The sequence below is a fragment of the Festucalex cinctus genome, chromosome 7 (assembly GCF_051991245.1).
Source record: "Festucalex cinctus isolate MCC-2025b chromosome 7, RoL_Fcin_1.0, whole genome shotgun sequence".
In the NCBI taxonomy this organism is placed as follows: domain Eukaryota; kingdom Metazoa; phylum Chordata; class Actinopteri; order Syngnathiformes; family Syngnathidae; genus Festucalex; species Festucalex cinctus.
The window spans coordinates 13,904,717-14,048,895 of record NC_135417.1 but is presented as its reverse complement, the minus strand read 5'-3'; the positions used below and the strand labels follow the sequence as shown (position 1 = coordinate 14,048,895).

Here is a 144,179-nt window from a genome sequence, read left to right as displayed (position 1 = left end):
TGGTCAAAGTTGAAGCACTGATTCTCTTCAAGGTACTGCTTTACTTCAGTGAAAGCAAAAAAAAATAAAAAATAAAAAAAATTCTGCCTCGGAAATTTACTTATGGCCCTTTAAAGTAGGGGTGTACCGATCGATCGGCCAGCCGATTTATCGGCCCCGATTTCCTTAATTTTGGAAGATCGGTGATCGGCCGATCCCTTAAAAATAAACCGATCTTTTCCACCAATCTCATCTCACTCCTCAGAGGTCTGGAAAAAAAGCCTCTTCTGCTGAGAAGACTAAAAGGATTTGTATTTTTATTTGAGAGAACTACTTCATGTGCCATTAAAACAACCCATCTGTATTATTTCGCCAATATTGTTCATTGTTTTCCAATAAAACAAGACTGGCACACTGAAAATATAAGCTGCTTGACATGAAAAAAATCGGTATCGGCAAAAATCGGGATCGGCAGGTCAGACTTTTTAAAAGATCGGGGATCGGTGATCGGCTGGAAAATTGTGATCGGTGCACCCCTACTTTAAAGTCATTTCAGAGATTTGTTTCTAATACATTATCTTTTAACATGTTAAAAGGTTATTGCCTAATACATGTGCAAAGACTGAGAAGAACTGTGTGTGTGTGTGGGGGGGGCATGGCTAAAATGGTGGCTACTGATGCACTTTGGACCCAGGAAGAGTCCGCCATCCCCTAATATGTACATAGCGTGAGCTGTTTTAAAAATTTTTGAATGTACTTGAGCATAAATATAAAAATGAATTTTTACAGTCCATTATACTCTCCCTCTTTATCCATCCATCCATCCATCCATCCATCCATCCAATGACTTAAACAATGAGTTAGCTTAGCATTAGCTCAACTTTCTATGCCGTCAAAACATGTTCCCCTAGCTTTGCTAACCTTCTGTACTGAACAAACAAAAACAATGCCAACTTTGTTACGTGACAAAAATACTTTATCAGATTAAATTTAAACATTTTTTTTTTTATAAATATCAAATTTAACAACAGAAACTGTAGGTTTATATGCTGCCAGTGCCAGAAGAAGACAACACATTCACCATAAATCGCACAGAACTCTTAGATATAGTTTCTATATTCTCTGGGGTCCCCAGGCAACAAAGACCAATCACAGAGCCCCCCCAAAAAACAAACAAACAAACAAACAAAAAATACATGATGATGGATAGACAAAGCCTGATTAAAATAAAGAAGCCGGCTAGAAGGGAGACCCGCAAATCCTGACCTGCCATTGCAGTGTCTACAGGGGCTTCCAGGTGTGTCGTTGATATGGGCCTATATCAGCCATCTCTCGACACCCCTACTCACCAAAAAGATATATATCAACCGTGGTTGATGTTACCTGTCTTTTTGTTTTTATATATTGTATTTTGACAAAGTAAGGAGCAGGAAGTGCAAATGCAGAGAGTAACATTAACAAGTTATCAGAAAAAAAATCCATATTTTTACCATTTACCATTTTTTTTTTCCAGGATGGCTTCGCAATGGGGGGATAATGTCAACCCAGCAATTCTCAGAAGAGCTGAACAACTTTTTGAATGTCTTTCTGAGCACTTACCCTCTGTGATTAAAAAAAAAAAAAAAAAAAAAAAACATCATCAGCTGATGAAAGCAATGACGAAAGCAAAAGTAAAACAAAGGCGCCCCTTTACAGCGACGAAGGCGAGCTGCTCATGTGCTCGTCATCCATCGTTGTCCTGGCCGCTCACGTCATACTCAGATGACTTCCAGTGTTGCCGTTAAATCTGTTGAGTCATCACATTGGTCCCAAATAGACCTGGCTGGCTTGCAAGTGAACACATTTTATGAATGTAAAATGTGTGCAAGAGTTAGACTTCTACTTGCCAAAAAGTGACCCCACACATGTGGATAAAGTAACCAAATATTAGCAACTGCTTGCCAAAACGGAAATCCACACTCAAAGAGAAGACATGTAAGTTATTGCCAAATAGTGAGTGCATGATTGAAGGGAAGTCAAGTGAGAATTAGGTACAATTTGCTAAATAGTGAGCCAAGACTCAAAGACCATGTAAGTTTGTATATAGCGACCCACAGTTAAAGAGAAGTAAACATTATTTACTGATTGCTAAATAGTGAGCCCACCCTCAAAGAGGGGGGGGGGGGGGGAGCGGTTGCCAAATAGTGAGCCCACACTCAAAGAGAAGTGAATTTCTGCCAGATCGTGAGCTCACATTCAAAGACAAGAAAAGCTAGCGTTAGCGATGGCTTGCCAAATAGTACACCCACACACAAAGGCAACTTGCCTGCTTGCTAAATAGTGAGACAACTAAGAGAAGACAACTACTTGCCGAAAAGTGAGTCCACGCTGAAAAGACGAGACACGCTTGCAAAATTGAGTCCTAACTCAAAGATGAGACAAGTGAGTTGCCAAATAGTGAGCAGACAGTCAAAGACTTACTGCCGAATAGTGAGCTCACACTCAAAGATAAAACACCTGCTTGACAAATGAACCTACACTCCCGATAAGAGAAGTAAGAGCGACCTGCCACTTGCCAGATACTTCATAATGAACTCAAAGACACATAAGAGTTATTGCCAAATACTGAGCACCCACTCAAAGATAGCCTTGTCTGTCAAGGCGTAGAGTCCTCACCTTGTGTCTGGCACGCTTGCATGTAGTTGATGTGTTGTGTATGTGCGCATTTAGTGTAGCACATGTGCGTGTGTAGAACATGTGTGTAAAGGTGAGGCGAGTGTCGGCGCTGCGCCCACGCCGGCGCTTCGGGCCGCGTCTACAACAAAGGCTACAGCGGGAGATTTTTGGATGGTGTACATCTGCCAAAGCAACCTGACTAAATGGCCCCTTAGCCCCTCGCCCGCGTGTGTTTTTTTTTTTTTTTAGCACCAGCTCACATTCGGTTGACCTTGAACGTCATTCCAGTGCCAACCTCTTTTTGCACTCCTTCCTGGAATAAACGTTTTTTTTATGCTTAAAGGAGTGGGAAGACATCTAAGAGTCACTTTTTTTTTTTTTTTTTAAACACGAGATATGACCCCGATTATTGATAGTTGAAATCCCGAATGCAACATTTGATGATAGTGTCATCCGTTTTTTATCTTTTGAGTGTTGGGTCACTATTTGGCAAGCAATAGCTAACGCTTGTTTGTTCTATATGTTTGAGTGCCAGCTCATTATTTAGCAAGCAGTAAGTAAGGCTCGTTCGTCTAATTGTTACATAAAGGCTCACTATCTAGAAGGCCTGGCAGGTCTTGCGCTTGTCTGAGTGTGAAATCGGTAGCTAAAGCCTGGTACACATATAAGGATTTTTCAAATCTTAAAATATTTTTTATCTTTGTCAGATGCCACACATAAATATAAAAAATCATGCATTTAACAGCTCTGGTCGTATTGTGAGTAAGGTGCCCAGATCATCTCATCACAGCTCCCTCACAAACATTAAGATTATCATCTCAACACTTTTCCAGTCCTCCGTGAGAGACCTCTCACGTGATTATACGTGATCTAATCAAAACCGGAAGGGGAAAAAACAAAACAAAAACTGAAACAACTTGGAAACGACGAGCCGCACCATGGAAGACAACAAAGACGACAAACTGGAAGTAATGATGGTGGTTTGCGGACTACTTCTCCCACGAGCTGGTCCTCCATGGTAAAGGTCCACCGGACTTTGTGCTTCTGGTCGGACATGCTTTCTGATATGCTTGTTGTTTTTGTATCCGCGCACTTCCGTCTTTTTCAGTTAGGGCGCCTCTTGATTGGCTACATTCCGTTTGAGGTCACAGTTGGTGGCGACGTTAAGATTTTTGTCGTAAATATTGAACAGGTTCATTATTTAAGATTGTCGGCCCCGACTGGTTTTGGGCCCAATTATTGGGACAAAGCCACTCTTAACACATCTCACATATAAAGATAATCTTACAAGACAAAAGATTGTCGAGCGTTTGAGGTCGGGAAGGGGCAATATCGGGACAAAAACAGCCCGATTCTCTTTATGGGTGAACCAGGCTTAACTTGCATATCTTTCACTGTTGGCTCACTATTTGGCCAGATATAGCTAAGTTGTGCATGTCTTATGTTTGAGAGAGGGCTCACTATATGGTGAGCAGAAGGTAACGCTCGCTTGTCTTATTTTTGAATGTGACCTCACTATTTGGCAAGCAGCAGCTAATGTCTGCTTATCTTATGTTTGAGAGCGGGCTCATTATTCAGCAAGCAGTTGTCATGATATGTGTAGTATGGATGTGGATGGACCCAATGGCGGAAAAACATGACGGGAAGAGGACTGAGAATAACTGACGACAAAGATAGTGACGGACATGACGGGGACAGACGTGGCAAGACAGACGTGGCAGAACGTGGACAGACTTGGCATGACGTGGACAGATGGCAGGACGTGAAGAGACATGGCAGGAAGTGGAGACACTTGAGTAGATGTGGACGAGAGAATACTTGGGAGAAGACTTGGCGTGGACGAGAGAACACTTGGATCGGGGATGAGATAGTTGGTTCGGCGGTGAGACACTTGGCTCGGGGGTGAGACACTTGACCAGACGTAGGGAAACATGACCAGACGTTGGGAAACATGACCAGACGTAGGGAAACTTGACCAGACGTAGAGAAACTTGACCAGACGTAGGGAAACTTGACCAGATGTAGAGAAACTTGACCAGACGTAGAAACTAGCAACACAGCTTAGCACACCTCGACTTGACAAGACAATGCTCCCACAACGCGGGAACAAACACCACTCACTGAATACAACACTAACGAGACCCTAACAAAACACACCTGGGAAACACAGCAGGCAGAGGGCACTAATCAGCAACACATACGGGGAGGGGCGACACACACGGGTGGGCGAGGTTAACTATGACGAGACTAGGGGAGACAAAACCGGACAAAAGACAACAGAAACACCCAAAACTAAATCAAAACCCAACCCCCCCAAAACTGAAACATGACAGCAGTAGCTAACGTTTGCGTGTCTTATATAGTTGAGAGGGGGCTCACTATTCAGCAAGAAGTAGGTAACAGTCGTTTTTGAGCGTCCTCTTTTGGGAGGACAGACCATTTTCTTACGTCATGTTCGGGCGTCCGGGGTTTTTATAAATTCGTGAAAATGTCCCTTTGGCATTGCGTGACTAATAGGAGGTGAAGTACATTGTGTAACTGCGACCACAAATTCAAGGCATGGGCAAGTGGAATATGGTTACGCTAGTGTAGGCTCACTATTTGGCAAACAGTGCGAGTGCGAGCTGACTATGGCAAGCAGTTAGGAGCACTCTACTTCAATACCTCTGATGTGGCAATTTAGCAAGATCTCTGCGTGAAAGAGACTCAAGTCAGTCAATCACAAGGTGACACTGGAAGCGCAGGTGGTGAAAGGAAGCTGTCATGAGGTGAGAGTGGGTGTGTGTGCGTGCATGCGTGCGCGTGTGCGTGTACATGTATATGCGAGTGGGAGGAAATGTGGCGCTGATTAGCAGCCTGAGAAGCCTTTAATGACCCATAACTCATCAGAGCATTTTAATCTGCCCCATTTGTGGCCCAGTGTAACAAGCCGCCCTTCATGCTACGTGCACTTTTATGACACCCCCAAATCTCACACTTGCACACACAGAACAGACACACACACACACACACATACACTGAAAAGACTAATTAAGCTGACACACAAGAAGACGTGGGTTCAACTTCCTCCTCCCTCCTGCAGTGAAGTGACATCAGCGCACGCATGTGATCAATACCAACTCGCAACTCATCTGCAAACACGACCGTTTGTCTGTCTGCTCCACGACAACCCAACCAACAAACAAACAAACAAACAAAACAAAACAAGTGAACAATCATGTGAGCTTCAGGCCGATGATGTTCTTGCAGCGTGTGAACCCAACGGAGCGAACTGGAAATGGGGAGCCGTCCACCATTTGTCATGTCAGCACTTGATGCTGGAATGTGATTCAAAGTATAAAAAGCAAGGTCATTAACCAACTTCAACATTAGGATATGTTGTTAAGCATGCACGCACACTACACAAAGACACTTGATGAATAACCAAAGTCAAGAAACAGCAACCTGCTGAGATTGTTGACAAGAGTTGGTTGCTTTTGCTTGCCAAATAGTGAGCCCTATGGAAAGCTGTTTGAGTTTTTTCAACAAGCTTAAGGTCCATGTACTCGTAAACTCACTAGTAGAATGACTATCTTACTATTAACTTCTACTACGCAACTGTGAGGTATTTGGTGTGGTTGTGGACCCAAATGCAGAGAAGCAGGGCGAGGAGGCAGAGGTGACGTAAAAAGGGGATTTAATTAAACCAAACAAAAAGCGAACTCAAAAAGGTAAGCATTGCAAGACGGGGGAACAACAAGGCAGAAAACCGGCAGCATGACGGGGGTGGGGGGGGTCAACAATGAATCAACACAGACAGAGGGGAGACAAGAGACTAAATACACACACACACACTAATTGACACGAGATGCAGCACAAGTGGCAGAGGGTTCTGATGGGCAGGACAATGCTTGACGAGACAATGGGAGACACACAAGGAAATCAGAACATAACAGAGCATAACAGAAACTTAAAGGAACATGATGGCAAACTCAAACAAAACCTACTCAAAACTAGAACCCTGACAAAAGCAAAACAAAAAACAAACCAAAACCCAACCCAACTGCTCGACATTTTTGTACATTAGTAGCACAACTTGGGCATACTGAAAAAGACAATTCCATTAATTAGAAAAAATATTATGTTACTGGTAATCCTTCAGGTACTATTACCATTAGGGTCTAAAGTTGGATTAAGGTTTCAAGTTAAGGTTTCTAATGAGAGTTACATATTCTAAGGCAGGTTTTATACCAGGGTTAGGATTTTAAATTAGTGTTTCAATCCAAGGTTGGGGTTTCAAAGTAAGCTTTGCAGATGGGGTTTCAAATTAGAACTCAAAAACAGGGTTAGAATTTTCAAGTAGGGTTTTCTGTTTGGGTTAATGTTTAAAAATTGGGTTTCAAGCTGAGGGTAGGGTCTCGAATTTGGGTTTCAAATCACAGTTTGGTTTTGGAATTTGCTTTTAAACAGGAATTAATGTTTAAAAAAAAAGAATTCTGGTTTCCTTTCCAGACAGGGTGAGAGTTTCAAATTATGGCGTCAAGTCATGGTCAGGGTTTCAAAGTAGAGTTTCCAGATTGGGTTAAGGTGTCAAATTAGGACTTTATGCAAGTGTTTTGAGTTTTAAAATAGGGTTTCCAATTTGGGTTTCAAGCTAGGGTTAGGGTATCAAATTAGAGGTTCAAGCCAATTTAGAATCAATTTTTAAAACAAGTTTTTAAAACAAGGGTTGGGGTTTCAAGACAGGGTTGAAGGTGTCAAAATAGAGTTTTAAGGCAGGCTTCGAGCTTAAAAAAAAAAGGTCCCTTGTGATTGGTCAGTCTGCATTTTGGGATTGTAGCTTTGTAGCGAGGAAAATAACATTTAACATTGAAATCGCTTAACACGAGTTTTTAAACACACAATAAACATTTCATATAAGGAACAGTAGTGACATTAACAGTGCAAACAGTACCGCAACATTTTAATGTGTTGCTCGCAGACAGAAAGTGAAGGTCACCTTGGCCATTACAAGGCTTGTATAGACACACACAAATACAGATACACAGACTCAAATGCACACACACACACACACACACACCCACACACACACACACACACACACGCACACACACACACTGGTTTTGCTCAGGGGTTTTTCTGCAAACATGTTCTCTTTGTAGGTTGGAGTGTTTTTTTCAACATATCCTTCATCACCATCCCCACAACGCATGCACTCCCCCCCTCCTCTCCCTTCCCTCCTCCAAACACTCTGAGCACCCCATTAGTGAAGGAAGGGGGAGGCGAAAGTAGGTAAGAGATCGGCCTCCACCTCAGCAGTGAGGGGCTTGGTGTAATGAACTTGGGTGCGTGCGTGTATGTACCGTGTACATGTGTGTGTGTGTCCGTGGGCGGGCCGCACTGGCTTGCTGCTGCGTACTTTCGGGGCGTGCGAATGTCGAAACGCGCGAGGCAGTGTGGGAGTCAAAGTTGTTCTCATCACTAAACTAAACGAGCCCCCCGCTGCCGAGCCCCCAACGCCAGCTCACCCACTCTCCCCACCGCTTCATCCGCCCTTCATACTTTTAATTGAGCGGGGAAGGGAGAGACCTCGCGGGCGCTATCGGATCACAACACCATGTCTTGGAAAAAAAAAAAAAAGTGCTGCACCAACGTGAGACCAATGAGGACAAACATCTGACTGACTTCTTGTGTGTCAAGCTCACATCATGACTTCAACTTGCCTCAAAGTATGCAGCAAACAATATGGACCACCATAACAAAAATACACTGTTGGGGTACATTATAAATATGAGGCCACGCCTCCTAGCTGATGTATACTGTAACAGAACTTAATTTCCTTTTCAGTTTAACAAGTAGATCTTGTCTCCAAGGTCGAGACACTTATTCATTTGCCTGATAGTTTGCTGTTTAAAGTTGGATAGAACACACATAGAACACAGTTTTGTGAAAAATGTACTCTACCAACCAAGCAGTTAATTCCGGTATTTTGTGTCAAGCTTAGGTTAGCTTAGCAATTAGCATTGCTTCTCTGTCTTTCCTCGTCCTCCCTTCATGCTTAATTGCCACCACAGCAAATATTCTTGACTTATAGCGACTACGCAACGGGCTTAATCGCACTTGTAGTAGCCAGCAGAGAGACACTTCTAGCTAGCTAGCTGTGAGTTATATAGTAGCATCAAGCTTGCCTCAGCCTGCGAGCCGGTAAGTGGCGTGTCGTCTCTACTGACTTCCAGCCAAGCAAAGCTTTTTTGGACTGTCTCGTCTCGGCGGGTGATTCTGTTTTGCTATTCGATGTGTTTTGTTGGCTGAGGCGCAAGTTTTTCCTCGCTAACTGTATTGTACAAACACTTATTTTGAGTCTTGCACTAATATCCAATGTGTGTTTGTGTTATTGATCAATATTTGTTCTAGTTGACAAAGAACATTTTCCGAAGACAAAGGCGGATTTGTTCAAACACGACATGACATTTAAAACTTCAAACATCTTCATCCTACTCTGACCTTTTTTCTCATATAAATCTTTATATTCTTCTTCCTTCTCCCTTCATGCTTCGCCTTTCTATTCCTCATCCTCTGACTCCTCCTCCTAACCCGTCTCTCAAACTTCCCACTTCATCTTCCTTCTTGTTTTTCAATTCTTCATCTTCTTCTTCCTACTTAACCTTTGTCTTCCCCCTCCCTTTGCTCCTTATCCTTCCACTCTTCCTCTTCCTCTTCTTTATACTCCACTTCCTGTCCTCACTTACGGGGGTAAGTTTTTCTTCCTTCCTTTCGTCTTACTTTTCCTCCTCCACCTCGTCTCATTACCTTGATCCTCATATTTCTCTTTTCCTGTTTTAAAAATGTTCCTCTTGTATTATCATCTTCCCTTTTCTATTCCTCACCTTATCCTTCCTCATTTTCTCCTCCTTTTCTTCCCTTGCCCTCTATTTCTTCCTCATTCTCCTCTTATTCCTCCTCCATCTCATTCTCCTCCCTGCCTTTCTCCACTTCTTCCGTCTCTTGTGATTAAGGGCTAATATAAATACATTTGACTTGACTCTTCATCCTTTTCTTCTCTTTCGATTCCTGCATCTCCTCCTCTTATTCCACCCCATTGTTCTCTTTCTCCTCCTCCTTCCATTCCTCCTTCTCCTTTTTTTGCTTCATCCTCTTCATCCCATTATTCCTCCACATCCTTCTCTTCCTCCCTTCTCTTTCTATACCGCTTCATTCTCCTCCTCATCCTTCTCTTCATCCTGTTCTTCCCTGCCTCCTACTCTCATCCTCCTCATCTAGTCTTCCTCATTTTCCTCCCTGCCTTCCTCTACTTACTCTTCCCTTTCTTCTTCCATTTCTTATCTCTTCTTCCTCTTTCTCATCTTCTTCCTTCTCTTTCTATGCACCTACTCCTCTTATTCATCGCCATCATTCCACAGTTCCTCCACCTTCCCTTCCTCCTCCTCCTCTTTGTCGTCATCCCCATTGTCCTTTTATTCCTCTGCTTATATCTCTTCTTCCTCTTCATAATTCCTCCTCCTTCATCCCTGCCTTCCTCTACTTCCTTACCCTTTTTCTTTCTCATCCTCCAATACTTTTCCTTCCTTCCCTCTCCACCTCCTCCTCCTCCTCCTCCTCCTCCTCAGTAGCCGAGTACTTGAATATTCCATGTGGTTGCCTGCAGGTGTTAATATTTGCAGCAATAAAAAGTGAGCTATGATCTGATGTGATGTGATTATTCAGGCGGCGGTGGCGGCTGTTTCGTATTCAGGCTGCGGCGGCGATGAAGACGATGAAGACGCCGTCGGCGTGAGGAAGACTCTCCCGAGGAAGCGTCTTCATCATCACGCTGACAAATAATTAGCTGCTGAGTCGTCATATTTGCAAAAGTTCTCCCTGCAGGACAAATTCCTCATCATGAAGATGGAAACGCACCTCAGATACTTTACTAGGGACACCTGCTCACTCGTTTAATAATGAAAAAAATGTTGCCTTTATTAAAGTTTGGATACGCTCACGTCCTTCAATTAGGTCAGTGTGGTTTTACAAGCATAGCAATAAATATATTGTTCAATTAAATCGTGACTCATAATTATTTATTATGTTGGATGTCATGAGATGGTGTACCTAATAAAGGGTCTCCCCATAATTCACCATCTATCAAACTACAGATCTTAATATTTTATGAACACTGGTGCCTTGAGATACGAGTTTAATTCGTTTTGTGATTACGTTCAAAATAAAGTATGCCAAATTTGTCATGCTAGCATGTAGAAATATCAAAGTAGTGGAACGCAGTATTGGAAAAAAGTAGGACATAGTCGTTCTACTAGTGCACTGAATCGTCTTAATAGTGAAGTATAATACTAACAGATACATGTACCATAATCTGGACATCAACAATATTAAATAAATGCTAAAAGTGGCTTTCCATAGCATGCTGTTAGTTGCCAGGGTCATACCAAGAACTCGATTCCCAGATGAGAGGAGAACAACAAATCAAAAAACAAAACAAAGACAAAACAGCCACTTGGTTTTCTGAAATGAGGAAAAGACAATCAATGCGCTAATCGTCCTCCGGGGGGCGCTATCATTAGCGGCCTTCAGCAGCCCTTTGAGCTGATGGCTAATTACAAGCAAAAACTCATCACCTTTGCCACTAATGACTCAACAAATGTGCGGCTAATTGTTGTTAGCAATTAGCATGCTGGGGGGAAGGAGTGGGTCACAAGTTAGATAAACAGTGAATCCCTGTTACGAACAGGTGAAAATCTGTGATATACTTTTACCCCTTCCACATACTTTGAAAAGTTAGTCTGGGGCGACTGACTTTAAAGTTCTTGTGTGTTCCTTTCTGTGTCTTGTCAGTTTCCACTGACATTATCGCATTGCTGCAGTGACACATTTCCTCATTTGGACTAAATTGTAATGTGCGCGCTAACATAGCTGGATTGCTGCGGCAAGCTGACAGCGGTCACCACGGTGACGCGAAGGACTCGGAAGACTTCAAATGGTTCTAGGAATAACAACAACAACAAAAAATCATTGTCTAAATCTACTCTGTTTTTGCCGCCTGCAGGGTGTCACAAGTCAACATTAGCTATCGTGCTATAGGAAGTGAAGGGAAGGAAAACAATCTCAGCAGAATGTTATAGATGGACTTAAGACAACATTTATGAGACGTGACATCAAAAGTCCACTTTATGACACTTTTTTTTGGGTTCTGAGGTAACTTTTAAGTGAGGTTCTTATCAGGTTTACTTAGCTGACTTTTATGGCGATGTGCCTGTATAAGCGTCTGCTGAGTCGAGGAAAGACAAACGGCGCTTGTGTAAGAGGACAAACTTACAGATCAAAAAGTAAAAACTTAGTATGAGGCCAGATCAATCAAAAGAATCAAGTTAGGAGGAGGTCATCAGAGAATGAAGGCATGATGAGGTCTTCGAAGAATGAAATCAAGATAATTCAGTTAAAGAATGAAGTTGGGGTCGAATGAGTTCACTTGTTTTCTAGTAATGTATCAAAGAACAAAGTTAAGATGTCAAGCATAAATTCAATTAAGAAAATGTTATCAAAGACTGAACTTTGAAGCTATGAGTATTTCATCAGAGTGACAATTCAAATTGGTAAATTGGTAATGAAATCTAGGTGATGTCATTCAAGAATGAAGTCAAACTGATGTTGCCAAAGAATGACGATCAATTGACGTAATCAAATAGTGATTTATGATAAGGTATTCAAAGAATGAAGATGTCATCAATGAAGTTGAGATAGTGTTGTCAACGAATGAAATTAATCCAAGAATGAAGCCAAAATTATCCAACCAAAGAATGCAGCAAAGTTGAGGCAGTCAATGAGAGACATTAAGATGATGCCTACAAAGAATACATTCAAGATGATGGCATCAAAGAATGAAGTTATGATGTCATGGCATCATTAAAGAATGAAGTCAAGATTATGTAAAAAAAAAAAAAGAATTAAGATTGAAGTTTGCTTTCTTTCTTTACATAATTATCTGTACTTGTAGTAGTAGCATGGATGGAAGCATGTGTCTGCTGGCTGTCAGCTGAAGTTGTCACTTTGTCAGCAGCAGGTGTCACACTCGTTCACGTGTATGTGATGCCTGTCAATCACTGCACGGTGGTCACGTGACATGTGCCACATGTCAGAAAAAATAAAAATGATTTTTGTTGACTTCACTGCTTACATCCAGAGAGGTTGAAAAAAGTCAAGTTTATTTTGACAAGGTAGGGAGTCAAGGACTATGAAGTTAAAGATTTCTTTTTTGAAAGGTAGTGAGCAAAATTAAAAAGTGATCAGAAAAATAAATATTCAATAAACACATTATATGAACACGTCAACTGGGAATGATATTGAAGAACTTTGATGAATTGTTCACTATTTGCCAAACCGGAGCTTATGGTAAATAAGTAACTCACATCTCAAAGCATCGCTGAACAGTAGAAAAAACTATTTATACGTCATTACTTAGCACTACTGTCGCCATGCCGACGTCAATACTTGTGCTGTCTCAGCATGAAGGACTCTCAGCCCATCGATCGCATTGTTTTCAAGTGCACTCTCGCCAATTTGTGTGATGTTCATTTACTTTCCGTCACCGAGTGCCGCCGCTTATTATTATTATTGGATGGCGACTTTATTGCGTCTCGCTCGATGCACGCCGACGCTCAATATCAACAAATGAGACGTCATGTGACCAAACTGGCGTGATGGAGATGAGACAAATGTCATCGCCAAGATCTTCACTCTGAAAATTAGGTTCAAATTTTTCAGTGACAGGCTATGTATTTCTTACTGCCACATATCCTATCACAGGTGGTTTTGGAGTGTGTGATAAATGGGGCTTCACTGTAGTACTATTATCATTTTTACTTCATATAAGAAAAACTGCAGTGACAAAAAGTGACCTTCATTAATTAGCCTTCATTAAACAATGAACCCACCCACACACATGCACCCCCCACCCCCACCCACACACACACTCCTGCAGTGGAGCACATTAAAAAGCAATTAGGCTTTTTTATTTTTTTGGATCAGTGACCTGCTGAGTGCAGCTGCTTCCCCCCACGGCCTCAGCGGGGCGCCATGGAGCGAGTCAGCAGCTGAAAGCACGACTCAGCAAATTGCGCCGGCAGTTGGCGACAATTAGCCATGACAATTACCTACTCTCGGATGACAACAAGAAGGCAAGATAGTAACAAAAAGTTGGTTCTTTTTATATGTGGCAGGAAACAGACTAATGTTAACATACTGACATACTGACTAAAATGCTAACATGCCAATATGCTAAAATGCTAACAGCTGCGAACAAAGTCGTTTTTTTATTTGTGGCATCTGGTGTGTCGGCGTGTCACCAGTAGGCAATAAACCAAATACAGACAGAGGGAGAAAGTGCTCATGTGTGATAACAAAGAACAAAATGTCAGCTTTGTAAATTAGTATTCATGTGGGATTCTAAAGGCTTTTCTTGAAGCATAACGGACGACATTCGTCAAGATAACGTTAGTCATGTTAACAAGTAGCCACATAGCATGGTAACATATGGGTAAGGGTGGGATGCTAACATGGAGCCAACTAGCCACCTAGCATGGTAACATAAGGGTAAGGGTGGGATGCTAACATTTGGCTACCTAGCATGGTGTTGTCAGGGTAAGGGCGGAATGCTAACATGTAGCCACCTAGCATGGTGATGTAACTGTAAGGGTGGGTAGCTACCTAGCTTGGTGTTGGCCAGGGTAAGGGCAGGATGTTAACATGTAGCCATCTAGCATGGTGATGTTAGGGTAAGGGCGGGATGCTAACATGTTGCCACCTAGTATAGTGATGTAAGGGTAAGGGCAGGATGATAACATGTAGCCACCTAGCATGGTGTTGTCAGGGTAAGGGTGGAATGCTAACATGTAGCCTCCTAGCATGGTGATGTAAGGGTAAGAGTGTGGGCACTTGACTCAACCAGGAAGTAAAGAATAAAATAAACAAAATCCAAATAAACAAAATAATTTTACAAGGTGCATCTGAAGGCATCGCTTACACTTAATGCTATTGCTATGTGTGCGTGTGCGTGGGGGTGCGCGTGTGCGTGTGTGTGTGTGTGTCCCTGCGTGTACTATTTAATCAGCATGCTGCACAACATCCATTAAAGCAAGATAAATACACGCACATTAAGATCGCCAAGTTAATTGCCCGTTACATATGTGCCCAGACTCATCGTTAGTGCTGCTTTCCGTGTGTGTGTTTTGCGTGTATGTGTTTTGTGCGCGTTTGTGCGCTAAGGAAGACGTGTGACCTTGTAGAGAAATGTCAAGTTCAGATGCACATAGGAGAGATGCAGGATACACTCATCCTCACATACGCACCCAGTAGTTTGTATGTTTCGATCTTTAAAGCGTGCGTGCGTGTGTGGTAGCGTCAACAAGACCTGGGGGTCACACGTCTCATCCTGGTTACAAACTTCTCGCACCAAAAAGTCTTCCTATGGTTATGTTAAGTCCTTGCATCCACACTGCAACAAGACTGCATACACGCACACTCAGGAGGATCTTAAATCAACGTTGTTATTGTGTGAGTCAAACTTCCTGTGTGGTGTTCTTAAACACTTTGTCAGGATGTAACAATAAATTATTGGAATTTTATGACATGACATCATATTTGTCAAAGGGAGAAGTGCTGGCTGGTATAAAGCTTTTGTTGTTCAATTTTTTTTTACACATTTGACACACTGCCAGAGTGCTTCTGTCTTGTCTCATAAAATGTAAATAGAATGGAAATGTGATATATGTCCTCACTTTGCCTCCTAGCATCAAATACTCACTCTTCTAACTCACGCTGTTCGCTCAATTCAGCGGCAGATTAAAAACATAAAAATATGAGAATAACCGTCTGCATGAACCATAACCGTGAAATAATGTTCAAACCATACAAGAACTTTGCTGGAAGAAAAGGAAATACAACAATAAACCTTTCAGAAAGTTCCCAAGCAACTGTCATAACTACAATACAGATAGCAGAGTCTTCAGTAAAACTAATATGCTAAAACATTTTTGGAATGCGGGAGGGAAAAACTGACATTTCAACCCAGAAACTCTCGATTGTGAGGCACCCACTAGGGTAGTACAACGTCATCCTGAAATCATGGTCAATCGCTAATTAAGGACGCTAAAAAAATAAAATACACTTTCCGAGCATTAGCAGCTAGCCGCTAGAAGCTAGCCACTAGCAGCGAAGCGAGTGCCCATATACGCTGGCCGGACTTCTTTTCGTAGTCGGTTTTATAGACCCTTCCAGTGTGACGTCACGTTGAAGTGTGCCCCTAGCGGTGGAGGGCAGGGCGTCAATGCGAGTGAATTAGAAAACAATCATGCAGTGTGAGCTCGAAAATAGGTCAAACAGTTGATAAATCAGCTACCAATGCTATGATGAACTTGTGCGCCTACGCATGCTTAATGGCTCAAAGAGAGATGACATCATTCTATCGGCTGCAGGCAGTGATTCTAAACCAGACGGAAGACAGTGAGGAGTGAAAGATGAGCACGATGGCTAGCGCGACTGCGAGTGAAACTACGACGCAACTGCTTTGCACCCACAAAAAGTACGAGGATATGCTCAGATCATTTTATATCAGGTAGTTTTTCTCTTTTTGGTCATAACATTAACTTAGGTCATAACTCTGATTGTAAATTCGAGTCAGACGTGATGAATGAGCCATATTATCTTTAGTGAAACAATCCTATTTTTTTGCGTAAGTATTCAAGTCATCTTGAACAAAAAGTTAACGATTTAACACGATTATTACAATTAACACTAACTCGGGCTTGATTTCTGCTGAGGAATGTGTAGTAAACGACGTGCATGCGTTCTGTTAGCAGCTAGCAAGCTAAGATCGCTCGAAGATTTTGACATACAGCAAGATGACACAAATGGACACAAACGATTTAATGAATGATAATTTACACCTGAAAGTAGTGATCGACATACTGTTTCAACCAAAAACAACATACCTTAGGCTTCCACATCCACTTCGCCTTCCTACAAACTCCATTTTTTTTTTTTTTTGTAGCTAGCAGCTTCAAACGGCTGGTTCCAATGATTCGCAGTAATGTAGTGACCTACTCGGGACATTTTTTGTGACACTTGACATATTTCCCACCTATTAATTAATTATTTACGAATTAACTAAAATGTTCGCCGAAAATCAAGCTCTCTACAATCATTTGGTATGGGATGTTTGCCCTCCGGGAAACGCAGCGGGAGCTAAGCCGTGACGTCAGCTGGAAGTGTCTATAGGCGAAAATGACTACACAATGAATACCAACACCAAAATAGTTGATAGCTGCAGCTCTAAAGCACAATTCCTTTTGGCTACGAAAAGGTCCCAAGGACTCATGCACCAAATTCAAACAGGAAATCATCAAAATGATTGTATATCAATTTAAAAATGAGGCTTGAGTGGACTTCTGCTCAATGGAAACATCAGAACAACACTGGTGCCGCGACTGACATTGAAATATTATGTATGGGAAAGTTCATACCAAGTCCCCATCAGTGAATGGACTCGGCAACATTGTTTGTTTGTGCTGAGCGAGGCAGAGGGCGCCCTCTCCTGTGCTCGCTTCAAATGACGTCATTCGAAAGGGGGGAAGAAACGCCGGCGGAATGTCAACGCGCGTCTTTGACCTTCCAAAGGACGGCTAGGTGTTAGCCATTTTGCTAACACACCAACACAACACTTTCATCAAGTGTTCCCAGCGCAGTATCAGCACACACATATGAACAGGTGATGGTGGATTCAGGAAAGTTGGGAAATTCACACTTCCAAGCATGGCAGGTTAACAAAATGAAGCAAACAAAAAAACGGATGCGATAAAGCCACAAATTGTTTGGTTTGTCATCCTTTTTCCATCCTTTTCCATCCAGTTGACAGAGATGATATTTTTAGGGGGAAGTACTGTCGTAATATGTCGACAGATGTAAATGGTTACATGTAGTAAAGTGCAAGCACAAAAAAAATGCTGATTAATATAGAAAAATTCCAGAAATTATCTATTGTTCTATTAGTTGATGCTCAAGCAATCGCACGTTGAAAAAGACAAAAAGTGCTGACTAGGCAGATGTGCTCCTTCAATGGGAATAAAGTGATGAATAATACGTGTGATGAATAATGTGTGTTATGAATAATAATATGTGATGAAGGATGTGTTTCATTTGAAGGAAGCAAGTATGCGCGTGCTTTTCATAATTTCCCAAAAGACAAACATGACAATTGAGTGAGGCCGCGGCTGATATTAAAAACGTGAATATTAGATTGAGAGCACAGTAATCACTTGATGCAATATTCATGATGAAGATTGAAAGATAAAGAAAGCTCAGAAAATATCCTCTTCACAATGTGCACGTAGTATGCATAATATTGTGCACTGAATATGTATGTATGTTGTGTGGATTCAGGATATAACACATTATATGGGAATATATGCTCATGAATATATGACACATACATGATGTGCAATATATAATTTCTATTATATGATGTATAATACATGATGTGAAATATGTGATGTGTGATATGATATTGAATATACAGCAATGCAGTTATTAAAGTGCCATTGGGCCGACATTAAACAACAGCCAGATTGACTTCATGAGGCATTATGAACATTAGGAATAATTGAACCACGAGCCACTGATAACTTTGATCATATTTTATAATATAATATTTCACACTGTGACTGTCAGCTTCAGGTTCTCTGCGGATTTCAAATGTTCGTGTTTAGTCTCATTTGAATATGTCCTGCTTCATGTAGTATTTTTAGAGTTACAGTGTTTAATAATTTATAATCGTAAGACGGAAGATTTATTGATATTGAACGTGCCAAATGTGAAATAACATCATAGTGGTGTGACAACAAAGCAGCATATTTTGATTTTAAGATCAACATCAACTTGAACCGTTTGTTGTTTGGTTAGGTTTTACATGCGTTGAAAAATGTATTGTCAAAATTAAATATATTAGGTACACATATTTTGCACATCCTCATATATAAATTGGTTGAAAGTTATGGATATCCAAAAAGCTAATTGTCGATAGGCAGAATTGGAGTTATAGATATCTAAGATGAAAGTTATGGACATCTCAAATGTTAATTTGTGGATATCCAAAATGCAATTTGTGGATAGGCAGAATTGGAGTTACAGATATCCAAAATGCTAATTGTGGATAGGAAGAATGAAGTTATGGATATCTTGATGATGTTACAGATATCTAAAATTCTAATTGCATACATAAACTTTATCAGTATATTGAAGGTACAGATACATTCATTGTTATAAAAAAGAAAGAAAATCATCATGTTGCCACCAAAGTACGTTCAAGTCATTATAACAAGAAATTACGTCACATCGTCATATCATGACAAAACACGTCGTCCAACAAACCAACAAAGCACCTGTTCGTTGACATACCAATAAAGCACACATCCGTGCAATTTGTTTTAATAAGTGTTCACTTTAACCGAGTGGAACATTTGCAAACTTGACATTTGCATGATTATTCTGAATAGAATTATAATGAATGTAGAGCAAACAACAGCGCTGAGGCTGACAGCTCGTCTTCACTCCCACTCATATTCAGACTGGTACACTTCAGTAGACAATAATACACTATAGTATGGTACACATTAGTACATTGTAGTGCACAAAAATACAAACTTGTACACCATAATACACAGTTGTACTTCATTGTAGAGAATAGTGCATACTAGTACACAAACTACAAAACACATTAATGCTAGTGTTATTCCGATACCGATACTGGTATCGGCAGAGGTGCCGATACTGCATTAAAACAGTGGTATCGGTATCGGTGAGTACTCACAAGTAACATGCTGTTACCATAAATTCCAACACTAATATAGGATTTTGGATGAAGCATCTTGTGTCTTGCTCGTGCACGACATTCACTGATACGTGACATGCTCACTGCATGCCGATCTAAGATATCCTCTTGGCCCTTGAATGCTCTGAATCAATGGAAGGACAGCTTTTTCATGTTGAGGGGAAAAAAAACCTTAGGTATCGGTATGGTATTGGCCGATACTGCAAAGCTGGGTATCGGAGTCGGTATCGGGGGCTAAAAAACGGTATCGGAACAACACTAATTAATACAACACAATACACCAGGGGTGGCAAACTGCAGTCCTCGATGGCCGGAGTTCTGCAGGTTTTATAGATTTCCCTACTCGAAGTGCAGCTGATTCCAATTAACAGGCTCGTTATCAGGCTTCTGCAGAGCTTGCTGATGAGCTGATCATGAATCAGCTGTGCTGAAGAAGGGAAATATCCAAAACCTGAAGGAATGCGGCCCTCGAGGACCGGATCTCGCCACCCCTGCAATGCACCCTAGTTAGGACACCTTGGTAGGCAAAAGTAAATACTAGCCACCACAGGAGACAACAGTACACACTAGTACACAACTGCCCTGATAGCATCCAGTACAGACACAAAAAACGAATGAATTAAATAATGAATGAATGAAAGACTGAACGCTGATTGGCTGACTGTATATGGTTTCTGTGCACCTTATGTTGCGCTAATCAGGTTATTATTATTCATGACCTCCATCTTGTTCTCCCACAAGGTGTAACTCTTCTCGTCACAACACCACGTTTGGCACACGGCCGCCTGCTCGACACAAATCTTCAACCGCCACAACGGCTGCGGATGCCCGAGTGTGACTCGAGTGCTAGAAAGAGAAACAACACTTTTAAGCCTGTCTTCTTTAGAATAACAACTCCACCCTAGAATCTGCCAAATCGTATTTAATGTTATTTCCTGATACATCACTATGCACTCCTTTGTCACTGTATACGCCTTTATCGTGATGCGGTCCTTCATTATGCCAGCCTTCTTGTAAAATGACACCTTAATTGCTCACCCTTTTATCATGACGCACCCCTTTATCTTTGTGTACCTCTTTATCCACTCACTGCAGCATGTCTGGAGTGATCATGCGTACTGCTTCAACGGTACAATTTCTCAGCCCATCCCGCGTTGCAGGAAGCGAGCTACATAAACCTTGCTCTATAAAGAAAGACGTCACAAGCAGTTAGGTCCGGTGGCATTAAAGGCCACTTGAAGAACACCCGATTGTCTTATCCGGCACGGCCCATCAATCTGTTGGGCAGATGCTCATTGAGGAATCTCCAGACAGTGAGATGACAGTGTGGAAGTGTTCCATCTTTGTGAAAAAGACGGTCATCGCCATCAGCAGCTAGTTTCGGAAAATCGATAAGCATTTGCAGGTGGCTTTGACCATTAACAGTTCATCCCTCAAAGAAGAAGAGGCCATAAAGTGCACTAAGGCATCAGGAGCCATAAGACTGAAAATAAACTATGTCCATGCTGGTTTGAGAGGAAGAAAACAGGCTGATAGTGGATGAGAATAGCAGTTAGCCTCACTAGCTTCGGCTATTCTGATTTTTGTCACCAAAATATCATGTCTTGTCGAAGACAAAAACATTCAGGACTCCCACTAATTACAAGATTCAGTGTAATAATGAATTGTATTTTTTATTTTTATTTTTCATTATGCCGTTCTGTGGCCCAAAAAAAGGTTGAGGATGAAAAAATATCTCTGACATAGATAAATTGACTTTAACTTGACTTTCATCAACTTTGGTCGATGACAAGAGATCTTTAGTTGTTCAACCACTACTATCGACTCAATCCTAATCATCCATCCATCCATTTTTTTGACCACTTATTCCTCACAAGGGTCACTGGGGGTGCTGGAGCCTATCTCAGCTGGCTTTGGGCAGTAGGCAGGGTACACCCTGAACTGGTTGCCAGTCAGTCACAGGGCACACAGAGACAAACCATCCACACACACAAGCACACCTAGGGACAATTCGGAACACCCAATTAACCTGCCATGCATGTCTTTGGAATGTGGGAGGAGACCGGAGTACCCGGAGAAGACCTACGCAGGCACGGGTAGAACATGCAAACTCCACCCAGGAAGGCCGGAGCCTGGACTCGAACCAGAGTCCTCAGAACTGGGAGGCGGACGCGCTAACCAGTCATGCCCAGTGCCCAGTGTGCCGCCCTCAATCCTAATCAATATTTTGGTTTGGAATTGGTTTTGACATGATAATGTCATGAAACGTTTTTGTGGACACCCTGTAGTTTCCCTCTTTTAGTGACTGATTACCTTAGTTAAGCTAGCTAGCCATGGCTCAAGCTAACCGTCAAAACAATGTGTTCCCTTAGCATTGCTAACACACAAATAATGCTAAATTAGTTAATGATAACTGAAAAAAATACACATGACTTATTACTTATTTTTGATTGTCAGAATCTGGTTGCAAAGAATAATAATATAATAGTTGTCTTTCTGCTGTGAGGTTGATGATGATCGTTGGAGTGATGCAGATTTTAATTACGGCGCATAGCTTCGGGAGAGACTGAAAGAAAAAAAAAAAAAAGAAAAAAAAGCCCAAGCAGCCATCTTCCCTCTGAAGACACCAAGGCCAAGACAACCTCTCATGGAGCCGGATCAAACCAGAACACCCGCAGCGGCTCCGGGCCACAGAGGCGAGCCGGAGCGTGAAGGGTCCGCTTCAAGGACGGCACTTGGATTAAAAAAAAAATAAAAAATGCCGCGGGAATTAAGACGGAACGTCAAAGTGTTGGCCGCAACGCTTTCTGGAATCGAAATGCCGGCGGACACACAAATCTTTCTCTTGCTTGACTTGAAAATATTCACACATAATGATCACCGGAAAAAGTTTGTGTATGGCAAAATTAGAACAAGATAAGATATCAAAATGTCAATCCAGGCTGCACTAGCTAACATGCTAACAATGATTCATCAACATAGTAAACATTTTTAATGGTGTTTATGTTATGAAAGTTATTTTATCAAGAATGCGGCTTAGTTAGCTAAACGTCAGGCCACTTAAAGAGGAACTCAACCCAATTGTTTTTGTTTTGTTTTGCAAGTATATATGCTTGTTACAACATACAGATCTGTGTGAGGCCACCTAAAGTTAGCTTAGCTCCATTTAAGAACAATTTCTTGCTTTCTTATTGTAGGTCAAACTATTGAAATAAAATCATGCATCAACAAAAGATAAAATTCAAATGCTGTTGCTGCTTTTGACACAATTTACAGTTAGCTTAGCATTAGGTCGCTTACTGACCCTTCTCCTACAGCATGTTAATCTGAGAATGTGGAAAAAATGTTGATACTAATTAGCTTCTAGCTGTTGTCTCTCAGTTTCTCTTTCCTGCCTTGTTGGCTTCATGTCACCGTGACGACATGAACATCCATAATATCACCAGGACACGTTTCAGTGCCCACTCTCGACTTGTCTAAAAGCTCGTTATGTCCTAATAGCATTTGGAAAACATGAATCAAACCTAATGCACAGAGCTAACAGTGTGTGTACACTTCACCTCAAGTGTTTTTCTTTTTTGTGGTAAAAGCACGTGTGATACACGCGAACACACGCACACGTCCATTGTGCTAATGAAGGTGACGCTAAGGTTACATAAACAGGAAGAGATTTGTGTTTATATACATTAACATCAACATGAACTTTTATGGAGACATTTCAGCATTAATGTGAGCGTCATAAAGATGCATGAGCACGGCACGTAGTTTGTTGACATCCATTAGCATAAAAAAACACAACATGAACGTAAATGTCAGTGTCATTAAAAACAAGGAAAACACGCTGCTGCAAATTTGCGCTTTAATCTATCAATCCATCGTTGTTAAATAAATACAATTCAATGCACGTATACGCACTCGATGTCGTGCAGCACCACGACAGGCCTCGCCTCGTTTTTATTTTTTGTTTAAATACATGCAATGCGTTAAAATTGATTTGTACAGGTTATAAATTATATTAAGTGTGGAAAAAAAAGTTTAGAAATGATTTATCTTGGTCTTATTTTTTGATGTCACAAAAACCTGGTGGTCGAACAGGGGTGTGTAGACTTTTTACATCCACTCTATGTGTTTATACCTTCTACGCGTGTTTGCGTGTGCATGTATTGATGTTGACGTGTGTATTTGTGCGCTCGCACATTTGTGTTTATGAGCGTCCTGGTCTGCCCGATGCCCTCCAGGATCCTCAGCGGAACATTTGTTACCTTTTCATCCTAACCTGAATCTTCTTCTTCTTCACCGTATCGGTGTGGAGGATCGCGGCGGCTCCACTAAATACACAACGCCACCCCCCCACCCCAAACTCATCCCTTCTCACCCATCTTACCCCCCCACCCCCAAACCCCCGCCAGGCAGATTTAGAAGACAAAAGCAGGAGGTCTGGTGCGGGGGAAGCGGCGTCTTCTCTTTCAGGCGTCTAATGAGGATAAGAATAAAATATGGAGTCTTTTTCTGGGCGTCTCAGCTCCTTGGGAAGTCTGGCGCGGCTGATAAAAGTGTCGGGAGCTGATGGAGCAGCTTTGCGCGGCCTGGATCGGGGACGAGGGAGGGGACGGGGGGCCCGGAAATAGACAAAGACACCTCCTCAAGGATGGAGATCAACGGAGAGGGAAAATGGCCATAAGGTGAACTTTGGAAATCATCTCCTTGAAAAGTTTTCATCACTTCACCATTTCAACAGAAGTCACTTCAATGGTAGAAGAAGAAGAAGAAGAAGAAGAAGAAGAAGAAGAAGAAGAAGAAAATTAAATCATCATGTGATTACATAACTAGTAAGTAGCACAGTTTAGCTAACATGCTAACAACAACATTGTGACTATTGTGACTATATTTTTTCCTTTTGTTTGGGATACACTACATGAATAACCTATTATTATATTAAGATTAAGTAAGTGTACTACTCAAATTGTGAATACTATGTAAACTATTAGTGACAAGTAAATTGGATTATATTGCTCAATGGCTTACCCTCACCCATTCCCCCCCTTTATTTATTTATTTATTTTTTTGAGTGTCGTCGGTCTCTTAATTTTTGTTGACTGCAGCTGATTTTTGTTCCTGAAAAAACAAATAAAGACAAAATAAAAAATAAATAAATAAATAAATAAATAAAACAAAAAGATTACATGAAACTGCAAAAAACAAAGGGTAGGACTAGAATTTTATTTTATTTTTTAACTACATCCTATTTCCCTTTTGAACATATAAAATACGCCGATGACTCTTGATATGCTTTGCTGTCTTTTAGATCTTTGTTGTTTTTTTTTTACTTTGTATTACATGTTCTTACTTGTTTATATTTTCAAAAAACAAATTTAATTTGTTCCGTGACAATAATTCCCAATTAAAATGTGTTCCAGGATCGACCAAAAAAAACCACACAATTTTTGTGCTGTTTTAGTGAAATTTGAAGAATTACAGTAAACACAAGTTGCAGAGATATTAGTCGTTCTTCTCAGAGGATAAATAATATATGCCTGCACGTTTGAGACGGGTTTAAGATTAAAGTTCAAGCCAGGGTTACGGTTTCCAAGTAGGGACCCAAGCCAGGGTGGAGGATTGGAAGTACGGCTTCAAGATAAAGTTAAGGCTTCAAATCAGGGTTAGAGTTTCAAGTCAAGTTTAAGGATTTGCATTAAGGCTTCAAGTCAGTGTTTTGGTTTAAAATTTGGCTTTAGAGAGACCTACTATGATGAAACCCTAACCCAGGCTTGAAACACCATTTGAATTAACCTAACCATATCTCGACAACCTAATTTGAAGCCTGAACTCAAGCTTGAAACCCTAACCCTGTTTTGAAATTGTACTTTTTGTTTGATTGGACTGATTGATTGTGACGCAAGCGTGAAGAAGGTGAACCTTGAACAAAACGGTGCATTTAAGGACTCGGCCAATCACGTCTGCTTGTGTTAGTCTGGCAAGGACATAAAAGGACACGTCCATGGCTGAAGGAGAGCGGCCGCTGATTGACGCCCCGTGCACGCCCGTCTCCGCTTCGCACGGACAAAACTTTTGAACGTCTTTGTGCCGCCCGGGCGTCACGGTAACCGAGTACCAGCCACCGCGTCCCGCTCAATGGAGACGTTTCACAATGACAAACATCCTGAGAATGCATTCGGGATAAAGTCACTTTGGGACAGGTGGGGGGAGGGGGGGGGGGGGGGCAAGTTTGAGGGGATGTTGAGTGTCAGAGGGACTGCTGCTGCGCTGTCACGTCCAATTAGACGGACGCCATCCTCGTTAGCCATGGGTCAAATTCAATTACCCTCACGCTCACTACGCACCCGTTATGGCCCAGGAGGCAGCGCGAGCGTGTGTGTGCCTGTGTGTGAGTGGACAGACATTTACATTATGTGGATGAGTGACGGGACAGAGAGGTGTTTACATTACGTGTGTGAATTGACAGACAAGCATTTACCTTATGGTTGATGTGAATGGGCATTCAGCTTACATTATATTACAGTAGTTAGTGTATATGTGCATCAGGGTTATTATAGTTTTAGAATTTACATGATAGTAAGTATAGTTTTCATTTCATTTTGACTTTTGTTTTTTAATTTCACTTTTTTTTTTAGTTAGCTTTTAGAGCCATTTTGTCAGTTATTAGTTGCATTTTTTTTTCATTTTTTTATTTATTATAGTTTGTATAGTTATTTTATTTTGACTTTTGTTTTTAAGTTCACATTTATTTTTTTAGCTTTTAGTGCCATTTTGTTAGTTATTAGTTTCATTATTTTTTTTCATTTTTTAAATTTATTATAGTTAGTATCGATTTCATTTCATTTTGACTTTTGTTTTTAATTTCACTTTTTTTTAGTTAGTTTTTAGAGCCGTTTTCTTCGTTTTTATTGGTTTAATTAATTTTTCCAATTTTTTTCATTATAGTTAGTATAGTTTTCATTTTGTTTTGACTTTTGTTTTTTAATGTTACTTTTTTGTTGATTTTAGAGCCGTTTTGTTAGTTTTTTTTAGTTTCATTATTTTTTCAAAAATATTTATTTATTTATTTTTAGTTTTTATTAGTTTTAGTTTCTTTTACATAGATGGATTGTGGCTGGTCAGATACAGAAAAAAAATCTGAATTATACTGTTCATACTGCATGGGGGAAAAAAATCTGATAGATTACACATATTGGCAAAAAATAAATAAAAATCAGAATTAAGCTGCAGTGTGACTACAGCATCAGAACATCAGCTTGTGAATGTCACATGACCAAACACGGAAACAGGTCAGCGGTGATTGGTTGTTACCTGAGCAACTGTGATGTCATTTTCAGTCGACAGCAGGTTACAAAATGGCTGCCCTCTGAGATGAACAAAAAGGGATTTTGCCGCTTAATTCATATTTCACAAACACAATATTAATCATAATGATATGTTTATACTAGTGGGAGCACAGAGAGCATTTTGTAAAAAGAAAATTTTTGGTTTGACCTTTAATTATGTCACAACTGCATGTTTTTAGAAAGTACAATATTTTGGATTATCATATGCAGTGCAGCCAGGTGAAACGCTATGAAATGAAGAGAATTGACTTTTGGGAATAAAGCAGCTGTGTTTAAAAAGACAGGTAGAGGTGAAGGTCCTGCAGAAAATCTATTCATTTTCCCAGAGTGCACACGACGAAGATGTTCCCGCTCCAACCCGGGAGAGGACATTTATTCCACCTCCGCCATGGCATTTTTTTCCCCTCCTGGCCCGTGATGGCGTTTCACAACAGATTAGAGGACAAAAAAAAAAGGAGTTATGAAGCCGACAGCTGCACCGGCGGGAGATACGGCGCCGGGCGGGAGGCCGGGAAATGGATTCATGCTCCCGACTCTGCGGGTTAACAGCCTGTCGCCGGCCCGCCTTCCTTATCGCCCGGCCCAGATCAATGGCACCGACACCCACAATGCACCTGCGGGACGTTGAAATAAAATCATTAAATCCCCCCTTTTCTCCTGCCGAGACTTCACACCTTCCTGAGCGCACTCGCGCGACCACTCCGGAACTTTCCATCAATGCCAGCACACCGACAAAGCCAGGAAGTGAGGACGAATGCGGTACTTGTGTTCAACATAACACACATTGCATTTCTTTATGCCCTTATGTGACCCGAATTCACACATTAAGGCATAATTTCACATGTGAATGCGTGTGTGAATGAATGCGGGAATGGCCAGACAGATTTAGTGGTTTATATTATGTGTGTGCTTTATTTGTGTAAGTGAGGTGTGAATGGGCATGGACAAGCATATATAATATGCTTGGACAGGCAGATGATTACATTGTGCGTGTGTGAATGGGAAAATAGAGGTTTACATTGTGTGAATAGACTTACAGTCTACTAAGTGTAATGTGTGAACGTACAGCCAGATGTTTAATTGCGTGATATGAGTGAGTACACAATGTGTGCAAGTATGAATGGTAATACAGTTGTACATAATATGCATGAATGGACAGGAAGATGTTTATATTCTCCTCCAAAAGTCGATTTTTTTTTTCGCTTTTACTCTAATGATAATGAGCATTATCTAATGTTTGAGAAATGTATCTAAAAAGCAACTAGTGCTGTCAATATCGAATATTTTCAGAATTAATTAATCTATCGATTATTCAATTGATTAATCGACTAATTGGTTTCATTTTAATTTTGCATTGAAGTGTATTACAAAAGCATTATTCTCCCCTAACTATTTTTATTTTGATTTTTGTCTTTATTAAGCATTGGTTGGTGTTTATTTTGTACTTCATATTCGTATAGTGATTAACTCATTTGTTCCCAATAACTTATAAATACGTTTGTTTTTTTGTTTTTTTGTTTTTTTAAATGTTTTAAGTGTTCCAAAGACATAGTTATACGTTGTTTTTTTATGCTAGACTAGAGCATACTGAAGGCTTTGATGCAGCCTCTCAACTGCAAAGAGCAGTTGCAGAAATGGTAGTTATTACACAAACGGCCAGCAGGTGGCAGCAGAGTAAAGGAGATCAACCAGGGCCATGTTGAAAAGCTCAATTACTCACAATTATAAATAGATTTATGAAAAAACTGATTAAACTTAGCTATTTTCAAATGCTAATTGCTGCAAAATGGAAACAGATAGAAATATATACTTTTTGTTTTGCTGATGAAAGAAGAGACTTTAATCTTTCTTTTGATAGGTTCCATGTTTTTATAGCAATAGAATAGAATATTCTGTGGGCCTTTTAAAATCAGTCAAAATCCAATAAAATAGACGGGAGCGGATGTGATTGCTTCTATGAAAATGGCTGGGAACGAATGAGTTAAAAAAAAAAAAAGCAGTGATTGATGGTGTACGATGTTACCGGTTCAGTCATTGTATTCCAAAGTAAAAACTTGCAAATATCTTATTTGGATTAAACACAGACGATAATAAGTCTTCTTTCATGAATGACTACAGAAATAAGTCAACAATTATTGTTGATATGCTGAAATTAGACTATTTGAACAATATTATATTGAAAAATGGCTTCAAACTATTACGTGATTATTTTAATTTCCATTCAATTTTATTTCATTCCATTAAAAACAGAAATGAAAAGGGACAGAAAGAAGTAAAAACAAAACAAAACGTATGTTATCTGCCCCTGATCAACAACAAAGACAAAAATAACAGAATAAATGACAGCGAGCGGTCAAGACGCTTTCACTATAATAATCCTATAAAATAATTCAGCAGCATGTCCTTGTGCTATATGTATTTTCTAGTAATTGAGCTCTTGTCAAGCTTTTATAAATACAGATAGACAGATGATTTTGTTTTACAATCCAGATTGTTCCAAAAACTGACACCGTGAGTTGAAATACATCCTTCTTTTTGTTTTGTTCTATATTTTGTTTTGGATAAACTATCTGTTCCTCTTAATTTATACTCACTTTCCCTTTTTTATTAAATTTAATTTGCATATTAACTGGTAAAATTTTATGATAGACTTTAAACATTATTTTGAGACGGTTAAAATCCATCACTTCATTACAATTCAAAGTTTTTAGTTGTATAAATAATGGATTAGTGTGGTCTCTGTATCCGCAACCGCAAACGACACAAATTGCACGTTTCTGTAAAAGAAAAATAGTCGTCAATTAATTTGAAAATCGAGTATTTGTCGATTAATCGATTAATTTTGACAGCTCTAAGAGCAAGACTTGAGCAACTAGAAGCATCCATCCATCACATGTACCAATACTTTTGCTGTTCAAACAAAAACTGCTCTGTCCTGAGTTGTTTAACACAAGAAGATGTAAATACCATGAAATAAAAGCCGTAATTCTGCACGTATGTCTCATATTATTATCAGTATCATCTTTTGACCTGAAACCCAAATGTCTTCAATATGCAACAAAAACAAAAGGTTGTGGTTGCCATACTTTTGGAGGGGACTGTAATGTTTCCAGGCAAGTGATTGAATGGACAAACAAATGTTGACATTGTGCATGTGTACTAGGGGTGTTAAAAAAAAAATCGATTCGGCGATATATCGCGATACTACATCGCGCGATTCTCGAATCGATTCAATAATCGGCAGAATCGATTTTTTTTTTTTTTTTTTTTTTTTAGGATTCACACCTTGAGCATGGAAGAATGTTATATGAACGGCACATTAAGCCTTATTATTTTTATTTCAATGCTGTTCAAATGTGAAACAGATTGCAAACTGTTTGTGTACAGTGGCTCACGGTTATAAGCCTCAAGTTTTAGATAAATATATTCATACAAATCTTACAGTGTACATGTACAAATTTACTGATAGTATTTTCTAAATTTGAATGGAAAAAAATCGCAACAATCGACTTATAAATTCGTATCGGGATTAATCGGTATCGAATCGTGACCATTCGTATCGGGATTAATCGGTATCGAATCGAATCGTGACCTGTGAATCGTGATACGAATCGATTTGTCAGGTACTAGGCAATTCACACCCCTAATGTGTACTGTACGGAAATGGGCAAAATTGCATTATACGCATGCGTGAATGTACAGACAGACATACTGACGTGTGAATGGAGAGTGGCACACATGACAGCGAGTGTACACGTGAAATCCAATCACAAGCGCACACACGTTGTTTCCTGAAGGAAGCAAGGAAAAGGTCACCTACTTGATTGGACGCTGAGAACTTCCTATTGGTCTCCATCATGTTGCGCCATCAAATATTAACAACATCCCTTTCATCATCACACCACCTTCAAGAGCCTCCTGCAAACGACCACATGCATTGTGGAATGAAAAGTGCCCTACATTTTTTCCCGCAATATCTTCAACAATGCATCCAGATAAGGTCGCCATAATGCTGTCATAAAACATCAATAATGGTTCATAATGTACACATATGTCTTCATGTCTCTCTATAATGTTGTTGCAAAATTTACAGTCGCAATGTCTCCATATTTTCATGTTTCCATATTTACAATTATTCCATGTTGTCATAATCATCATTGCTCACAATTCTTCTTATAATGTCCACATAATCATTTGTCAGGTCGTCATGGTATCATGTCTACTTAGATTTTCAAAATATCTCCGTAATATCGCACCTCAATGTCTCAATAATGTCTTCATTTTTTAATAATGTCTCCATAAAAGGTCTCCAAATGTCTCCATAATGTGTCCTCTCTAGCCTTTGTGTGGCTTTGCTGCTGTCGAGCTGACCCTTATTGTTATTGCATTGTTTTTATGAAGGTATCGATCCATGGAGGGAAGCGTAAAGTTCACGGGAGTCTACTGCTGCCGCTGTTTCCTTTTACAGCCTCAACCAGCACTCACTCTGTCATACATTTAAGGGATACTTGAGCCATTTTCAGCAGGGAAAAAAGTTCAGATTTTGTCCAGAATGAATTAGGTAATTTCATTCTTTTTTTAATGTACAATTAATACATTAAAATAATTTTTTTCCCACTTGCTGTTGACTGAAGATGACATCACCTGTGCTGAGGAAGTAGTTAACGACCAATCATTGCTCAGTTTGCTGACCAAACCCAGAAAACAGATGAGCCATGATTGGTCGTTACCTACTTCCTCAGCTCAGGCAATGTCATCATCAGTTGACAGCAAGTGGAAAAATTAGTGTTTAAAGTTATTAATTGTACAAGAAAAATAATTAAGTTGTCAAATTCATTCTGGACAAAATATTAACTTTTTACTGCTGTAAATGGCTCAATGAGTCCGTATCCCTTTTTAAAAACACATTTTTCCACACTTGCTGTCGACTGAAGATGACATCACCTGTGCTGAGAAAATAGCTAACGACTAATCACGGCTCACCTGTTTTCCGGGTTTGGTCAACAAACTGCGCCATGATTGATTGTTACCCGTTTCCTCAACACAGGTGATGTCTCATCTTCAGTCGACCGAAAGTGAAAAATGTGTTTTTAAAGGTATTAATTGTTCATAGAAAATAATGAAGTTGTCACATTAATTATATCTTTTTACTGTGGCTCAATGAGTCGAGTATCCCTTTAAAGGGTAACAAGAAGAAAACAACAGTCCACACTTGGACTTTTAACCTTTTTTTGACCGACTGTACAAGAGTGATAAATGTTAGATATGAACGTAAATATCTCACTGGCCAGAGGGGGGAGCGAAAATGGAAAAAAAGACTGGAAAAAAAAGGTAAAAAGTCAAGCAAAACCATCAGACAAGACACAAACATTGATATGCACTTATACTGTAAATGCACATCAAACACACTTTTCTATATAAATATGGGCACATATAAAATGTGTATCATGAGGACACATCTGCTTTGTGTTCACTTTGTCAAACAGGAAATAAGTGTAAGTGTTGTTGTGGTTGCCACCCGAGGATGACACTCCAATTTTTGCCCCTGAAACAGAAGTGACATCATGGCAGCCAGATAAAATAGTGTTATTACTGTGCTGTTGTAGTGTTGAAATGAACACAATCATTCACACCATGTCTTCAATTTACCAGTGAGCGCACCTACTGTATTTCATCAATGTGTGTGCGCGTGTGTGTTACACGCTATCGCAACATGATCCACTTTTCAATCAACAGTGAAGCATGAAAATGCTCCAAAAATAAATTCAATATCAGTGTGTGTTACTTTTCACTTTCTCCTACATATGAAGACTGATGCTCTTGTTGATGCACATCCATTATAACGTCGTGCATACAGATTTGTGGATACATGACACGAAATGCGTACTTCAGGTACAAATGTAGCATTCGGAGCGACTTGTCGAGCAGCGACATCAAACGCGACTACGCTGCCAAGCTAAAGAGCGCTAACGTGAGCTGCAAGGACATGGCGGCGACATGGCGGCGTGGCTCTCGGCCATGTTTGGCACATGGTAAGCGTCTGGCGCATCCGGCACATTGCTGGCACGCCATCGACATTTTATCTCCCGCACACGAGACAGGACGCTCAGTCAGGATTACTATTGTTATACAGTGGACCCCCCACCCCCCAACCCCCCCTCCCCGCTCCAGTTTATCTCAGGGGATATGTTGCAGATCACCCATCATTTTTTTCTTGTTGTTTTTACCCTTACAACATGATTTTAATATATGTAACTGTAATATTACACATTTAAGTTGATTTAAAAAACATGTTTTAAAAGGATAGTAATCCCCACCCTCCAGTGTAGGTTTACATTCAAGACCACCCCCGCAATACGTTGAAATCTGCAAAATACCCCAGCAAAATATTCCCTCGGCATGTTTTTATAGTATTTACAGCTCTTACTTCTTTTAAGGTCTTTGAACACACTTTTAAATAATATAAGCACACTTACATACATATATTGAGAGAGCAAGAGCAATGGATGACAAAAATACCAATACCTCAATGTGTGATAGTAAACAAAACACACTTATCTCTCAGTATACATAAATAATAATGCCCAAAGATGTAAATGATAAAATTAATCTATAACTGCTGCTTTCTGTAGGCATAAAGAGTAGGATTACGGTATTTGACAAGTCAATAATTTTCACCAAAAAACAACAACAAAAAGGCTGTGCTGTACGGAAGCATATTGCATTCACTTGAAAAAAAAATATCTGTTTGCTGACTAATTTTTTGGGGAGCGTTGTATTTTTTTTCTTCTTTTTTTATATTTTTTTCTGTTTTATTGAATATTTTTTTCTGTCATAAAAGAAATATAAAAAAAAACGTGAAAAATTATTCAGAAAATCAGGAGGAAAAATTACTCAGAAAAACAGGAGAAAAAAAAATTAAAAAAAAAAACAAAAAACACCAAAAAACAGAAAAAAAGAAAAGAAAAAAAAAACTACTCAGAAGAACAGAAGTTGGTGCTCTGTTTTATATTTTATAATATATATTTTTTTGTTTTTTGAAATATTTTTTTTCTGTTTTTTTTTAAATAATTTTTTTCTCCTGTTTTTCTGAGTAATTTTTCCTCCTGTTTTTCCGTTTTCTTTCTTTTTTTTTTTTTTAATGACAGAAAAAATATTAAGTAAAACAGAAAACAAAATATTCAGAAAAACAGACAAATAAAAATTAAAAAATACTAAAAAAAAAAAACAAAAAAAAACAAAGCTCCCCCCCAAAAAAATTTGTCAGAAAAATAGGAGTTTTCTTTTTTCTTTTTCAAGTGACTGCAATACGCTTCAGTAGAGCACTTCCTGTTTTGCTTTATGGCTTTCAAATTTACACCGTCTTAAACTAAATAAGTGGGCTGTCATCTAGCGTCCGTTACTAGAATTACACCCGATAGATAGAGAGTTTTAGACCAAGGTAGTTATTAACTCTTATTCGGCCGTTAACATTAATTAAAATTAAAATCCCAACGAGTACCGCCATCAACATTATTTGGCGTCAATTACATTTTGTTTTACTTCTTTCAAATTTACACCATCTTAAAATAAATAAGTGGGCTGCCATCTAGTGGCCGCTACTTGAATTACACCCGACATAAGAGACAGTTTTAGACCAAGGTAGACTTATTAAATGCACCAAAAAACAAAAAAAACAAAAAAGCAAATTAGCTGGCGCCATATGTAGTTTGACAAACAATGGACTGGTCGCCATGCCAATGGGCAATTTCGTGAGTTTACTGAAGTTAACATACTTTTGAAACGTGTCAGGAAAAACGCACGCAAACAAAAACTTGCAACACATAAAATTCAAACCCAGAACCTCTTGACTGCAAGGCAGACAGCTTAGCACGAGTGCGCCGTGCAGCCCTCACGTCCAACATGAGGTCAAATCATTTTCACTTCACAACTACTGTATTATTATTCTTTGGCAGAGGAAGAACACTATCGATTTGATCGGATTCTCCTGTGTGAGCTTTTACATTCGCGCTGTCTCCTGTGACCTTTAAAATGTGTGCGTGTGTGCGAGTGCGGGAGAGAGTGTGTATTGTTGCTGAAATTGGATTAGTGTCACCTGTGATGAGGCGAAGGGGCCAAAGCGGGAAAAGTATTAGAAGAGGAAGCGGCTATTCCCTCCCCTCCATCCCCGCCCCCACTTCAATCCCCCCTCAATAATTTCATTTGGGCGTCCGCGCTGAATACATAACGCTGTTATGGAGCCGACTCCACTTAATGGAATATTTATATGCACGCTTCCTTCCTCTGCAAAAACGCTGGCTGGCTTTGCTTCACTTTCCTTTTAAACCGCCACAGAAGCTCTGAGCGGGCCGCAACAACCACAAAAAGAAGGTAGGCGACTCACGTGTTAGCATGCTGATAGCTAACACATCACGTGCACAAATGCAGTGCAGTCAACACTCACCATTTTACATAACTATACGATTGGCTGAAGAAGGCATATATATGCGCCTAGCCAAGTATTTTTGCATTATTCTTTAAATTAACACCATAAGATTGCACCCAAAATACCTGCGCCTTCTAAAGCAAACTATACAAAAAATATATTAAAATATACTTTTATGGACATATATATAATTACTTTTTGGGAGAAATATATACCTTTTTCGGAAATGTACGACATCTATCAGTAAACGTACCCATGGAAACATGCAGCATTTTCCTCCCAAATATTTTTCTAAATATCCAACTTTTACCAGTCAGAAAACTTTTCAGAAATATGTGAAATAAAAAATATACGCATTTTTTTTAAACATGCATCTTCAAAAATGTATGACTTTTACGGAAAAATATGTGAAAGATGTCTGAGATTAAATATATATATATATATATATATATATATATATATATATATATATATATATATATATATATATATATATATACATACACATGTTTATTTAATCTATGACATCTTTCAGAAATGTAACTTTTTTTTCCAGAAATACACCATTACTGGTGAAAATACATAACTTGAAAAAAATATATTATTACATTATTGTTATTATTATTATTATTATTATTATTAGTAGTAGTAGTAGTAATAGTAGAAGTATTTTTTATATGATTATATGAGTATATATGAGTATATAATTGTCAAAATACTAAACTTATCGAAACATGCAAAAAAAAAAAATCAAAATTATAAAATCTTTATTGATATATGACTTTCTTCAGGAATTGCTTTTTTGTTTGTGAGTTTGTTTGTTTTTTTTACAGAAAATATACAATGTTTGTTTGTTTTGAAGCAATATACAACTTTCTGGAACTATATTCCAGAAATATAACCTAACACTTGTTTCAGTCATATAATACTGTTTTTCAAAAACACAAATTCTCCCTGAAAAATGCAACTTTTTTTTTTTTTGACTTTTTTGAAAATATGCTGAAATATAACTTTTTCTGTAAATAATGACATTTTTTCATAAATATAAAACTTTTTCTGATTTTCTTTTTTTGAAAAATTTCATTTTTGAATTCAAAAACATAAGAACTGATATATGCTATATGAATATAATAACTTTTCTTTCAGAAATACTGTATGACTTATTTTGATATAGTCCTATATGTAACTTTATTTTGGTTACTTACATCCTTGTGTGCGAGTTGTATATGATCACTTCACTAGCAGTTATTAGAGGCTGTTTGCAGGCATTAGCATTAGGTAAGTTTATCATTTGCATTTCAAAGGCAACTCAAAGGCACATGCACATCCACAGATACTGCAACAAGTACAACATTTTCTTTAAATTTTAGGCTTGGAATTTGCTTTTTGCGTTCAAACGCATGCACAATATTCGTGTGTTTGTGCGTGCGTGTTTTCTTAAGTTTAGAATATTTTCCCCATCTCCTATAGGCCAATTTATGCTTTTGGCTGCAGGTCTTGATCCCAAACCTCAGCCAGCAGCTAGTGTTGACTGTAATGTCTTTTTTTAAATTCTAGTACAATGCACAAATGTGCGCACGCACGCGCACGCACCCGCACAAAGAGCAGCTGAGCTGAGAGGGAAGCAGCCAAGATAAAGATGCTGTCAGGTGGGGAGGGTTTGGGGGGGTTGTGATGGGATGGGATGGGAGGGGGCCCGTGGGGAGCGGGTGGGGGGGTGTAGATGGAGAACACACAGAGGAGCAATAAATGCAACCCATAGAGCACCTAACTCGTTAGCATTCAGCTAGCGTAGCCCCCGCAGCCGCCGTGTGAACCAATGAGGAGGCGGTGGCGGCACCGGGGGACTGTAATGGACTGTCTGGATGTGTATGTCTCAGTGCGTGTGCGCGCGAAACGTCAGAATGTGCGCGTCAACTGGAAGAGCCAAAGACTTTTAGAATGAAAAGGAGAAAATAGTATTTCCTAAACAAATAAAAGGGCAAAAAGGGAGATGCCCTCACACACAAGAGATTGTGTGTGTGTGTGTATGTGGGGGTGTGCATGCGTGTCTGAAGGGGGAGGTGAGATGTAAATATGTTTTCAATCAGATATTTCATTTCACTTCCTTCACTTCAACCAAAAGATGAACACTTTCATCAATTGGATTTGAGGGTTAGAGCAGGGCTGCATGATTGCGAGTTTTTTTTTTTTTTTTTTTAAACCTTTTTCATTTGTTTGTTTTTTTAACATACCTTGGAGACTAAACGTTTGCTTGGCATTAGTTTTTTTTATGACATGTACTGTGGTACTTAGGAATTGTAAATCATTGGAAATCCTGAAAGTCATAAGTCAAGGTACCGCTGTCGGTATTTTTATTTTTTTTTAAATGTTGAATTCTATGTTTAGCTTGATTTGTAAAATATGCAATTAAAATTCACAGTATGGGGAATTTGTTTGCGTTAATTTATTTTTTATTTTTTTGATCAAGAAAACAAAATGAGAATGTATTTTTTTATTTACTATTATAAAATCTCCAGAGATTTTAATCACTAAGCTTTTTTTTCTTATACATATATGATTGACATTTATGATTGACTTAATTTTAGTTAGTTAATAAAGACTTAAATGCATACATTACAAGTATAATTTTTAAATATTTTTTACTTTCATGTATGAATAGCTGCTTTTATTTTATATAATTAAAACAATGCCTTAAAATTCTTTCTTTTTCTTAAAATAGATAAATTGATCTTTTTTTTTCTAGTACACTACAGACAAAAACAATGCAGAAAATGTATGTTTGACTTAATATTCATTTTTTTAATAAATAAAAAATGATGACAATTACTTTTGGCTTAATTTGTTCCAATACATAAATGTCAACAAATTTCCTTTTTTTTGTTTATTCAGAATTTTTTGCTATATGTTTGAGAATCTATTGCTTGTCATTTATAATTGGCTTAATTTCATTGTTTTGCTAAAGAAAATTATACATACATTATAAATATTTTTTTTACATTTATTTATTTAAAAATTAAAAAATAAAAATGCATTCAAAGTGTTGAAATTTGGCTTAATGTTTTGGAATAAATAAAGTAAATAAAAATGTACATTTTGCCATTTGTGTTTGTCTACCGTTTTTTTATTTGTAAAGTGAATTTGTTCAGTATTTATTTAATTAAAACAATGAAAAGGTAGTCGATTAGTGTTACTTCACTGTCCTGAATGAATCATTTTTCAAAATGAATGAGAACAATGCTGAATTGTGAGTTTTAACAGTTTTTTACATCATAAGCGAGTTGCACCGCCAGCATTTCCGCGTATGAAGAAAAAGGATTTATTTGCAGCTTATCCCACCGGTTTGAATTACAGCAAGCCGAAACGCTATCAGTGTTGGTACAGGAGCTTCTTGGAATCAGACGCGATAACGGCGTCAGGGGATAAGCGGCGAAAAAGATCCACCTGCGTGACGACGACGACGACTGACTCAGCGGGTCGCACTAATGAAGGCGGTGGCTGCCTTTGGCACATTGTTATCTCGGTGTGGTTCCGCCGCCGCTGAGAGGTGTCGGGGTGCCGCCGAGTGTCACCACCGCGGGCCGCTAACAACCGAAAGCTACCGATGAGGTGGGAAGAAGAGGTGAGAGAACGCGCTAGGCCATTAGCCTCATTAGCGCATTCAAGCCCACGTAGTGACGGAGGCCTCGTGCATAGCGCATGACCTTGTTTGCGCATTACATATTGTACATACCGTATGTGTCGACATGATGTGGGTGTACACTGTAAACCAAGTAAAAATACACTACTCGTGAACTTTCTGTGACTCTTCCAGTCTCTCAGTTGCAACCTGCTGGTGGGAATAAAAGCTCTGAGGCCTATTCACTCTCAAAACATTGCGAGTTACCAAACCAAAAATCAATTTCTGAGCGCTAAAAGAAGAAGCATTGATATTTTGGGAACGTGTGGGAAAAAACAAAAATAAGTTAACAAGTTAAAATGACCAAATTGAAGCACTAAGGACATGCTAAAACACTAATGTCTCTCTGAATGCTTCAAGGAGACACTAACGCGCTAAAGTTGTGCTAAAAGCAGGAATGTCTCTCAGAGTGGTAAAATAAGCTATTAAGTTAAAATTACCAATCTAAGGTGCTAAAAGGAGACCCTAACAGTGCTAAAAGGAGACCCTAACACACTAATATGACAAAACTGAAGTGTTTGGGGCAGATGCTAACATGCTAAGGTGCCTCTCAATGTGCTTAAATAACATTCTAAAATGTCTCAGAGTGATAAAAGGTCAAAGCTAAAAAGCTAAATTGTTCCCCAAGCCAGTAAAGAAGAAGCCAAAAAGCGAAATTGTTTCCTATACCAGTAAAATCAGAAGCTATCACGCAAAAAAAGTCTCTTGATCGTGACAACCATTTCACTCGTGTCAAACTCACTCACTTTTTTTCTAGATCATAGTTTGAGGTAAACCGTATTTAAGGGGGAAAAAAGAACAGTGTTAGGATACTGTTAGGCCTTTGCAGGTGGGCAAGGAGAGCCACGATCGCTGATGCACTTTCAGTTGTTTATTGGATGAGGTAAATGGTCAAATCCACAAACACAAAATGAGAACATTCACAGGGACATAGAGCGATGGACTCTGACGTTTGGTTTCATTGCACTCAATAAGACCAGTTTATTATTTTACATTCTAATTGCCTGGTCCCTAAACCTACCAATTGCGAGGGTTCACTGTACATGAGCGTGTGCTCGTGCGCGTTATAGCCCCTCACATATCTATCATTGCAAAAAGGTCACTCACTCTTTATCTTGTTCTCCTTCACACATTTAACTGGCCCTTTCCTCTACAGACACAACAAACAAACCATGCCAACAGTGCCCCCTAGTGGATCCCCAACACACAAACACTGGGGTGCATTTACACTGCAGGTCTGAGTGTCTAATACACACATAGATTTTCAATTCAGTGCAAATAGGATTGGATTCAATGTGATAAAGCTCAATTCAAGAGGGTATTTAATGCAATGGGTTTCTTGTCATTTTAGAATATGGATGAATTTGCAAGTACTGTTAATGTGGCACTTCTGTCAAAGTTATGTCTCTCGATTCGATTCAATCCAATTCTATGCACTTATGGCTTTTACATCAAAACTAATTTTCTGATTAACAAATCGGTTTTCGTTACACCCTAAGTTACAGTATTTTGTTGGCCTGGGTTGGCACTCAGTGAGCTACTTTTAAATTTAAATGTAAAAGGGTTTAGTTCTATGGCTTTGTTTGCCATTCAAACTAACTAATATGAATTTGCAATGTCAAGTAGTGCTACACACTTGTTTTTTTTTAAATCTCACAAAGTATGCCGAATACACAATGCAAATAACATTTGATAGAAAATGTGCATTTCAAAGACACTCATTCAGATTTCATAGAGAATATTCAGTTCACAGAAAATGTGCAGTTTGAAGTCAGTAATTCATATTTGATAGGAAATGTGCACAAAAAACGCCGCTTAACATTTCATGTAAAATGTGCAGTTTAAGACACAAATTCACATTTGATTGAAAAAGTTCAGTTTGAAGACTAACATTTGACAAAAAAATGTACGTGTAGTTTAAAGCCACTAATAAATATTTGATTAGGTAATTTTAAATTTACATGTGATCGAGAAAGCGCAGTCCAAAGTCGTTTAATTCATATTTAATAGAATATGCACAGTTTGAATGAACATTTAATAGAGAGCATGCACCTTAAAGACAGTAGTTAACATTTCATAGAGGCTGTTTAGTTTGAAATGAATATGGAATACAAAATGTGCCGTTCAAAAGCAGTAGTCAGCATTTAATTGGATTTGCGGCGATGAAAAAAACTAATTAATATTTGTCCATCAGTTAGTCAATCCCTAATTTAGTTAGCCATTTAGTAATACAGTCAATAATGTATTTACTCAGTCACTAATTTAGTTAGACAGGCAGTTAGTCATCAGTTAGTTAATCAGTCATTTAATCACGAGTGAGTGAAACAGTGAGTTTGTTAGGCAGTCATTTAGTTAAACATTCAGCCCTTTAGTTAGTCAGTTAGTTGATCATTCAGTCATTTAGTTAGTCAGTTAATTATTGAGTAAATTCCTGAGTTAGCCAGTCACTTATTTAGCCATCAGTTAGTCATCTGGTTAGTAACTAACTTTGTCAATTAGTTCAACAGTCAGTCATTAATTTAATCCTTCAGTCAATTAGTCAGTTATACAGTAAGTCCGTCCGTCCGTCAGACATCTAGTAGCTAGGCATTAATTTAGTTAGTCATTCACAAATGTAGTCAGTCAATTAGTCAGTCAGTCAGTCAGCTACTCGATCAGTTAATCACTAATTTAGTTTTTAAGTCAGTCAGTCATTGAAGTATTTTGAGTTACTTTGTCACTAATTTAGTCACTCAGCTAGTTAACGAGGCAGTCATTTAGTTAGTTCCTCACTCAGTCAATCACTGAGTTAATCATTCAGTCAGTCAGTCAATCACTCATTCAATTTATAATCACTGTGTTAGTTAGTCAGTAACTGATGTAGGTAGCTAGTAAGTCAAAGTAGTAAAATCAATGAAGTCATTTAATTAGTAGCTAAATTAGTTAGTCAATTAGTTAATTTAGTTAGAAAGTCACTGACACAGATCATCAGTCAGCCAGCCATTTAATCATTGTTCGCCACTAATTTAGTCAGACAGCAGATGAATACCTCAGAAATTTGGTTACTCAATCAATTAGTTACTAATTAGACAGTCAGTTCATCAGTCACTCGGTTACTTAATCTTATTTAGTCTGTTTAAGTTCATTAATTAAGACCTGAATGTGTTGGGCAGCGCGTCGAAGTGGATTTGCTTTGTTTGGCAGCTGCCACAAACACACGTCACTTAGTCTATTTTGGACCTGCTCACCTGTTGACCTGACAGTCAAGTGTCTGTGTGCGTGTTTGGGGTTGGAGGGTTGAGTACCTGTCATGTGCAGGTGGTCTTGGCGAGCGGCGGTCTGCGCTGAGGTTTAGCCTCACACACTCACAAGCTTTAGACTACACACGGCTGAGCCTCTGCAAGTAAGAAGACTTTTGTCAGCCGCTTTGTTTTCTGATCTGTTTTTTGAGCTACTGAGAATCCACGTGGACCAAATAGCCTTGCACCACTTTGGTGTCAGCTTCACTGTTTTTTTGTTTTTTTTTACCCCCCACACTTTAAATGGCTCAGTTTTAAACCTTTCATAAGGTTGAGTAACACTGAGGTGAGCCTGATCTTATTCCGCTCCATTCAAGGACTGCCACCTTTACAGTAGGTCCTCTCACCGGACCGCCCGCAGCTTTTGTTCTCCCCTCAGCTGAGCAGTACAATCGGACAGCGATACGGAGGTCCCCAGCGCCACCAGCGCCGCCAAGATGTACGGCCTGTACCTGGAAGCGGTCAACGACTACATCAACGAGTCCTACGGCGAGGACGTGTGGCGGCTGATTGAGAACCGAGCGGAGATCCCGCACCTCAAGTTTGTCAGGCATCAGATGTACAAGTAAGTCATGAGGATTGGACTGCGCTAATAATTTAAAGGTTCCGTGATGGACTGCTCTTAATGGCGTTTCCTTATCAATAACGTTGACTGAATGGACAACAAGCAGAGACAATCATTTTGTGGCTAAGAGTGATGACAGGCTGCTTCCTTAGTGGAATTAGCAGCAAAAGTGAAGATGAATATACATAGTACATAAAAAAACAAACAAACAAACAAACAAAGCTTCATCTAGATACAGTAAAGACACTTTGACTGGCCAGCCTAATTGCTAATATACAAACTAACAAGGCTTCTCTCCTACAGTGACAACCTGATCCTGCGTCTGGCCAAGGCGGCAGGCGAAGTTTTGGGAAAGACGCATGATGAGCTAATGTATGCCTTTGGAGTTTACATGGTCAAGCGGATCGGAAATTACGGCTATGAGCGCATCCTCAAGGTGACCCAACCTTCCATTAGATCTGTTAGATTGATTAGCCTTCCTCTTGGACTTTTTTTTTTTTTCTTTTTTTTTTGCACAAGTACTTTTTGGGACATTTGTGTTTGGTAGAGTGCTGTGAGATTTTTTTTCTGATGTAAAAAATTTGCCTTGGCCAATAAAACATGGGATCAGACGACTAACTTAATCAAAGGCTAAAATGCTGTCACGTTTTGTAGGTTTTGGGTCGCAACGTGCGCGACTTCATCAATGAGTTGGACAACCTGCACGAGTATTTCCGCTTCTCCTTTCCCAAAGTGCAGCCACCCAGCTTCTGCGTGGAGGAGGAGTGCGAGACCAGTCTGACGCTGCACTACCGAAGCACTCGCAAAGGATTCACACAATTTGTCAAAGGTCTCACCACATCATCATACAACCATGACACTATAGTAGGGGTTATATACGGTATACGTTAGAACAGTAGTTCTCAAACTACAAGTATCGCCTAAAAAAATACTTGGCTATCCAAGTACCACCATAATGACCAACATTAAAATACAGTTGCATGTGACCTAAAAACTCCTGAATGTATTCAAATACTCTAAATTTACTGAAATACCCCAGAGATTGAAGATTTAAGTCAGTGACTGCCACTAGAGGGAGCCCACGTACCATCAGTGGTACTTATACCCCACTTTGAGAAAAATCGCTGTGTTAATAAATTTGGCCTATGGTATAAATTTGGAGTCTACTGATCAATTGCGACGTTTTGAAAGCGTCATCGTATCTACATCAGTGTGAAAATAGCGTTGTTGTTTTATTTGTTAACCATTAACTTATAGAAAAAGCAAGCTTTACTCTCTGGTGTGTTTTCCCTTCTGGGATTTGCATAATTTTAAAGCAGTGTTTCTCAATTCCGGTCCTCAGGGGCCCCTAGCCAGCCTGTTTTCCATGTCTCCCAATTCCCAATGCAGCTGTTTCCAATGACAGCTAATCAGCCAGCTCTGGAGAAGCCTGATAACGATCCTCACCTGCGATGCAATTGGGAGACATGGAAAACAGGCTGGCTAGGGGGGATTGAGGACCGGAAATAAGAAACACTGTTTTAAAGTGACTTTCCTTGATCTAAAAGTTTCCATGTGGATAATTGACTGCTTATGTGATGAAAAATAGTCTTTGGCAAAGTTCAGCGCCATTGACTCTATGATTGCCTTTCATCGGGCTCCTTTCTTGACATATGTAAAGCAAATTATTCTGCTCATGTTGTCTGTTCCTTCTTGGGAATTTAAAGCCCCAAGATCACTTATTTTGACTAGCGTTGACGCCCCCTGCAGGCCAGCTCTCCCAGGTGGGGCGTCAGTTTTACAACACAGACATCGAAGTGGAGATCTTGTCTAAGGAGGAGACCGAGAAGATGACTTATGTGGTACGTACGTATTTCCATGAAGAGTATGTCATCGTCATCATCAACATCATAGAAATTGTAAAATATTGCAGTAACACTAAACTAAATTCAAAATACTCTAAATTCGGACCTGCCTGTACACTGTCCTGTCAGGTGTATAAGATGAATTTTGACAACGCGGCCTTCAAGCACCGTATGCCGCAGCAAAAGACGGCGCCAAGCTATGAAAAGCTTCCCATGAAGCGAGGTATCTTTTTTGACATGTTCCCCTTCAGCGTAATCTTCCGCCGCGACATGACCATGTACCGCATTGGCGACGGCCTCAAAGAGGTCTTCTCTGACCTCCAGGGCAAGAAGGTGAACGAGGAGTTCACCCTGGTCAGGCCCATGTTGGAGTTCAGCTGGGACAACGTGAGTGTCGGACCGTCCCCGCCGTTAGCGCGGTGTCCTGGCTGCTCAGTAACGTGTGTACTATTCCTCACCATTCAGATCTACACCCACCTGAACAATGTGTTTGAGCTGCTGTCTAAAGCAGTGGTGGAAAGCAAACAAAAAGTTAATATTCCCAAACTCAACAAGGAGGAACCCGAAGAGAAAGAGGAGAGTGAGAAGGCCAAGAGGGAAGAAGAAAGAGGTATGGCATGGAATAGCCCAGTCAGCTACATAATAGCAGATGTCAGCATGACATCATAGACGTGTGACATGTACATGTGGCTGATGGGTGTTTGTAGTTGCTCAGGTGTTGGCTTTTAGATTGATTGCTTAAAAATTAGATTTGTGCCTGCTTTTGGCTTTGGGTTTCACCCGTGAAAAGGAATTGACCTTGCCATTCCAATACTTTAAGAGTGCCATAATGCGGTATGGCATAGAATCGATCAGTTATTTAGACAACTTTCGGCAATGAAAACAGCAGAAAACTGTGAACTGAACCAGAACACTCGGTGTAAATAGGTTTTTGAGAGTTCCTGTGAATTTTTCTTCTCCTATCTGACCTTCTGACAGAGTGTTTGTGGTCCGTGTAGAACAAAAGTCTGAGGAGATGAAGGGCACGGATCAGGAGTACAACAGCAGCACTCTGGCTCAGTACAATAGCGCCGCCAACTCTGGAGGCGAAGACATCGAGCTGTTGGCCTTCCAGACCATCACAGGCAAGTAAAAGTAAAAAAATACTGTATACTGAAATGCAGTAACGAAAGACATATGATGATCATGATGATGATGATGGTGTTACCTCATGCTTCTCTCAAGGCAAATGCAGCGAGACCATCTTTGAGGACATGCGAGAGCCCCCCAAAAAGCCTCTGCACCTGAAGGGCCAGATGAAGTACGTTCCCCAGTGGGACTCGCTTATCTTCTTGGGGACGCCCATGTAAGACCATCACCATGTACACATATCTACACTCCCCATTCTTGGCCTTGAGCTGACCTCGATGCTCCTCATTTTGCAGTATTGAGACAGTGGAGGACATGATCAAGATGGGCGTCTACGTCAATGACTTGAACCTGCATGATTCTAGTAGAGAGCTAATCCTGGCCGGGACGCAACAGTCGGCAGAGTTGCAGCTGGCCCTGGATCAGGTGACGAATAGATAGACTGTGATAGTCAAGAAGTGGAGGAACTGGTGAAAAAAAAACAACAACAACAACTCCTAATATGAAAGCACTGCAATAAGTACAGTAAAGTTTTTCAGTGAGTAGTTCTATAGAAAAAGATCCTGGTTGATCAGTTCGCTATCATTCTGCTTGACTAGAGGACAACAAGAATTGGAAGGAATAGCTTTGAAGCAAGAACTATATCCATCCATCCATTTTCTTGACCGCTTATTCCTCACAAGGGTCGCGGGGGCTGCTGGCGCCTATCTCAGCTGGCTCTGGGCAGTAGGCGGGGGACACCCTGGACTGGTTGCCAACCAATCGCAGGGCACACAGAGACGAACAACCATCCACACTCACACACACACACACACACACCTAGGGACAATTCGGAGCGCCCAATTAACCTGCCATGCATGTCTTTGGAATGTGGGAGGAGACCGGAGTACCCGGAGAAGACCCACGCGGGCACGGGAAGAACATGCAAACTCCACCCAGGAAGGTCCGAGCCTGGACTCGAACCGGAGACCTCAGAACTGGGAAGCAGACGTGCTAACCACTCGACTACCGTACCGCCCGCAAGAACTATAGTATAACATAATTTGATCTTCTTGTAGGAGCAACAAAAGTACGCACAGCTGCAGGAGATTATCAAGAAGCTGGACGAAGAGAAGAAGCGAGGAGACTCTTTGCTTTACGCAATGATTCCGAAAGCCGTGGCCGACCGTCTCAGGAAGGGAATCACCGCCCTGGAGACATGCCAGGTACGCCATGACGTCCATGATCCTTGGACTTCGATGAACCTCAACCATCTTGTGATGTTTGTGATGACCATGATGGTGGTATCTTTGAGTTGCTCCCACAGAACCTGGAAGATGTTCAAGGTTTCTTCCTTATAGGGAGTTTTTGTTTGACTCTGTTGCCAAGTTTTTGGGCAAGCGGTGTAAATTTGTTTTTCTTTCATATATGCAGATGGAGTGTGATTCTTGACTCGAGATAACTTCTTTTATGAATTGGCGCTATATAAATAAAACCGCCTGATTTTGGTCGGTATGTTCCAGGTCTTCCCCGACGTGACCATCCTGTTCAGTGATGTCGTCAAGTTCAACGAGATCTGCATCCACATTACACCCATGCAGGTGGTGGACATGCTCAATGAGATCTACATCGTCTTCGACACACTCAGTGAGAAGCACAATGTCTACAAAGTAGGCTTCTCATGCAACCGCATATGAAACCAATCAGTTATCAGTCAGAGGTTGGTCTACCACAGACACGATGAATCTCAAGACAATTTGATTGCCGTGGTTGCAGGTAGAAACCATCCGCGATGCCTACATGGTGGTGGCTGGCGTGCCCAACAAGACAACATTCCACGCGCATCACATCTGCGACATGGCCCTGGACATGCTGAGCTCCATCGACCACCTGAAGGACCCGTCCACAGGGGACAACATCCAGATCAGAGTGGGTGAGTGCAACCACTAGAGCGTCTTCTTCTTGTTGCAAATCACCTCTGTTGTGCGCAAACCTCCTGAGTCCAAATATGGTCAATCTCACATTTTTTCACAAATTAGGTCCCCAGCAAAATCGTGTCGTCTCCTCTTTTTACACATTGTTAATCAATTTGAAGTGTTGACAAAAGCTTGAGTAAAAAAAAGACTAACTCTATAGCTCGAACTGTCTAAGAAATGCTATAACAGTCCACCTCACCTCACTCTGCGGAAGCCGTGCAGCATTACGTTGCTTCAAGGTTGAAAGTTTTGATGTGTTTTTTAAGACAATAACAAGTAAAATAAAAAAAATTAAAAAGTTAGGTTAGATACATTTGAGGAAGGCTTTTGTTAAAAATTGATCGCTCATTTCTGTGTGTAGTTATCTCATTGTTTTATTTATAGCTTGATTCGTGGCTCTAAAACCTTTGAAAAAGAGTTTGGAAGGAGGACGTACTGTAATCACAGTCATTTGCTTTAGTGAAGTATGAAAGGCTTTATGTCTGGTCGGGAGTTCGGCATGAGTGCAGAGTTTGATGCAGACGGCTAGAGCTGGTGCCATGTTCAATGGCAGCATAATAAATTTGTAATTTTTTTTTAGCAGGTTAAATTAGAGATAACTTCAATGAAGCGGTGCTTGGATTTCTTTAAAAGTAGTGATGTTGGAGATGCACAGGCCCACCTGTATTTGTATTATTATTCCCACTTTTCGTCATTCCACATTTCTCCACCAATTTAAACCGTTCACACTTTAGGACATTCAGGCATTTAATTTTCTTTATTATTCCACAATTTCAATAAAACATTCTCAAATTAAGATTTGCTTGTTGTATCCATGGATGGATGTTACATGTGGTGGTGTTTGCTTTGCAGGTGTCCATTCAGGAATGGTGGTGGCTGGCGTGGTGGGCCTAAAGATGCCTCGCTATTGTCTCTTTGGTGATACGGTCAACACCGCCTCCAGGATGGAGAGCAATGGCGTGGTGACTGCACTAACATCTATTACACATTCTCAAACAGGTTCTCGAGCTGGGTTCCCTGGGTCTCCAAAAATTCATGAGCAGCAGTTTCGTGTCCCCAAAATAATGTGAAATAACTTATGTTGTATTATTTGGAAAAGGGCATAGATTTTTTTTTAAAGTTATTTTACAAGAGAGAATTAATATTTTTTTGAAGAACAAGCTGGCTAAAAAAAAATCAGCTTTTTTTGTTGGTCGTTCCTGGACTCCAAACATTTAGGAACCCCTGCTTTAGAAGGTTTGAGTGTACCTGAAAAATGTGAGTTGTTTATTTGTGTATGTGTACGCGTGTGCGTGTGTGAGTATACAGGGTATGCAGATACACATCAGCCAGACCACCAAAGATCACCTGGAACATGAGCCATACATCATCGAGGAGAGGGGCAAGATCTTTGTCAAGGTCAACACCTTCTCCTTCCGGTCACTCGATCTAGTTTAGTTACTTTATTTTATATTCAGCAATTTTTGCAACCACTGTAGTGATTATACATAAATAATCAAGAAATGTTGCAAATGAACCCCCCATGTGAATGAGGAAAGCGTTCATACAGATGCAAAAAAAGACACTCAATTAAATGTTGTCAATTAGCAGTGATTCTCAAAGCGTAAACTACCTCTAGTGGTAGGCGAAAGAATCACTGAATTAAATATAGGCACAACAAAAATTTACGACGTTTAATCTCTGATACAAATGATTTTACGATGAAACCCCCTACTATGCTGCTCTATTTTAATATGGGTAAAGGTTGTTGGGGACAGCTAAGTATTTTTGGAGGGGCGGGGGGAACCACTGCTTTCGAAGTTATCAATTTGGAATGATGCTATATGTTCTAATCACGTATGCTGAAGTACTGACCTACTAACATGGCGTGTTGCAGGGCAAAGGCTACATGAAGACATACTGGCTGAAGGGGAAGAAAGATCTTTCCTTCAAGACTCCGGCAGAGTTGCGTTACAGCAGCGAACAGAAGGATTCTGAAGACAAAAGCTCCAATGGGTGAGTAGACAAATTCAGGTTAACTGTACATCCCGAGTTGTTCTTTAAATGAGCTTGAACTTTATTGAGCCATGGACCGGTCTTACGTAAAGACACATTTCGACCGACAGGCAAAACTATTATAACTGTCCTGCTAGCACCTATTTTTCAACAATTTCTAATCTTGCAACACGCTCGCTTTAAATCTCCCCTCTTACGATGTGTTTATCAGTTCCACAAGCACCGACGCCAAGCACATGTCATCCAGCCAAGCCATCAGCGGTGGCGAGGAGCAAGCGGAGGGAAAACCGAGCCCGAGCGACCTCCCCCAGGATACCCTGCCGCTGCCCGAGACCGCTGGTGAGCCCATGGCCGCACCGGGAGAGCTCCAGGAAAGATCCAAAAAGACGAAGAACAACAAGGTCACCAAGGCTGAGGCAGGGCTGGCGAACGCGACGTTAGAGCTGGCGCCGCCCTCCGATGACGCTGAGAACCCGGGACCCATCCTCAACATGAAGAGGAACAGCTTCAGGCAGCAGTATGTCAAGCTGCCCGTCAAGCTGCCCACCAACCTGCCCATAAAGAGCGTCTCGTGTACCCTCCTGTGATGTCATAACATCGCAAATTTGTCGCAGGACGCCATGACATCATCATGGCGTGACATCGAGGTAAACAGCACAACGTATGGAAAGCATTTTGAGCGTTTATTCCATATACTTGATTGCCAACTTAAGGTTCATGTCCTGCAGTACGGCAAAACTGGTTCTTACTAGGAATGTTCTTCCCACCAGTAGTGCCACTTTTGGCCTACTAGTACATAACTAAAAGCACTACTAGGCAACACTAATCAATGTGTCACGCACAAGCGGTTCAGAAGATGGATGGATGGATGGATGGATGGATGGATGGATGGATACTTAAAAGAAAAGAAAAAACTTAATGGAGCTATACATATTAGTGGGACAACTACATGTTACTAGTAGGTAAAACTGTGCACTAGTTGACATTTGTGTGCTACTAGTTACTACCAGTAAGTGAGGTTATAAAAGTGTACTCATGAACATCTAGAGCAGGGTGTATTTTATGCGCACACAAACACACAATTATTACTTTGTTTTTGTGATGTTTTTATCACTTTTATGATACTCTTTTCTTGAAGACAAACACACTTGGCTTGAGTGTAGACATGCCATGCCATCTACTGTATGTTGTTAGGATTATATTGCGTGGCATGTGGCACATTCTTGTAAATGATAGATTGGATTTATATAAATATTGATGTACAGCCACTGTGCATGTGTGTCATTTACTTACTGTTGGACTTAAGGGCCACAAAAAAAAAAAAAAAAAAAAACAATCTGATAAATGGGCATTAACTATTTAAATCGCTGTTTCAAAACTATAAAAGAAAAGAATAAATAAGTACTCTACAGTAATTTGCTTATTAGTTTTAATTAATTTACTTAGAATTAATTAAGCAGATATTTCATATATTAGCACGTTACATTTACAGTATTGTGGATTGTATTGTGTACTTGCTGAGTGGTGACAAAAACAATTCAGTTAGCATCCATCTCTAAATCTCGTCACTGCTATAGCACAATAGCAGTTCACAAACATTATCAATCATAAATATCATCAATGACATGACAAAAGCCTCAAACTTTTAAATAAAATACATCGTACTCACCATAAATACTACCGACGTACAAAACGTCATCGTCTTTTGCTTGCTGTGTTGCTAGGTCAGAGCTAACTAGCATTATTGTTGCCACTGTGGAAGTGCATGAAATTCTTCGTCGGGTTGACACAAGCCTTCTAGCGACAGGTGTTGCCCGACTTATCCCCACAATGTCTCGTTATTCAAAAAGTCCACCGTTAAAGTTTACAATCATGTCCAACAGTCATCCTCTCCTGGCTTCACCTGACGAATCCCACTAGAGTAGCTCTGAACCAATCAGAGGACAGAAAAATGCCGCCACCTCCCAAAGACCTCTAGCTGGCTCTGATTATTGAATCTATCATCTGATTGGATGTGGCAAGTTGGCAACACAAGATGCTGAAATCTGATTGGAAGAAACATTCAACGCATAGCGAAACAAGCTGAAATTGGATTGGACCAAAAATAAATTAACTCACAAATGACGAGAAGCTGAGCGGCCAAAATAATAATAATAATAATAATAATAATAATGATAATAATAATAATTTTAAAAAAGAGAGAGAGAGAGAGAGAGAAGCTGTGCGGCCAAGACATGCTTTGAAATGGTGACAAAAGACTTCTGGAATTACATTTACTGTGAGGATTTTATGTAAGTTTTAAATTGTATTGTTTTAATAAGCTGCCTTTGTGGCGCTCTGGCTGTTTTATTTACAACAGATGGAAACCATTTTGTTTATCTTTAGGGAAAAAAACGGACAATTTTAGCTCTTTTAAAATCGGCAAATATCAGACAATTTTTTTGTTGTTTTTTGGTCAAATTTTGAAAGAGTTCATTTCAGCTGATTATTCGGTCGAGCCCCCGTAATGAGTTAAAATAAATAAAAATTTGTTTTTAACTTCACATTTCTTCATATTTTCTTTTAATATTTGAATATGTATTTTATGTACATTAAAGTGCTTTTTTTAAACAAATAAAAGGAAACCAGCTCAGCCACCATGTGCTTAGATTATCAGTTATTATTTTGCCTTTAAAAAAAAAAAAGTTATTGGTGTCATGGTAGCTACAAATGTGGGCTAAAGTGCATGTCAGCATTTCAAACACGCACGAAAACACACCCAGATAGTGTTGATATTGTCGCCCGCCCGCTGATGTTTCCTCGTGAGATGTCATTACACGATAAAGAGGAAGCCGACAGGAAACCGCTTAAGCACTACTTCCTGCCTGTTGCCGTGGCAACTGGCCTCCTTCTGCTGCGGCCCAACCACTCGCTCATTTGGGTCGGCGAGACAAAGAGGCAGGTGTGCTCAGGGGGGTCCTCGGTGGGCACGGTTGGCCTCTCAGCCCAGCAGCTGGAGCGCAGCGCAACCACCAACGGCAACATCTGGCAGCAATTAGCATGTTGGTGGGGCAGCGGCGGGGACCTAAATGGGCCCAGTGTCCACACAGCTGCATGTCATTCACACGCGGCCACACCATCACAGATTTACTGTTTACTGGAGTTTAGTGTTTAAATAATCACAACAGAGTAGGAGATTTGTTCACTAATATTATGGCTCGGTATTTATTTATATTTTCTGGGCTGAACCGCTTGTGAATTCATCGATTCCAGATGTATCATCTTTAGAGGATGTTACAATAGAAGCAACATCGAACTGACCGTATCATGTTTCTGCCACTATATCGCAGATTTTGACAGTAAACAGGCAAGTCCAAATTTAGTGTTGGAAGAAATGCAGTGTAATTAACTCATTCAATCCTAAAAACGTGTAAAAGCGTTTTTTTAACACTGTGTCCTTCCTGCTCAAAAATGTGTTTACACGTTTTTTGTTTGTTTGTTTGTTTGTTTGTTTGTTTTTTAATGCAAGAGCATACAGAAGGCTTTGATGCAGCTTCTGACATGAATAGGTGGCTTAAAGCAATGGTAGTTATTTCGGCCAGCAGTTGGCAGAAGAGTATGAGATATCAGCCAGGGCCATGTTGCAACAAGCTCTTTTTGTCAGTGTTTTTACCGGGAATATGAATATGGACAAAACTAATGCTAATTGCTGCAAAACGGAAACAGATACAAATTCACTTTTTTTTTTGCTGATGAAAGCAGAGATTCCAATCTTTCTCTTGGTATGTTTTTATAGCAATAGAACACAATATTCTGTGGGCCTTGCAAAATCAGTCAAAATCAAACAAAACAGCCGGAAGCTTAGGTGGTTGCTTCAGTGAAAATGGCTGGGAGTGAATGAGTTAAGATGAAGAGGCAGAGAAAGTCCCCAACTAAACCCAAATAATAATTGTCATTCACACAAAACAAAGAGAATATACAGTCAGTACATTTTTTAAGGGGCCAAAAGTAATGTGAAAAAATGAGCAATAACGAATCAAAATTGTACTTTTTAATCCTTGGCTGCAAATCCTTTGCAGTCAATTACAGCTTGGAGTCTGGAATGCGTATTCCGGTGCTGGACTTCATCCCTGGTGATGGTCTGCCAGGCCTCGACTCCAACTGTCTGTAGTTCTTGCTTGTTCTTTGAGCATTTTCCCTTCAGGTCAGGTGATTGACATGTCCATTGCCTAACATTCTACTTCTATGCCTGAAAAGAGGAAAAAAAAAAAAAAAAAAAAGAACTCTTTGCTTCGCAGCTTGAAGCAAGCATGCTTTGTCTCTTATTTGGAGAATTGTGTGAGTACAGGAGGGAAATACTTGATAAAGTTTACTTTAATATATTGAAGCATATATACACTTGGATGAGATTTAAATGTGTTGAAAACCTATACTAAAAATATGTATATGGTCTCTCTAGAATGCAGATTTTGGCAGGAGTTTTGAACGCTGTACACAAACAGAGCAGCAGATTTGTAAACTCCACATTTATTTATATTTTCTAGGGCAAACAGCTCATGAATTCCTAAAGATTCCAGATGTATCATCTTGTAGAGGAAGTTATGAAGCATCACTGCATGCTACAGTGTATAAATATCTTTGACTTGACTTTATTGCTGCTTCCTTCCACATTACAAAAACTTGCATCTTTGTCTCATTGAAGATTTTAAACTTGGACTGGCGGTTCCACAGTTAAACGTTCCATTTTGGAGTACAGCTATAAACTATGGATGGGTGAGTACCGATTAAAGGTGTAAATAATGTGCCGATACTGGCCTCATTTCAAGGTATCGGGTAACTCATGGAGGCTGCCAATACCAACCATGGACATTTAAAGCAAAAAAGTAAAAAATAAAAAACTGCAGCAGTTAACTTTGTGTTCACATTTTTTTATCATTATGTTAAATGAAATTTTATGTATCAAAAGTACTATAGGTATCGGTACTCTGTACGCAAGGAGTGAATACTCGTACTGGCATCGGCTTGAAAAAAGTGGTATCGCTATCGAATATCCCTTACTATAAACTATTCTAAAGGTACTTGAGAGTGCACTGGTGGCTTACCAATTTCATTCAAATCCATTTTGGCTACTGAAAAGAATTTGAATTATTCATCAAAACGACGACTATAATGACAAATCCAAAACTAGTACAACCCTGATTTGCACCAATGGCTGCGTATTCATTAACATTTTGGCTCGTGACACAAAGCCAAAAATAAATACAAATCTGCCGAATGATGCCTTGTGAGTGTAAAAGCTCGTAAGTCTAAGCAACATTTGACTTACAAGCTTTACAAGTACAGTACAATTTTTGAGAAAACATCTGACGAAAAACTATATTTCCAACTCTGACACTTGACATAAACGCATTTAGCTTTTCTGCCTTGAATAAAAGCGAGAGTGTAAATGCAGCACTGACAACCACATTCCAGGCAAGGTGAACCCAAACACACAAACACACGCACACAAACACACACACGCACAAAGGTCTAAGCCGCTCCCCTTTCAGGCTGCTGCATCTCTGGCTTACATTCTTTGTATTTTCACTTGTCAGGACAAGCAGACTTTTACACCGTCAGCAGTCGTTGATTGCGGTGCGTTGCAACTTTTACATGTCAATCTATGAGCAGCCAGTGAGTGAGAGACGCGCGCGCGCGCGCTCTTGAGCACTGAGGGGTGTGTCAACGCACGTTGAGTTCCTCAAGGAAGTACAAAGTCGTCAGTATCTCAAGGCGGAGTGTCGAGACGCCAGGGCCTGCTTTTGCAAACATGAAGCGTTGAGGTCAAAGCCAGTCTTGCTGTTGCTGTCATCCTCGACCGGACCAACCACTACACGACAGGGGGGGGGGACGCCGCCAACTCAGGTAAGCGCGCGAAGCAACATTCCACCAGGCGAAACTAATCACTCTGATGAACTAAAAAGCAAACAGAACACTTCCTTTTTGCACTCATGCACACAACACACATGTGGTTGCTCAACTCAAGATTATCCTCCCCACCGCTTAGCGTACGAGATGCTGAAAGACGATGGCACAAACCAACTGTCAGCTGTCAGTTTCACTTCCCGTCAGAGGGGCGTGGCCGACGGGGTCGCGGGCTTGAGCAACGTCCAGTTGAGCAAGAGCGCAATGTCCGCTTTGCACTTTCAACACAACTTCAAGTCGGGACGCTTTGAGGAAGCGGTTGCGCGCAACAAAATTCGTCTGGGAGAGAGCGTCTGTTTGGCTCCATGGTCTAGTTCAGAGGTTCTGAAACTTTTTACCCAAAATATCACTATCCCCTTGAAAAATATATTTGTATAAAAAAAAAAACATGCACAGATTTGATTTTAAAAACAAAAAACATTATTGTCTGCATGTCAACCTATGAAAAAGTTTACCCTTTTGCTTTAATTATTTATTAATAATAATTTACTTCTTTAACCTCTATGATTCCTCGCCATACACTGGCCAATCACAGAACCCAGGTTGTTTTTTTCACTTTTGATACAATTTTAAATCCATCAGAGTTCTGTCATACCAGCTAGCTAGCTAGCGAGCTAGCATTAAGCTAACATAGGAGGGTTCGTCTCTCCAGTCCAGCATCCAAGTTTGCAAATTCCTTTCATGCATAGTACGTGTCAGAGGCCAACAATGAAGTAACAACAAAAGCGTTAATCACCGCCTAGACGGGCTTAATTGACTGATTGCTCAACAGTTTAAAATGATGCTCATTAGCTGAGTATACGTTCCACATGTAAACATTTCATGTTGCTGTGCACTCCCCAACACATAGCCGACAGTTTTGTTTTGTTTTTTATTTGGAACATGTATATTAAAAAAAAAAGTGATTATAAGTTTACAGTTTACTATTATGTAAAATCATGTATCTTATTATTTTATTTATATTACTGTATTTACAAAAATAAATGTACATATTCATTGAAATCAAAAAAAGTTTGCATGTTTTTTTTGTTTATTGAACACAATGGGCTTGCGAGTCTAAGTCGAATTTTGTTTGTTTTAAAATTAAATGTTATGAATTGTAAAAGAAAATTTAAATAATTAAATGTAGATAACATTAAATATAAATAAATAAAAGTTACATAAAAATAATTATTTATTTATTTATGACATTAGTCAGCAACTGTTGTATCTATAAACATTCAGTAAGTCGGATGTTTGTAACATGAGGAGTAGCTGTATTTGTATTTTTATTATTGACAATAAATAAACAATTTACTTAAAGCAGGGGTATTTAACATACGGTCCGCGGACCGAATCAAGCCTGCAAAGGGGTTTAATCCGGCCTGCGAAGCGACTTTGTAAAGCGAAAAAAAAATTGTAATGTTGGACCAATTAATCAGCCAGTCACAATCAAATATATAAATTTGTTATTTCACAAGCAGTCCTCAGATAAGTAATGTAACTTATACATGGAATCGCCCTGGAAGTCATTATTTTACACACAACTTAAAGTTATGGTTTGTTTAAAAAAAAAAAATATATATATATTATTATTATTAAATCATTGACCAACATAAACGTGTTAAATACGACACAAATACACTTACTGGTAAGACAAATACATATGACAGGGATTAACGTCTTTATAACTTCATTAACTGTGCCACACAATGCATCCTGGGAACTATAAGCAAAACAGACTTAACACGTTCGGAACTCAGGCAAAGTGTTGCCGCGTTTCATTTGCATTTGTTATTTTTTTTTAAAATAAATTACAGTTGAGCTCCGTAATGTAGGGCTGCTCCCTGCTTAAGATTATCCACCCGGAAGACGCAGCGACAAAAATATCCTTGAACCCATCTTTAAAACATTTTACTTTACTTAAAAAACAAAAACAAAAAAACAAAAAAACTGCTCAATTAACACAACAAAGGACTCTTGACAATAGAAATGCATAATGGCCTAGATCAGGGATGGGCAATCTCGGTCCTCGAGGGCCGCAGCCCTGCAGGTTTTGCAGGTTTCCCTCTTCCAACACAAGCGGTTTCCAATCAATGGGATCGTTATCAGTCGAATGAAGAACTTGCTGATGAGTGGATCATATATCAGCTGCGTTGGGGAAGGGCAACATCAAAAACCTGCGGGGCTGCGGCCGCCGAGGACCAAGATTGCCCATCCCTGGCCGAGATCATAGGTGTCAAACTGCAGTCCTCGAGGGTCGCAGTCCTGCAAGGTTTTGGAGGTTTCACACTTTCAACACTGCTGATTCATACTGTATTTAAGCTCATCAGCAAGCTCTGCAGGAGCCTGATAATTATCCCGATCATTGAATCAGGTATGTTGGAGTAGAGAAACCTCGAAAACATGGAGGACTCTGGCCCTCGAGGACCGGATCTTTACACATGTGGCCTAGATTATAGAACTTGAGGAAGGTCTCTTGATGGTCTTCCTTGAATACGTTTTCAAAGTTTTCTTTAAAGAAGGCCTTGAGAGGTTTTTAAGAACGGTTTCTTGAGTTCTCTGAGGAAGTTTTCCAATTTTTCTTTGACCAAGGTTTCTCCTTGTTCTTCTTGGAGTAGGGTTTAAATTGCTTTTCCTTCAAGTGTGCGTTCTTCTTTGAAGAAGGCTTCTTTGGATATATGAGGAGGGTTTTAAGTTTATTCCCTCACAAAATGTTCTAAATTGTTCTTCTTTGAGGACTGTTTCTTGTGTTTCCTTCGAGTGAGTATTCTTCTCGGTTATATGAGGAAGGTTTCTAGAGTGTGTTCCGTAGCCAGCTTTTCCAGTTGCTGTAGTGTTCCTTTTTGAGGATTCTCTCAGTTCTTCTTTAAAGAAGGCTTCTAAAAATTCTCACAATTCCAGCGTCAAAAATAACCATTGAAAATTGGAATAAAATAAAAAAATAAACTGCAAAATAAACAAGGGTCTGGTGTCAAATTGTTGTTGAGAAGTAGAAAACATCTCCAGCTAGATGTGACGCTAACTGATGAACTTTTATATTAACAAATCTTCTTTACGTCAGATCCAAAGTCTTTTGCTTTTCTGGTCATGTCTTCAAAACGGACAAAAGCCTGGTAGAGAGGAGCTTAAAGCTTCTTCATCAAGCACCATCAGATGTTTCTCACACATCACACGTCCAGCTGTCTTTCTTTGACTTCACTTGGAAACCAGCGGAAATGAGTTTGACGTCAACAAGTTCTTACAAGTGAGTCATCCCAGGAATGCTAAATATTTACTAGCGCCACAGTCCACCTAAACTGATCTCCACTGGACAAACACTTACATGCAGGTGGAGCTCTGCCTCAAATTGAAGGTCCCTGACATGCATCATGTGCGGCGACATTCATTCACTTGAAACCCTAACTCTGGTTTCAAAACCCTAGTTTGAAACACAAACCCTAACTGGAAGGCCTGGTTCTGATTCCGTATTCCTAACCCAAAGCCCAAATTTGAAACCTTTATCTGAAGCCCAAACTCAACTTTAAGGAATATTAAGGAACTTTTCTAGTTCCTCACTGAGCAAAATTCTAGGGGTTCTTCTTTAAAGAAGATGCTTCGAGTGAGTCTTCTTGAAGGAACTTTTTGATGGTTCTTCTCTGACAAACGTTTCAAGTTTCTTATTTGAAGAAATAATTCATGTTTGTTTCTCCGAGGAAGGTTTCTATGGGTTCTTCTTTGACGAAGCTTCCAGAGACGTGCTTACAATATCCATTCTGTGTGTACTGAAGTGCTGATGACATGTGCAGCAAACCAGCGTGGGCTTGCTTCAGCTATGTCACTCGGCTCCACAACATGCCAGAACAGGCAATCAGCTGCACAAAAGCTTCATGCATTCTCTCTCTTCTACTAGTCCCGGACATTAGTCCAGTAGAGACAGGACATACAGTTGATATGTTGACCAGAAGAACTTTGGTTATTGAGTTGGTCTGGTCAATCAAAATGGGACTGTAGAAATTGTTTCGACAACATAAGCTCTAAGAGCTTGTGGTCCTTGTTCAAGTCAAGCTTTTTAAAACCTTTTCCAGCACCAGTATTCACTGCTGAATCTCTCTCGCTCTTTAGTACAAGACTGACTCCAATTACTGTCGACAGATTCCTTGCTCTTTTAATATACTTAACCAGTAAAAATGCTTTCTCCCAAGGGGCCATTATCACTATGCATGGTGGCAAAAATACATGTTTTAATGGTGTTCCCTCATCAGACCCAACAAAATAATCTTAAAAGTTAAATAAACTTAAGAAAGATGGTGATTTTCCTGATGTTGTGTCATCAAACTGTGGGAGACCTCATGGAATAACTGCAGTCAGTACTGATGACCTCTCCTGGGTGTGTATGTGTGTTGGATACAAAGTGTGTTTGACAATCCCAGTGGAGGGGAAAAGCCTCGGCGGATACACGTTAGTGCTGTTTTTCCCATTTGGCCTCACGAGTCAGAATCACAAACAAGCAAACAAACAAAACAAAAAAAGTGACACTATCCATCCTTCCACCAGTGTAATGCTGAATGAAGCTTATGTCAATTTGTTTCACTTTCACATTAATTTGGTTGTTTCTATTTCCATAAATTGTGAAGATAGCAAAATGGTGAACCACAGGACTTTTGTGCAGACAATGAACCTTTGCATTTTCGAAGTTTGATTATTTTTTTTTGACTGGATCCACCATTATTTGTTGAAAAATCCTCGATTTAATATTTTTGTGGCATCTGTACACAATTCTAAATCTTTTACAGTGCTGGGAGGATGTCGATTAATCAAACTTTTGCAACACTTCTCCTAATGGGGAACCAAGCACTAGGGTACTGTAGTTCAAAGGGCGGAGTTAGACAGTTTACTCTGCTGATTGGTGGAGACGGAGAAAGGAAAAAAAACTGAAGTCATCTTCTTGTAACCAAGAAGAAAGATCTTCTCCATTTTGGTTCACTGTGTCAACATTCTCCTTTGTTGACTTGACTATGATATCACACTGTGATGTCACAAAAAAGGAAGTAGCAGCTAATTCCTCATATACACATCACATCAGGAGTTACTGTACATTTTCAAAATTTCAACTGGACTGGAGCGCTTGGTGAAAACACGGATTTAGACTGATGTTATGTCCCAGTAAGCATGTGACACTTAAGCTGGATTTACACTACATGCTTCAAGCGGCGCAATTCTGATGTTTGGCAGAATTCATGTCAAACTAGAAAGAAAACTTGAAATCGGATATGGTCAGCCAGGATCAGGCCTCTTTTGAATGAAGATAGTAGCTGTTAGCTACTGATGCTAACAATAGTAACGTCCGAAGAGGAACTAGATGCTAAATACGCAACGGTGATTGTACTTTTTTGAATTTATAATACAAATTGCTTGAGATTTTATCAGCACAGCGATACATGTAGTGCGCACATTAAAAAATAAATCTGAAAGCTTGTTTCTCTTGTGCCACACACTTCCTGTTGCCGTGTTTCACTTGGCAAGCAGCAGCGAGAATGTTGCCAGTCCTCATACCTCCATGAATAGCCGGATGATTATGTTTGTCACGTATCAAAACCTGGCGGAGTATAATGTCGTCTCTATAGACGAGCTTGCTCCTTACGCAAGGATGGAAAGTAAAAATAAAAGGAAAAAGTCCAGGTAGGCGGCTCAACCAGAGGGGAAACACGTTTGAAAATGCTAAACCGGTGGCTCTTGACTGTTGTCACACTGGGATCCGCATTTTCCCGCTCTGCAGCGTCGTGACCCACTTTTACACAAGTTGACAACAATCATGAAAATGTGGTGTTCAAAAATAGATTTTTAAAGAGAACTACCGCTACATTTTGCTTATATTTACTGAGGACCTTAGTAAGGAACTGAAGATGAACACGACAACTGCATTTTCCTTTAAAGAAGTAAAATTTAAAATAAAAAAAAACGAGAAATGTCGGGAAGATCATAAAGCAAGGACCTCTGGAACTGAGTATTTCCCATCTAATATTTTTCCTTTTTTAATGTTCCAATGTTTGTGTATTTTTCATCAATATCTTACTTTTTTAATGTAAACAAACTTTCTCCCATATTATATATTACATCTATATTATTATATCATATATTCCAATATTTGTGTATTTATGATCAGATATTTGCCTTTTTTTTAAGAAAACAAAACAAAAACAAAAACACTGAAATGCTGTATGTTGATACTGTCGTAAACAGAAGACCCCGTACTTATTTTTCATATATCTACGTTTGATATTATTGCATTTATATATTTGTGTATTTTTGTGTGTTTGTTTTAAATATGTATTTTTTTCAAATAAGTCACATATTTCTTGTCTGTCCTTTTAATCTCATTGAATATTTTCCCCTAAAATGTTGTATTGTTGCATTTTTGTCCAATAATTGTGCATTTTTCTTCGCATTTGAAGTAAACAAACTGAAATGCGGCATGTCAGAAATGTGCTAAACTGTTGTAATAGTGTCATTTTTCATTTAATATTTTTCCCTTTTCCCCCAATTATTTTTTAATATGTTTTTCTTGATATGTTTGTCTTCAAATTTATATTTTTTCCGTTATTTCTGTATAATTTGTTTGATATTTTTCTTTATTTTTTTTAATATTTGTTTTTTTTTTATTTTTTTATTACATTTTTCACCAAAAATATTTTCCCTCCAATATTTTTTTGTGTTGTACGAGAAGCTTGTTATTCTTAAAATGTGTGTATTTTACTTTTTTGTCTAATATTTTCCTTTTCAAAACATAAACAACCCTTAACACTATCAATACTTATTATAAAATGAAGAACCATTATAGGCCTATCTGTATTATTTTTCATCCAATATATATTTCAACATGTATATTTTTTAAACTATTTCCCCCCCCACAAACAATTTTCCAATATTTGTGTATTTTTAGCCTAATACTTTACAGTAGACAAATCTTGAAACATTATATATCAGTATCATCGTAAACCTAGAACGCAGTCATTTTTTTACTACCTGTCCACAACCACCCAGCCCACTATTTGGGATTAACGACTACTCGACCAATTGTAATAAACGAATCATCAATATCATTTCCAGACCACCATGGACCACTTCAGCTCCAGGGACACGGCCTTGAAGGTCCAGAAGAAGATCCTGAGCAGCATGGCCACCAAGACCTCTGTCCAGATGTTCATCGACGACACCACCAGTGAGATCCTGGACGAGCTCTACCGCGTCTCCAAGGAATATTCGGGCAACAAGACGGAGGCCCATAAGGTGGTGAAAGACCTGATCAAGATCGCCGTCAAGATCGGCCTCCTGTTTCGCAACAACCGCTTCAGCACCGAGGAACTGGTCTTGGCACAGGACTTCAAAAAGAAGCTGCGCCAGGGCGCTATGACCGCCATCAGTTTCTACGAGGTACACACTTCAAAGTATTGTCATGCCTCCGTGCACTTTGAATTGCTTTAGTAAACAAACTGGAACAAAAATAAAGAGATATAAGCACATTCCTACACAAGCTGTTATGGCCACAACTCAAACCAGCTCAAATCGCACACTTGCTAACGATTAGCCAGTTAACAGCACCAAAGTTGCATGTGTTCCACAGGTGGACTTCACCTTCGACAAGACGGTGATGTCGGAGAGCCTGACGGGCTGCAGGGACCTCCTGCTGCAGCTAGTCAACAGTCACCTGACGCCAAAGTCCCACGGGCGCATCAACCATGTGTTCAACCATTACGCCGACCCCGAGCTGCTCACCCGGCTCTACCAGCCCGACGGGCCCTTCCGGAACAACCTGACGCGCATTTGCAAGGGACTCAACAAACTGGTGGAGGACGGGACAATATGATGGCGCCCCCGACCTCTCTTGGGACACCCCTTGGTGGGACCGCACTGACACTCCACACTCGACACTGTCCTGCTGCTATGAGGGCAAACGTAAGGAGGGAGGCGCCCGCCAGACGCTCCACTTGGGAACAAAACTGCTGGAGATGGATTTTCTTTTCCTTTTGTTGTGAGGTGTTGTCATGACAACAGGTCCATCAGGACAAAGTGGTTCGCATGGTTTTAAAATTATTAATGAATATACTGATGTATAGACAGAAAGAGGCAGTCTACTGGTACAATGCTGCCCTCTGGTGGTCAGGACGCTGCTTCAGCAAGGGGAAAATAATGGAGAAGCATCCGGCATTCATCATAAAAAAAAGAAGCCAATATTAATAATAATAATGATGATGATGATAATAAAATAAGGCTTGACTGTGACATCAACGCTGTGTGTGGGCTCTGTATTTAATTACATTAATTTTGATGTCATTTATGTGATCATGTGGGAGAAGTTAGAATATTTGACCAAATTAAGTTATTTTAATAATATTCAACTAAATGTACTAACATTAATATATATATTTTTTTTAAATCATACAGTAAAAGTAAATAATACATATTACCATATACGGTAAAATATATGAAAAAATGAAATTATTTAAAATTAATAACACTGGATAAAATGCATGAAATCTAAATAAAAAATGCATACTAGTAAAAATCTGCTACAGAAACTCATATTTTAATCAATAATATTGTAATTTAAATGAAACACATTAAATGAAAAGTACTAACTTAAAATGTGATAAATGCATTAAATGATATAACAAATCTGTTTTATAACTAGTAACTACTAAATAATGCACTTATTTTAAATACATATGTAAAATGAATTAAATGAATTATGATTCTTAAATGATTAACACATTAAGTGTTAATTGAAAAAAATGAATATATTACAAGAATGTATGAAATTATTGTACTACAATACATTAAACTGAATACATTAAATAAACCCTAAATATGTAAACAAAAAAAGTGTTACTTTTGTTAAACTAAAAAAGTTTTAGTTAAATGTATTCAGGTAATACATAAGAATACCATGAACACTCACTATCATTGTTTAAATGTATTGCTAAATTATATGTATTAAATAGATATATATTTTTAAATTATTACATTTAAAAACACTTGCATGTTTGTGGGCAAACAACTATTACCTGCTGCACAGTTTTTAAACCCTTTTGTGGTGTTCATATTTTTGTATTTCAGCCAGTATCCGTGGCTATGGATGAACATTTGCAAATTTCCCTAAGTTGTGAAAGATTAAAATATCTATCTATCTAGTCTGAAATGTGATAAATGGACTGAACTTAAATATTTGTTAATATTAAGAGCAAAAGGTGTTTGCTGCCTCAATTTTGCAACACTCCTGCAAGGGGCATGAGACACAAATTGGATCAGAACATCATGTATGTAATAGAAGCTAATGTGCTCTGAATCAAATCCATGTTGTACGCACAAAATGAGCCAAGGCCAAGGAGTCTGAAAAAACAACACATTTTCTTTATACAAGAACTCCCAAAGACCCGAACACCATACAAGGGTTTTATACATGAAATGTTTAACAAACCTTACAAAAGCTACACAGACAAAATGACTAAGCACCTTCATCGCAATGTGATTAGATAAATTAGTCACAAAATCATACGCTCGTGTCCTGTATCAAAAGCTTCATTCAGTTGCTGGAGTGCATTACGTTAATTTGCATTGAACAATATTGCTTATTGTTACATGTTTGGCCTGTGAGGCAGCTATATATACGTCTCATGACCTCCAACATGTGACTTGTCACCACGTGACATGTCACACACGGTCCAAATGTATTAAATAGTGTCAAAAATATATTTCAAAGCATACTGAGGTTCAGTGTTGCACTATACGTTAGTGTTGCTTCACAGCTCAAAGATGTCGTCCTCTCGCTCCCTCAGCTTCATCGTGAGCTTGGTGGTGGTGAGCGGCACCGCCGTGGTCGACGGCGGTGGACGGTGACGCCTCCCCGAAGGCGAGCGGGGACGCTCGCTCAACCTGCTGGAACAAACCGCCTCCAGGTCGGCCAGCCTGACAAAAGAAAGCCAAACAGACCAATCAAAACTTGGCATTTTGGTATTCTGTGACTTTTAGAAGAGGTTGTTTCACCTCTTACCTTCTTACAGATACATTCTAAATCAGTGGTGTCCAAAATATAGCCCGGGGGGACAGACAGAAAAGACCGACAGCTAGATACTATAGCTAGATAGACAGAACGAGAGAAAGACAGACAGGCCAGGACAGATATTTTAGTTGGAAGAACAGACAGATAGCAAGAGCTGGACAGATAGGGAGACAAGATGGATAGATAATGAACAATGGACAGATAGATCTGTGTTGAAATGATATGAAGACAGAGCTAGCTAGACAGATACATTCACTAGACAGACAGACAGACAGACATGTACGTGAACTGTGTAGGTCAAAGCACATTTTCACCTCTTCTCTGCGTCCTGCCATCTCCTGGCGGCCGCCCGCTTGGACTCGCTGATAAAGCCATCCAGTCGGCTAAAGAAATCCACCGCCGTCAACTCCCCGTGAGAGGGGCTCGCCGTGGAGCCCTTATCACCCCGGAACACCTCGCCGCCCAATCGCGCACCTTCGCCATCCTCCTCCTCCTCATCGTCAGCGTCAGTGTGAGCCTCCGAGTGCGACGGCACAGGGATGGACAAGGACTTCTTCTGGAAAATCGAGTCGTTGGTGTACAGACGGTTGACACGTTTGATTTGCTCGGTCTGAAAGATAACGGCAGCTGTTGGAAAACTCGTTCATAAAAAGCAGATCATTTATATCATCCACATGGTTGGCAAAATATTTTTTAAACAGAGAATTTTTAAAGACAAATAACAAGAATGCATTTATTATAAACTTTATGCAGGTTGAATAAACCAAGAGACAAAATAGCAGTAATGTGATAATTGTTTTCTGTTATGATACATATTCAATTAAAAATTATGAATATTGAACACTGTCTAGTATCACAGTATAGACTAAATTACATATATATCTTGTATCATATTATGGGTTGACGACTTTTTACGTTTACTAATTAAATTTTACGTCCTTTTTTTTTCTTTTTTACATGAGTGCAGGTAAAAGATAAACATTTACATAGATTAATCCAACATGGCAAACAAGTGATAATGTCGAGTACTTACAGTGACTCCATATTTGAGGGCGATGCCTTGGAGGGTTTCGCCAGGCTGGATGCGGTGTTCAATGTGTCTCCGACGGACCGTGGACAGATTGGACCGGACCAGGCTGCCGTAAGACCGGCTGCTCCGGCCGCCGCGCAATAGGCTGTTCCCACCGGCGTCCACGGGCTCTTTCCCAGCGGACATGACGGCGATGGAAGGAAAGGAATCACTCGGATCGGGTCAACTTTCGGAGCGTCGTAGAGTAGCAAACATGGCCGGCTTCATAATGACCAACGCGACGTTTCTGATTTTGTTTTATTATGTTTAACAAATAAATTGCTTTATCGGCGCTCCCCAATACAGACCGACGTAACTTCTGCGATGTCTCCTAATTCAATGTGGAGTCGCCATTAGACATAATAGTGCAAGAGACACAAATTAAAACAGAGGCAAAAGCGGCGAAAAGTTCCAGTGGAAAAAAGACCAAAAAGTTTAGCTTTCCACCGTCTCCTTTCGGCTGCCATATGTTGCCATGGCTGCCTTGTGAGTGACATCTCCCATGATGCATTGGGCGAGATGCATTCACAGATACTCGGAAGATAAAATACGCTTAGCATTTTTTTGATTTGTGGAATGAACATATTACCGTGTTACGATAAAATCGAACGTTTTCAAACATAGGAATCTACATTGATGAAAAACTATTACTATCATCAAACTATGGGAAAATCAACCACTTTTCATAAAGGCTTTAAATAATTAAAAATATAGATTTACCCTTACTATGAACTCCTCATAACTTGTCGGCGAGACCGCTAACAAACACACAAGCTAAGTTGCTAACAAGCTACTAAGCAACGCTTCATATTAAGAAGCATGCCTTTTAAAAGGGAAGACAAATAAGAATGTCCTCAAGGAGAATTTGAAACATTTATGTTACGAACAGTCGAGTCGATACATGTCAGCTGTACCAGTAAACAGCATGTTGCCATGGCTGCAACGATAATGACTTACCCCATGATGCTTTGCGCATGATGCCTTTAACAGCATACGTTACTCTTTTCAGTGACTAATACCATTATTGCGATACAATATAGTTCAACATTTTCAAATACAAAAATCTTAGTTGGATAAATATTTGTAAATGTTTTGTAAAATTCAGAAAAAAAAACTCAGCTATCCTCTTTACTTCAAGCGTTACAAAGTAAAACTAATCCTAAATGTACAATTACATTGAACGCCACAGTACTCCAAGGATAGACGGCTTGCTAGGTTGCTAAACTACTACTTGAACATTATATTGAAATGCTGTATAAACATGTCTTTTAAACGGGAAGGCAACGACAAAAGTCAGCTAAATATCCTCAAGGTGAGTATTAATATTAAAGCGCAGTCAATCGATATATTTTAGTGTGCAAAGTAAGCTAATTGCTAAGCTGAAGTGACACTTCAATTTAACTTATAAACACACACACTAATAATGGTGTACATTACTTACATTTCGTTGGTTGTCGGCACTTTTTTTGTGTTTGGTTGCAGAAACGTCGCGTCGCAGATCTTCTGTCAAACTTTATACCGGAAGACGAAGCAGCACTTCTGAGCAATGGAAGGTAAAATGTAAACACTGACCACATTGTGACTTTCTGGAGCCATTCTAGCTAACATTAAACACCCAATCAGCACAATAAAGTTGTTGTTTTCTTTAGGTACACTTGTCTCGTGTGCCACTACCGCCCCGTGTTTGACACCGTCGACATGCTGACAGTCCACAGGAAAGGGAAACGGCATCTAGAAGGTGAGCTAAATGGACTTTTGCATTGTAACTGAGTAATGTGAAAATATTGATTTGTGTTCTACATTTACAAATCAAAGTCAACAGTGAGCTGTCATATCTTCACGTAGGATGCAAATAAGTTTGGTGACAATTTAGTCAATTAAACATTTCACACAAATTCTACACAATCCATTAATCGAATGTCTTTGGAGTGAGAATTAAATTGTGTAATAGAACTTTTGTGTTTAGGTTTAAAGGCGTTCTATGGTAAGAAGGCCCAGCTGAAGCACGAGATAACAAAAAGGAAACAAGAGAACTTCATCCAAGCAGAAGACCAGCAGCAGGTGGTTGAACCCTCACTGTGGTAGTTGATTTACTTTTCAATAAATCAACTCACTTTAAGTTAAAGAGCACTTTAAAACAACAACAGGTACTCACAAACCTTTTAGTTAGCTTTATTGGTCTTTCAAGTGAAATTCCAGGGTACCTACTGATCTATTCAGTAATGCCAAATGACATTTTGGTTGACATTGTTGTCAAATTTAACTCAAATGATCTTTTGTTGTTGTTCTCATGAAGGATCAAGTTCAAAATGACATTTTGGTTGACATTGTTGTCAAATTTAACTCAAATGATCTTTTGTTGTTGTTCTCAGGAAGGATCAAGTTCAGCAGCTCCTTTACTGGCACAAACAAGGAAGCTGACCCATCACGCTTTGCTGAGGACGGCTCCATATAACAGCTGCCATCGGAGAACCAGGCATGCCACGTTCATGCATCATGTGGTCCCTAAAAGCTGGAAAAATATATCAAACTATTTTTTTTAAATTTTTTAAAGCACCAAAACTGGAAAAGGGCCAGCAAGCAACCAAACGCAACTTAAACATGTGGCGCCATCTTGTGGAGCTGCTAAGTTAGATGACGTTCTCAGCATGTCTGGTAACATTGATTCTATTGATTGAAAAATGAACAAAATCTCACATTAATTAAGAGCAAATGAAAAAAAAAGGGGGGTAACACCTTGACTTGGTTGTATGCAGGCAGTGATCAGTCCCATTCATCAAACACCACAGGAGGGCGTCACTCATCTGTGACCCCTGCATCTGAGCCCATTACGGCCCAGAGGAGACTCGAGCTGGAGCACTATCTCAAACTGAAAAGGTACACCACCTCCTTCGACTGTCAATCTCTATGATTTCACACACACACGGACGCTGTGTTATTTTCCCCGTAGCGACGGATGGCTGCAGGACCCGAGCGGCCGCTGGGTTAAAGACGGGGATGTGGAGTTTGATTCCGATGAAGATGAGCCTCCCTCGCTCGCCACCGTACCTCCAGGGGAGTCCCGTGAACACCCATTAGGTTCCCAATCTAAAACCTTATGACTCACACACCTGCTGGATAACTGTTGTGTGAACAGCTCCAAAGTGACATGGGGGGAAATCAAACGGGACACGATTGTCTTACGCCAGACACTGACGTCGTCACAACAGCCTTGGCCTTGAGTTTACCGCATGTGCTGCAGAAATACCCCTCATAGATTCGGCCTAATCCCCACTCAGCTTAAGTGTAAACCTGCGGTGGACGAGCTGGTCGGGTGCTAATTTGGGTCGTGATTCCACCAGTTAGCATCGCGCTCAGCATAGTGGCGGTGAATTAGAGAAGCACGCAAGGGTCAGCAGCGCTAAGGGGAGCGGGGGCTCACACTTTTCAATGCCGCTAATGTGTTGAAAACAGTGCGTTCAAAAGAAGACCTTTAATATAACCAGTTGTCGGAGGTACCAGTATTCAAATGCGCCTTTGGGCTATTTCTTGAATTGATTCATTTAGGTTTATTAGTCAGATTTTGTTGTTGTAGAAAAAGCATGGTTTGTGTGGCTAATATAGCAATTTTTCTGACCATGCTAGCTGCTGTTTTTCAAAAACACAACTAGCCAGTTTAATTCTAGCTGAGAAACAGACTACATGAACGGAATCAGTTTCACATGCTTTTCCATTTAATCCTTGCAAGAGAAGTGAATTTTCCATGTTGGAAACTTCGAATACAATAATGTGCTTCTATGCCCCAAATATTTTTTGCCCAGTTTGCCTTTGTTTACCTGCACAACTCTACATGAAGGGTCAGAAGCTAGTGTGACAACAGAAATGTCAATTTAAAATAATGTATAAACTGTTGAATGTCCACAGCAATGAATTTTTTAATGTCCAAACTGCTGGCAAAAAAAGTGAGCACACCCCTAAGAAACTGTCCAAATTGTTATCAGCAGTATTAAAGCAAATCCCAGAAGGGAAACAAAGAGACAAACTTTGAGAAGGTCAAAGAGTGGTGGCAATGCAAATCATCTACCGCCACTTTGAGGAGAAGAAAAATTAAAAACATGACGGGCGAGGAAGAGAAGGGAATGCCGGCCATGTTGTGGAAAATCCTGGGAGGTTAGCAGCTGTTAGTACCCATAAAGCTCTGAAAGCGCAAACGGGCTCCTCTTCTATGTGGAACGCCGTAACTGAAGTCCGGCCGTCCGGATCCGTTTCACTTTGCGGCCCCAAGGGGGGTAAAAATAGCTCAGGTGCTTGTGGGAAGTGCGAGGATCAGAAGTGACTTAAAGGAGATTTGCGTGATTAAAAGGAAATCTTAGAATGTTGTCAACAGACCACGTGCCAGAGGAGAGGAAATCATGGAATTAGGGATGGGTAATATAGCTTTGAAATCAAATCTGATTTTATTCACTGAAATCAGATTGGTGTTAGAGGGTTTGGAAAAGTCTCCAAGTCGGCAACACTGACTGTGCTTTAGTAAGCTACTTAATCTGTTTGCAGACATGTCGTTAGGGTAAGCAGTGCACATCAGTGCAAATTTGGTTCCAGCCCTACATGGAACGATTGATTTATTGTGTATTCTGGTCTTCCAAAAAACATCCAATAAAAGGTCTACAAATGTTTACAAAGAGGATTTGAATAAATATTTTATTGAAAGTATTTACAGACGCTCCTCCCCCAACAAATGAGATGAATCATCATGTCACATGTCCTAAAAAAAAAGAAAAAAGAAAAAAAAAAGATGCTGTGCGCGACAAGTGACGAGTTCTTCTACCTTTCATCTTCATCTCAGCCTCTGCTGCCGAACTAAACAAACAAAGCAAAAAAAAAAAAAAACATGTCAGACTCACACGGCGCAACTTAACGGGCCCGAACTTTTTCATCATTTTATCATTTATTCTTTAAATTCTCAATCACCGCTAAAATCAGTCTGGAACAACAGAACAGACAAACAGCAGTGAGGGAAAAAAAATCCTGTCTTCCTCCAAAAACGTTGGGTTTTGTTTCTCTAAATCGACGCCTTCTTCTAATAATCGCCTAAGTATTATTATTTTTTCCCTCAGATTGTTCCGGAAACAAAAAATTGAACCATTTGACAAGAAGAGTGTGTGTGGGGGGGTTTGAACCATGGGAGGAGTCAATTTTGAATTGTTTACAAACAGAAACGGCCAAAACTTAAGATCCTACCTTTAACTGTCTATTTTCATTTCCCAGCAGCCCAAAGTTTTAAAAAGTAGTCGAAGTCAATGTGGATCATTAACTAGTACGTGTTTTTAGCCGACTTGTAGCTAACGTCTTGGAAACCATCATCGAAATTAACCCGGAGTTCCTCGTCTCTAACGTCATTTTACAACTTATTTATATAAGTGCACATAGCAACCATTTTTTGTTTGTTTTTGGATGCTTACGCATGTCGTTGTTTCGCGTGATAGCCATGGCGGCGCGGGCGCGCGGGCCCTGCTGTGTGAAATGGTAGCCAAACTTGAGTATGCTGGAGTTGTTCTCCAGCATGGCAGCGATCTCCATCTCCACCGAGTCACCAAGTCTCTGTCGCTGTGAGCGGACAACAACAACTTGTAACCAAAATGTGGTCCCCAAAGATATTCAAGTGTTCTTTGTTTCACTTCCAAACATGCATTGACTATAGCAGTTGTTTTTCACCCATGGCTGATTTGGAATTGAGGCTGAAATGCAATAGACTTTGGTGACACACAAGAAACCCAGAGTCAAGATTCAAGTCCTTAATCTCAGTATTGTGAGGTAGATAAACTAACCACTACTCCACCATGCTGCCTCATGTATGTGTGTATGTGTCCGACCTGGTTGTCGATCTTGAGCTCCACCAGCGTGGCGTTATTGGCCATGGCCTTGATGACGGCCATCATGCCGTCGGAGGTGATGAAGTTGGACTCGATGTTAAGACTCTGCAGGCTGGTATTCTCCTTCAGCATCTCTGCGCATGCCTGACGCGCACAAAAGGAAAATACGTGGACCAGCTGATACTAGGTCACTCTTGTCGTCGATGTCAGCAAAAGATGCCGGACTCACGTAGGCCACGGGGTCGTTGCTACGAGTGGCGGCGATGCTCAAAACCTTCACATGAGAGTTTCCCTTCATGGCCTCGAAGATCTCCTTCAGTGTCGGTATGGGAATGTCCTGAAACCGTGATTACCAAGTCAGTCAAGTTGAGTCTTTATAAGAGACTCGACTTGCCAAGCAAGGCTGGAAATTGCTGACTCAATGCCGACACACGTTAAGTCATGTGACTTGAGTCCCCTGCTTCTTGCCATGAAGAGCACATCCCTTCGTAAAGATCATCATCCCCAGTCAGTTCTTGACTACCATTGTCATCTTTGATAGTGGTCGATTGACCCATCATAGACTAGTGGTTCCCAAGCTCGGGCGTCCTCAGACCTCCAGAGGTTTGTGAGCCATAGATTGTTTGGTCCACAAAATAACTTAAACTAAACATTGTATAATTTTATGTTACTCCGCCCTACCTCTCAGCTTTGGGCAAATTTAAGACTGATATGAGTGAATAAAGTCCTAGTGTAAGATTATGAAGGGCTCCTTGGAAAAATGTCTCCCCTGGTGCCTGGCCTCCAAAATTTTGAGAACCCCTGTAAGACTTTTCCATTGGCTGTTGTAAACTTTCACCTGAAATATCTGACGTCCTCGTCTTTACCTTGATGTTGTTAAAGTTGACTTGGGTCAGGCTGCTGTCGTTGTTGTGGATCCTCTCCAGGGTCTCCTCCACGTTGGTGGGGTTGGGCGGCTCGTCGGGGAAGATCTTGAAGGGTTCTTCTTTCACCACACCTGAAGGTCACACAGAAGACATCATTATTCTCCAACAAAGAAGGCAAGCTCACTTCCTGTTTACGTCGACCACTGCATACTGTTGATTCCCTCGGTGTTGGCAATAGTTCCGGTGGTACCCAGAGCGTCGTAGTACTGCTTGTTGCTCATCAGTGTGTACATGCCCAAGATGGCTGCAGGGGTGAGAAATCATTTGTGAGCGATGTTGTCAACGGTAGTGAGTGGGACATAATATGAGACAAAGGAAATTGGTGGACTTGTCTGTTGACATCCGTGGGACAATGGACCCATGGGTATTAAGTTAGTCAAGTAAGTCTCGTTCCCCAAAAACCGACTGACTACGAGACTCAACCTTCCTGTGTCTCCAATACAAAGACCGAACAGCATCTTAACCCCTGAATCTGAATTGGAGCATGCATTCAGAGGCTTAGCGTTTCAGGAGCACATATGCGAAAGAAGCAAGTAGTTTATTGGTCTGAGCTGACTTCAGAAGAGACTGAAGTCTGAGTCTGATATTTGACTGCATGTAAGCGAGACCGAGACGCCGAGAAAGATCTTTAAATTTAGCGCAGAGCATCACAAACGTTCTATTCTGGTGCTTCTTGACCTCAGTCAGGCCTTCACAAGTTGACCGTGGAATTCTCCTTTGGATACTTGAACAGTCTTCGTCTTTCCCGTCTGACTGGACACACTGGGAGGCCCTCAGGGGTCCGTTCTGTGCCCAGTGATCCTTTAACCTGATTTGATCTGAGTTCAAAGTCCGGTTGTGGGGAAAAAATATTTGTACATTAATTATTGACCATTCCAATGGCTTGGCTTCATATCTGCCACTTGCCTAAAATGACAAGTTTCGATGTGAATTTTGCTGTTACCAGGAGGGGGAAGCACTGTGCCTCATGTTGTAATCTGCCTCCCATCAAAGTGTGTCACACACCAACTGCTGTGACTTCCACCCAGCCCTCGTGACCCCATCAGGGAAAGGCAGGCCAGTGAGACAGCTGCCTGCTTAGCCATAAACACCCGCTGCGGCCCTGACAGTAACCCTGCTAGCTTTACGGCTCCAGCTAGCCTAGCAGGGGAGCGGCGACTGATGCTAATATCGTAAATAAAACATAATTACATTGCTGATCTGCAGTTTTGCTCTCCGTTTTGCGCCGAGCTTTTCATCCCTTGCCGACACGCTGGCCAAAAAGCCCAACAAAAGGCTGACAGAAGCTAACCACGCTTTAATCCTCATCTGGACCTGGTCCAGATTCAAGCCCCCAGTCAGCCAGTGAGGGGCCAGGCTCTGTGGGTCTGTCTGTCTGGCCACATGCTTTGGACCTTTAGAAACAAGAATCGGTCCTTAACTTTTACGGCTATTATTATACGGCCATTAAATCCAAGTCTACGTGACTGCTACATTTCTTTATTGACCCCCTAAACCTGGCTCATCATTCCAGAACATGTGTTTAAACAATTAACAGGCTTAAATATAAAATATATGCGCCATGGGCCGTCTTGGGCTTATTCTGTCAACGGCCGTGTGTTTTACAAAGATATTCTATCTTCCTCCCGCAGAAGCCGCTCCGCCCTACTAGCCCGGCCCGTTTTATTTTTGAGCTGCTGAGTTCGGGGAATCGGATCCTGTCGCATGTCTGTCGTGGCTGATGGGACGTCCCACCAAACTTATATGTGGGTCAGCCTGGTCGATGTGCTGGCATACTGAGGGTTAACAAATAAACAAAAAAAACACGTAACATGGCGGCACAGCAGGCCGCTTGTTCTTCCATCCATCACATGGACAATGGACAATTTGGGGTTGCGTTAGGGAGAGTCCAGTTGACTTTTGGCATGTGAAGTGGTCGTAAGTCAATGTCAGGACATGTATAAACAAGCAAGGCGTTAAAAGATGTGATCTCACCAGCGATGTCGCACATTTCGGCGTCTGTGGCGTTTTTGAGCGCCTCCTCCAGCTCAGGCTCTAAGACGATCTGCTCGTGCTTGGGAATTTCTCTCTTTTTTGCCACAAAGGCTTTTCCTGGAAACAGACGGACAGAGAACTCTGTCACCATAGATGCTAGGGACTATTTGAGCATACAGCCTCTATTGAAGTGGTGTTTTTTCAAAATTCGTTACACATCATGCAGGTCCGTAAAATAAATGGCATCCCTGACTTTAACCCAATAGAGCAGGGTTCACCAATTACGGTCCTCGAGGTCTGGAGTCCTGCAGGTTTTAAATGTTTCCCCCCACTAGCACACCTGATTCATACAATCAGCTCATCAGCATGCCCGATAACGACCCTGATCTTTAGTATCAGGTATGTTGGTAGGCGGAAACATCTAAAACCTGCAGAACTTCAGACCTCGAGGACCGCAATTGGTGAACCCTGCAATAGAGCATGCATTTTACCTCTCAAAGAGGAGACTGAAGAGAGAAACCCCCAGAAACAAACAATAACTGAAAGATGCTGCAGTAAATGTCTGGAAAAACATTTCAAATGAAGCTCCAATACTTTTGGAGGGGACTGTAGCTTGGGTAGTCAAGCTAATAAACTAAGAACATAGAAGTTAGGTCATAAGTGGCAATGGGATTATGAGTGGGGTCCTCGGAAAGATGTGTGGTTCCTGGATCCATAAAATTTGAGATCCTTTGCACTAAAGAGTGTCAGGCACCTTTCTTCTCCCCCGTGAAAGGGACCAGTTCCTCCCGGTCCGGGTGCTCCATGGCCACCTTCTCCAGGTGCTGCATCAGAGCGTCGCGGTCAAACGGTCCCGTCGGGTTTTTCTTTGTCTGGTCACGCTGCCGCATGCCAGCTGGCAGCAGGGCATTCTGGGAGGACGGAGAGGTCATGTTTACGTGACCAGACAGGAGATGTGAGTCTTCAAGTTTCGAATAAAATTCAAGCAAGTCGAAGTTAAAGGCCCTATCGAGTGAAATCGTAGATGAAGATAATTGCTGAAAATCTGCAGACTGAGAACTATGCAGTTGTATCAATATAGTATACTTTTTCACCATTTCAGTTTTTCAGATCTTTTGGGGGCGTGGCTAAAACGGCATCCAACGTATTTATTTTCACTTTACAGGCACTTTAAGTCTGACTCCATTCAAGTCATGCGACTCGAACGACGCGCTCCTCGTACCTCGGGGTCCATCTCTTGCAGTTCATAATCCAGCTGGTCGAGCTCTTCGGGACTCAGGGCCTTGAGGATGGCGTCCTCATCGATGTCCCTGGGGTCCGACATGACTCACTTCTTAGGGGGAGGGGGGAGGGGCCCGCTTACATGCAATCGCTCTGGTATGGGTGGGCTGAGGTGGTGGGGTTCTAAGAGACAAAAAGAGAAAAATTAAAACAAAAACAAAAAAATAGTAGGGATGGGCAAGTATGGCTGATACCAGTCGAGCCGTTACTATCGATTTTATTTATTATTTTAAAAAATACAATTTATTGACTGCTGATTGTTGTTTATTTGGTATTGTTTAATTTGTGTGATTTACACATGTTGGACATGTCAATTACAAGTTTATTTGAAATTGTATGTATCAGTAGGCTGCTCAGTAACAGTGAGTATTCAAGAGTAAATATTAGTGGTACTAATCTGTTAAAAAAATAAAATAAAAAATGTTCTCAAACATGCCATAGAAGAGACACGCAACACATCACATGACGTCACGCAGCGGGTGAGCGAGGCCAAGCGATGACGGAAGAGCGAAATCCAATGAGGTGCGAGTAACCCTAAACTTTTAGCGCAGCCCGTAGCCGCTAAGAATAGCAGGGAGGCGGCGCACCCTCATTTATCATCCGCGCACCCTCATTTGTCATCCGCGCACCCGCTTTAATGCCTCGCAAACGCCTGGGAGAAGTTCGCTGGGAATTGTGTGAGTGAAGAGTGAGGATGTTTTGTTTATAAAAAGTAAAGTATAAGGACTTATCTATGATTCGGTGGGTTAGCTTTTCTAAAATTGGAAAAAGTTGCCAATTTTTTAATGTATTTATTCGAAATTTATGTTTTAACTCGTTCATATATTACATTATAAGACAACGTTAAAACATCTCACCCCAAAAAATATCATTAATGAAATTTCTTGTGTATTTTACAATGGAGATGAATCTGCTTCTTATTGCAGCTAAATTTTCATCAGAACGTCTTTTTTTTTTTTTTTTTTTAAGTGTAACGTGTACATTGAATGAATGGATTTTAGTGTGAGTAATTCAGATTCTGAATCTGACAGCAGAGATATGCTTCCATAAAAAAAAAAAAAAAAATAATAATAATAATAATAAAAAAAAAAGTCAGCAAATCCAACCACTTCCTGAACAGAAACTTCCGGAATCATCACTTAATTTTTGTTGTTGACGGTGTAGCACATTTGTCTTCTTCCTTCTGGTGCAAGTCTTAGCGCCCAAGTGTAACATTCCAAATCATGCTGGGCTTAATTTTAGCTTGACAAGTCAGCTACTTGCAGCCGCGTCAAGCCTCGGCGCCTTTTAGGTTGCCCGCAGATGCGCACACAAGCACAAACGCACACTCGTGGACCGCGCATAAGGTGTCTTCTCAAAAAAAAAAAAAAAAAAGTGTCACACAGCCAAAACTTGAGCTGATTCATGGACCGACACCAACAAAAATCATTAAAAATGTCATTTTTCCAAATTCTTTCATAAACCTTTTTGCCTAAGTTCCCAAAAATTTCATCTTCTTCTTTCATCAATTTTTATTTACATCCTCCGAATATCCTTATCTTCAAATTCAGAAGTATCATCAAACGCCAAAGACTGTTATGCTTGACTTCCAAAAACGTTAATGTCCAAATACCTTCATTTTTAGAAGGAAAATCAACCCAAAATTTTTCTTCTTCCAACTAGTCTAAACACAACATCCTAATTATAATATTATGCTTGTGGAATACGAATTTAGCAGCAAAATTGACCCGTTTTATTCCATCTGGGGTGGCCATTTTGCTACTTGCTGTCAACTGAAAATGACATCACAGTGGGTGGGCGGGCTCAGGTAACGACCAATCACGGGTCAACTGTTTTCTGAAGCTGAGCTGTGATTGGTTGTTAACTGAGCAACTGTGATGACATAATCTTTAAAATCATGGAAAAGCGTCATTTATGTGTTCTACCTCCTAAAATGTTCAAATATCTCCATCTTCAATTCCCCCAACAGTAGTAATTTTCTAAACATTAAAACATCACATGTACCAAAATTCTTCATCTTCAACCTCTACATTTTTCATTATTCTCCAAAAACCTTCATCTTAAACCTCCAAGAACGTCTCCATCTTCCACTTCCAAATTCATTCATCTTCTGCTATCAAAAACTGCACTTCACATTCCAGAAACCTTCATTTACCAAAAACCTTCATCTTTAACATCAAAAACTTCTTCTCCCCAAAAACGTCATCTTCTACAAACCTTCATCTTGTGCTTCCAAAATCCTGCATGGTTCCGCTTCTAAAAACGTCAAACTCCAAAATATCCCAGATTCTCATTTCTTTGCTTCCCACTCACTATGTTGGACTTCCAAAAGAGTTCTTGTTCAACTTCCAAGTTTTGCCTTGCACGCGTGTTCACAAGCGCACCTGATTTCTTTTCACTTTTATTGCCATCTGAAATGTTCCTGTCTCAAATTCTGTAGCGCTATGGAGAAAAAGTTCAACATGAATCCGACCTACCTCAAGTCACAGCGTCCGAGCCTCCACTGAGACACAAACTACACCCACCCAGGCACCCCTTACCATCCTAAACACCCCACCTCTTGTGCGACGTCAGCACTGTATTATAGGGAGAGACAGAGAGAGGTGGGTGGTAGGGAGAGAGAACTTTCAGGTTTGACAGCAAGATAAAAAGTTGCGGAGAAACACTGACACCTAGTGGCTGAAACTAATCTGTACAATCACAAATACAAGTGTCAATATTGGCCTAGTAGAGTTGCCCCTTATGCGCGGATTTTTGGAGCAGGTGGAGGCAGGTAACATAAAAGTAGTACTTTGGTGCCAAGAAATAATTTTTAAGTGAGGATAAGCTTCATTTTTGACACGTTGACAGGCCACCTGTCTAATAAAAGATAGTGCTTTGGGTGCCATTGTAGTGCCTAGCAACTACGTGAGAAGTGAGGGGAGGAGCTTCTGTTAGACAGGGTAGTACCGTGTCAAATAGAAAAGTAGTGTTTTGCTGCCATCTTGTGGCATCTATAGGTCAAAGGGTCTCAATTACTCACATATTTCATTTACTGTCGACCAGAATCCAACTTCTCTTCTCTTGTGGTCTCCAGCTTACTTGTGACCAAAATGAGCAGTGTCGGAAATGTAAACGGCTGAAACTGGTGGTTATGTCCATGTCCAGCAGGTGGCGCCACATCGGCAAGTAGTTTAGTAGCGCCTGTTGAGACAAAGCTTCCATGCATTATTGGCCTTCTTTTGTTCTAATCATGATTATGAAACATACACTTGAAAGACAAGATGGAAGCACGCCTGACAACATTCTACACCAGACTCACAAACACTGTCACAATTTACTTACACTTTTTTTATTTCTTCTTGTCGACATCCACATTTTTTGTTGTTGTCCCTTTTGTGTTCACAGATTGACATTCTCTCACTTTTGTGTCTGACATCAACACTCTCACTTATTATTTTTGTCCAACACAGACATTCTTACTTGTTTTGTTTGTTTTGGTCCAACATTGAAATTCTCACTTTTTTTTTGTCTTTTTTGTGTCCCACATTTTGACATTCTGACATGTTTATCCAACATTGACATCATCACTTTTTCTTTTTTTTGTCTTTTTTTGTGTCTGACTACAAACACTTTTTTTTGTTTTTGGTCTATTTTGTGTCAACATTATCATACATTTATGACTATTTTGTGTCCCACAATATATGTATATTTTTAACCAATCTTTCTGTTGTCCTTTTTTTTGTGTACCACATTAACATTCTCATCCTTTTCTTGTGTCTGTATTTTGACATCCTGATACTATTGCCACCTTTTTGGAGTCTTACATTGAGAATCTCACATTTTATTGTTTTTTTGTTGACATCCCTACTTTTTTTTGTGTGTGTTGCTTTTTTGTGTCTCATCATGTTGATGTTCTCACTTTTTTTTTTTGTTTCTTTTGATCGATAGTCTGGCACTATTTGTTGTGTTTTTCACTAACATTCACTCACTTTTTCCCTTATTGAAATTTCTGACCTTTGATTTTGTGCGACCCATCAATCAAAATTGATGATTTGTAGAGTGACTGAACTTTCCTTTCAGTTTTGTGGTTGTTGTTTGTTTTTGTGTCCCACACAGACTTTGCCACACTTTGGGTGTGTTTTTGTGTCTCCCATGGACATCCCTCCCCTTTCATCTTTGACCTATTTCTTCTTGTTGTGATGTCATGAGTCATGACGCAGATGTTTTGAAGTCATGTTTCACATTCTGTGGCCGTCAAACACACCTGACAACATTGTGCGCATCCTCATCACGTTTCGCACTTGGTGTTGTTCCACATGGACATTCTTACACTTTGTGTTGTATAGTTTTGTGTCCCACATTTTCATTCTCACACTGGTTTGTCGTTTTGTTTCCAAAACAAAACTATGGGGGGGCTGCTTCCCATATTTTTATCACTACGCTTTTTGCTGACATTCCCATCACCTGTATTGAGATTTACAGTGTTGACATTCTCACTTGTTGACATTTGAGATTCTCACACTTGTGTCTTTTTCACATAAATTCTCACAACTTTTGCGTCTCACATCTGCATTATTGTTCTTTATTTGTGTCTTTTTTTTTTTTTTTTTTTTGGTCTCATATTGACTAGGGATGCTTGATAACTTATATATATATATATATATATATATATATATATATATATATATATATATATATATATATATATATATATATATATATGTATGTATGTATGTATAACCAATATCAGTTAAAGTACTCAAACTTAGAAAATACTCTCCAAAACTGAGTACTGATCCCTTTAATACTTTTGAGATGTAGAATTTAATTAAAGACTTACTTGATGTCAGATTTGTTTTTGCGTTAAAGGGATACTTGACTCATTGAACAATTTTCAGCAGTGAAAAGTTAATATTTTATCGAGAATGAATTAGGTAACTTCATTATTTTTCATGTACAATGACATACTTTTAAAAGTAATTTTTCTGCTTGCTGTCCACTGATGATGACATCACCTGTGCTGAGGAAGTAGGTAATGACCAATCATGGTTCAGTTTGCTGACCAACCCCAGATAACGGGAGAGCCATGATTGGTCGTTACCTACTTCCTCAGCACAGGTGATGTCATCATCAATCGACAGCAAGTAGAAAAATTACTTTTTAAAGGTATTAATTGTACATGAAAAATAATTAAGTCATTAAAATAATTTTGGATAATGAACAATTTTCAATGAGTCCAGTATCCCTTTAAGTATTAGCGGCTAGTCAGCAGCCTCCATGAGTATCAGCGCGATAGCGATACCTGTATCGGTACTCGCGTATCCCTAAAATTTGCGTTCTTGTACTTTTTTTTTCTTTTTTTTTTAAAAACGTATGTATGTTCCGTATTGACTTTTCGTCCCCTTCATGTTTCACATGACCTCATTATTATTTCTGCAATGTTATGAAACAGCCCCAGACGTTATGTCACCATGAAACACCTGGCAACATTGTGCGCATCTTTACCTGGCTACGACAATAACACAAACACACACACACAAATATATGAAAGTCACTCACTTTTTGTTCTCTACAGTGACCTTTTGTTCCCTTTTGTTCCCTTTATCCTCCTCCTAAGCTCCGTGTTATTCTTTCTGTGATGTTATGCAACTTGAAGGGCATGTTTGACATTCTATGGCTATGAAACACATTTGGCAGCGTTAAGTAGCAGCCATACCTGTACAACAAACACAAACACAAGGGTGTGCACTGTGCATTGAAAAGGCAATTCAATATGGATCTCGAAATGTTATTAAACATTCAATTCCAAGCCCTCACATCATTTCAATTCAAAGTTTTTCCAATGCAAACCAGCTTTTGTTACACCTCGAATATTATTTGTGTCACATAGTGACATTCTTACACATTTTTTTTTTATCTTTGCACTTTGTTAGTGTATTTTTGCCCCACATCGACATCCACACACATATTTTCTCTTTTTATGTACATCGTTACAAATAATTTTTGTCTTTTTGTATCCCAAATTGGCACACTTTCTTGTTTCCACACAATTTTTGTCTTCGTCGTGTCCTATGTTGACAATACATTGTCAAACATTTTGTTCTTAATGACATCCACCACACATACAGTATTAGAGCTGTCAAACAATTACGGTTTTTTAATCAGATTAATCACATCTTAAATTTTGATTAAACACAATTGATCGCTTAATAAAAAGGCTTTTTGTCAATTTTTTTGAGCACCTGTTATGTGTTCATTCTTTTGACATTTAATGTTATGAGGACATTTTGTTGATCCACTGCACACACTCATCCTCCTTTGTTTCATCAGTTCATTATTTGCATAATTTAAAATGGGGAAAAAAAGACCCCGATAGTTTGACATGAACACATATTCTGAAGGTCATATGCAAACATTTATTAAATGCTTTACTTTAATGACTTTAGTTGTGTTTATTGCTCAATGCTTTATTGCTGCGCTACCTTTAACATAACCATCCGCTGTCAGCTAAAGGATAATCTGTGGTCAAAATTAATAGTGTGATTAATCTGCGTTGATACATGATTAATGTGATCATGTTTTGTGATTAATTAATTAGTTAACACTTTAACTTTGACAGCCCAAATTTTTATGGAAAACTAGACTAAGTGCAAGAGAAATTGTGTGGGAATGCTGAAAGCTAAATGCTAACATTTTGAATGCATGTGGAATGCTTATGAAGTAAATTGAGAGATAAATTATGAAATTAGAACCTCCTGGTTACTGGGCAATGGCCTTTACCAACTGTGCCCCCGAGCAGTGTCAGAGACCTGGTAATGATTATAAGTTGTATGTATGGAAGTGGGCGCGAAAAGTGAAACTGAAAGTGAATGGGGGGGGGGGGGGGGGGGGTGTTGGAGTTGATATTAAACGTTAAATTGTGCAAATACTGTAAGTGATGTGGAATCAGACGATATATATACCCCGGGAGGCGTGAATTTTTGAAGCTAGTTGAAATTTCAACAGTGTAAATTGGAAGTATTAAGTGGGAGTTGTTATGTGGCAAAAAAGTGAATGAAAAGTGAAGAGAATAAAAATCACAATAACATATGTGGGAATCCTTCAGCTTTTCCACATTTACACTCTCACACTTGTCTTTTTTTTTGTATCGCATACAGATAGATAGTTAAACACTTTTTTTTTTTTTTACCCTTTTCATTCGCATCCCCATTATTTTCTGTTAACTTTTTGTACTTTTTTGTCTCTGTGGACATTTTTTTTTTGTATTTATTCACTTATTTTGTTGACAAGTTTGTTTTTTTTTGTTGTCAAACCAGATTTTCTTGTGTCATTTTTGTGGCCCACTTTGGCATTCTCACATTTTGTCTTTCTCTGTCTTTTGTGTGCTCAAAATATACATTGCCTATGAGGGTGGGGGAAAAAAGAATGTAAACAATATGAAACAAAATGAATTGTTTACAAAATGATTTACATTTTAAAGGTCAGAGGCAGAGTTGAGTTGTTGACCTTTAATCAGGAAATTTCCAATTCTCCTCGCTGGGTTTTTGTAATGTGGCACATGATTGCATGGTGTTGCATTTGTTGCAAATTACATTAATTGCATTAATTGCTTATTGTTCTCTAGAAACAAACCACGAACATTCTGTACACAAACCTGAACGTGACTCAACATGATCACATGAGAGGTTGCCCTCCAGAGTTCTGATCTCTGCCAAGGCTGCACAGTCACCGCCTTCTACCATCTGAACCTCATTTAATGTCAAATACCTCCGCCAAAAACACAATGCTAACACAAGGGCGCGCACAAAATTCGCTTGTTCAAATTGTAGCAAAAGGAGTAGTCTCCAAGCCAAGCTCCTGGCACAAGAAAGTAATCAGATTACTCATTAAAGTAGTTGTGAGAAATTAAGCCTGTGGCTGGAATACTTCCAACTAGTTTCAACATTCTCATCCCGCGGGATCATTAGAGAAATCATTTTGACCTTTAGTGAGCCCACTGAAAAAAACTTTTCAGCCTTGGTACCAGATTACCATTCAACCCTTCACACCTTTTGGGCAAAGCAAGTCAAGTCAAGTCAAATGTATTTATATAGCCAGTAATAACAAAAGAGTCGCAAAGGGCTTCACATACCCACAGTTGACAAATATTAATGAACAAATAAGCACCACAAGTCTCAGAGAGGGTGGGTTCCATTTCAGACAGGAAGTGAATGAGCCCCCCCTCTCCTTTCCCCTTCTGTCACACACAAAGCCCGATTGGTCTCCCATGACGACAAACGTGTTCCTCTTCAGCTCGGAAAAGAAGCCACTTCCTCACCTCGGAGGTCACCAACGTGCGTGCACACACAAAAAAAAAGAAAAGAAAAAAAACTTGAAACGATGCGTTGCTATGACACATTGCGCCACCAGGGGTCACCCTAGACGGGCTCCATTTTAGGAAGGACACAGACGGCTTTGTCTGGAATGCTGTTCGTTCTTTTCGTGTATTCATGTCGCTTTTTGTGGCACAGTGAGAGTGCATTTATGTTCATGTATGAAAGCATGTATGTATGTATGTATGTATGTAGGTATGAGAGAGAGAGAGAGAGAGAGAGAGAGAGAGAGAGAGAGAGAGAGAGAGAGAGAGAGAGAGAGAGAGAGAGTACAGTATTAACAATTACGAACATCCGGGCATTTGTGATATTTCCGCAATGCTATGCAAATGTTTCATTTACAGATAAGAACAAACGGTGTATTGCTTTTGCCTGTGACGAGCATACAAACCAGTTAGATTGTAGTCAAACGACATTTCATCTAATTTTGAAATCAAAATAATCCTCACAAAGCCCTTTCACTACGTTGACCGCCATTTTGACTTGTGAAATATGTACCGTGTGTCTATACATGTTAGTATGTCTGTAACGTGTGTGCCCAGGCCAGGCGGCATTTTGTGTTCTTGTGGGCCGTAATTAAAAAGTTCTGAGTCTGCGGTGGACGATTGGACGCCACAGCAGGTAAGCCGGTTTGTCATGATGCTGATCATGACAACTGCAGGTGTGTCAGTGTGAGATGTTGGACTCAGCCTGACTCACATGTGTGAGAATATGCATGTTTGTTAGTTTGTTACCATGGCGAGTACAAGCATACACTTTGAAACAAACGTACAATTGGCTGCGTAGTTACCGGTACTTGTGTTTGTTATTCTGGACAAACTCATCTCCCCAACATGGCCGAAAACGTACCGATTTTGAAAATTACTAGTTGAATGGATATATTTTAGTGGCCCTCAACATGCCTGTCACAACTGACTCAGTAGCGCCTGCTGGAAATGTTCAAATAAATGTGCTCCCGATACCAGTTTCACCGATCACAACATTAAGCCTATCATGACAGGACGCACGAAAAAGTCTCAAGGACCCATTCCCGAAATGCAACAGGAAGTCAGCCATTTTGGTTTGACGCAGAATAAATTCAAATAAGCCCTAATTTCAATCAGGCAGATTGGTGGTTATAAATTTCCAAGATTTTAATTTAATTTGGTCAGAGCATGGTGTCAAAATTTAATTTATTTTGGGAACGTACTACAATGAAAAATAAATATTTAGCACATATTAACACAACTTTATACTGTATTGTGTACACCTGTATTTTCTTTAATAATGGGCTTTTCACTTCCTGTACATGAAGCAATATTGAAGAGACCTTGACTGATAAAGCCTGCTCGTAGTCGGAACAGACTGCTTGTTTTGCTGTCTAGTTTAGCCACCCTTTCTCCTCTTAAACTCGAACTAGGCTGCATAAAAATCTTCCCATGATAATTTACTGCGCACTCTCGCACAGATCATTTCTTCTTTACGTGTTTCGCGTCACAATTTGTGGCACGTAATGTTTATTTTGCCATAAATTTCTTGAGAAAGTTTAAACTCTCCCTTCTGCTTAGATTGAAAGAGGAAGAGGAAATTCAGACAAAAAAAGCTACATTCCACCAGAATGCATGTTTGTTTGTAGCATGAAGCATTTTTTGTTTTATCATGTGATACTGTGTCATCAATCTTGATTTAATTCAGGAAGTGGACTCATAGAGACATGTTGACGTGTTGATTTTTGGGGAGGGGGAAAGAAAGCAAAAGACAAAACAAAGAAAAAGCGTTGAGCGTCCATCTCAGGCGTCTTGTTAAAAAATGTGAATGGCTGAAAATGTGAATGGAGGCAGACGGCCGACCGGCCTCCCCGCTCACATGAGCGCCATCACGTTCTCTTTTGTCTCTCAACGCCGAGCCCTGCTTTTGTCCCACCCGGGCGGGGAGGGGGATCCCATTTCCCCTTGACTTTGATGTCTCCTCCCCCCCCATCCCACACACACACACGCACACACGCACACCCACACACCCACACCCCCCCCCCCCACACACACACATACAAACCACATGAGCGCATGGGGAAAGAATTCCAAGGCTGATCCATCCGAGGAAAAACAGAACCAAACGGAGAAAAAGAATCTAGCTCAGATATGAACGTAAGTTTGAGTGCTGGTTTGTCTAGATTTGCCCTGACATTACTGCCTGGCGACCAATCAAGGGTGGGAATAATCGTACACAAAAAACAATAAACAAAACAGACAACACACCACAAAACAATACATCACAAAAGAGAAAAAAAAAACACTCAGAATCAAATATTGTAAATTTAAACAGAAACATATATATATATATATATATATATATATATATATATATATATATATATATATATATATATATATTAGGGGTGTTAAAAAAATCGATTCGGCGATATATCGCGATACTACATCGCGCGATTCTCGAATCGATTCAATAAAAAATCGTTTTTTTTTTTTTTTTTTTTTTTTTTTTTTAAGAGCTCAGAATTGTTCATTCGGTAGTCTTACCGATTCAACGTCTTATCATCATTGCCTTTTTTTTTTTTTTTTTTTGTGTGAATCGATTTTTAAACTTCCATTTTTAATGGAAAAATATTCAACAAAACATCTGACTTCGGGTTAGGATTCACACCTTGAGCATGGAAGAATGTTATATGAACGGAACATTAAGCCTTAATATTTTATTTTAATGCTGTTCAAACATGAAACAGATTACAACCTCTATAAGATTGAAATTTCAGATAAATAAATAATACATTTTCATATAAATCTTACACTCTACAAGCTTACTGATTAGTATTTTCTAAATTTGAATGAAAAAAAATCGCAACAATCGACTTATAAATTCGTATCGGGATTAATCGGTATCGAATCGAATCGTGAACTGTGAATCGTGATACGAATCGAATCGTCAGGTACTAGGCAATTCACACCCCTAATATATATATATAATTTCGGAATGCAACAATGCTAGCATAATGCTAACTAGGCCATATCAGACTAGAAGAAATTAGAATAGATGACATACAACTTCTACTGTAACACAGACCGAGAAACAGAAAATCTTTATATAATCGCTTCTTCTCTTCTTCTTACAGTTATTGATATTGCATTTCTTCCCACAGAGCTCAGTGCTGCCTGGCTTTTTGTGGCAGGATGCGGTACTGCACCAAAGTTTGACGGCTCTAAATTTGGACGAGCTTGTACAATATAATGTCAAAACTCAGGAGGAAAAAAATGGCCGCTTAGAATCATCACTGATTAAGTGTCCTTATGCTGGAAAACTGAGTCCAACCTGAAACCACCTTCCAAAAATAGAGTATGCCTTGGATTTAAAAAAAATAAAAAAAATAAAAAAATAAAAAACAACCCAAACAAAACGTTTAATATGAAGACTGGAAAGATTTGTCACAATTCCTACTTTAGGAAGCTTGGAAGAAATGGAATCAGAGGCAAAATCATATCACAGAAATCACATGAAGGTCACGTACATCAACACGTGGACCACAAACACACGCACACACACAAGTCCAGCAACTCCACAACATCATAAGTCACAAACACAACGTGAGCAAAGAACATTGAAACAAAGATGTTTTTTTTTCTCTTACGTGTTTGTCCCAACTAAAAGAAAAAACAAACAAACAAAAAAAAACCCGATGCACTTTTGATAAAATTATTGTCGTTGGTTGACATTCATGGACACGTAATAACAGTGTCACGTTCGCATTAATGTTTTTCATTTACATTTTTATATTTATTGTAAAAAGATCTGTTTATTTTGTGTACAAACAATAACACATTATTTTAATATATATCCACCCACCCATTTTCCTAACCATTTATCCTCATGAGGGTTTTAAAAAAAAAAAAAAAAAAAAAAAAAAAAAAAGCTAAATCAATTTTAGGAAAAACGTTTATAAAGCTTACAAGAAAAACTAATTATAGTCTGCAGTGCATATATCAACAAATATTATAGGTATAAGGTAAAAAAAAAAAGGTTAACCTATATGTAAAATATAGAAAACAATAAATTAATAATAAATAACACATTACCATCTTTTAATTTTATTATTTTTAATTTATTTAATCATAATTAATGAAGAAATTATTTAAAAAATTAAAAGTGCAGTGCAATTATGTAAAATCCTTATTTAGTGGGTTATTATTTTACAATTAGTTAAAAAGTTATTAAATGAGATAAATTAATGAAAACAAATAATAATTGACAAAAAATATATAAAAAGATACATCTAAATTAACCAATATTAAGTGGAAAAAAAATGATAGGTAGTGAACGTAAATACTTGGTTGGTCGAGTTATCAATGTATATCCATTTATCAGGTTAGTAATCAGTTGCTGATTAAATGTCTTGTGTGCAATGCATTGTGGGTATTTTGTAGCTTGTGTGCGGCTTAAATTCCACATCAAGCAGCATAAATATTTACATTGAGCATATGACCTCAATTTCCATATGTGGCATCAGTGATGAACGGGGAGCCTGATGGACGGGGGCAGCAGGGTTGGGGGGGTTTACTTTAATCCATCTTAACGACGGCGGGTCTCGAACCCGAAGCGGCAAACAACATGTGGCACGTAAAGCGTCCCTTTGATTGCATTGTTGCTAGCGGAGCCCGTGCGGGCCCCGTCGGGGCGGCCCTCCAGACTACGGCCGCCCACCCCAGCATTCACGCGCCCCCCCCCCATGCCGAAGAGGGAGGCCGTGTCCTTCCTGCAGCCGGCTGATGTCAGGCTGCAGGAATGTGGAAAACAGAGCACACTGGGGGGCCTTGTTCTCCCCCCGTGAATAGAAGGCGGCAGGCCCAAGCACATGCCACACACACGGCCCAGTCTTGGGGGGTGGGGGGTCTTTGTGGGGGGTTAACAGAACACAGAGTGTAGTTTGAGGTCATGTGGAAGCACTTTTGATAAAAGTTTCGTTTCCAACGAATGGAGCCTTTCGAAAAACAACTTGAATGTGAAAGCGTCAAAACAGGAAGTGCAAGGTCAGCACCCTTTGGCAAGCTTTTTTTTTCCCTCTCCATTTTTTTATTTATTTATTTTCAATCACTCTATGAACCAGGCAAGCGCAAGGGGGCGCTATAAGCCCCCTGGAGTACCAAGGTCAACTAGTCAATTTCAAGGCACACTTACATAAACAAGACATCACACTTGGGCTGACATTTATCCAGCCATCCATTTTCTTAACCGCTTATTCCTCACAAGGGTCGTGGAGGTGCTGGAGCCTATCCCAGCTGGCTTCGGGCAGTAGGCGGGGTACACCCTGAGCTGGTTGCCAGCCAATCGCAGGGCACACAGACTAACAACCATCCACAGTCACATGCACACCTAGGGACAATTCAGAGTGTTCAATTAACCTGCCATGGATGTCTTTGGGAATGTGGGAAGAGACCGGAGTACCCGGAGAAGACCCACACAGGAACGGGGAGAAATGCAAACTCCACCCAGGAAGGCCGAAGCCTGGACTCTATCTTGCGTCCTCAGTACTGGGAGGCGGATGTGCTCACCAGTCATCCACCCGGCTGACAATTAATTCAATTCAAATCGACATCGCAATGTAGTACGATATTTACATTATTGTTCCATGAAGCATGAAAAGTTAAGTGATAACGCCACAGATTTGTTTGCAAGATATAAGCCTATCCTGTAAGACTTGCGTCAATTAGTGGAGCCCAGAGGTCAAAGCAAACATGGTATATCAGCATTTAGAGGTTATGCTGCAAAGGGAATAAGGTGCCAACAGAACCGATATTAGCCCCAATCGTGAATGCTTATAAATCCAGGTCAAAAACTGATACAAAAACCATCCTCATCATTCACACCAATGGACAATTCACTGGAGGATCGCGTGTGACGTCTATCTCCTTGCATATACTGTTAAATGGGCATGTTCGCCAAAGTAGCTTCTTAAACAACGAGTCATCGTTCTTTGTGGAGTTCACTTTAAGTCATTTGCTGACATGTTGGAACTTGTGGTGGCTTGAAAAACACTCAAGCCAGCACATTTTCATGCACTCGCCTTACTGTAAATACTTAATTTGCACTCGGAATGTATTCTGTAAATGCAGCTTCGGGCTGGGAGGGTGAATTTAAAAGTGTATTCTGATACAGTTAGTAGGTACATGTAAAAAGTAGTTAGCAATATAATCCAAGTACCACAGCAGAGCAATCATAAAAACTGTAAGGCAGACATGCTAAGCACTTGTTCAAGTTTGTGCTATGGATGGATGGATGGATGGATGGATGGATGGATGGATGGATGGATTTAAGACCATTTGAGACAATTTAGTTTCACAAGAAGACAGACAGAAAGCAGACAGAAAGATAGCTATATCGCGTGCGAGGTAGTAAGCTAGCTACCGCGCTTACTCGGTAGTAAGCTAGCTATCTCGCTTGCTATAAATGTATATAGATAGATAGATAGATAGATAGATAGACGACCACAACAGTATCAGAATGAGAGCAAAGAAGGCTACACAAGATGATGATGATTATAAATAAATCATATGAATTCCTTCCACAAAGCAACAAACAGGAAGTCCAGTTCAAAAAGTGAGAAAGTGATTAAATTCACGAGAAAAATGACACAAGAAGGAAAGCGCCTTGTGACATCACCTAGCAACCAGCTTTATACAAAATAAGAATCACGAGGGTGTGTGTTGTGACATCAGTGTTCCAAAATGGACAACGCTACCAACAACTACTCCCACTAAGCTTTCTTCTAACGGGATTTTTCGTGGCGTGTGCTCGCTCTCACTTTAAACGCTGGATAAGATGTTAAATGTTTACATATGTGTGTGTATTTTACACGCGAGGTCTAAGCTGTCCATCAATGCATGACTCGAGGTGTGGTCACGTCTGCGGGGATGACGTCATCGCTCTTATGTAAGCGCCAACAAGTCCAGACGTGCTCTCGCTGCCAGATGTTTGAGGCCAACAGTGGTGCTACGAATCCAAGTATTTTGTTACTGTACTTAAATCACTTTATTGTATGCATCTGTACTTTTTTTTTTTTTCACTTTTACTCTCTGCAATTTGGTAAAACTGCACATTTTAGAATGGCCTTTTATTGAGGACAGGCATTTATACTTTACATAAATCCCTTTAGCTCAATGCTAACAACTATGTAAAATGCCATCGACCGGCTAACAAATAGCATCTAGTTCAAACAGTAGAAGTGTGGATATTTGGAAGCAAATGGTGTAGACTAGACACACAATCTACTAATACGCACAGGAAAGTATTCTATTATTTGTGAAATTGATTAAATATACTGCAGCTAACTAACAGTAGTTGTGAAACTCTTCTTCGTTTATGTCTGCATGACTGTATTGTACCGCCCCTGGTGGCCAAGTCAAATATACTAGAAGGAGCTACAATGAATTAATCTAGCAAAAACTGTTGCAAAAACTGAGTACCATTTTCTTTATTAAAAAAATAAATAAAATTACAATTGTTTTTTTTAGGGAGGCTGGAACATGAATGGAATTTCTATTCATTTCAGTAGAGCGAAAGATCTCTATCTATACTTCTACTTAGTAAACTAATTTTTCTTTAATTTGCTTATAATTATCTCTAACTTTGTTTGTAAATGCTCTTAAATGTACTTTTCATTATGTGAACACAGTGACATACTTTGTGCGCAAAACGTGCTTTATAAATAAAGCTGCCTTGTCTTCTAAGTACATCACGTAAGAACTTTGCCAAGTCTTTTGTCATCTTGGAGGATCGTGGCCCAGTTTAGACAATACACAACGAAACTCAATTAATTGACTTTGAAGCGTTAATTAGTCATGCCGACATGGAATGTTTGTAGTGTCACAAGCTGTGCAATGCATCCTGGGACAGGAGTTGGCAGTGCACAACGCTGGATTTCGCCAGAAGCTAATGAGCATGTGCCTTGTTGATGTTAGTTGCGGCCACATGGATCCAAATGTGGAGAATAATGATAAGCCACTATTAATTCAAGGAGGCTCTTGAGTTATTCACTATTTATTTCTTGTCAGTCTACTTGAAAAAAAAAAAAGATTTAAGACTTGTACTTCTAGGTGAGACAAAACAAACTGACTAGTATTTGACAAATGCTATTGGTTTTCCTTTGTTTTTCTGAACCTTACCTTTAATTTCTTCTGCTTTCAAACAAATCATTATATGATGTTATGATGATCGTATTTTCATCATTGTTGATGGCCTGACTGCATGTTTTGTGTCGGTAACAAATTGATCTTTAAATATGTAAATATGACGCAATGAAAGTGTTTATCTTAAATTCTTGTGAAAGCATGAAAACCCACATGCAAAAAAAGCCCTACTTTCTATTTCACTGTAAGTCCACAAAAAAATCCCCAGTGGTAATCCAAACGCCTCCTCACTGACACAATTACACGACTGTGGGGGAAAAAAAAAAAAAAAAAAAAAAGACAACATAGCCACCCGCCCGCCCGCAGGCGTATTTGGTAACGTTAAAGCGACAACACAATGGCCGCTAAGACAGAACGCTCCATGCATTTACATGTCAAAAACGACATAATACTACACACGACAAAAAATACCAACATCATGTCAACATGTGCGGGAACAAAGGTAATTCCATGACTGCCCACGCACACACACACATTCACACACAGTGAGGGAGCGCTTGTTTTATCACATGAAACCAAAACAACATTTTTGTTCCAGTCGTCAAAGAATGAGAAAAAGAAAATGAAGAAAAAAAAGAAAGTAAAATATATTTCTACAGTCAGTAAGGTCAAATACTGGGAAAAGTTAAGATACAACAGGAAAAATGAATTTTTTTAAAAAGTATACTATATTTTATAGTGTTGTTCCGATACCATTTTTTGGCCCACCGATACCGATTCCGATACCCAGCTTTGCCGTATCGGCCGATGCCGATACCAAACCGATACCTAAAAGATTTTTTTTTTTTTTCTCAACATGAAAAAGCTGTCCTGCCATTGGTTCAGAGCATTCAAGGGCCAGTAGGATTTCTTAGATCGGCATGCAGTGAACATGTCACACATCAGTGTATGTTGTGCACAAGCTCATCGATACCGATACCACTGTTTTAATGCAGTATCGGGGCCTCTGCCGATACCAGTATCGGTATCGGAACAACACTAATATTTTAAGTAAAGTCAAATACGTGATATTTTGTAATAAATAATAAAAAAATAAATAAAAAAGATAATTTTCAAAATGTAAAATGTATTTTTAAGTCAGTATAGTCAAATTCATGATTTTTAGGAATATCAGTAAATAATTTTAAAAAATTTAAAAAGAATCAAATTAATTAAAAAAATATTACAGTAAATATTATATAATACGGCCATAATAACAACAGTCAACTTCTGAGAGAAGAAAATCAAGGAAACAATAAAATCAATCATTGAATACATCAGGGAATATATTTATAAAGTGGTTTGGAAACTTTGAAACAAAACAAATGTAAAAGAAATGCCAAATAAATGTAAGAATGAATAATGCAAAAATAAAAAACATTAGAATGAATGCAAAATTTAGACTGATCAATACAACAAGCAATCAATCAATCTGGACAATTTTGTCGCCTATTTTCAAAATATTGTGTGCGCTTTTCTTGCATGGGTAAAACGAGTCGAAGCACTCACTGAGTCAGCACAACCTGTTTGTGCCAACGTTACTGATTGACATGCTGGCGTGTGGGCGGGTTGATAAGAGCACTGCTGTGTTTTGATCGCACACACAAGTAAAAAATGACAGCTGTCAATCATCCGCGACCATCCAAAATTTGTCCGGTGTGCATGGCGGTGCAGCAGAGGTGCACCAGGCTCAGAACTTTCCCCTCACATACTTTGGATTTGCTTGCAGTTGCTGTTTGCTTTTGAGCACTGCACAATCTACTGTCTACTAGTTTACTAACTAACTAGATTAGACTTGAACAGACTAGACGAGACCAGCCTAGCCTATGCTATGCTATGACTGCACTGTTATAGCAATGCAGGTGACACAAAATCACTCAAGGGTGACCGTGCTGGTTGCACAATGAATCGATATTTAATAGTAATCAATGACAACAACAGTTGAGTTAAAATTAACATTTAAATGAACATAAACATAAAACTGTAAAATGCATTTTTAAATGCATTTTTTTTAAAGTCAGTTAAGTCAATTTCTGGAATTAATCAAGGAATAAATAGAAGAAAAAAAACCTAAAATAGTCAAATGTTTTTTTTTTTTTTTTGTTTTTTTTTGTCAATTCAAGAAAATAAAATTAAGGAATAATTAAAACAAATTAAATAAATACAAGTGTAATCATTTTTTTCCGCATCAGAAAAGGCAACTTCTCGAATAACTCCAGAAATAATTGAAATTGATATAAAAAAAAAAAAAAAAAAAAAGCAGGATTTTTTGTTTGTTTGTTTTAGTCAGTAAAATTACTTGAATAAATTAGGGAATAATGTAGATAAAATATATAATTAAAAAAATATATATTGCCAATGAATTCTCTTCATGTCGTCAATACATTTGCATCACGGAATAAATAAATTGAAAGTGTAAATGAATCATTTGAGATGATGAAATCATCTTCTTCTTTTACTTCTACTTAAATGTTCTACTTTCATGATATGATATCCCTGTAGCATAATCGTTTTACATTTTCCATAAATTTCACCTGAAAACCAAACATCCCTAACTTTCTGTGAGTAGTGTATGTTGGTAGGAGTGCGGCATGAATCAGCACTTTTCCTTTGCATACTTTATTTGCTGCCAATCACTGTTTGTTTTAGCACAGCGTGCAAAAAAAAAAAAAAAAAAGATATATCTAACGAACCAACTAACTAACCCTTTTTCTCACTACTTATCTAGCAATACTTGAACTAACTATACCAAAGTTTTTAGAGCAAATTATTGAACTAACATCAATACTTGAACTAACTAGCTAACTATCAATGTGAGTATTTTCTAGCTACTAACTATAATAGTTTTTCAAGCAACTTGAACTTACTAACCTTCAATACTTGAACTAATTACCTAACTATCAATATGTGAGTTTTTCTAACTAACTAACTAACTAACTGACTAATAGTTTTTCGAGCAACTTGTTGAACTTACTAACCTTCAATACTTGAACTAACTAGCTAACTATCAATATGTGAGGTTTTCTAGCTACTAACTTACTAAGGAGCAAATAGTTTTTCGAGAAACTTGTTGAACTTACTAACCTTCAATACTTGATCGAACTAGCTAACTATCAATATGTGTTTTTCTAGCTACTAACTAACCAACTAATTAACTAACTAACTAACTAGCAAATATTTTTTTGAGAAACTTGTTGAACTTACTAACCTTCAATACTTGAACTAACTAGCTAACTATCAATATGTGTTTTTCTAGCTGCTACTAACTAACTAACTAACTAACTAAGTAGCAAATAGTTTTTCGAGCAACTTGTTGAACTTACTAACCTTCAATACTTGAACTAACTAGCTAACTATCAATGTGAGTTTTTCTAGCTACTGATTAACTATTAATGATTTTTTTCTATCTACTAACTAACTAACTAGCTCACTAACTAATGCTATCAATAAATGATTTTTTAATTACTTAGTAAACTAACAAAGTAACTAGCTTCTATACTACATGCATGTGCAGCTGAGACAAATACACTTGAGGGTGTAACGCATTTCAATATTTACTTGTAAACAATGACTAGCATTGAACTATTGATTTAATATTAACACAGTGGCTCACCTATTTTTTTTCCACCTGTGATGGAAAACATTGTGAGTAATGGTCATCATGAGGCTGCCTCAAGTTGTTGGAGTAGTTTTTAATGTATACGATGTAATCATTGATGTTGTCATTCGTGTAGTTGATTTATTTGTTGTGTTGTCATTCATTTTGTACAGTTCTAATTCAGTTGTTCAATTGTAAAGTCGATGTATTGGATGGCAATGTCGTCGTCGTATGCATGATTAAACATGATGTATTTATTTTCGGATGTGAAACTCGAAAGGGCTTCTCAGCTGCTTTCAAGTCCGTCAAGGTCAACAGAGTTTGGAGTCGCGGGTACTTTCCTCCGCTGTCGAGAGCGCCGTCGAAAGCGGACGCGCGCTGCTGAGCATCGACACGCTACGCCACCACTACTTCCGCCTTTTCCATTTACACGCATCAATGCTACAAAAGTGCTGCTCCGCTTTTAAATACTCTTCAAATGTATCTAACCAATGTCAGCGCAAACGGGAGATTGGTCACCATTCAATGTTAAGGCATAGAGGTTTTTTTTTTTTTTTCCAACCATCATAGATTAAAGTGAAATTTCACATTCACTACAGTAGGTGGCAGTGTCACTCTCTTTTTCCTGAAATTGGCCGAACTAAAAATAATTGGGAAGCACTGATAAGTGCACATATCAACATGTGTGACATCACATTGATGACATCACATTTTCAAGTCAAACAAGTCTGAATACAAAACGAAAATTGTGACGTACGACAACAAAAGTGAAGTCATGAGAAAAGTGGGTGGAAAATTCCGGGATGTGAAGGAGGAAGAAAAAAAAGGAAGAAAAAGAGAGAGACAGACGTGTGTAACCACTAATCAATCGACATGACCAAACTTGTGTGGCTAAAAGTGACATCAGTGATTATTAATGTGTGTGCGTGTGTGTGTGTGTGTGTGTGTGTGTGTGTGTGTGTGTGAGACCTCAGGTGTGAGGCTCGTGGGAACACGAAAATGACTTCACTCCCATTCAACAGACAGCGACAAGACTGTACACCCACATACACACATGAATAACACAGACACGCACACAAAAATAAAAAAACGCAGACACACACTTAAGTGAAGACAAAACAAGAGCTAAGCGAATAGCAGATTGAGTCTTGCGATCAAGGATTTAGCTTGCACCTGTCATATAGTTATGTAGCATTGATGTAGTTGTGTAGACGATGTGTATATGTGTTTTTTTTGTGTGTAAATGTTGGAGTTGTTTAGTAATAGATATACTGTAGTTGTTTATTTTCTGATGTAGTTGTTGTGTAGTCACTGATGTAGTAGTTGTTTTGTGGTTGATATTGTCGCTGTGTAGACTTTAGTGTAGCTGATGCAATGATTTGTTGTCCACAAATTTCCAGCAAATGATCGTTTGTTTACTGATGACGAAGAGGCCAATAGCCGCAGTTACGGACCCGACGTGCAAGTGCAGGCCCTGGCAAAGACAAGCCGTCTCTTGCGCGTCTTCGTCAAAATGTCCACTGACTCAATGTGCTGGAGTCAGCTGACAGCAACAGCAGGCAATAGAACACAACACAACAAAACTTCAACCGTCAATTGCTTCAAAGTAAAACGAAAAACCAAACAAACAAAAAAGGAAGTTTTCCATTCATTCACATGAGTGCTGCAAGGCAAGTGTGACACTCAAGTCACGATAAAAGCAGAAGCTGACAAGCTAAAATGACCAAGTTGGGCGCTAAAAGGAGAAGCTAGCACACTCATGTTTCTCAGCGCGCTTAAAAGAAGCGAACATGCTAAGATATCTCCCAGAAATTAGCATTCTAGAATGAAGACAAGCTAAAATGACCAAACTGACAATGATGCTAACAAACTAAAATGATTAAAATGAAGTGCTACATCCATCCATCCATTTTCTTGACCGCTTATTCCTCACAAGGGTCGCGGGGGGAGCTGGCGCCTATCTCAGCTGGCTCTGGGCAGTAGGTGAAGTGCTACAAGCAAAGCTAATAGACCCTTCCAGCTGACGTCACTGCTAAGCTACTGCTGTGCCTCCCGGAGGGCAAGCGTCCCATAATAAATTAATGTTGATTTTCGACGAGCATTTTTGTTAAAAGGTGGGAAATATGTCAAGTGTCACAAAAAACGTCCCAAGTAGGACACTACATTACTGTGACTCATGAAAAACAATCGTTTGGATCCGCTAGCTACAAAAAAATGGAGTTTGTTGTAGGGCAAAGTGGAAGTGGAAGCTTAAGGTATGTTGTTTTTCGTTTAAACAGTACATCGATCACTACTTTCATGGTATAAATTGTCATTCATGAAATCATTTGTGTCCAGATGTACTTATCTTGAAGTCTTCAAGCTATCTTAGCTTGCTAGCTGCTAACAAACAGACCGCACGTTTACAACACATTCCTCAGCAGAGATCAAACCTGAGTTAAAGTGTTCATTGTGATAATCGTGTTAAATTGTTAGCTTTTTGGTCAAAATTACTTGATAATTGTGCAAAAAAGTATGAATGATTGTTTCACTAAAGATAATATAGCACATTCATCACATCTTCCTCAAATTTACAATAAGAGGTTAATGTTATGAAAAAGAGAAATACTACCTGATATAAAATTATCTGAGTATGTCCTCGTACTTGTTGTGGGTGCAAACCAGTTGCGTCATAGTTTCGAGCTAGCCAACGTGATCGTCTTTCACTCCTCACTGTCTTCCGCCTGGTTTAGAATCACTGCCGGCAGCCGAAAAAAACGATCTCATCTCTCTTTAAACCATTGGAGCATCCGTCGGCCGCGCACAAGTTCACCATAGCATTGGTCGCTGATTTATCAACTGTTTGACCTATTTTCGAGCTCACACTGATTGTTTTCTAATTCACTCACATTGACGCCCTGCCCTCCACCGCAAGGGGCGCACTTAAACGTGACGTCACACCGGAAGGGTCTATATGTCGTCAATGTCACTTTCATACTAAAATGTCTAAAAGGTGACGCTAACACGTTAAAAGACTGAAACTGAAAGTCTAATATTTCTAAAATGTCTAAAAAGTCCAATATGCTAAAATGTTTCTCAAAATGGCGATTGGAAGCTAAAAGGCGAAGCTTAGTTAATGCTTTAAATTGTCTCTTGGGGAGCTTAAAAGAGAAGCTAACAAGCATGCTGAAATAAGAAGCTAACGTTCTAAAACGTTTCGGAGCGCGCTAAAAGAAAAATGCTAAAATGACCACATTGAAGTGTTAAAATGTCTGGTAGAGAGGTAAAACGAAAGCTAGCAGGCTAAAAGACCACAAGCATGATAAGCTAACAAGCTAAATTGCCTCTCAGTGGACTACGAGAACAAGCAAACAAGCTAAAATGTACAACAGAAGCAGACACTAACTAGCTAAAATGCCTGTCAATGGGCTAAAAGAAGAAGAAAACGGGCTAAAAAAAAGTGGAGAAGCTAAAAGTTAAAGTTATTTTCATAGCACTAAAAGCACACTGAAGTGAGCAAACGTAAAGCAACCTCAGTCATGAGGTTATCCACTTCCTGTGCGTAAGCATGTAGACATACGTGTGTTAGAGTGTGCGAGTGTGGAAAGGGGACTCAAAGTTCTCATGATAACAGCATCATTTGCAATTTTAATTGTATCATCTTTGCGTGAATCATCACTTCTTTTTTTTTTATCACACTTTTGACACCTGTGATCAACTCAGTCATCCAAAGTCATGCTATGAGGAAACTGTGTCACATGACAAGTTGTCACATGACACAATGGTCAGCAGGAAATGAGTCAGAAAAAATACGGATGCACCCTTTGAACTCAGCTAAATGCTGTTTGCCACAGGAGTTGAAGTGCCAATTTACTTCTGGGGAGAGGGATATATATATATATATATATATATATATATATATATATATATATATATATATATATATATATATAGAGAGAGAGAGAGAGAGAGAGAGAGAGAGAGAGAGAGAGAGAGAGAGAGAGAGAGAGAGAGAGAGAGAGAGAGAGAGAGAGATACAAATACAAATATCCATGCAGAAACACAAAAGTGGCCAAACTTCTGAGTGTCGCAAATATAGTTTTATAGCTTTAAGGCATTTTTTTTTTTTTGCATCTAACATTTTTGTGGCCGATTTCCCCCCCCCCCCTAGCCTTAGACAGGGCACAGTAAAACCATTCACGTGTATGTTCAGATTTATGGAAAACGTAGGCTCGCGTTTTCCTGTTTAGCTAAAACAAACTGACCCATTCCACAGTTAGGCAGATATGCTAACAACTTTAACGCTGCATTTCCTTCTTGATATTGATAAGAAAACAAATGGTTGCCTATTCTTTGACTTTCATTTCGATAGCAACGCTCTCACGTGACGCTAACACCTTCAGCAGAAAGGAAGTAGTTGGAGCATTTCCAGTATGCCACACTTAACACGTGACACGACATCCAGTCAAACAGAATCCGAAAGCAGGATCCCGGAACAATGTACAGCTAGTACACAATTCCTGAAATCCTGTTCCACATTTTATATTCAGAATCTGGAATCTGAACGTTCCGGATCCCTGAATGTTCCGGATTCCTGAATGTTCCAGCAAAGTCACACAGAAATGAATGGGTGTTTTCTTTCCTGTAAAGTAATAATGTTACAAGAAAACAACTTTCCAATCAAAGCAGTAGAATGAGAAGAACCCTAAAGTTGAAAGAAGAAATAAAAGGAACATACGGGCGTCAGGTACCGGTACATAAAAGCTTTATTGACATGCCGGCTTTGCGACTATGAGCCGCAACACACTCAGTACAGCCTGAGGGTCAAGATGTTCCATTTGCCATCACGCGCGCCTCTCCCTGCCAGGAAATGTTCTCATTTGCACACGCCCCGCAAATTTTACTACTAATATATTCATGAATATGCTGCAAATATGACTGAAATCCTTCAGAAATTGCGTGTGAAATACAATAGTACATTGACTTAACGTCTGTGAGCAAGCTGGTGACTTCATTTACCAAATCATTTTCTCCAATGAAATGGAATGAAATGTCATTGATCCCTTCCAGCTCTATTCAAAAGACATTTTTGTTGTTTTTAATAAAGATAAATCGCACTATGTTGTATTAAAAAAATGTAAGAAAAAAATAAAACGGTTTTATAATATGAAATTACTTGTATACACTGTAGTAGTCTGTGACGTTTGACATTGTTAGCATTAAGCTAAGCGGACATGGGTTGTTTTCGACACACCATGTCTTTGTTTTAGATTTAGCTATACAATAGCAACACCATTTGTAAAAGGCTGAAACATCCCATCTTTTTACAGGCAGTGTCATTTACCAAACCAACCTACAGGGACGTGCACGGTGACAGTGACGGTAGTAAGGGTCCACTCAAAAGGTTCTCAGCATTCCTTTACGCTAGGCTCTTGTTTTTCTTGACGCGGCTCAGTGGGTTCAAGCACTTCATGTGAACTTGTGCACTTTTATGTGCACACCACAGCAACAGCAAGGGTCAAGGGAGACGTTGCCTCCCGCATTGCCGGCACCAGAACATCAACGGACGTCAGCATCGCCCACGCCAGCATTTTTGTTTCAAAAGGTCACTTGAGTTTGCGGAAACAATCACAACCAGCGACCAGTAGCCCAATTTAAATTACAGCAACTGTAACAATGCCCTTAGACTTTTTCACATTCTCTCTACTTGCATATTGATTTTTAGGATGACTTTTTACTTTTATTTATCATGCTTGAAAACAGATGTCTGTACTTTTTACTCATTACTTTGTCATAGGTAAATCGATAACATAACTAAGATGTCTCTCAACGTGCTAAAAGAAGACGCCAACATGCAAAGATGTCTCTCAAAATGCTAAAAGGAGTTCACATTCTAATTTGTCTCTCAGAGCATAAAAAGAAAAAAGCTAAAAGCAAAAATTACCAAACTAAAGTGATGAAATGTCTGTCAGAATAATAAAAGAATAATAAAAGGAATAGCTAACAAGTGAATACGTTTTCTAGACTACTAAAGGGAGAAGCTAGCAAGCTAAAACGTTTCCTAGATTACTAAAGGGAGAAGCTAACATGCTAAAACGTTTCCTAGACTACTAAAGGGAGAAGCTAACATGTCTCAGTGCACTAAAATCAGAAGCTACCATGCTATTCAAGTCTTTTGGAGGGCTAAAATGAGAAACTAATAATGTAAAATACCTTTGAGAGCATCAAAAGAAGAAGCAAAGTTTACTGTGGTTGAGATCTTAATTGATTGAGATGTTGGATTCTTCGAATAAATGGAGACAGTACTTGATGGTAATCGGCAGAATAGGGGGCATTATAATTACTTTGCTTAATTTATACGCCCCTAATGAGGATAACCCAGATTTCTTTAAGAAGATTGCATTATTGATAGCTGATAAAGCGAAGGGAATTGTCTTAATAGGGGGAGATTTCAATTGTGTTTTGAGAGCATATATTGATAAACTCCCTGCTGACCTGGGTCAAAAATCCAAGAAATCGAGGGCTCTAGCAACAATGATGGAGGAATTAGGCTTGGTGGATGTTTGGCGCCGCTTACATCCAAAAGACAAGGATTTTACTTTTTTTTCACATGTACACTGTACCCATTCGCGGTTAGACATGTTCTTGATTTCAGCAGTGGACTCCTTTAGAGCTATTCAATGTAATATTGACGCAATTACTATATCAGACCACGCCCCAGTGAGTCTGAACCTAAAGTTGAACCCAAAAAGGAATTTTAAATATTGGCGCGCCAATGTATCTATTCTAAATAAAAACGAAATTAAACAAGAATTGCAAAGAGGCCTAATGGAGTATATTCAAGTAAACAATAATGATGAGGTATCCCCGACAATATTATGGGAGGCAACCAAGTGTGTTTTGAGAGGTAACATTATTGCAATCTGCTCTAGATTAAAGAGAGAAAGACTTGCTGAAATAACGCAGTTAGAAGACGAAATCCGTAAATTAGAGCGAGATTATCAGATAATGCAAAAAGATGACACACTTACCATGTTAAAGGAGAATAGACAGAAATTAAATGACCTATTAACCTATAAAGCTGAAGGGCAGCTTCGATTTTTGAACCAAAAATATTACGAATTTAGCAACAGGGCCAGTCGGCTCTTGGCATTTCAGCTGCGTAAAGCACAATCGAGCAGAACAGTACATAAGATCAGATGCCCAAATTCTGGCGATATGATGCTTCAGCCCGACGACATTGCAAATGCATTTGCTGCTTATTACCAGGATTTGTATAAGGCGGAAAGTTACCCAGATAAGAAAGAAAAAACAAGGAATTTCTTTAATTCGATTGAAATTGATAAACTGACTGAGGAGGAGGCGGAGCAGATAACAGGCCCGATTACACAAGAGGAGATCAAAAAAAGTATTTTGAAACTTAAAAGTAACAAAACCCCTGGAGTGGATGGCATCCCAGGAGAAATATATAAAGCTTTTGAAAAGGAATTGACACCACTTTTACATAAGGTGTATAATTATGTACTATCGGCAGGTGAAGCTCCTCAGTCATGGTCTGAAGCGATTATTTGTGTTATTCATAAAGAAGGAAAGGATCCAACCCTTTGTACATCTTATCGCCCTATCAGTCTCCTATGTGTCGATATGAAAATACTTACCTCCATCATTGCTGATAGAATTCAGTGTCATATCCAGAAATTGGTAAAAGCTGATCAAACAGGTTTTATAACAGGCAGACATGGAGCAGATAATGTTAGAAGGGCCCTAAATCTTCAATTAGTAGCACAGGAAAGGAATACCCCATCATTGTTTTTAAGTCTGGATGCTGAGAAGGCATTCGATCGGGTTGATTGGGACTTTCTGCTACAGACATTACAATATATGGGTTTCAATGATACGTTTATTACATGGGTCCAAATGTTTTATAAAAATCCCAGGTCACGCGTGAGAGTTAACGGACACTGCTCTGAATTTTTTCCACTAGGACGTGGGACTAGACAGGGTGAAGTCCTCTCGCCGTTATTATTTGCTCTTAGCATCGAGCCCCTTGCTGAGTTAATCCGATCAAATCCACTCATACAGGGAATAAGAGATAAAAAAGATGCCTGTCATAAATTGTGCCTTTTTGCTGATGATATTTTGCTATTTTTGGAGAACCCCCTCACTTCCGTGCCAGCCTTGCTTAATAGTCTGGATCAGTACAGTATGGTATCAGGTTATAAAATTAACACAAATAAATCAGAAGCATTGATGCTTGTGGGTAACTGGCCACCACAATTAGACAGCCTTGTTTTTTTTAGGCAATCAAAACAGGGATTTAAATATCTGGGTGTAAATCTTACTCCCAAGACAACACAGTTGTTTTCATCGAATTATGACAAACTTTTCAAGGAAATTAAAAATGACTTGAGTAAATGGGATATACTTCCACTGTCCCTTCTGGGTAGGATTGAATGCATCAGAATGAATGTTCTTCCAAGGTTACTCTTTTTGTTTCAAAACCTCCCGATTTTTATACCCCAGTCTGCATTTAGATTATTAGACAAATTAATATCAAGATTTATCTGGCAGAACAGGAGACCAAGAATCCGTCTTAAAATCTTGATGCTGGGTAAAGAGTACGGTGGGCTGGGACTTCCCAACATCAAACTGTATTATTGGGCTGCCCAAATAAAAGCAATGGCGGCCTGGATCATACGGAATCCGGAGTCACACTGGGTTTCATTGGAGGAGCATTCATTACCAGGTATTTCCCTTTCAACTCTTCCCTTTCTCAATCTGCAGTGCCAGAAACGAATTGTAATCAAGAATGTATGGGTTAAACATACATTGAATGTCTGGAAACAGGTACAGAAACAAATAAAGGGGGTGGTAGCTCTTTCGCGGGCCATGCCCATAAGGGGGAATATTGAGTTTTTACCATCAATAATGGACAGTGGCTTTGATGGATGGGCTGAAAATAACCTCAGAACTTTGAGTCAATTATTTGAGGGAAACATGATTAAAAGCTTTGCACAATTATGTAGCAAATTTAATCTAATGTCAAGGGATCATTATCGGTATCTACAAATTAGGAATTATTTAATGACACATCAGGATTGGGTATATATTAGAAGGGAACCAACTCATATAGAAAAGCATTTCAGTCAATTGATAGAGAATGGAAGTGTAATGAAAAAACAAGTGTCTTTCATGTATAAGAAATTACTGATGGATATGTCAGATAACACTCAACACATAAAACAACAGTGGGAATTCGAATTGAATGTGACCTTGGATGATGATACTTGGGAAGATGTCTGTTCTGGTTGTCATAAGGGTGTAGGGAGTCAAATGTGGAAGGAATTTGACTGGAAAGCTAAAATAAGATTCTTTAGAACTCCATTAAAGTGCTCCGTGTATAAGCGTGGGGTTAGTGACAAATGTTGGAGGAATTGTGGTCTTGTGGGGGATCAGACTCACATTTTTTGGGACTGTCCCATCATACAAGGTTTCTGGACTGGAGTAAGGGAAAAATTGGAAAATATTCTTAAAGTGACACTCCCCCTGGACCCTTTGATTTATTTGTTGGATATATTCTTGGATAATTTGTCTCATGACCAGAAGTATTTGCTTCATCTCCTCCTAATGACTGCAAGAAAGATGATAACCATCAACTGGCTGAAACCTGAACCACCCACAGTCGCACAATGGTTAAAAAAAATCAAACAGTTGTACTCAATGGAACAATTGACAGCACAACTTCAGATGAGGGTTCCTATTTTTGAAAGAAGATGGGGACCAATCCTGGACACTGTTAGATAGGGTATTGATACCCTGGGTATGTGGAGGAAATTTTTGTTGTTGTTTGTCATATTATTTGTATTTCCATGATACCAATTGTATGTAAAGGCCCTATCTCAGGACAATTACTGTTATTGTTATGTTGTTGTCGGTTTTGACAATAAAAGTTCAAAAAAAAATAAATGGAGACAGTAGCAACATGGAGGATCAAATCATTTCTATTTTTTTTTTTCTTGTTGATAGCCTACCAAAGGAATAAATAGCACAAAACCACATAAAGGTAGTAATACAAATTCATTCAGATTTAGCAATTTCAGGACACATCAAACTTAAATGAACCGAATAAATAAAAATAATTGGCATTGTATTTGATCAATATTGGCAATACTGGCCCCGAATTAACTTGGTATTGTATTTTATTTATGTTTTCTTACATTTCACAGTCTGTTTTTGCTTTTTACACCCATGTGTCTATTTTTAAAATATAGTGCGATGAAGCATCAACCTGCTAACGTAACGTCAAAGTGACCAGTAAACGCGACGCAACGTAAACATTTTCCCTCTAAGTAGCCTTGATAAGCCTTCCGAAGCATCAAACATGAACTTGACATCAGTTGACTCGCTTGAGGAAGCAAACACACCTCCCTTTAACGTGATGCCGTTTTTCTCACGTCCACTTGGTGACAACAATGTCCACTATGACCCTGCCCCCCCCACTCCCACTCACACTCACACCTGTTCATCTTCCAATATGTCTCACGCCGATCACCTTTCCTTGCCCGAATGTGACACACTTCAAAGTCAGGCCTTCCCTTACCGAGGGCTTGTTTCCTTACCGGATCGTTATCTTATCGCCGCCCCTGGCACGCAGGCGGGTTTCTCACGCGGCTCCGTTTCAAACTACAAAGATCAGAAGGAATTGTGCCGATGTCGTCATCTTTTACACCATGTAAACAACACTGGACGGTGGTATCCAGTCACGTTCCTATTCGTACTGTTATTATACACTGATGCCTTTGAGATTCAAGTGATCCAACTAATGAGTTTTCAGACAAGTTATTGGCTGATTTTTTTGTCTTGCAAGCACAAATTTGAGATACGAGCACTGTAGTGGACTCAATTCAACTTCACAGTAATCAGCAACTAAACATAGAACAGCCAATGTAAACAACCACATAAATCATATTTGCCTTTCGAATGTTCGCTTAGCTTAGTGCTAACAATGCAAACTACTCAACTCATCTTTATTAGCATAAAGCTAGCAGACTTTCATTCAGCAAAATGTGTTGGTTTAGTGGTTGAATATTTTAGTGTTTAAATATTGTCTTATGTTTTCAAACTTTGAATGGGAGTGACCAATAAACAGTAAGCACACAACTTAATTTTTGGAGAACTGTGCTAAAGAGAGTCGTCACCTTTGTTGTTTTCTCAAATTTTATATTAAAAGATTGATAAATCGCTAAAGTGCACTAAAAGTGTAGTTTGTCCTCATGGCGCTCAGATAAGATAACCACTTTTATCTGTTAGCCGATAATCGGTGATACAAACTAACAGCTTACGTTACACTATCAAAGAGGATTTGTTGTCGGCAATAAAGATGACGGTGGCAAAATGTTTCTCATCGAAGGACCTTAGCATCGGTAGGACAAATCTAACACGAAACGGTGGTAATAGCTACCATTAGTGAGGTTTAGTTTGACCTGATATGTAGGTCTTGGGAACACAGACACTTGTATTTTTTTTTTCTTTAGAAATATTTATACACATACAAACACAGTGTCTTTGAGTCCAGATTATTATTTTTTTTTTGTGGTAAACTTCCAAAGATGACCTTTTATGATCAACATAAACAGTATTTTCTTTTTGCAGAACTTAATAAAATAAATAGATAAATAAATAAATAAATAAATAAATACTAATGATTGGATTTTAATTAATCAAGGATGAATTAAATTTCAATACAAAGTCCAACCTTTGTATGTTATCTTGTTATATAAAGATAAACACACACATGCTTGATTAATCCTGCATATCACTAACATATAAACTTGTATTGTTTTATATGCAAACAAAAAAAACAAAAAATGGATGCCATGTACAGTAAATAAATGACAAATGTTTGCATATGGCAATAAATAAGTATAGTTTTCTTATGTTACAGTTATACATACAATGACAGCTATATTATAATAATCCATGGATGGTACATGTCAATAATCGTAATATTGACACTATAGTGGAGCACGGCCGATGAACTGGCCAACTGATTTAACCAGCACACACACATCACAACATAAGATTAAGATAGGACAGACCCTAAGAATCAGCCAATGTTTGCCAATTTTTCTTCATCGTTGTAAAGTTTAACAAATACTGAAGGACCAAGTATTGTAAAACAGTCAAATGTTATGTCTGTAACTCGTATCGTCATTGTTGTAGGCGTTAGGCATGCCTAATATTGGAATTGGCCTTAAAAAAAAAAATCCATCTCGGTCAGGTGCTACAATATAATATGTTGATGTGAGATAACTGTATATTTAAGTTGTCCGCACGTATGATTCCCTACTCTCATCAGGGCAGCACGGTGCCCTAGTGGTTTGCACATCTCCCTCACAGTTCTTAGGTTCCGGCATCTTTCATACCTGGCGCTTGAGCTCCCTCACAGTCACTTTCATTCAACCCTTAGAGAGACAGCACACTGTAATACAACAAAAAAGTGTCATATAAATAAAGATGACTTGACTTGACATAGATGTAAATGTGAGAGTAAAGCCGTTTGTCTACGTGCCCTGCTATTGGCTTGGCGACCAGTGAAGGGTGTAACCAACTTCTCTCACCAACTGGGATAGGCTCTAAATCACCTGCAAACATTAACAGGAATGAACTTGAATGTGAATGATTATAAATGCCCTGACTTGAAATGAAATTCAGGCTTTATCAAACTTCTCTCACAAAATGGTGAACTCGCACAACAGGAAGCGGTGCCCTGATTGGTTATAAAGTCACACGAAGTCATGTGTGCGTGCTGAAGGCAGCGAAGAGAAAAAGCAGTTGTTGTGTGGCTTAGCAAACAAGACGCAGGTGCACGGCGTGGAGCACCTGGTGGCGCCGTCCTGAGCAAACAGACGCCATCGGAAGTGCTCCGGACCAGAGACAAAACAAAACAGGCTGCTGGCTAAATGTCAAAAAGCGCTAATTTTCTCCGAAAGGAGGAACATGATGAATTTCCTTCGGAGAGAAAAAAAAACTACAGCGAGTCACGGGATTGGTCGCCTACGCAGTCGTTACTGAGAAAGGCCGCACACACCTCTAATGAGATTTACAGTCCTGATAAGGATTTCATTTCCCTATCACATGTAGGCTTAAGGTTGTTGGCGCACGGGGGCGGGTAGCATCAGCATATCCAAATGTTAAATACGCCTCCGGAGAAAAACCAAACACCACACGCGGAAATCCCGAGACTTTTTATGCTCCACCGCAAGATTCAATTTACTGTTCTGTATTCAAACTTTCTAGGTCATTGAAACTTCCATGGTATTAATATATACCGGCTTCCATACTGTCAAAAAACATTCGTGGACTTCACATCATTAAACTCACTTGTACTTTGTTCTGTTTTAATTTTTGAGGGTATTCATATCCAAATCAGGCAAACAGTGTTGGAATTATAACAGTTTGTGTAAGTTTTTAACGTCGGGGACCGGCTAGCTGCATGCTAGCATAGCATCTCCACGGATTAAGCCAAATTTCCGTGATAAAACACCTGTGACATGAACATAGCGATTTCTTTCTAGTGAGTCGTCCATTTTACGTACGAGATCTTGCGTTGGAGGTAGAAAGACTTTATAGCAGTAACTTAATTATGGTAGCATTAGCATGCTAATGAAATCAAATTACAGTTCGAATCTAACTGCAATATGATTGGCTTCACATGTCGTGTGCTGTAAAACTCTGGTGTGAATCATGACCGACGAACCGAACTGAAAACTGCCGAACCGGATACGAAACGGATTGGACGGTTCAAAAACCATTCACACGAAATTTCAATTATTCTTGTGTGCTGCTATTGTCCCCGTTGAGATGATTTCATTTTTGTTGGAAGATTTATTTATTTATTTATTTTTTAAAGGAGCAATTATTAGATTAAGTTTTAGTAAATCTTTCAAATTGTTGTTGAGTAGATGTGGACAGACGTGTGACTGTTTATGACCTTTAAAGAGTTAAACCTCTTTGGTTTTAAGGAATTTTGATTAAAGTCGTAATACAGCGGGATTAAGATACTTTAAGGGCAGATTAGTGCATCGATAAAACACTCCTGATCTGGCAGTTTTTTTTTTGTTTTTTTTTTACCGGATTATCTGCCCAAGTGCTTGTTTTTGGTAGCCTTTTTTCTTTGTGTCTGCGAAAACGCCAAAGCAAAAACAGCAGGATCAACACTTGGGCCACGCAGTCTCCTCTTTGTCGCCTTTTTATTTTGTCTGCGCTGTAATCCCCCCCCCCCCACATCATCACCTTCATCATCGTGGTCGTTGTCATCATCCAGGGAGGAGGATGAAAGACGTGACCCAAATTCATGGCAAGACAAAACAATGGCGAAGCTTCTAATTGTCAGCACGTGCGTAAAACGCTGTGAAAGATTCAACACGACGCAGACTAAACACCCGCAGCACCGACATGTTGAATGCCTGTCATACTGTGACCGTCGGGAATATGCGAGATGTTAAGGGGACATATGATGAAAATTGGAATGGAAACTTTGTCTTTGTCTTTGATACATGTTTATGTGTCTATTTTGTCTATTTATTTAGTTGTCCATTTCTGAAAGTATGTCTGTGGACGATGCCTTTCTACCCCACTGTGACATCACAATATGGCTAATTAACATAATCCCACCCCCAAACCAAGTTTCTCAGTCAATGACTTGGCAGATAGATGGCTAAAGTTCCTTTGAATGAGAAAGAGCATCAGCCAAAGCGTTATCATGTTAAAGGTTAGCATTATTGCGCAACGACTCTCTGTACCTACAGTACAATGTGTGCTTATGTCCTAAATGAATATTTTGAGATGATTCAGATTCTAAAACGTAAGTACAACTGTAGCACAAACATACAATAGCGTTAGCTAGCAGGTTTAGCTTCTGATGTTCCACTTTCTATTTACGAGTCGCTATTTGCAGGTTCAACTTTTCTCAGATATTTTTTTTTTTTAAGAACCCATTATGTTATATGCTAAAAGAGTCAGTGAAACACTCATTTTCTTTTATCTGAAACAGCTTAAAATGCCGCAAGATGGCACCAAAGTCTTGTCTAATAACCTTAAAATGTCACACGATGAGTCGAAAGCCCTCTCTTGGGGCCACGGAACTGCTGTTGTACGTTTGTGTATGTATTGTTTTGTGTATTTATGTAGATTTTAAAACAAAACTCACAAAGGTTTCAAGCTTTTTCACAGTAACGCTGAATATACCAACAACAGAAAGAGCCAGACACTCTCGCCATAGTAGTTGGTCCATTCCACTGGTTGTCAATCTGTTGAAAAGTTCTCTGAAAATGTTCTTTCTCAATAAATTCTACTTCAGAATCACAAGTCTCCTTGATCGAGTGATAATGTGCTTGTTTTCAAACCTACAAAAGCACAACATCCGATTCCGAGTCACAGCAAAAAGTTATGGAAAACCTCAAGTCTTGAGGATTTAAGTGGCATTTTTAGATAAGATGTGCTCAACAAGGATAAGTGCTATGACGTCTAACAAGAACAACAACTTTCATTGTGACTGAACTACTTACGGGAAGAAAATAAACAATTGGTGCATTCAAGTATTCATCAGCGATGACGAAATGGATGATGAGTTAGGGTTATGTTGCTTTCTCATACAATAGTGACTTGTATCGTTGTATTCAAATAGCATTGGAGCCAAATAACCAAAAAGAACCAAATAAATCTGTTCACTATTTCTGAAAACGTGGCTGTGAGCGAGACGTCAATTTTAACCCACTGTGATGCGAGAGTAGGGTTCATTTGCCTAATACCGCCTCCACTGCAAATTTCCCCACCCATGACTTGGACGACACTCACTCAAGCTAACATGCTAACATGGAAAACCAATGCTAGCACTATGGCAAAATGCTAACTACAAGCCAGGATTCAAACCCAGAACGTCAGCACTGTGAGGCTAAACATCTAACACTGTTTTCCTTAAGGACATTAATGTCTGGTTAGAAGGAAGTTGACAAACTAAAACTAAGATAAACTTCCCGTTACCCCTCCATGTTGCTAACATGACACATTTTTGTCTTCTGCTGGAGTTGCTGTTTGAGTTAAATGCGGAGCAGACGGACATTCATTCAGTTCATGTGTTCACTTTTTCGCTGAGCAAGTGCTGAGCACAGCTTCACACTGGTGGGGAGTTTGGGGGGGGGGGGTTTGGGGCGCTATAATTAGCCTCTCAGAGGTGAGCTCATCTCTTGAACTTCAACAAGTCATCAGATGAAAAGCACGACAACACATCATCCGCTCAGTTGAAACGGCACAAACATGTGAGGTAAAAGATGCATGACTCCACGTTTCGGTCACGCGCATGACGAACTTCTTCATAAGACGGATGTTGATTGACACAAGATGGCCTCGGCATAGCCTTCAAGTAAAATCTTGGATGATAGGAATACGAGGGCGACGACGACGAGACTACCTGACCCAGACAGAACGAGACACCTGGGGAGCACTGGGGTCAAACGAGCCCTGGCCTGCCCGATGCCACTGTCGCGACGTTGACGCAACGCAAACATACTTCCTCTGTGCGAACATACAGGAAGTAGGTCACCTATTTCTCAGATGTTTGAGGAGGACGGCCACATCCTCAGCAGGAGGTCAGAGAGTCTGCGGCGGGCTCGGGTTTTTGTTTCAGACAAAAATTCTGCTTGCAAAGTTATTCAAAAATGAAACCAAAATGTCAATCATGCGTCTCCAGCTGTCATTCGTACGCTTGTGGTCACCAACCGAAACAAGTGTTTGTTTCCCCCCTCATCACCATTGGTTAGCTATTTATTCACAGAGTCTGCTTGCTGTGTTCTCTAATATGTATCACGATAGTGAGGATAAGCGATTTGGAAAATGGATGGATGGTTGCTGCGTTATGATAGGGCTGGGTATCAATTCTAATTTCCTCAATCGACTCAATTTAGCTTCACGAGTTCAGTTCGATCCGATTTTTTTTATTTTTTTTATTTGATTCCACTTCAATCCAATATTGATTAATTCTGGAACATCAATTCTTCTTAAATATCAAGGACATGATTAAAAACTCCACAAACAAATTAAATTTTGAGGAGGTTGTAACTGGTTAAATGGTTTAGTTCATTAATGAAAGTAACACGTATTATAATTGTTACACAAACATTTACAACAGCAAGGATGTGATGAAAATATTTTCATAATTCTAATTCAATAGTGGTAAATGGAAATTAAAAAAAAGATTCTGAATTGTCTGGAAGGGCAATAAGTCGGGTGTTTCATAAATGTAAGAAAATACTTAAATTCATGTGACAAACAGTAAATTTCAAGAAAATGTTAAGAGTACAAAAAATGGCCTTTAAAATTCAAATTTCTTAATGAATTTATGGGGGAAAAAAACCGTTAAAATAATCAATTCATGTTTTTATGAATCAATTCGATATCAGTTATTAAATTTTTTAAACCCAGCTCTACATTATGAAAACACTTATGTACAAGTTAGATTCAAAATGCCAGATGTTTACCGTCATGTGCATAGTGTACAAAAAATAAAATAAAAAAATATTTATTAATTAACATAGTAAGATCTTAAAGACATGAGTCACGTGACATATAATACAGTATTAGCTGGTATGAAGGTTGCACGTCCTGAAAACAATTCAGCAAAAACCACACACGCAGTATTATATTTGCACTGTAATTAACTCATTAAACTAAATGTGTGTGTAAAGTCCCAGCTCACTTTATTTATTTTTTTAAATAACATTGTGCTTGCGTGTTATATTATTGACCCATTTTCTGCATCCAAACAAACGACCACGTTCACCAGGTGGCGCCCACAAACGCTTAAGTGGACCACGGGAAGCGCGTCAGCACAAAGTTCTGTTAGTGTTCACAAGTGCTCGTTCAAAATGGCCACTTTTAGAAAACAAAATGGACCTGCTGTGTGTATATATTTAAACTGTCAGCCACGATCACTTCCTCTCAGACGCTCCAAAAAGTTATTTCTCAACTGACATTTGGCAAGAGAAGTGGAGTGCACCATGGACTATTCAGCAGCCAACTCAGTTTGATATACAAACAAGCATTCAAACTCACATCTGACAATTTCGGGTCACAGACGACCGAGAGCAGGGTTCACCAATTCCGGTCCTCGAGGTCCGGAGTCCTGCAGGTTTTAGATGTTTCCGCCCACTAGCACACCTGATTCATGTAATCAGCTCATCAGCGTGCCTGATAACGATCTGATCTTTAGTATCAGGCGGAAACATCTAAAACCTGCAGGACTCGAGGACCGGAATTGGTGAACCCTGACCGAGAGTATACTTTAGTTACCTTTTGGCTCTTACTTGCTATTGCAAGCATACATTGATCGCTTCACAAGCAAATTAGGTTCCCCTTCATCTGACAATTAGCAGAGATTTTAAACATAGAAGTCCAAAACATCACTCATGAAAATTAAATTGCACTAATAAAATAGCCACTAGAGGGTGCTAGATCTGCACAAATGGAAATCAACCTGAGTTTTTGAACAGATGTGTTCCTTTTAAATATTGTGAACATGACGACGACGATATTGTGGCAGTTTTAATATCACGATATTGCCCTTATTGTGACATCCCTATCTAGCAGCAGCCAATAGAAAAGCACCTTCAGATGACGCTGCTCCCATGGTGTTTTTTTTTTTTTCTCAATATTGCGCACAAGTAATACACATTTTTTTTTAAACTAATACTAATACTAAAACTAACAAAATTAAAACTATTTTTTTTTAAAGAACAAGACTAATAAAACCACCCTGAAAACTAATAAAAACTAACTAAAATTAAAACTTCCAAAATTATAATAACCCTACTTCCACATTACAAATAAATTGGTTTATATACTGTAGCATTTTTCAAAATATGCAAAAGCACAAATAAATTATTGTACAATTTTTAGGACTAAACAATTTCTCTTCATTGAATTATGTGGCCCTTGCATCCTTCTGATTTTCTGTATGTGGCCCTCAAATGAAAAAGTTTGGACACCCCTGATTTAGAGGCTTTTTATTTATTTATTTATTTTATTTTTATTTAACGCATATTTTTGGAATTTGTGAGGCAGCATCATTGTGCAGAAAGGAAGCACCTAAGCGCGGGAAGAATGTGCAAACTTCAACCAGGAAGGCTAAAACAAACCCAGATTTGAATTCCGACCCTCAGAAATGTGGTTTACGTCTCAGATATAGTGACTATAACAGGTTTCAAAAATATCAAAATATTTCAGTATTGTATCATGGGTTATTCTGAAACAGGAACAATCTCTTTGAGATGATTGATAAAACTCAGATTAAACGAAGATTAAGATATTCTTAGTCTACGAGTTAACTTTGTGTCCTGTCATCTCTCAACATCTCTCCCTCCCACCGGAATGTTCATCCAACCAGCCGGGCAGGAACACGCCAAATACGCGTTGAGTCTTGATTATACTTCATTCCAGCTCGTGTGCATACTTTATTCTCACGCGTCTCCTTCTTTATGGATTTGCAATGAGCAGGACACTCTTTGCTGGGAATATCCTGGTAATTAGTTGCGGCGACGCAGCCCTGATGAGCAGTTCTGCAGTGGATGTAAACAAACACGCGTGACCCATGGTGAGGTTCAGGGCGGTGTTTTCTTCCTCTCCAGAACACAGTGTTCCCGGCAACAGCCTGCAGGGAACGCTCAGCATTCCAAGCTTACATAACCAGGCAACGGGAACACCCACAACGGCGACAGACGTTTGAAGCTCTGTTCATGTCTGGTCACTTTTTTCCACTTCAATTCTTAACAGACCTTGCTAAGAGCAGCCGTGTTTAAATATCACCCAACTCAATTTGGTCAGTCCGATTTTTGCACAAAAATGACTCTCCATAGTCCAATGCAGACGTTGCAAAAATGTTATTCGAATGACAATATAGTGTTCTATTTTAGAGCCTGAGGGTAAACCTCATTGTCCTCCACTCCGCCTCCCAACCTCAAAAAATTCACTCTCGGGATTTTGAGATGACATCACGGCTCGACGTCACAGCGCGAGCGTGAGAAACAAGAGCCCTTCATCCAGCGACTATTTAAAGTGCCACTAAATTTACGTCCATGTTTATGCTTCACGTGAGACTCCCGAGTGACAAACAAGTGAGCTAAACGGCGGAACAAGTGTTGACTGCACACTCGAGTGGGCTTCTTACTTTAGGTATAACATGTTCAAGTGAAAAAGCAGTGTTATTTTGCCCGTTTGTTTACATGACAGCTGCATTTTGGTGTTACAAACATGTGAAAACATTCCTCACACTGAAGCTTTTATTTATTCAGAGAACAGAAAGAAAAATCAACATCAGACAATAATACTGTTACACACAGTAGGAGTTGGATTTTATCTGTGTGCGGGCTGGGAAAGTAGCGACACAACCTGCAAGGATGTTGCACAACTAGTAGCAAATACAACTGGATAGGACAGGACACAATAGCACAGGACACTTCAGGAGCAAGTCACCACATCCATCCTGTGAGGATGGGATGTGACAAGTAGCAACATCGAAAAGGACCAGACAGTAGCAGTTAGCAAGCGGTGTACACTTTGTAAGATAAAACTAGTATCAACTAGCACAGGGTGAGACAGAGGACAGTTCCAGTGAGCCTTGCAGTTCTACATGCAGAGAGAAATAGGACAGGACGGTAGCAGTAGTCCAGGTAGTGCTACACGTTGCGCGGAAGACAGGCAACAAGTAGCTAAGAACGGGACAGGACAAGACACTAGCAGTGTGCCAGGTCGAGATATAAAGTGAGGAAGAGTATCAAAATAGGACAGGACAGGACAGTAGAAGTGTGCGAGGCAAGGTAGCACTGCAGACAGGACAGGACAGGACAGGATACCATGCATTACAAAGATCTTGAAAACACCAAATTGGAATTGTTTTCACAGGTCTGTGTGAATGCTTATCTAGAGATTTCAAAAATGAAACCAACAAGTCCATCAAGTTGTTGGGTCAACACAGTGTGGAATTTCACCGTTGTGTGTGTGCACTGAAAAATGGCGTGGGCTGAATGCAAGTACACTTTTTCTTTCTCTCTCTTGCAGTCTGTCGTCCATGCAGGCCAATTCTTATCGTTTTTATCTATGCTCTCGCAGTTCCGAGCCAACACATCAAAGTTCTCAGTAAGAGCAGCTGAGTGGTCTGGTTAAAGATAAACTTACGCCACAGCCCACTTCCCGGAATCGGAGGCTTTTTTTTCTTTTTTTTTTTTTAAAAGAAGAAAGGGGTGGGGGCAGTCTGTCGCTAGCGACCAATGCGCATGGCGGGCCGGGAGGCTGATCCGCACGGCTCAAATTACCAGACGTTCAACTGCAGCAGACCGGTTTGCATGGGGAAACTACGGGATCAGATATCAGAACACAGCCGTTCTTTTTGTGCTCGCACGAGACGGATTTCTGAGTTCTGCAAAGGAAAACACTCTCTAAGCCACTTTGTCTTGACATATTGAGCGAGTTGACCTATTATTTCTAGTGAGTATAGGACATTAGTGCCTTCAATGCATCTTGAAAAGTAGTAAACAATCTTAATGGTGACTAGGAAGGGAATATATCCCATAATGCATTGCACCAACACAAAAATCATGATCCGTTTCCGCTTGATTTTGGAAATAAAATTAAAAAAAACATCGCAATAAAAATGTTAGTGTTTTGGGCTGCTGCAACAGATCAACATCTCAGTTCATTTCAATAGGAAAATTGATTTGATCGTAAACAGGTTGGTCATGAATTAAATTAAGGTACGAATGTATATTAAAAAAAAAATCGTAGTGATGAAGGAGTAGATAAGTCACGAAAGCAGCCTTTGTAAGTGTGTGTTAAAGTCTTAAATAAAAATAAACAAATAAAAACGAGTTTGAGCCTGAAGACAATTGGCCAACACCGCCCACAGAATCACAATGAATGCGAACTATGCGCTCAATTGTTTCCAAAGCGACCGCGCCTGCAACGCTCCCAACGCTGCAATGCGGCTCGAGCTACACTTCCTGTTTGGCGCTCCCGACTGTTGAGCCAGCTTTTATTTCCGTGAGTGCCATACAAAGAGTGACTGCCAGGCAAGGGAAGCCTAAAAAATGTTTTCATTTATTGTACCTTGTTTGCCTATATGAGTGTTACAAAGAGTATGATGCGGTGTACAAGAATAGACTCAAAAGGTAAATAATGGACCTCTGCCAAGATGCTAGGAACATGGACGTTAAGTCAAGTCAAGTCATTTTTATTTATATAGCGGGAATTAACCAGAAATTTACGAAACTGTTTTGGAAACAAATGGCAGCCTCTTTCAGTTTCAAGAAAACTGGCCTGATCAAACTTTCATACAAATAATTTTTAATACGCCTCTTGCAGCAATTTCACTGAATTATTCACCTAATAGGCCATAGGTAGGCCAAGATATGGCTACATTTTTTTTTTAATCTGTGGAGGTGCACTTCCACAATCTGAAGTACAGTAAGACTAAATACCAGTTTTAACACGGGAGATAATCATTGTCATTTGTGAATTTTTGAGACACGTCATGGAAGGTGTGGCATGTCGTCATTTGACACTCCGCAATCTACACTCATCTGAGATGGGGACGGAGGAGTACAAAAGTACAGCAACGGTTTCGACATGAGTTGCTTCCGGTCTGCAATGACTAACTAAAGCCCACAATATAGGCAAGATAAGGAGGCAAAAAAATGAGTCACAACATGGCAATCTTGATCTTTTAATGCTGAGCAACAGTAGATAAAAGTCAAAGTCTCATGAAAATTCTGGCAAAGTCTCACGACGAGGTATGTCGGTATGCCACAGTCTCACGAGATATGCCGTAGTCTCCAAGTACAACAAAACCCAAGTCTCACGGGATACATCCCATTCTCGAATGTGTTTAAGTATCGCAAGACTGTTGGAGTTAGACAACTTTTGAGCCTAACTGCATTATTATCTAAAGCTGGCGAATGCATGCAAACGTTGCAAATTGTGGGTTTTCGTCATGGTTTGTAAAGTTTTCCTTGGCGTAAACAAATATTGAACAAATCGTTGAACATGTTGAATATTTCTTTGCGACAAGAAAAACTATTTGCGGCGATAGTGTCTGCCAACATCTTTGCAAACTTTTTACGAACAATGACAAAAACTCAAAATTTTCAATGTTCGCAGCTAAGTGAGATATCATCTTAAGTAACTTATAACTTATTAACAATATTAAAAAAAATATACCAACATACCCACTATTTTTTTTTTCCCCCTTGACATTTCAGCCAACCAGGTCACGGTAATCCACAAAAACAAATTGAGGTAATTAGACTCCGAAGTAGTTTCAAATGATTTGGGACATTACTCTAATAAACTTATGTCAAAATATCACAACACTAATTAAGTCTGATGATCAGTCAGAGAACACAAATTATCACAAGATATAAAGTCACACAAAATGTTGAACTTTTGAGCTCTGAAGCTGTGTCCGTTTCACAGGATATGTGATAATGTCAAAGTCGTAGGAGATTATCGAAATATCACACATTATGCCGGTTTCCACAAAAACTTAGTTTTGCGGTATTTGTACAACTCTTTCGGGATAACGCAGCAGCCTCACGAAACGCGCCGATTTTATTTCATGAGAATTTGAAAATCAGATTTTCAAATACTCATGAAATAATTTCAAAGTATCACAATATCATGGACACCTCACGAATTTTAAGATAATCGAAGAGGATATTGCCGATTTCAAGTTTGACAGAAGACTCAGGCGGCATGTTGAAGTCTTACAGTCGAAGTAACGAGTGTGTAATTATTAGGGATGTAATGATATCTAAACATCACAATACAATATCACGATATGAAGGTCACAATATGATAATTATCACGATATTGTGGGGGCATTAGCGATATTAAAAAAAAAAGATCACTATTGTAAAAAAAAAAAAAAAAAAGCTCATACTAAAAAAACAACAATATTGTGCTTTTATACATAACAGCACTGCATATAAACCACCTACAATCTCTAATAACAATAGTGAAGCACTTACTTGCTAATGAAAGGACACATTGATCGCTTCACAAGCAAATAAGGTTCCCCTTCATCTTACAATTAGCATAGATTTTAAACATAGGACAAAACATCCCTAATGAAAATTAAATTGCAGTAGTAAACTAGCCACTAGAGGGTGCTAGAACTGCAAAAACAGAAATCAACCAGACTTTAACAGATGTGTATCTTTTAAATATAGTGAACATGACAACGACAATATTGTGGCAGTTGTAATATCACGATATTGCCCTTATCGTGACATCCCTAGTAATTATGTTGCCTTGGTGACCAATCAGGTTGGTGAATTTTTTTATGCTAATAAGGACCCTGCTTTAATTATGATGATGTTAAGCTGAAGTGGAACTCAAGGCTGCATATTTAAATGAATCAAGGTCGTTGCCAGCGCTTCAAACCCACATCGGCCCCTCAAGATACTGCAACGCCATCACGTTTTTTGCTCCTGAATGACGCAAGCATTCCTGTTATGTTGCCCACAAAATCCTCCTGCTAACCCCACACACACAATTAATTCCCCCAGACAACCAGGCCGCTGATCGTCACCGTGGAAACCACAGACTTCCTTCTCCTCTTGAGACGTTTGCGTTGCAACCCAGGACAACCATGAGGATCTGAATAAACACAGGAGTAGACGTTCCCAGGCGGACATACAGTATTGGCCACATTACCATGAAGCCGTTATATAATTCTGACGGCTGTCGGGTGCGGGCGGGGGGTGTTATTTCTAAGAAACTGTGTTGCAATGTGATAAATGGGAAATAGAGCGGAAGTGGCGCGTGGGTGAGAAAAAAAAAACCCCAAAAAAAAACAAAAAAAACAAAAAAACTTCTGCATTTACAGAAATTCCCTCAACAGAAAGACAACACAAACAAAAACATTTCAAGTTACTTTTTTTTTTTTTATTATTAACTAGTGAACCCAATTTTTCAAATCTACATATTCTCTTGATAGCTTACAGCTGGACTTGTGCCAGCACCCTTGCCGAAAACCCGTCGTCTTCAGTCCCTTGTTATTGTGATGCACTTCAAACTCAGTCCTTGGAAAAGATTCTTGCGTGAGATTCAAAAGTGTCCAGGCCGCAGTACTTCCCAAAAATTCTGCGGCGCTTCGGTTCCTGGCGCTGTTCCGACTTGAGAGGAAGCGCCGTGCGACACCGATGCAAATGTTCTGCGCTCCGCTCACAGAGCTGGATTGTTCCGGAATGGGACTTATGGAAATGAGCTTCATCGTCACTTTGATGTGCATGGAAGATGTAGCTGGTGCTTCCCTACTACAAATGATCCCGACGACGCCAGTGCGGGAAAACGCTTCAACCCGTAAACTTAACTCAATCACAAAACAAGCGCAAAATCAGGCTGAATTCTTTACAAATTTGCATAGAAATGTATTTTACATCTATCTGAAAAAATAAATTTCTTTGTAAATTAAATAATTGCTAATTGCTGGACGAAGTCGACCCGTGAATAGTTGACATGCCTGCGAAAACACTAAACCATAGGTAGGGGGCGCCCAACTGGCACAAACAGCGACTTTTGCTTTAATTTCCATCTTTTAAAGTCCAAGGGGAACGTGGACGTTGCCTGTACATATCCAGCATCAACGTTGTTTCAAAAAAAACAAAAAATGTCTTTAAAGAGTCCAACAAATTCACCTGATCAACAGGGCCAGCGTGGCGCCGATGCCAGCCACTCCAGCAAAGGCCATTAATGTGTTCCTCACTGTAGACTCAAGATCCGCTTCCCGAAAGAATTCCACAAAGCCCTCCTGAAGGGTGGGGGAAGGAAAAAAACAAAAAAAAAAAACAAAATCAATGGGATGATTAATTGCGGGGTGCAGAGGCTGCCTGCCACGTAGACTTTGCCGTTACACAATCACTTTACAGTCAGCCATGACTCACTAAACTTACCCAAGAGTTGTTTTTCAGCAGCCAGTTGCGCTGGTGCGACAGCAGATACGACGAGATCTCCTCGGCCACCGGCTTCACACAGTGGCCCCGGCCCTTTTCCTTCAGGTACTGTGACACTACGGCCCCAAAGGCCACCAGGCTGACCACGCGGCCCCAGTTGGTGGTCCCGTCAGAAAACAGGCTCTTTGCTACTTCACTGACGAAGCCCACGTCGTCCCCTCGGTCGTCCAGGGACAATTTGTTGATGATTCCTTGAGAAAATATGAGGTCCCATTAAGCAAACCTTGCTTTAATATCATATTTACCACAAGAAACATTGTAGCATTTAGATATGGATATACTGTATAATAGGCTAGGGATATTAAATGCCATTTGCTGGTTATGATACATTGAGTAAATAAAAGCCCAGTTTAACAAAGTGTGCAAAAACCATACCCACTCCTCTTTCTTGTTTCCTTTCAAATTAAAGCTGCTCACATGTAGAAATGTCACACCCATAAGCCTCAAAGGGACATTTAAATGTTTGTCGACAACACCTTTGGTAAATACAAGGCCTAGTTTACAGAAGTGCCCTTTTTATAATCACATTCATATCAGGAAACATGGTCTCTTTGTTGCTGCCTTTCTGAGTGACTTTGCACTTATTAAAGCTGCTCATTTGTTAGAACATGATGCTTATAAGTTACGTGTGGCCAAATGGTTTTACTGTACTATTTTAAATACAAGTGTACAATTCTTGACAATATCCAACCTTTGGAACAATACGTTCGAGGTAGGCACGTAGACATTTCCTGGTCGTGAGGGAAAATGGCGTACGAGTACGTATTATGCGTAAAATACGCCAAAAAAAAAAAAAAAGAAGAAGAAAAAAGGACAAGAGCCAACTCACCATTGTACATATATTTGTGTTTATCCAACACGCTCGCCACGACTCTCTTCATGGTCGAATGTGCCTTGCTTTCGTTCCAGCGAGCCGTCGACAGGCCGGTAAAGTCTGTAAGGAAGCGGCAAATGAGGCTCCGAGTCTCGGCGTCCACTACGTCGTTGAGGCCGTTGCCGTCCTGAGAGTCGGGCGTATCCGGTGGTGAGCCGTCGCTGCCGTCCACCTCGTCGTCGTCGCTGTTGTTACGGTGGTTCAAGGTGGCTAAGCTGCCCTTGGGGGTAATTTCCAGTGCGCTAGGTCGCTGCTTGGAAGCCCCGCTGTTGCCGTTAACGGCGTCCAAGGTCGCTGTAGTGGCGGCGGCGGCGGCGACGGGAGGCGAGACGCAGTGCACCGAGCCGTCAATGACTCCATTTTGTTGGAACATCAAGTAGCCTATAACTCGTCTTGTGGTCTCCATCATATTAATTTTGAAGGTTGCTTTTTCCCCCCCTTGTATTAACTAGGAGGTCGGGGTTAAAGTCGCCGAGTAAAACAAAAAGCTAGTCTTGGCTCTAGTTAGTCTCCCATAACTGCCTTGATGTTGGAAGGCGGAAGGCTGTGACTGTTGTCCATGTGGCGTCTTATATAAACTGGGTCTGGGCTACGTCACTGTGACGCCACATTACTTGGAAACGGCTACATTCTGTACATTTTTACCATGTTTAAGTACATAACCATAACTATTTGGAAATAAATTAAGGCGAAGGTTATTATTATTTTTTAATTTAGTTTTTTTTTTTAAATACTAAAATTATAAGCACCCAGAATAATTACATTTACTGTATTTATTTTAATATAGGCAAATAGCATATACATAGATAACTATAATTAGTAAACCCGATATGATATATGGAATCTCCTCTAAACTTGAAAATCAACAGAATTAATGTGGGTATGTCCCCCCACAACTTCCTAGATAGATAATGTCATTATAACCCCAAATTTTCACCTTTAATTTGTCCGGCGGGGGGTACATGGGTAGACATAACTTAGTGTTACACAGGTTTCGTCGGGAAGTTTCAACACATTCTGTTCTCGATTTGCAAATAAAAAACATTCCATTCATTGTTTTCCCCTCCGTGGTAATAGTGAGTCAGAAGACAAACACGAAGTTTTGCTGCCCCCAAGTGGTAAGTTCGACTTAGACAAAGTGCATTTTAAGTGCTTGTGTCCCTTTACTTGTTTTCCTTTTCATCTACTGTACACTGAAAAAAAAAGGACTGCTGGATTTATTTATTTATTTATTTTTTTTAAAGTAAGAACATGGGTTGTACGCATTTTTCTTTTCTTTTTTTTTGGGGGGGGGGGGCTTGGTATCAGTTAATCTCTGCTTTGACGTGGACAAGACAGTTAGTTTCTTGATTCTCTTAGTATGAAGACTTACTATGACGACTCATCCATTACATTTCTCTTCTTCCCCGTGCTGCAGACAACACTGCTACTACAAACTGCAAATAAAACTAATAGACAAGCTGTTTCCTTATCTCTGAAGCAGTACTTCAAAATCAGGGAGGGCAAACGTTAATTACTAAAATGTACGATGGGCCGGGTGGTAATAAAATAAGGTTAAAAACAAAAGTTAATAAATATGAATTTAAAATATACCAAAATAGCTTATTATAACAAAAAAATTAATGGTAATTATTAAAACACATAAAAACATAAAATCCCTAATTTTTAACCTCTATTTTGTGTTTTACATAAACTCAGTTGTAGATGTGTTCTTATGGTGTTGCTTGTGCAACCACATTCTCTCAGTTTATTTTTATTTACCTTCTTAAGAAGAGAGGGTAAAATGTTTTACAGGTTATTGGTCATATTAATAGAGGAAAAGTTTTGGTATCAGTATTTATATCAATCTAAAAACAAACAAAAAAACAGACATTTGAAAAGGAGTGTGATATTTTTTTTTTTTTTTTATCTCTTCCGTGCTCTGTCATTTTGAGCTGAGCAAGGACAAAGGCCTTAAGGTTTCAGAGGTCAGCTTCACACACATATTTCATCTGCAACGTGCCTCTTTTAAGTCTTCAACTGACTTTGAATTGCAGGTGCTACATGCTAAATACAGCATTTGCAGAATGCTGTATTTAATATTTTACTATTACTTGTTTTATGCATTTTTTTTTTTTTTTTATGCATGTACACGTGGGGTTCTGTTGGTCTCATTATTGAGGGACATGATTCTTAACCTGTTCCATAATTGACACTTGTTTGGATAGAATTGGCTGCTCTGCACGTGTCAACCACTGAAGAAAAACAAGAAACTTTATAAATGTAAAATTTTATTTCAAATACTGGCAAAAAAAATCTCTCCATGACTCCCCACAGAAGATCAACATTCAAAGCACACTGTGAAGTCCTTCCCATGTTTCCCCCGTGTTCTCCTGCCATGTAAACCTTTTTTTTTTTTGAAGGAATATGTTTGTCCTTGAAGCATGGAGGCCTCTGTTTTCCCTGCAGTGATGCCAGGCCAGTGTGAATTATATATATATTGTATATATTTGTGATAAGAGGAGAACACAACAAGAACGGAGATGAAGGAGACGCTCGTTCGTCGTCACGCTTTACATTCGAGCACGCAGTCGTCGCGGCTTAACGCGAGAGATGGCCTCGTCTCGAACGAGCCCGTCACAACTCCCATCGTTGTAGCGCATCAGCCACAATTTCTCTTCAACACGACGACAGCGAGATGTTTAGTTGGTGTTCAGGCAAATTCCACACATTTTGGCCTGCGTCACGGCACAGAGCGAAGACGCTGCCACCGAGCAAATTGGGAAATTTGCCGGGATCAGCAGCATTTATACACAATACAGACGCACGCATGCTGCCCCTTCGAATAGTAGAGGTGCCAGTGAATCACACGCACACACACGTCTATTTACAGTGTATTCACACGCGACAAGCACACATGTGCACCACCAATAGAGAAACAAGTAGGCTGACAATGTATGAAAAGCCATTTGTGTATTTATTTGATAGCCGTGATGTCAATCTTATGGATTTGCAGTATACTAGTAGGACAACTACATCATTTAGCACTAGCAGTACTAGTAGCATAAGTGCAGTTTTGCCTCACCAATAACTTGGAGTTATCTTACAGGTATGCTAAAGTTGTTATCAGTGTGAAGAAATCTCATACAGTAGTGGAAAGAAAACGTCCCATTCTACTAAAGAGCACAGAGTGTACTAGTAAATGGACCTGAAGCTGGATACCAAGGTTATCGCATAACTGCTCAAACGGCTTTCCAAATGTGCCTCACATGCACCCAATCACCAACGGTGCAAACGTTCCCTCAAAGGCTCGTCCTCAAACATCATGCACTTTAAATTCAAACTTTGTCGGGACTGCAGAGCGGTTTGACATGCTCGGGGCGTCTCCGATGCGTCATGGCACGTCTATGTGCTCTGCTGAGGAAAGGCGTGCGAGCGAAGCCCTGCGGGAACATCACGGCCTACTTTTATGAAGCGAAGCTGGCCTTGCTTCTTATCAGGTTGTGGATACGCCCGAGATTATGGAAAGCAGTTAGGGTTTTTATTCGACATCCTCGATATCCAGCTTAAGGTCCGCTATGTATGTTCTTTGGCCTGTTGTAAAAATGGATCACTGGTGATGAGACATTGTGATTTCCAAAGACTTTTGTAGAAGTGATCAATTATAATATTATGTTTCCTACCTTGTGAAAAACATTCACATGATCAGTATTCCTTAGTGTCCAGCTTTAGGTCCACTAGTACGCGCTAGTAGGACAATTCCGCATAGTAGACCAAGCAGGGTGCACTATTGGAATGGTTGCGTCTAAGCAGTAAAAATCTTTATCTACTACTGTATGACATTTCTGGCATAAAAGTAGAGCAACTACATGTTAATACTAGTGAGGGAAAACTATTAGTGGGTATTTTGGTGCTACCAGTAGGGGACCAGCAGGCTAGTAGTGCGTGAGGGCACAGCGGTGTTACTAGTAAGGGGGTTCATCTCCCCAATAAAAGATTATTCGATAAGTACCGGTATATCGAAATGATTCAAGAACAGTACATTTTAAGTGTGATTTGAAGCACATTAGTTTAATTATATATATATATTTTTTTAGTGGCACTTCTCATGAAAAAAAAAAAAAATCCTACTAAGACAATGCTGTTCTGCCTGTGCGCTAACTTGTCTTGCTAGTGAGGACAAAGTGCATACTAGTACATGGACCTTAAACTGTATATCAAGGATATCGAGTAATTGCTCAACTGGCTTACCATACAAATCGAACTTTATTTGTACAAACATTGACAAAAGTTGTTTACTGGAGCTGAATGCAAACTAATATTTCAGGTTGTGTGGATGTCTTTCAAACCAACCAAACTGATGGCCCACACATGCACGGTGGGCCACGAATCTACAAGAGATGACTACTGCTGCCATCATGTGACGTCGCACTTAACTTTTTGGCTGGTGTGCTCTTTATTGACGAGTCTCCGGGAGAGACTGTCAGAATGGATAAGAAAAGAAAAATCACACTGTTTCTGCCACTTTGTATTCTTGCTCAAAGCGCACAAGTGAACTGCACAAGGGCCATGCCTGTGCGAGCACGACTGCGAGGAGCATGCGGCCAGGGCAACGTTGCTTGCTGGCTAAAGCAAAAGTCGGAGAAAGTTCAGTGACTGGACTGCGCTCTGGATTGTCCGGACAGCATTTTAAAAAAAAAATTGAAGAAGATGGTCCCCCTCCCGTTAGAATTTCTCATCTGATACAATCCTGCAGCGTGTTTTTTTCCGAGGGAACAACAAGTAAAGCAACATGAACTCCCATCACACCTACGCAAATTTGGTATACGAGCAAGTAAGGACGAGCTCACGTTTGAACCCCGCACCGCATCCTAGAGCACGAAGGTGGAGCCCCAGTCCCCAACGCACATCAATCACCAAAACACAAAGTGCACAAAGTCCCCGGCGAAGCCACACACCTGCTGATGGCAACCATCTTGGAAAACGGACAACCAAGACAAGAGGTGGAGCGGAGTGCACAGAAGGGGTCGCTGTGCTCGGGAGGAGAGAGAAGAGGAGGACGCCTCCTTCCACCCAACATACAAGCACATCGCTCAACAAGTCTGCCTGGATGTTGCCTGCGGATGACAAGGGAAGAAGGGGTGGTGGCGGTTGGTGTGACGACACGGGTGGGTGGGGGGTTGTGGTTGGAGGGTGTATACAGGTGAAGCAGGGGGTGTTCTCCTGGTGTGATGATGGCCGTGGCTAGCCGGCAAGCTTGCTGGTCACCAAGGACGACTTCCTCTGTGGCAGGTCTTGCGGCGTGGGGATGTGGTCGCCGGTCACCAGGTTCTTGTCGGTTCCCGCCACGGGAAGCTGCTTGTTCTTCATCTTTGCCTTGGCCATGTTGTAGTCGCCCGAGTCAAAGTATTTTTGCTGTGCGACAAGAGAGGTCGGCCATGTTAGCGTACCTCAAATAATAATAATAATGAAATATAATTATAAAAAAAAGACATGCTACAGATGTGTCTTACCCCTTTCTGTAGCTGCTTCATGAGGAAGTTGGAGCCGCCGGGCCGCTGGCTGAGACCGGGGTACTTGGCCTTCAGCTTGGCCTCCTCGGCCTTCACCGGGTTGGCGTTCTTCTCCTGAGAGTCCTGTGTGAACAAGCCCACACATCCTTATCAACACACATTTATGTCAACTTGGAGGAAGGAGGCAGACTTGCATTGAGTCTTAAGCTGCGTTGAATTAATTGACACCATTTTCTAGTTCTTGAGGTAACCGTGGCTTCTGAATGAACAAAGCCACCAGTTTAGCTGCTGTCACACAAGACAAACGAGTCCGATAACCGCTGAATGGTGAGAGCCAGCAGTCACCTGGGCCAACAGGACACACCTAGTGCAGGTCAGGAAGAGAGATTTTGTTCCATTATTCTGCCACTTCAAATTCATCGGGACCTAACTGTGTGTGCAAGGTGCACATGCACAGTGCGAGTCTTGTTTGTCCAGGGATTGAGGAAAAAAAAAAAAAGCGACTTAGGTGGATACTGCAGCTGATGAACCAAGTCCTTAGGGATGATGGGGTGGGTGTTAGTGTGCTGAATCACTTCGATCTACCATCAAGAAGAGTTAGACAGTGCAGAATGTTTTTTCAATTGTGGAAAAACATTACATTACAGTCGTTCTACTTGTGAGCCCATCATTCCAAATGGATTATTATTATCTGACCCACTTACGCCCCACACTAGCACTACAACTACGAGTTACTAGTGAGGCAAAACTGTGTACTGATCGAGAACTGCTACAAGTATTACTACTAGTGACGTCTAACACTTCACTAGTAACATAACTCGTGGCATCTAGCACTTCACTAGTTCTAGTCGTGTGCAGATGTCAATGATGATAATAATGTGGTTGTCTTACTAGTAGCTATGCCAATGTAGTCCTATGAGTGGGCAGAAATATGATACAGATGGAAAAAAACATTACTAATGAGAAAGTTAGTCTCTGCATGTGATTAATTATCTTACTAACATCTTAAACTGCATATTAGTGATATTGAATACATGCTCAAACAGCTTTCCATAGGTTTCAGTGACCACAAGAAGACGTCACCAGCATGGATTTAGCTATTATCTTCATCATTTTCATTGCTTTGTCGACGTATGGTTGCATTTGTCACTTGAGGCTCATGGCGAATGGGGCGAGACGTTTCCAAAAGCGTATTGGCATTGTGTTTTTAATGTAGAAAAACAACTTTTGAGACAACCTCCGGGACGACCAATGAGGCCTGAGTTGTCACGGTTCCCCAGCCAATGACACGAGAGACCAGCTAGTGTTGTTGCCGCAGCAAAAACGAAGCACTTCATAGCACAACAAACTGCGTTAAATGAGCGCAGTTTAAAAACACGGAGCATTTAATGTGACACCGATGTCACACGAGCTTCTTAGACGCCAGCCACCCCTGGCTAAGCTAGCACGCGTTAAATTAGCACACAACAGATAGATAGCAACCACAAACCCACCTGTTTTTCGTCCTCGTAGTCCAGCTGAGTGTCCGAGTCCAGGTTCTCTGTCGACATTCTGTGAGTATGGCGGGACGAGCGAGTGGTCCGCTGGCCAGAAAAGCCAAGAGCCTATAAAAAAAAATAAAATATATATATATAAAAGGTACGGTTTGACGTACCTGTACACAATCTAATCCTCGCTTTCTGACTGCTCCCCAACAAAAATGGCGTGTTCAGAAATGACATCACTGTTAGGGGCATGTCGTAGTTTGGAGTGACGCATACAGTAGCCAATGATAAAGCCTATTTTGCCCAGACACCGACGATGACAGCGTTTTTGTCCAATCAGCTAGCGACAGTGACTGTGGGCGATGCCACTGCAGCGCTGCATCAACAAGGTGAATCACTTGACTAAAATACGGTTTTAAGGACAAAAATATGACATACGGAGATACATTTTGATTTACACATTTTTCATATCGCTTTCTTAAACGCATCAAATCAAATGTAATGAAGGAAGAGTGCGATTTAAGTGTAATTATTTTGGTACGTGCCTAAGCAACGCCCCTCTTGCCTGATTGGCTACTTGTTGCGTTTTCTGCCTCGCAATCAAACGTTAACTTTGCCCGTTTTAAATTTTGCGGCTAGCAAACTGATGCGAGACAATTTTCAACCTGATTAACTCTTTAACCTGATAAAGTTCGTCCTCTTACTGTGGTAAATGTTTATAGTGTTTATTTATTTTTTTATTAGCTAAATATACGATTGCTGAATAATTGTTTCGTAAAGATTTGCTGAGATAACTGGCTAGCACATTTGCTAGCTAAATCAACGTAATTGGCTAGTCGGTCCACGTTGTAATAAAATTGATTTTTCTTTCAGATTTCTGTTTCACGGACGATATGGCATGTGCACAGAAAGTGAGGACATTTCAGGTAAATGTAACAAATAGGCAAAAGCCACTAAATCTATATCACATTTTTTAAATATGTACAGTATTAACAATTCCGAGCATACAAGTCAAAATGGCAGTCAATTTGGTGAAAGAAAGTTCTCCAAACTAAGCATTGGGCTTAGTTTGGATCGTTCATGTGAGGATTATTCTCATTTCAAAATGTGACAAAATGTTATTGACTGCTATAACAACCTGCCCGGTTTATATGCTAGCCACAGGCAAAAGCAATACAATACTTTTGTTTTAACCGCAAAGAAGCATTTTGATTGCGGAAATTTCAGAAATGGCTGGATGTTTGAAATTGTGAATAGAAATTCATATTATACTAAATTATAGCAATACATCACGTGACAAGTAGGTATTTTTTTCTTTTTTTTTTTTAACAGTTACTTACCGTTAATAATAGCAAATAATTTGAGTCAGGCACAAAGAAAGTGTATTCTAAAATAGAAATGGACAGGTACCAAAGCAAAGAAGGTAGAAATATAGTTTCAAACAAAGGAAGAAAATGTGCAAATTAGAAAGTTGGTCTGGTGTAATAGACGAAAAGGAGAAAAAAAACAGGTCTGAGGTGGAAGAAAGGAGGTAAGAAAAAAAGGAATCAAAGCAGATTTAAGCGATGGAAGGAATGATGGATCGAGTGTACCAGAAAGGCACGAAGGAAGGCAGAAACTTGGGTTAAACTAAGTGAAAAACGAAGAAGGAAAATAAAATGTTCTGAAGGCAGGAAAGACATCAGAAACTCTGAGAAGAAAGAAGGTCAGGAAGGAAAAGATCCCTGCAAATATATTAAAATGAACAAAATATAAAGTGTGCGCATACCTACTTTTGGCCCATCCTGTATAACACGGCAAAGAAAGGATAGTTACACTATGAGTGTCAAAAGATGTGTATGCACTTTGTTGGTTTTGTGTGAATATACAAGTTTGTGTTTGTCCCACAGGACACACAGCTGTTGCCCAATCAGGTTGTGTCTGAGCTGCAGTCTATCAGTGTCATCAAAAATCTTCTGGCCATAGGTGTGTCGGGCATCATGTACCTGCGTGGGCTTTTTCCAGAAAGAGCCTACGGGAGCAAATATATTGAAGGTCAGACGACAAGTGCCGGCCCACAGAGGGTGATAGTCAATTAAAAGGCGCATAACTCGTGTGCCATATAATAATTTGCTTAAAAAGATCATTGAAGGATGTTGTTAGTATTAATATTTACATGCTCCAGTATCAACCTCAATAAAATGATGATGTTTCTGTATATTTTCAGTCTATCTCAACAAGTTTCTTCCCACAGATCAGAGAGTGATGGTCCTCAGAGAGGAGCGCAGTTGTCCTGGCGCCTGTCAAATTGTTGAATGGTAAACGTTTTCATGTTTCATCTTACAAACAAGAGACAGGTCAATACTACTACAAAGTGCCCTTGTCCTCATCAGAATCACTGACTGTCATCATGAAACTATGAGCTCTTATTATGAGTGGCCAAACATTGGCACACATACCAGTCTCTCAAAATGTGTTTTCTTCATTTAATATATAGATTTTTTGTAATCATTGGATGTATGTGATTTTGGTACGCCGCACACACTGCTGTGCTAATCAGTGTGTTCAATAAATGATACTACATATTTGTTTACCTCCTTTTACTCTCTATAAGTATATCGCTAACATCAGATGGAATCCTTGTATCTCGAAAAGCAACCCAGAAATTGCATGTAGTCATTAGTCATTAACATTGCCGTCAAAGAGAGGAAGCCATTTTCAACATTTCATATTGGTCAGTAATTTGGGGGGGTGGGGGGGCTTTGGTTTGTGTATGCTTAGAAGTGGAATTAGCTTTAACACACACAGATTATTATTATTATTTTTTAAACCAAAACTACAGGGGTAATTATCTATGGTGTTATCAGTAACAAGTTTAATCAATAATCCATCAGTATGTTTATTATTTGGAGAATGTTATCACCAAGTGGGCTGTGCTTTGAATGTCTCCTGTTCTTAGCATGTTGTCTTGCTTCCTTTCGAAGGCTTACGGGATGCTTTGACGCCATTCAGATGAAATATGTAAGACACATTCAACACTATCTATTGCTTAAAGTACTGATTTGTCATATAATCTTAAGGAAATCTTAATCTTAACACCTTGTATCGTAACAATTCTCATTTGTTATTCCTTCCAGCTGCGGACCGTCATTATATCTGTAAGTATGCTTTTTTTTGCGCAATAGTAGGTATATTAGTGAATTATTAAACAAATTCGAAACAGATGTTTGGATTCAGTTGATTTGCCCGTTAGAATCAATGTCAGTAGCGGTTATAAATCAACTTCTGGCACTATTGCAGGTCTCCTCAGACTCTGACGCCCCACAGGTAATACTCTTCCACTGTGCCGACACTGCTAACAAACATTTAACACAAACAAGGGATTGCTGCATATCTGTCATTTGTCCGCTTTCAGAAAGTGACAGAGTTTTATCAATTCACAATTCAGTACACCGACGGGGCAAAGATGAACTTTGAGAGGTGGGGGTTTCTTCACCAAGAGCAACATGACATGCTGTGAAGACACCCGTTCACTGTCTGATCCTCTTGTTCTGTTTCCGTCAGCACCCAAAACAAGGATTTTGCCATGGCGGTTAGCACAAGGAATGCCAGTATCATGCTGGTGAGAAAGCTCTACGTGCTGATGCAGAACCTCGGCCCTCTGCCCAACAAAATCTTCCTCAACATGAGCTTGTCATACTACGATGCTGGTAAATGCTCCAAGAGGAGATTTTCATGCCAAAAGTTATGACAATATCTAAGGTACAAATACAAATGGTTGTTTTGGCAGATAGTGAACAATTTCTTAAAAAAAAAAAAAAAAAAAAAGAGGCTTCAAGCTGATGCTTACTGTTAATATAAACAGAAAACAAATAGATTTACATGTTGTGGCTTTGATACAACCAAACAACTTTGCCTTAAGAATATCCCTCTAAGCTTAATGTTACGCATAATGGGAAATAAGATTGGTGCTTTATAGATAATATCAGTAGTTGGTCATAATTACCTTTTCAAGCAACCGGTATGTGAACTCAGATGGTGTAGCAACAAGGGATGTAACAATATCCAAACATCATGCTACAATAAGTATCACGATATGAACCTCACAATATGATAATTATCACGATATTCTGGGGAGGGTTGGTGATATAAAAAAGCTCACGATGCTGTATAAAACGCAAGATATTGTAATAAAACAAAATTTTTAAAAGATCAAATTGAGAAAGATAAGCACACTATTGTTTTTGTGCATAATATCAGCAGTGACAAAGGCTCCGCAAGCCCATTTTATTGTCATTTGCTCTTATTGGCTCAGTGGCGCAAAGTATTATTGTCTATGCAGTTCACAATGATGTGTTCGGCTGAAGTGGGCCAGAAGTATTTATTTTATTTTTTTTTACCGAGATGTTGAAATATTTGCTGGTACGACTGATTTATAGGAGTGATAACCGCCATGATAGCCAAAACATTCCTAATTAGAATTAAACTAATAAACTAACCACCAGAGGGTGCTAGAACCGCACTAATGGTTTACAACCTCGCCTTGTGAACAGATTTGCTACTACTAATATTGCGACATGACGACAGTATTGTGTGAATTTTAATATTGTGATATCAGGATATTGCCATTATCGTTACATCCCTACTAGCAACCACATATACTGTACTGTGCATCACTAGTTCAAGGATCAAATTAAGTTAAAATGAAAGGTACACTTTAGGTTCATTCTGAAATTGTACCTAAAAACCCAGTTTCATTACCCTTTTGTGAGTACTGCATCATCGTTCTCAGTCACACCGCACGACTACCAGCCACCGGGCTTCAAGGAGGCTGATGGGGACATGCTGATCTTTGAGCGGGAGCCTGTCAGTCTAACCATGGGCGAGGTGGTTACGCCCTTCCACTCGGTCAGGATGGACATGGCCACCGAGAGACACAGGCTGGAGCCGGTGAGTGCCGGTCACCAGACCTGACCATTCTTTCGCACGCTGTCATGACCGACAGTCATAGCAGGCGCTTACTGTCTACAGGTAGAGGAGAGCACTGGCAAGAGAAACAGATGGTTTGTTAGGGTAAAACGCGATGGGAGCTTGTCACAGGTGAGCTTTCATTCCACTCTCCCTCGCCTCTTTGCATTCCTTCACTCTCACTCTCTCATACTCACACTAGTGTGCACACCCTCTCACTGACCTCAATTACTCTCACAATCTCACTCACATCTTCTCTTACACACACACATTTCTTGATTTCTGTTTGCTAATCTCTCTACCTGTAGAGGTCTGTGATTGAAGATGTGGATGACACGCCCAAAAGTGACAACACAGACAACAAGGGTAAAGTCCTGCTAATGGTTATTATTAAATTAATTGGGACTCACTCACTCACTCACTCACTCACTCACTCACTCACTCACTCACTCACTCACTCACTCGGAAATTAGAAGAAATTGCATCAAGGTTTAGGCTCGTTTTTTCTTTCATTAGTAGACGAGATTGAGCTGACTTGCCATGAGAAGATGGACACTTGTGAGGGCAAAACGGTGAGTGTGTATTATCATCCATACACTGTTGTTCAATCAACAATGAAAGGATCACTAAAAAGGATGTGGTGATGCAAATTTTAGACTTCAAACTGAGCAGCTGAGCAGTGCTCAATTTTTTGGCTGTGAATCCTACAAGACATGAAACAATAAATACTAAATTCAAAGAATGAAACCATCAGGGGAAAACATGGAGTACAGAGTTATACAACATAAGCATGAGATAAAAAAAAAAAAAAAACGTTTAAAAGTTAATTGAAAATCAACAACAAAAATTTGCACTTGGAAAGATGATGCATGAAGAATTGAAAAGTGGTGAATAAGAACAAATGGTCTTCTCAGATGGAGGCCGTTGAGTTGAAGTCGACATCCAACATGGAGGCACCCATGATGACCACCAGGAGTGGACGCGTCGTTCAATACTCCACGGTTAGTACGTCATCTTGCATTCTCACATTTGCGCAATCGGGGCTTAGTTAAACGGAAAATTACAAGTAAATGCTGATATTCCTATAGGACAAATTAAGTTTTCCGTGTTAAGATTTGAAGGCTAAAACATTTTATGAGTAAGACTTAAAAGCAAATTGCCGACAAGTCAAATAATTATTTGATGAGATCCTAACAGTGGTGCATGTTTATGTCAGCAGCAGACAAAGGCTACAAACGCACGGAAGCGAGCAACTGTGAAGAACGACACGGTAAGAGGAGCACCTTCTTAACAGTATGAAAATGTGTGATAATGTTCCGTGTTACGCGTATGGTGAACAAAAAGACAAACGTGGGAAATGAAGCAGCTTTCACGATCACGACGAGAGCTCACCATTGCGAGGGCGTGCGTGGCGCACTCATGAAAACCTCTGTTGCGTTACGGATGAGTCATCACTCCCTGCAGAGTGGGATGTCAGCTCACTTTTTCAAACCTTCTCTCGGTAGGTTAGTCAGTACTACATCCCTTGCAGTCAGGAGACGCCTCTGAAGAAACGCAAATTCAGCGAGTCCAAAGAGAACGTGTGAGCCACCACACACACGTTCCTCCTTTCATGTTTATCATTGCACACCTGTGAGGTACTTTAAAATAGCATTCATGAACTTAGTTGTTCCAGCAGCATGTTAGAAAAGTTATTCAGGTTTAATCTGTTTGTAGTTGTGTGCATTCCCATTTTGTTTTTGTACCATTTTAAATGTTGAACAAATAAGTTTGACTTGTGCTGTTCAGAACTTGAGGCGGCAATAAAAAAGCATACCAAGTGCAAATGTTTTTACATCACTTTCTCGTATGTAGGCCAAGCTACTTACTTGTTTTCAAATATTCAAAGCTGCTGCTTCTGTGGTAAGTAGACAATGTCAATCTCGCCGTGGCCCTTTGAGAGCTGCGGCTAGCACGAGCACGGAAGATTCTGACCAATATTCAGGGAACGAGACTGTGGAACAGCAAGTGACACTTCAACTCAGAGATTTGGGATTAACTGTTGATCCTGCGCACATTCAGATGTGCTTTTCGCTTCCAACTGGAGGGACACGACCACCGGCAGTTCTGATCAGGTTTGTTGACAGAAAGAAAAAGATTGCTCTTCTGAGAGACCGTCACAAGCTTCGTGGGAAACATGTCTACATAAACGAAAATCTCACCAAACGAAATGCTGACATCGCCAAAAAGGCTCGACAAATGAGAAAGAATGGACTTATCGAAAGCACGTGGACAAAAGACTGCCGAATTTTTATTCAAACTAAAGATAACTCTGGTCAACTAAAAACACGAATCGTGAAAGGAGCTGAGGAATTGGCTGCGCTTGAGAGACAACAGTAATTCACAATATCACAACAACAACAACAACAACAACATCACTAATTACCCAAAGCTGGAGTTGTATATGATTATTTGCTGACTTTGCCAAGGCTAACTCTTGTTTATACACCTGCATTGATAACATGTATTGCTGTTCCCGTTTGAATCTAAATATTGTCTGGCTCGAATTCCGTTTGGACATTTGTTGTAACAGTCAAGGCTACATGATAAGGCTGTATTGTGGCTCCAATGAATCTGCTGTCAATACGCAAAATGGGGGTTGGTGGTCTGGTTCCTGGAATGCAGCTGGCGTGGGCCGCTCTGCTGGGTGAGCGATGCTGGGCAGCGCACAGGAGTCATCAGATCCACAACATGCTAGCAACCAGTGGTGCTACCTGACCAGAATCGAGTGCTGAAATTGCTTGAAAGCAATGGGCCGAATGCAAGCCGATCTACTCTTCTGGAAAGCACAACATGTGTGAAAGCTGATCCGAGGTCAGCGAAGACCCTACTGGTGAAAGAGAAGAATTGCGCTTGCCCTGGCTGCTCGCCTGGCGGGGTGGGCTTGCTGGTGGCGTCTGGGGACCGACTCACCAGTTCTAAATGACTGGGACTAGCCACAATCTACACACGGACATTCAAGATGAACTGAGCGAGCAGTGTCTGGGATAGTATGGGATGGATAACGATAAAAATTAATGTCTATTCTAAATAATGTATATGATTGATGCGTTATAGTAATGGGTCGATGGGGACGGGTCTCGAATAAGCTTCGGCTTCTACCCGTCAGCCCTTCTTTCGGACGTCAATGTTGCAAATGATGTGATGTGATTGATGTAAACTGTAATGTGTCCGAAAGGAAAAAATGAATAAACTAAACTAAACTAAACTAATCTCAACACAAAAAAATGTATGCTTATGGACATGCATGAAAGTCAAACCAAATATGGGGTATATGCCACGGAAGAGGCGGGATGTGATTTTGCACATCAGTTTATTTCCGGTCCGGGTTGCAAACGCGCAACCCAGGGGCACAAAGTCAGGAGCACAAGTATTTTTGACACAGCCCACACGTCGCAAACCGAACTGGAAACAAACTGTTGTGCAAAAAAACAGTCCCGCCTCTTCCGTGGCATATACCCCATTGCAACGATGGGCAACTGGTGGCCCGTGGGTCGCATTTGGCCTGTCCATATTCTGAGCCACTAGATTAATTTGAAAAAACCAACACCTATTCGTGGATATTTTCCACATCATAATTTTTTTCAGTATTTTCATTTATTTATATTTTTGGGAGGTGGGGTCAGCCACACACTGCTTTACATGGAAAACACATTTTTATCAGCATTATTTTGAAGTCCAAGATGGCACGTATTTAGTTTTGTCCATTTTAAAAATGGCATTTTGTAATAAGTTTGGTTATCAAGTGCGTGGTGCTATGCGCCCCACCAGTTAGCACTGAGGAAAAATTGTGCCCCCTTTATCACTGAAGTTGCCCTTCACTGAATTATTGCATTAAATGGATTGAATCCCGTGCAACACGGATCAATGGAATAGTGTAGTTGCTTTATAGTTTTGAGGCAAGGGGCTCAAAATTTCAGCTGTATGTAATTTGAATGTCCTCTCCATGTTTGTGTCAGTTTTCTCTTCCCATATTCCAAAAACATGCAAGTTGGGTTCAGTGGTAAGATTGAAAAAATCTTGACGGATCAAGCTATTGTTTCCGCTCTCGAATACTGCGGGCGTGTCTGCAGAAAGAGTGAAACTATGCCTCACTGAAAAATTGAGTTGTGTAAATTTTCAGGTGTAATATAGGCAGATAGCTAACTAGAAATGGGTTTTTATTAGCAATTTAACTCACAATTAAATCGGGCAACTCATCCTGGATGCCCAAGTATGTCACTGGATGCTGTTTTGGCCATGTCCCCCATAAAAAAAAAATCAGGAAAACTGAAACGTGAAAAAACAGTTTAACAGCAATATATTGCTACAATTCAATACTACACAATTTTTAGTCTTGTTTTCAGTTTATCAGTTCATTATCTTCATATATGTGTATTGAGTTTAAAAACAAAGCTATAACTTCACTTTACACGGTCTTTACAATTTAAAATACGGTTCTGGTTGGGGAAAAAAAAAAGAAAACATTTTAAGCCTTACACTTGGGTGTGTTTTAATGTAAATTGCTGTTGTTTTGCTCGACACTGCATATCTACACTGAACACATGTGAAACTGTCCTTCATTTTTACAAGCATTTTCAACCTTTACGGCAAAGCCGTAACAGTCGTTCTTAAGCTAAGCTTTTTTTTTATTTATTTTTTTATCCGCGTCCAGTTACAACCTGGCTCGTGTAAACAGCCCTTCAATTTGCACTCCCACCAGTCAGCGAGCACTAAAGTCACTAAACTCGCGACATTTGCATGTGGAGTGCTGGAAATGAAGCTGTTAAGTGAAAGTGGATTATACGCGAGCACAAGTGACCTTTGGGCCCGTCAGCGGCCGAGCTGTGTGTTTTTAATCTCCCATTGTTTTTCCCGGAGAGAGGGACATTTGCTGATAGACTGCCCGAACCCGCTGCCGATCAATACCGTAGGAAGCCTTTGTGATGCATATCCAAGCAGCTCCTTCGCTGTCTGGAGATGGGGGCGGGGGTTCGGAGGGTGGACTCCATCAAATGGCCGCTTACGGCTTAACGCAGGCATTGTGTGAAGCGCTGCATTTATTTTATCGCCTCTCAGCGCTCGTGTGCAATGTTATTAAGAAGAGAGGCATAAAGCAGAGGGCGTGTTACAGCCAAGGAATAGTTGCACATCTTTGTGAGGAGTGAAGTGCAACACAGCGATACAACCCTTCACGTCCGCTTGTAGACCAGAATAAGACTTTTATTAGACCCACGACAGGGAAATACCAGTTTTACAGCGGCCAAGTGCGCGGGATCAAACACACTAAGATAAAATATCTATGTACATATCGATAACATCAGCATTGCATGTGGCAAACTACACGACTATATACTGAAACAACTAAAATCGTCAGCAGTATTTTACCATAAAAAAAAGAACATATCAATAAACAATCAATACAAAAGCAATTTCTGATAAATGTATATTATATAGGCAGCACGGTACATGAGTGGTTAGCACGTCCGCCTTCAAGTACTGAGGACTTGGGTTCGAGTCCAGGTTCCGGCCTTCCTGGGTGGAGTTTGTATGTTCTCCCCGTGCCTGCATGGGTTTTCTCCGGGTACTCCGGTCTCTTCCCACATTCCAAAGACATGCATGGCAGGTTAATTGGGCACTTGTCCCTAGGTGTGCTTGTGAGTGTGAGTGGTTGGCCCTGCGATTGGCTGGCAGTTCAGGATGTACCCCACCTACTGCCCGAAGCCGGGTGGGATAGGCTCCAGCACCCCCGCGACCCTTTTGAGGAGCAAGCGGTTAAGAAAATGGATGGATGGATGGATGGGTTTTGGGTGATCAAACATTCAAGTCAGGAAAGAAACAAAGCAGAAAAAGTACCAGTAACAATTTGACAAACATGCATTTTTTTATGGCACTGTACCTTATGTAGTTAACGATGAACTCACTGAAGGATCTCCCTCCTTTCCACAGAAATAAAAGCAACACATTTAATGGAGAATACTATAGGAGAGTGGTGAGCAAACTCGTCCGTCCTCAAGGGCCGGAGTCCTGCAGGTTTTGGATGTTTCCCTGCTCCAACGCAACTGATTCCAATCAACAGGATCGTTATCGGGCTTATGCATAGCTTGCCGATGAGCTGATCATATATCAAGTTGTGTTGGAGAAGGGAAACATCAAAAACCTGCAGGACTCCAGCCCCCGAGGACCGAGTTTGCCCACCCGGCTATAGGAGATCATGAGACACTTCCATGATCTAAATACCAGAGAATTTTAACACCGTCTTATACTTTTTCTCTCCAACAATAGCCTGTCAAGGCGTCTCCTCGCCCACAATCCTTCACTCGCACATTTCATTTCTGCACACAACCGCTGCCCACAAATGAATTCTGAAATGAAATTCAGGGACACACGTCCAGCGGGCAGTGCAAGCCGATCAATCAGCTGCGTAAACACGCTGGCCGACCAATGGGAGCTCAGCGCGCCGCATCCCAGTCAATAGCCGCGGTCCGGGCGGCCGGCGTGCGGTCAAGGCCTGACGGACAGGCAGCCGAGCTGAGTCCAGGCTCAGCAGAGATTAAAGGCAGCTTCTGTGATTGTGCCTGCAGGGCCCGTGGCCCCCCGAGGGGGTGGCGGTAGCGATGCAGTGGACATCCAGCCCAAGAACTGTGACCCCTCTGACATTGCCAGAAGGGCAGCAAATGTTTGCGAGCTGATTAAGCACTCCCCCGCTCACAGTTAGCGTCTCGAAGGCAGCGAGTGGGCGCAACAGCAAATCTTCCTAAATATGGCACTCAGATTGGAAAAAGGCTTTTATATATATATATATATATATATATATATATATATATATATATATATATATATATATAGGGTTTTGAAAATCGATTAGGCAATATATGGCGATATTGCAGCGCACAATTCTCGAATCGATTTAATAGGCAGCCGAATCAATTTGTAAACATCCATTTTTGATGGAAAAATATTGAACAAAACGTATTACTTAGGGTTAGGGTTCACACCTTAATCATGGAAGAATGTTATATTAATGGAACATTTAGTCTTAATATTTTATTTCAATGCTGTTCAAACATGAAACAGATTATAACCTGTTTGTTAAATACAGTGGCTCACAGTTCTAAGACTGAAGTTTCAGGTAAATAAATAATATATTTTCATACAAATCTTACAGCAGGCATGTCAAACATAAGGCCTACAAATGGGTTTAATCCGGCCGGCGAGATGATTTTGTAAAGTTAAAAAAAATAATAAAATTGTAATATCAGACTAATTAATCAGTCGGCCACAATCAAAATCTATAAAAATAAAAAAAATATAAAAATTTGTAACATCACAAGCAGTCCTCAGATGAGCAATGCAAATTGTACGGGGGAATCGTCCTGGATGTCATTATTTTACACACAACTTAAAGTTACGGTTTGTTTAATTATTATTATTATTATTATTTTTAATCATAGACCGACAAACGTGTTAAATACGACACAAATTCAATGACTGATAACACGAATATCTATGACGAGGATTAGCATCCTTGTAAAGTCATTATCTGCGCCACGCAATGCATTCTGGGAACAATATATTTGCAAAACATATATATATATATATATATATATATAAAATTCGTATCGGGATAATCGAATCGCATCGTGACCTATGAATCGTGATACGAATCAAATCGTCAGGTACTAGGCAATTTACACCCCATATATATATATATATATATATATATACATATATATATGCACCAAAGTCATATGCTGTATGTGTCAATTGAAATGTACAGTACATGGAAATAGTCAATAATATAGGCATACAGATATAGGCATTACTGTAAATTGGAATAGGCCACTTGAACCTGCCTTGCATAATTGGCGGACTGCCATTTAGATTACTGTGCCTAGATCGTCAACCTCCACAAGGGGGCGATGGGAGGCCATGGAAGAGGCTCTGAGACAGAGGCCCTCCCAGCCAACTCCTGCCTGTTTCATGTTCTTCACACAAGCGTCATGCTCAGCTCGTACAGTTGGCCTCTCGGATGCAAACATTCTCCAAAAAAAGCTGTTCAGCGTTTGCTCTCATCAGCGCTATTGATCGGAATCGAGAACGCTTGAAGGCGGGGATGCCGGGAGCAGGTGGCGGTGGGCCGGCAGACTCGGGATTTAGCGTGCCGAGGTGCACGGTATAAACGCTGGCCGGCCAGTCCAAGCAGATGCTCACAAGCGACGGGATGTGCCTCCATTGTGATCCGAGTGGACAGCTGAATTGTTTGCGCTGCAAAAGGGCTTTTCTTTGGGGACAGGCCGCTCACAATGGGGGCCCCCACTGCCTCACATGAAGGGTGGGGGGCACGCGTGTGCAGGGTGAAACTCGGCCCGTATACCCTTTTTTTTTCTTCTTCTCTCTGTCTTCAATGTTCCCTTTTTCCACTAAAGCCCCCCTGAAATGAC

The 144,179-nt window shown here is 39.9% G+C and overlaps 8 protein-coding genes and 1 long non-coding RNA gene across 21 annotated transcripts; 4 read left to right on the top strand and 5 right to left on the bottom strand.

Moving 5' to 3' along the window:
* Positions 1–27,094: 27,094 nt before the first annotated feature.
* Positions 27,095–51,702, bottom strand: LOC144023064 (uncharacterized). Its single transcript, XR_013284485.1, has 4 exons — positions 51,389–51,702; positions 42,239–42,330; positions 30,671–30,768; positions 27,095–27,464 (listed from the first exon to the last, which is right to left on the bottom strand). It is a non-coding gene; the product is annotated as an uncharacterized LOC144023064 (long non-coding RNA).
* LOC144023060 (soluble guanylate cyclase 88E-like) lies at positions 35,143–51,010 on the top strand. 3 transcript variants are annotated; one of them, XM_077528346.1, is made up of 17 exons: positions 35,143–35,220; positions 42,612–42,797; positions 43,101–43,233; positions 43,452–43,626; positions 44,547–44,638; positions 44,771–45,028; positions 45,107–45,251; positions 45,640–45,765; positions 45,866–45,986; positions 46,066–46,195; positions 46,828–46,974; positions 47,272–47,418; positions 47,525–47,681; positions 48,577–48,686; positions 49,033–49,122; positions 49,601–49,719; positions 49,931–51,010. In XM_077528346.1, exons 2-17 carry the CDS (start codon positions 42,670–42,672, stop codon positions 50,304–50,306), a joined length of 2,454 nt encoding a protein of 817 aa, XP_077384472.1. In that variant the 5' UTR covers positions 35,143–35,220; positions 42,612–42,669; the 3' UTR covers positions 50,307–51,010. The 3 variants fall into 3 exon arrangements, with proteins under 3 accessions (XP_077384472.1, XP_077384471.1, XP_077384469.1); XM_077528345.1 differs by lacking the exon at positions 35,143–35,220 and adding an exon at positions 42,270–42,518; XM_077528343.1 differs by lacking the exon at positions 35,143–35,220 and having other exon boundaries at positions 42,270–42,797.
* Positions 51,703–55,289: 3,587 nt separating the features above from the next.
* Positions 55,290–63,909, top strand: tnfaip8l2b (tumor necrosis factor, alpha-induced protein 8-like 2b). The gene is made up of 3 exons (XM_077528020.1): positions 55,290–55,602; positions 62,731–63,054; positions 63,245–63,909. The coding sequence occupies exons 2-3, from the start codon at positions 62,737–62,739 to the stop codon at positions 63,485–63,487; spliced, it is 561 nt and encodes a 186-aa protein (XP_077384146.1). The 5' UTR covers positions 55,290–55,602; positions 62,731–62,736; the 3' UTR covers positions 63,488–63,909.
* Positions 63,910–65,006: 1,097 nt separating this feature from the next.
* On the bottom strand, positions 65,007–68,175 carry lysmd1 (LysM, putative peptidoglycan-binding, domain containing 1). Its single transcript, XM_077528352.1, has 3 exons — positions 66,714–68,175; positions 65,995–66,290; positions 65,007–65,586 (listed from the first exon to the last, which is right to left on the bottom strand). The coding sequence occupies exons 1-3, from the start codon at positions 66,894–66,896 to the stop codon at positions 65,421–65,423; spliced, it is 645 nt and encodes a 214-aa protein (XP_077384478.1). The 5' UTR covers positions 66,897–68,175; the 3' UTR covers positions 65,007–65,420.
* On the top strand, positions 66,752–71,498 carry scnm1 (sodium channel modifier 1). Its single transcript, XM_077528351.1, has 8 exons — positions 66,752–68,061; positions 68,232–68,302; positions 68,399–68,487; positions 68,716–68,810; positions 69,122–69,225; positions 69,304–69,404; positions 69,506–69,626; positions 69,700–71,498. The coding sequence occupies exons 1-8, from the start codon at positions 68,011–68,013 to the stop codon at positions 69,848–69,850; spliced, it is 783 nt and encodes a 260-aa protein (XP_077384477.1). The 5' UTR covers positions 66,752–68,010; the 3' UTR covers positions 69,851–71,498.
* On the bottom strand, positions 71,416–109,542 carry tmod4 (tropomodulin 4 (muscle)). 4 transcript variants are annotated; one of them, XM_077528347.1, is made up of 12 exons: positions 109,432–109,542; positions 109,286–109,341; positions 79,805–79,965; positions 76,724–76,905; positions 76,256–76,412; positions 75,502–75,618; positions 73,679–73,771; positions 73,468–73,598; positions 72,831–72,938; positions 72,602–72,745; positions 72,191–72,335; positions 71,416–71,588 (listed from the first exon to the last, which is right to left on the bottom strand). In XM_077528347.1, exons 4-12 carry the CDS (start codon positions 76,823–76,825, stop codon positions 71,566–71,568), a joined length of 1,020 nt encoding a protein of 339 aa, XP_077384473.1. In that variant the 5' UTR covers positions 76,826–76,905; positions 79,805–79,965; positions 109,286–109,341; positions 109,432–109,542; the 3' UTR covers positions 71,416–71,565. The 4 variants fall into 4 exon arrangements, with proteins under 4 accessions (XP_077384473.1, XP_077384475.1, XP_077384474.1 ...); XM_077528349.1 differs by lacking the exons at positions 109,286–109,341; positions 109,432–109,542 and adding an exon at positions 85,909–85,939; XM_077528348.1 differs by lacking the exons at positions 109,286–109,341; positions 109,432–109,542 and adding an exon at positions 82,324–82,576.
* A 12,289-nt stretch (positions 109,543–121,831) lies between these two features.
* Positions 121,832–124,363, bottom strand: mcl1b (MCL1 apoptosis regulator, BCL2 family member b). Its single transcript, XM_077527115.1, has 3 exons — positions 123,750–124,363; positions 122,861–123,111; positions 121,832–122,718 (listed from the first exon to the last, which is right to left on the bottom strand). Exons 1-3 carry the CDS (start codon positions 124,201–124,203, stop codon positions 122,602–122,604), a joined length of 822 nt encoding a protein of 273 aa, XP_077383241.1. The 5' UTR covers positions 124,204–124,363; the 3' UTR covers positions 121,832–122,601.
* Positions 124,364–128,531: 4,168 nt separating this feature from the next.
* On the bottom strand, positions 128,532–131,015 carry ensab (endosulfine alpha b). Of its 2 annotated transcripts, XM_077526390.1 has the most exons (4): positions 130,780–131,015; positions 129,287–129,409; positions 128,975–129,188; positions 128,532–128,890 (listed from the first exon to the last, which is right to left on the bottom strand). In XM_077526390.1, the coding sequence occupies exons 1-3, from the start codon at positions 130,834–130,836 to the stop codon at positions 129,018–129,020; spliced, it is 351 nt and encodes a 116-aa protein (XP_077382516.1). In that variant the 5' UTR covers positions 130,837–131,015; the 3' UTR covers positions 128,532–128,890; positions 128,975–129,017. The 2 variants fall into 2 exon arrangements, with proteins under 2 accessions (XP_077382516.1, XP_077382515.1); XM_077526389.1 differs by having other exon boundaries at positions 128,532–129,188.
* Positions 130,469–137,543, top strand: hormad1 (HORMA domain containing 1). Of its 7 annotated transcripts, none has more exons than XM_077526383.1 (16): positions 130,469–131,159; positions 131,644–131,696; positions 132,660–132,804; positions 133,004–133,067; positions 133,734–133,770; positions 133,887–133,907; positions 134,050–134,076; positions 134,165–134,229; positions 134,314–134,459; positions 135,542–135,699; positions 135,781–135,849; positions 136,026–136,083; positions 136,237–136,289; positions 136,632–136,718; positions 136,934–136,987; positions 137,223–137,543. In XM_077526383.1, exons 1-16 carry the CDS (start codon positions 131,087–131,089, stop codon positions 137,301–137,303), a joined length of 1,191 nt encoding a protein of 396 aa, XP_077382509.1. In that variant the 5' UTR covers positions 130,469–131,086; the 3' UTR covers positions 137,304–137,543. The 7 variants fall into 7 exon arrangements, with proteins under 7 accessions (XP_077382509.1, XP_077382507.1, XP_077382508.1 ...); XM_077526381.1 differs by having other exon boundaries at positions 130,511–131,159; positions 136,234–136,289; XM_077526382.1 differs by having other exon boundaries at positions 130,514–131,159; positions 136,234–136,289; positions 136,937–136,987.
* Positions 137,544–144,179: the final 6,636 nt, after the last annotated feature.

Bases quoted from the DNA above. Each gene is read 5' to 3' on its own strand.
- LOC144023060 (XM_077528346.1), top strand. From the start codon at position 42,670: ATGTACGGCCTGTACCTGGAAGCGGTCAACGACTACATCAACGAGTCC. The intron at 42,798-43,100 runs GTAAGTCATGAG...TCTCTCCTACAG, and splicing joins GTCAGGCATCAGATGTACAA to TGACAACCTGATCCTGCGTC. The intron at 46,975-47,271 runs GTACGCCATGAC...GGTATGTTCCAG, and splicing joins CCGCCCTGGAGACATGCCAG to GTCTTCCCCGACGTGACCAT.
- tnfaip8l2b (XM_077528020.1), top strand. From the start codon at position 62,737: ATGGACCACTTCAGCTCCAGGGACACGGCCTTGAAGGTCCAGAAGAAG. The intron at 63,055-63,244 runs GTACACACTTCA...TGTGTTCCACAG, and splicing joins CCGCCATCAGTTTCTACGAG to GTGGACTTCACCTTCGACAA.
- lysmd1 (XM_077528352.1), bottom strand. From the start codon at position 66,896: ATGTCCGCTGGGAAAGAGCCCGTGGACGCCGGTGGGAACAGCCTATTG. The intron at 66,291-66,713 runs GTAAGTACTCGA...GTTATCTTTCAG, and splicing joins CCCTCAAATATGGAGTCACT to ACCGAGCAAATCAAACGTGT. The intron at 65,587-65,994 runs GTGAAAATGTGC...TTCTTTTGTCAG, and splicing joins TGGCAGGACGCAGAGAAGAG to GCTGGCCGACCTGGAGGCGG.
- scnm1 (XM_077528351.1), top strand. From the start codon at position 68,011: ATGTCTTTTAAACGGGAAGGCAACGACAAAAGTCAGCTAAATATCCTC. The intron at 68,303-68,398 runs GTAAAATGTAAA...TGTTTTCTTTAG, and splicing joins GCACTTCTGAGCAATGGAAG to GTACACTTGTCTCGTGTGCC. The intron at 68,488-68,715 runs GTGAGCTAAATG...TTTTGTGTTTAG, and splicing joins AGGGAAACGGCATCTAGAAG to GTTTAAAGGCGTTCTATGGT.
- tmod4 (XM_077528347.1), bottom strand. From the start codon at position 76,825: ATGTCGGACCCCAGGGACATCGATGAGGACGCCATCCTCAAGGCCCTG. The intron at 73,772-75,501 runs GTGAGATCACAT...TCACCCCTGCAG, and splicing joins CGAAATGTGCGACATCGCTG to CCATCTTGGGCATGTACACA. The intron at 72,746-72,830 runs GTGAGTCCGGCA...TGTGCGCGTCAG, and splicing joins GCAACGACCCCGTGGCCTAC to GCATGCGCAGAGATGCTGAA.
- mcl1b (XM_077527115.1), bottom strand. From the start codon at position 124,203: ATGATGGAGACCACAAGACGAGTTATAGGCTACTTGATGTTCCAACAA. The intron at 123,112-123,749 runs GTGAGTTGGCTC...TATTTTCTCAAG, and splicing joins ACACAAATATATGTACAATG to GAATCATCAACAAATTGTCC. The intron at 122,719-122,860 runs GTAAGTTTAGTG...CCCACCCTTCAG, and splicing joins TGCTGAAAAACAACTCTTGG to GAGGGCTTTGTGGAATTCTT.
- ensab (XM_077526389.1), bottom strand. From the start codon at position 130,836: ATGTCGACAGAGAACCTGGACTCGGACACTCAGCTGGACTACGAGGAC. The intron at 129,410-130,779 runs GTGGGTTTGTGG...TTGTTCACACAG, and splicing joins ACTACGAGGACGAAAAACAG to GACTCTCAGGAGAAGAACGC. The intron at 129,189-129,286 runs GTAAGACACATC...CTTGTCGCACAG, and splicing joins TGAAGCAGCTACAGAAAGGG to CAAAAATACTTTGACTCGGG.
- hormad1 (XM_077526381.1), top strand. From the start codon at position 131,087: ATGACAGCGTTTTTGTCCAATCAGCTAGCGACAGTGACTGTGGGCGAT. The intron at 132,805-133,003 runs GTCAGACGACAA...TTCTTCCCACAG, and splicing joins CGGGAGCAAATATATTGAAG to ATCAGAGAGTGATGGTCCTC. The intron at 135,850-136,025 runs GTGAGCTTTCAT...CTCTACCTGTAG, and splicing joins GCGATGGGAGCTTGTCACAG to AGGTCTGTGATTGAAGATGT.